We start from the raw sequence: 144,179 nt of genomic DNA, 5'->3' as shown, positions 1-144,179 counted from the left end.
ATGATGTCTTAGATACCTTAGAGCTCAAACTCTAACAGAGTTTTTTTATCCAGCCAAATGGGATCAAAAGTAAACAGAAAGGGATCTCTGTGAGACACATAGAAAACCACAAATTAACATTATCTAAGTTATATATTTTTAAATTTTATTTTGTTAAACATTCCCCAAATACATAATTTTTTTCTCTTGTCAATCCTACATCCATAATATTTCTTGCATTGTTCTCTTTTCTCTATTCACAAGGTTTCTACCATAGTTTAATCTTATGCTGATTCAGGCTGGGGTTATAAGCTTTAAGTCTACTACCTTTTTCTTTTCTGGACAGGGAAACCGAAGGCCAGAGATGATGAAATGTCAGACATCCATAAGCTGATGAACATTCTAATGTCGAGTAGAATAGCGAAAGCCCTTGAGATAATGCAACATGAAAACCACATGAAGGAAGTGAGTATGTTAAGCTTGGAGAAGGAAAGACCTAGGGGAGAAATGCTAGCTTTTCAAGTATCTGACTGTCATGTGGAAAAGGCCTGACCTTGAAGGGCAGAACTGAAAACAAGGGGAAGGTAGAGAGGACCAGATTAAAAACTTGATATAAAGAAAATTATGCTTCCTTACCATCAGAGTTATCTAAAAGAGAACCAAGAAATAACAGATGCTTTGTAAACTTCAAGGAAGGAGTGGCTGGCCACTTATTGGGTTTGTTGTAAAAGGGATTCCTGGTTAGATTATGAGGTCTCTTTAAATGCTGGGAATCTATGATTCTATGACTTGTCCAAGGTCACACAGTGAACGACCAAGCAAAGGCAAGCATAGGCTTTTTGTAAATCCAATGCTTTCTCCACTAATACAGCATCTCACTGAAATGACCTATCCTCTATCTCCCTTTTCATGAACACCAGTTTTCTCCCAGTAGCTTGGCTGGCAGTCCCTAAGTTATTCCATCTGTTGCCTGAGGCTAATAAGAGGAGAGAGAAAGACTGGAAAGGGGAGGAAGGAAGGATCTTTGGTGTCGGAATTCAAGGCTTCAAAGTGCCCTGCCCCAACTGGATCCCATCGCCTCGCTGGGAAAGCAGCAGAGGCCAAAATATCTCTCTCTTCTGAGGCCATGGATCATTAAATGTGTGCTCCCACCCCAGATGGCTTACTGCTCAGCCTCAAGCAAAACCCTGGCTAGCATTGCATCCAGCACCTGCTGCCCTGCTGATGGGCGGGAGCTAGATGAACAAGCTACTTTCCAGAGCTGCCTGGCCTAGGGGCTCTAGCCTAATGCTACTAGGGGCACAGTCTTCTTGGGAGCATGGAGTAATTCAGCGTGGTTCTTGGCCTGCAGAGCAACCAAAATAATTTCTGGAGGTATGGGAGTATCACTAAGCCATGTGAGCTAGATCTGAAAGGAAGGGCTGCCCCCTCCCCGCACAGACACCCACAACCCACAGACAGTCAAGAGAAGGAATGCCAGCCAGGTGTGGCTGTGGCATCCTGGAGAGAGGCCCACTGGTAATTTAAGTATATATAACTCTGTTGACTGCAGCTCTAGTCTATAATTTCCCAAAGGCTCCTCCTTATACCCATTCCTCTTTCTTTCTTCAAAGAAAAGGGTCCTCCACTCCATCCCCAGAGAGCTCAAACATGGGAGATGTATCTCTCAGAGACTGTTAAGGGGCAGCTAGGTAGTTCAATGGCCAGGACTAGCATCAGGAAGACTTGAGTTCATATCCAGCCTCAACCATACATTAGCCATGTGACCCTAGGCAAGTCACAACTTCTACCTTCCTCAGTTTCCTCATCTGTAAAATGGGGATAAAAATAGCACTTGCCTCCCAGGGTTATTGTTAGCATCAAATGAGATAATTATAAAAAGCTAAGCACAATGCCTGTCTATATAAGTAAATGCTATATAAATGTTACTGACTGATTGACTAACATTTCTTCAAGAATCATCTCATACGCTTTATTCTTCAAATCCATATTGTCTCCTCCTCTGATGTTTGCAGTCACAGTCTGAGCAAAGGCACAGAAATCAAAGATGAAAGAAACACAAAGAAATGCTTCTCCGTTCCCTTCTCACAGCTCACACCCTAATTCTTGGCCTACATCTTGCTTGGCCTACAATCGCCTCCTAACTGACCTTCCTGCCACCAGTTTCTCTCCTTTTTCAAGCTGTCCTTCAGAATACCACCTGCCCAATTTTCCTAATGCATGCATAAGTCTGATCAAAGGCTACCTTGCACAAGCTCTGGCAAACTGGAAAAGCTGCCAACATAATCCTAGTAACAGATTCTGCTGTTCTAGTATCATCAGACTGATTGATGGAGACAGACTTACTTCCAGTCAGTCAATCAATCAACCAATATTTATTAAGTACCTACAGTACACTTAATAGGTACCGTGCTAAGTTGAAGGAATACAAAAAGGTAATAAAACATAGCCCCTCTGCCCTCAAGGAGCTTAAAATCCAGTAGTGAAGACAACAAACAAATATATACAAAGTAAGCTACAGACAGGATGAATAAGAATTAAGAGATGCAAGGCACTAGAATTAAGAAGGGTTAGAAAAGGATCCTGCAGAGGGTAAGATTTTAGTTAGGACTTAAGGGAAAGCTGGGGAAGCCAACAGGCCAAGATGAGGAAGGAGAATGACGAGAGTCACGGGGAGAAGGGAGGGCAGTCAGAGAAAACGTCCAGAGCCAAGAATCGGAGTGACTTGTTTATGTAATAGCCAAGAGGCCAGTACTCATCAGGGTTGTTATTGTTCGCTCATTTAGGTTGTATACAACTCTTCATGACCTCATTTGGAGTTTTCTTGGCAATGATACTGGAATGGCTTACCATTCCCTTCTTCAGCTTATCTTACAGATAAGGAAACTGAGGCAAACAGAATAAAGTGACTTGCCCACGGTGTCACTGCTAGGAAGCGTCTGAGGCCAGATGTGAACTCAGGAAAATGATTCTCTCTGATTCCAGGCCCAACATTGTACCATCTAGCTACCCACTTATCAGTGAGGTGTAAAAAGATTGGAAAGATAGAAGGAGGCTAGACTGGGAAGAATATCACAAAGTTGACCTTTCAATGATGAAATTTTTTTTTGGCCACTGTGATTCACAAAAACATGTCACACCCCATGATTAACATCTCTCTGTGGTTCAGTATGACTTTTTTTTTTTTTAATTAGGTATGTCATTTCACCAAAAAAAAAAAAAAAAAAAAAAAAAGCAGCTCCAAGCAAGGAACTCTCTTGACTAATGCAGACAGATACCTTCTTTGGAATTCACAATCCTAGAAAATTGTCTGTCTTGCTAAGAAATTCCCCTGGGTCACAGGACAGTATGTGACAAAGGGATGCCTGGAATCTGGTCCCTCCTCCCTCTGAGAGACAGCTCTCTTCCTATTATACTACGAAACTGCTGAATAAAATAAAAAGCCTCTTAATCTGGCATTCAAAGCCCTTCGAGCTCCGTCTCCAACTCCACTTTATAGTCTTCATTTCACATCCTCCCAGGCTTTGTGCTCTAGTCAGTCAGTTCTCTTCTCATCCTCCTTCTCCCACTCTTACTGTCTGTGTGAGCCGAGGCAATTAAGTAACCCCTTTGGACTTCCTCATCTATAAAAATAAGGGGTTTGGGATGAATAGCCCTTATGGTCTCTGACTGAGCTGAGGCAATTAAGTAACCTCTTTGAACTTTCTCATTTGCAAAAATAAGGGGTTTGGGATGAATAAGCCCCTATAGCCTCTGATTCCCAGTTCAAAATCTAGGATTCCTACTCTCCCTTTTGTCTCTCCAATCCCTGCCTGATCAAACTAGGTTACAGAGGGCTTGCTTACAACAGGGAATGGGAAAGGATGACCTTTGAAGGGTCATTTTCCATGCAATCCCATGAAAACATAGGCAGACCCAGACATCTTGTTCTGAATGTCCTTCTCCAGTGGATAGAGCTATCCTTTTGCTCTGAACAATCATTTTGGGGAAAGTGTTCTCCAAACATCATGAAAATCAGATGCACTCTAAGAGTTCACATCTACCTATTCTTTATCAAAAACTGAGTGGATATTGGACAGCATGACTGTCCAACTGATGGAGCTGGCCGTTTCCATCCTAATGCACCTTCTCTGCTCCCAACAAAAAAGCTTTATCCCACAGTGCGACAAACTTGGGTACGGATGGGGAGTGGGGTGGAAAAAAGGGGAGGAATAGAGGCAGGTGGCAGCCAGCTCCCAAATACCTCCCCAGTCCCCAAATCTGACAGCTCGCTCTCCTGAAGTCCAAGACACCCAGATCGACTGTCTCCCAGAGCGTCAGTGCTAAGAATAGAGTGTGTGGGGGAGCACGGGCAGGCTGAGGTGCACACTGACAGCACAGTTGGAGGTAGTCCGGGCCGCGGTGCTTCCTGGGAGCCGGAGAGCCCAGAAATAGCCGCGTGCCACACGGTGCTTCCCGTCACTGTGAGTCACTGAGATGCCGGAGAGTGGAAGAGCGAACGAAGGGGCACTGGCAGGCTTGGGGGGCAGCAGAACAGCCTCCCCTGTAGACCTGCATCTCTCACCTGTATTCCAGAGGTATTTCCTTCCCACTATAGCCCTGGCATCCATGCCTTTCTCCTCCTAGCCTGACAACCAAAATGACCTCCCAGATGGGGAATCTTATCAAAAATGAGAAAAAACCTTGGAGGTCATACCATCCAATCTCCCCATAGAGTGGAAAAATCCCAACTAGCCTACCACCATGCAGATCCTCCAATCTCTGGGGATGTAACAGGGAGTATCATGAATAGGACTCATGAGCCTTGGGTTCTGGTCTGGTAAATGAGATGGAACAAGAAAATGGCTACTAAGGAATACTAAAAGCTCCTTAAAAACTGATTAAATTGGAAGCTCCTAGAAGGCAAGGGTTTTTGTCCAGCATATAATAAATGTTCACTGGACTGAACAGAAAAGCCACATCCCAAGTTAAACAGGAAGTCTGGCAAGGCCTGAGCCCTCCTAACTCCATCGCCAGCGTTCTATCCACTCAGCCACTGGCTGCTTCTGAGCATAAAAAGCATCCCCCAAGGGGTGGCGTGAAAGGTGGGCTTGTCGGGGAGGAAGGACGGGAGGTAATAGCAGGACAGACTGAGCCCTGGTATCCGGAACTATTACAAGTCCCAAAGGAAGGACTCCAAGAAGCTGGCTAGCTCCTCTATGAAAGATTTATGGAAAGCCGGAGAGAATGCTGACACAGGATGAGACAGCAGGCAGTGTTTGGGAGAGACACAGATGGAAAGGATATCCAGAAATATAACGTACACACGTATTCCAGCTTGCTATAAGTTTTACTCCCCTAGGGGAAGAAGGGGGCTCAGGTCTTATCTAAACTTTGCATCTGCTCCCACTAAACACATTAAGCATTTAATAAATGTTGAATTGCTCAGCTGAAAAGAACCAAACTGTCTTTACCTGTCCTCTGAAGGTAGAAAACAAGACCAAGAGGTCGAACCTTCAGAAAGAGATTTCAGAAACTCCTAAAATTCAAGTCATTGAATCAACTTAACAACTCAAAACGTTTATTAAGCTCTTACTATATATAAATCATTGTGCCAAATCAAATATTTATTAAATTCTTACCATATGTGAACTGGCCATTATCATATAGTTAGGAAATGTCTAAGTCAAGAACTGAACCCAGTTTTCAAACTTCAAGTACATAGTGACTTTGTACCTTAAAATTTTCTTTTTTCCATACTGTCTTTAGACTTTTCCCTTCTCCCAAATGCCCTGTTTCTGCCATCTTCTCAATAACCCGGGCTCATAATCTGAACTCTTCTCTCATCACCCCATAATTTCTAGTTAATATGCCAACTCAAACATTTATTAAGCTTTATTATTATTTATTAATTTATTATTATTCCACATACAAATTGGTGGACTAGGTCCTGGAGATACAAAGACAAAAACAAAACTATCTCTGACTTTAAGAAACTTTGATTCTATCAGAGGACACAATGTATACATAGCTATATAAATAATAATAGTAGTGGTAATAATATCACTAGTACTGATACAGCACTTTACAGCTTGCAAAATGCTTCATATTTTATTTTCTCATTTGAGAAATACTTCAAAGTATCAGACTGAGGAGGGAATACTTCATAAATGCATGGAGGTGGGGAGGAGATGAATGTTGGTTTAAGAGAATAGTGAACAGACTGAGTTAGCTAAATGTGGAGGACATGAAAGGGGAATAAAATGAAATAAGGCCAGACCAAAATTACGTAGGGCCTTAAATGCCAGGCTGAGGAGTTAATATTTTATCTGATATGCAATTTGGAGTTCACTAAAGATTTCTAAGGAGGGAAGTAACTGTCAAATATAGGTCTTGGGAAATTAGAGAGATGACTGTGTGGAGGATGAATTTGAGAGAGAAGAAAAACAGAGGTATCAAACATACAGCCCACGCAAACATGCATCTCAAATGGGCCTGAACCAAATTAAAATGTGATTGAGAAATATTTAACAAAATAAAAATATAATAAAGCAAAGATAATATTACATGGTTTAACCAGTCAACCCATGGCCCATAGGAATCTTTATGTATGGTTTATTGGCCTCTGTTTCTAACTGGGTTTGACACTACTGCTTTAGAAATGAGACCTATTATCAAGAGTTGATGAGGGTCTAATAGCAGCTCCATGAATAGAAGGAAGGAAATGAATAAGAGAGTGAGGTAGTAGAACTGACCAGACATGGTAAATGACTAGAGATGATGGAGAAGGGAATGAGAGAAGAGTTCAGGTTATGAGCCTGAGTTACCGAGAAGATGGCAGAAACAGGGCATTTGGGAGAAGGGAAAAGTCTAAAGAATAGTATGGGAAAAAATTTTTTTAAAGTCACAAAGTTTAAAGTGAAACAGCACTATGTACTTGAAGTTTAAAAACTGGATTCAGTTCTTGACTTAAATATTTCCTACCTGTGTGATAATGGCCAACTAACTAGTACTTTAGTTTCCTCATCTTTAAAATAAGCATAGTAATATTTGTTCCATATCTTAAAGGATTGTTTTTTTTAAGACGACACTTTTTCCTTCTAAAAGTATTATATGAACATAATGTTATTGGTTATTTAGAAGTAAAGAAAACACTGTTTTGGACACTGAATTTTAATAATACTATGCTTTATAAACTAAATTAACAGGGATTATATGAATAGCTGTTGGCTATTGTTATTTAGAAGTAAAGAAAACATTGTTTTGGACACTGAGTTTTAATAATACTATACTTTGTAAACTAAGTTAACAAGGAGGAGATGTCTAAAAAGGCAAGTGACAATTTAAAACTTAAATCCAGTAAAGAAATTTGATATATAGATTTGGGAATCATCTCTGTAGTGATGATAATTGAACCCATGGGAAACAATGAAGTCAACAAGAGCCCCAGAACACAGCCATTATTAGGAAGCTGGACAGGCAGGATGACTCAGCAGAGCAGACCAAGAAGTCGTGGTCAGACAGGTAGGAGAAGAACCAGGGACAGCGTCAAGTCAAGAAAGCTGAGAGATCTAAAAGGAGAAGGTGGTCCGTGGTGTTTAAATCTGCTAAGACATTGGAGGAATAAAGAAATCACTTGCAACCTTGGAGAGAAGAATCTCAACAGGACAGAGGAAGGGGCAGAAGCCAGATTCCAGGAATAAACAAAAGAGGGAATTGTGGGCAATTCCTCCTCAGAATAATAAAGGGGAAAGATACACAGCAAGAGCTTAAGAAAAGGTCAGGGTAAACTTAATAGTTTTTTTTTTTCCCCCTCAGTCCTTAGCCCCCTTCACTTCTCTGTACTTTTTTAATAATATGAGGTTGAGTTTTTCAGAAGCAGAATAGATTACACAAGGATTCAATCATCAAGCATTTATTAAACCCCTATAAAGTACCAAGTATTATTCCAGACACAAGCACATATTGCTATAACATTGACAATCTCTGCCTTGGAGGAGATTCCATTCTACTAGAGGACATATGACATATTCACTGATAAGTCAATGCAGAAGGTATACATTTATATTTTCATATAAAGAGATGGGGAGAGCACTAAATAATTAAGAGAATTAGAAAAAACCTTTTGAAGTAAATGGCTTTTGAGTCTAGGAAAGATTTAGGGGATGAGAGAGAACATTCCAGTTATGGATTGTTGCTTAAGGGGAAAAAGCAAATGGATTTGGTTTGGCTGGAACACTGAGTGTCTGAAGAATGAGGATGCTCACCCAATAAAGGCGCTCTATCCACATAGCTACCACCTTAGCCCAAGCCATCACCTCTTACCTGGACTATTGCAATAACCTCCCAATTTGTCTCTCTACCTTAAGTCTCTCCCAATCCATCTTTAAGATGACTGCCAAAATGATTATCCTCAATTTCCTACTCAATAAATCCCTAAGTTTCCTATTGTCCCTATGATAAGATCCCAATTCCCATGTTTGACTTCTAAAGTTTTTTGCAATGTGGGCCCAAGAAATCTATTTAGTTTTGTGATAGCATTACTCCCTTTCTCATACTCTGCAGTTCAGCTAAGATAGACTTTTCCCTCACACATGGAGTGCCATGTGATATTCATGTCTTTGGCTTGTCTCATCTCATGTCCAAGATGCAACTCCATCTTCCATTTCCTCAAGGAATCTTTCCTTCCATTTAAGATTCAACCTAAGCTTCTTCTCTTCCCTAATGACCTTTCCTGTGTTTTTATTCTGTATATCTTGTGTGTATACATTTATATATATATATATATATATATGTATACATATATACATATATGTGCATACAATGCATGCATATATATGTATTGCACACATGCATAAGTGTACTGCAAACATACACATATATACATAAATACATATATGTACATATATACCTATACCCATACATATAGTGCCTTTCCTACAGAATAGAATGAGTGAAAGTTGAAATTGCTCCATTTAAAAAATTTATATCCAGAGTCTTTAACACTATCCAATAGAGCAAGTACATAATAAATCTTAGTTGATTCACTGAAACACGGGATTATAGTCAGATTATGAGAGACTGTAAATGACAAACAAGAGTTTGTATTTTTTTTCCCAGAAGTATTAGGGATCCCATGAAGCTTCTTGAGTGGGGAAATGATAGTTATTTGTGTGCTTCAGGAACCATCAATCTGATTAGCGTTGTGGAGAATAAGTTGGAGGGGAGGAAGGTGGGACACAGGAAGACCAATTTATTGCAACTATTGATAGTCTCTCTGGTCATGGGGGCTGGTCATGGAAGAATAAAGAGCTAAGAGATACTGGAGTGGGGGAACAGAACAAGCCTTAGTAACTAATTAGAGAGAAGGGAAATAGTGAGTTTACCACTTTTTGAAGTCTTCATGTCTTCATCTATAAAATGAGGCAAGATTCAAGGAATCTTGAATTATTTTGGCATATATATGGATGGTAACTTTTGAAGAAGATCCTTTAAGTTAATATCTTGCTCTATTGAATTAAATATGTTTTGGGTGAAGACCTAGTCCTTTAGAGCAGAGCTTCTTAAACTTTCCCCTTGTGCTTTCCTTCCAGAAAGCAATGGAAGGAAAAAGGGACCTCCCTCTCCCTTATCTTGGGCTTTGTTTATGGTTCCCTTGGGGGCAGAAGCACACCTGAGTTATATTTGCTCACACATGACTTCCTGAACACAGGTTAGGGACTAGACCCATAAGATTGGACATCCCCAGACCAAGAGTGAATGGCAGCAACAACTAGGACAGTGGGGGAGCATCAAAAAGTCTTAAAGAAGGATATGGAAGAAGCAGACATATGCTAGTTTTGTTCATTCAAAATATGATTCATTAAATATCCACTATGTGCCAGGCAGCATGCTAGAGACTAGGGCTTCCAATTTTTTAAAAGAAGCCTGCCCTGAACTCAGAAAGTTCATGGACAATGCTACTGAATCTCAATTTCCTATGTAGGCTGAGGTGAAGATAGAAATCTTAATTTCCTAGGCAGAGTGATTTTGGAATCTAAATTGTAATAGAAAAGGAAGATTTTTTTTTTGGAAGGGGACAGTCTGGGGGAGTGCCTCAAGAAAAACCCCAAGTTCAAGAGTTAGCATATTTGACTTTTTAGAAAGAAGAGAACTGCTGAGTTCTTATATTCATAACAGAGGGGGAAATTTTTAAAAATTAAAAAAATTCCTTGTACTTTGCTGCTGCCATTATCAAAAGTTACAAAGAAAAGGCAGGTCCAAAGGAAAAGAACTGGCTATCTAGCAGCCCAAAAACCTATGTGTTTTCTGGGGAGGAGTCCAAACCACATTAGAGCAATGTGAGTCTCCCGAAAGGCCCTGTGGGGGAGCAATATTTCACTGGAAAGTCAGGGTGTGGTCCACTGACCAGTCCAAGTTCCGTTTTTTCCCAAGGAGAGTTTATGTTTAATGTGTTCTGTATCTGATTGTGATCTCCAATGATCTTTTGTGGCCTGTATTTTTTCAACGAGTTAAAAATGTAGTCTGTCTTACTGAAAAATAATAAACACAACATAACATATATAACCAGGTCCCTCCAGTTCCAAAATTTTACTTTTCTCTTTTATTATGGTTTCTAATGACAGGAAATATTCCCTTTCATTTTAAGGTAGTATTATGAGAACATTCTAAAAATATGTTATCTCATAACTTCTGTCCTCTGAAGCTAAAGGTACATTTAAACTGTCTTTCACACAATAGCCTTTCAAGCATTTGAAGAGTTACTGAACAAGTCACTTAATCCTATTTGCCTCAGTTTCTTCATCTGTAAAATGAGCTGGGAAAGGAAATGTTAAACTATTCCAGTATTTTTGCCTCCCATGGGGTCACAAAGACACAACTAAAAATTAACGCTAAAAAAAAAAAAAGACTCCTTGATATTCAGGCTTAACATTGCCAGTTTCTTTGATTCTTCTTTACTTAAGAAATTTCTAGGCCTTTCATCAGACTGGCTACTCTTCTGTGGACACTCGAGCTAATCAATACCCTTTTCAGAACATAACACCCAGAACAGAACAGAACATTCCAAGAATGTGCTGACTAATGCAGAGTACAATAGTACTACCATCTCCCTTGAATCCTTCTGCCTTCACCTTCGCAGTGTCCACCTTCCATGAAGTCCACCCTCCCCTTCTTCACCCGTATCATCACACACAGAGCCAGCTGTCCCAGAACCTCCCTTCATTAACTTACTGTGACATGTCCTTCAGGCTCCTCAGTTCTCAAAGAAAATTCTGGCAGGATTCTTTCTGTTGTGTAGATGGAGAAATTGTGGCTCCACAAGGGAAAGAGAATTGGTTTAATTCATGGCAGAGCCTGAATTGAAACCTGAATCCTGTGGTCTCAGATAAACCATTCTAAGTATCTGATCTTTCCCAATCAGTGCTGACAGTGAGCTGGACCACCGCCAATATTGATCTCTCCTTATGGTACTTATTATCCATAGCATGCAGCTGGGCACTTGATTATATATTGCCTTGCATTGTTCTTTAGTAGTTTACGTGTTAGGAGATTCATCTTTCCAAGTAGTCTGTGGGTTACTGTGGATAAAGGCCTTACTTCATTCTATTCCTATAGTCTCTTCCAGGGACCTGGAAATTTTTAAAATAAATACCCAGAATCATAGATCTGAGAGATCAGCTAGTATAATCCACCTAATTTTACAGATCAAGAAACTGATCCCAAGGAAAGAAACTGGTCCGAGGTTACAGACTATCTGAGTCAGGACTAGGGCCCAAATATCCTAACTTCCCAATCCATCATCTGGGGAAGACCAAAGGCCAACAGAATGAGGATGGGGACAGAGTGACATAACTCACAACAACCCACTCCTAATCCAAATACACATCAAGTTTGACTCTTTCACTGGGGCCCAGGTAAATCTGTGAATGGAAAATAACCACCTCCACAGACAGTTTTCCTTAATGCCACATTCGCCTACAGTGCCATTCCTAAAATCTGTATCAATAAATAAGCATTTATTAAGTACCTGTTATATGCAAGGCATTGTATACAGTAAGTGCTAAATAAATATGCCTAACAATGATTCAAAGGACAGTTGATGGACGCGATGGATAGAGCGCTCTGAGTTTAAATCCAGCCTCAGATTCTTACTAGCCATCTCACCCTCATCTGCCTCAGTTCCTCATCTGTAAAATAAGCTAGAGAAGGAAATGGCAAAACACAGTAAGATCTCTTCCAAGAACACTCCAAATGGGGTCCCAAAGAGTCAGACATGATTGAAATGACTGACCAGCAACACCACTTTCCCTCCCCAGGTACCTCTGGATTCCCACCTGATCCTGTTCCAACTCAAGAGCCGAAGCAGAACAAAGAGTTTATACGCTACATAAAAACACATACTAGTTGTCCAAGGTTCCTTTCTGCCCACTAGACATCTGGATCTGATCTAAGAAACTCTAAGGGGATAAGATGCTGCTTTACACTCACAGGAAGCCTCGGGGAGATGGTGCAGGGACAGCGTCGCCTCCCACTTTCATCAGGACCACGGGCTGCCCTTCAGTTCTTGTGGCTACCTCCAAATGTCAATGAAAAAACAAGAATGAGCAACGCCCAAGTGGAGCTGCTTGCCTAACTCTCTGGAGTTTTTAATCCATGGATTCCGTCCATCCAGTGCTCCTGGGAGCACTGAGAAACAGGAAATTGCAACTGTGCACGGGAAGGATGGGTCATTGCTTGGCGGCCTGGACTGAAGTTCTCAGAGGTCTGATCCAGGAGCTGGCTCTGATGCGGTGAGCTAACAAAGCCTTATTGAGAGGCCATTTCCCAGGGTCAGCGCTGTACCTGACCTATAGTAGGTGCTCTAGAAATGCTTGAGGGGAAGTTCTAGAGTCAGGGTGGGGACAAGGTAAGAGCAAGAAAGCCAGAGATTCAGAACAGGGAAGGAAAGAAGTAACCAGGGCAGATTTAGGTAGGATTCAGAATTTTAGAGAGAAAAAGGAACACAGGGATGGCCTAATTCAAACACCTTGACTTACTGATGAGAAAATCGAGACCCACTAAGGCTAACTGGCTTGCTTAAATCCTTATTATATATCAGAGCTGGGATTCGAACTCAGGTACTCTGAACTCAAAAGTACCCACTAGAACACTGTGCTTGGCTATTGGGGAAAAAAAGACTTTTTTAGAAATTGCATGTATTGAACCTATATTGAATTGTTTCCTGTTTTGGGGAGGAAAGAAAGGGAGAAAATTTTAGAACAGAAAGTTTTGCAAAGGTAAATGTTGAAAACTACTTTTGCATGAATTTGGAAAATACTATTAATTTTTTTAAAAAAACTAAATAAAAAAAGAAATTGTGCTTTTGACTATCTAAGAGAAAAGCAATTAGCTACGGGGGCATCAGACACATTCAACTGACTGAAATGATGCGGAAAGAATTGCAGAGCAAAACTGCAAAGATTTCAACTTGTACCAGACAGATGAGGATATTTATTTCCTGGGCCTTTTTGGTTTTTGTTGGGGTTTTTTTTTTCCCTGCCCATAAAATACCCAAATGAGGTAGATGGATGACATCTGGCCTCCCAGTTATAAGCCAGGGATGTTAGTTAATTAATTTGATTAAAAATTAATAAATAAGCTCATGCCAGTATTTTTCTCTAGAAGTGGGGAGACTTTCTTTTTAAAGAAAAACATATCTTTATATGTTTTATATCTGAGTTTTTGTAATACCAATGGGGTTCTTCTGGCAAAGATACTAGAGTGGTCTGTTATTTTCTTCCCCAGTTTATTTTACAGATCAGGAAACTAAGGCAAACAGCTAGTAGTTGAACTTGTAGTATTTCTGGCCTGGCACTATATCCACTGAGCCACCCAATTGCCTTTAAAGAAATATGGACTAAATGAATGAATAACAATAACTCATGTTTCTATAGTGTTTTTAAGTATCCAAAACACTTCTCTCACAAAAACCAAGTAAGATAAGGGGGCACTGGTATGGTTGCCCCCACTTCACAGAAAAAGAAACTGGGAGTCTCCAGGATCCTACAGCTAACAAGCACCATAGTCGAGATTTAAACCCAATTCCTCTGACTCTAAATCCTGCACAGAAATCCCTTCTGCTGATTCATAGCCGGGACTGGATCTTGGCCAGCTGGCTCCTAGGATGGAGCCATTTCCCTGGAGACTGGTAGGTGCCTTGTACAGCGCCTGCTCAGCAGAAGGGCTCCTGGCAGAGGGATGGCAGGGTCCTGTCGTCCCCCCAAGCAGCTTTGGCTGACGAGGGGTGATGCAGAACGTGGAAGGGGGGTGAAGGGACAAAAGGGGGAAGATCCCTAGTTGTTGGATGCTCTCTCCTGGCAGATAGCTAGAATCACCCCCCCATGGAAGTCAAGCTGCTAGCAGAATTTCCGTTCCAGATCGGGCCCCCAGCCTCCCATCTCTTACCCCATTCTGCCCCAACAGGCTGTGCCGATTTCTCCCTCTATGTTTTTACAAAATCATTCTCTGCCGCCATCTCTCCCTCCCTCCCTCCTCGCCAACCTGCCAAACAAGGATGCCCTTACCCTCCTGTCTGGCAAACCATCTCCCTTTCAAAACTCTGCCTCTGAAAGGCTGTCCCTAATTAACCCTATCCAGCTCTGATTCCTCTGCCTTCCTAAGCACATAAGGATGCATGCACTCTGTGCTAAATATATACGTGAGTATACGTGTGTGTGTGTGTATTTTCACACTTCTTCACTACAAAATGCCTCGTATGTGTTAGCCCTTTCTCCTCAATAGTCAGTCAGTACTATGTGCCTGGCACTGTGCTCAGCACTGGGGATCCAAAAGGAAGCAAAAGATGGGAGGCTCCCGGAGCAGGGACAGTTCTTTCCCTGGCTCTCTGTCTACTGGCTACAAGGACTACAGAACTTGGTATACAAAAGGGGCTTAATAAATGCCAGCCCCATCCCATCCCATAGATGAAAAGCCCCTTTAAGATTCAATACACAGATCATGGAAATATGTGTAGGAGAACTGCCCATGTTTAACATATATTGGATTTCTTGCTGTCTAAGAGAGGGCAAAGAGAGGAAAAAAATTTTGGAGCACAAAAATTTTGCAAGGGTGAATGTTGGAAATTATCTATGCATATGTTTTGAAAATAAAAAACTTTAATAATTAAAAAAAAAGATTCATAGCACAGAACATCAGAGCCAGGAGGCTGGAACTGAAGCTTGTAAGAGCACACATTTAGAGAAGAAAAGGACCTTTAGAGGTCACAGAATCCAGCCCCATTTTACAGAGCAAGAAAGTGAGGTCCAGTTAAGTTACTTTGCTAGGGTCACTTAAATAACAAAATGCTATACTAAATAGAATCAGGAAGACCTACATTCCATGCTGCCTATGACCCTGGGCAAGCCATTTAATTTATTTTAGTCTGTTTCCTCATTTGTAAAATGAGTATAACAATAGCACTTATTTCACAGGGTTGTTATATAATCAAATGAGGTAACTTATGTAAAGCCCTTTGCAAACCTTAAAGTACTATATAAATGCTTGTTATGATAATAATAGCAGTTATCGTTAATTATAATGAGCATATGTAATACAAACTATTTTATAACATATATAATATATGCAATTATATATAATGTATGATATAATTAATTTTATAATCAGCAAAATTATATTATCATCAATTGAAATTCATTGCTATAAATTATAAATATATATAGTTAATTATGAATAAAATAATAATAATATATAGTTATAAATTACCATTTTTTATACCCTGGATTTCATAGCTAATAAATTTCTCAAGCAAGATTTGAACTTAAATCCTCCTGACGTCAAGTCCAATAGGTCAAACATCAGTGGCTACCCCAGTTTGCAACACACTCTCACTGATCCCAAAGTGTATCATCTTGGGGGCTAGGCTGGGAACCAGAGAGACTGTGGAGGAGGGACTCTTTCCGTACCCAGGCTGCCCACCCTGGGGAGGACACCATTCCAACAGCCACCGCGGGCTGGAGGCCTGTGTCGGCCTGAGCATCCGTGTCCGTACGGGGCCGGTACTGGCATCCACTCCCTTTCTGCTTCACGCTTCCCTCCCCCAGCCTCGAGCCCCTGCTCTCTTGCCTTGGGAACGTACTTGTCCTTGGCTAGGAGAACAAACAATAGCACATGGCCTATTTCCAGCAGCTTTTACTGCTTCTCAGTTTAAAAGGGGGTGGGGGGGCAGGGGGAGGCGGGTACAGAAAGAAAGAAAACCAGGATGGAAAGAAAATAAGTGCCGTGGACGCTGTGATTCGCAGCCCAGGGCTGCGGTTACCTGGCAACCCAGGAAGGTGTGTCGGAGTGAAGGGGACGCAAAGAGACAAGTACCAGCGTTGGGAACAGCTGGGGTTGGACCAGGGGAAGGTCACAACTGGCACATCTGGTTCCCTGAGGGGCTGAAGGGGGGGGGCTGCAGCTGGGCTGCCACTGACCCCAAGCGCCCGGCTCCCAGATCTGTGACCTGCCAGCCTCCTCACGCTATCCCTTTTGAAAGCCATGGCTAGATTCTCCTCCCCCAAAATGTGTCCACCTCATCACCATCCTGATCAAAAACCATCATGGCCCCCAACGTCTGCAGGATAAATGGATGAATGAAAGGTATTTATTCAGCAAACAACCACTGTGTAATAAGTGCCAGGCACTATGTTAGGTGCTGAGGATAAATGAAAGAGACTGACTTCCAGAAGCTCATGACCAGATGGAGGAAGGAAGACCACACAAAGAGGGAAAGCGGTGACCAGGAAAAGGCGGTTTTTGTCTGCGCTGAGGGCAAGGCCAGAGGACAGTTGATTGTTACACTCTTTCCAGAAGCAATAGTAATATTGATCTAACTACTGTTCCCAGAACAAGAACAACGAGAAGGGGTGTTAGGGCTGCAGAAGGGCCCGATGCTGGTGGGGTGTGAAGCGGGGCTTGGTACTGGCCAAATATCACAAGTTAGGGGAGCTGGCGTTAACGCACCCATCATGGTGGCTCAGCCCCAGGCCAGAGCTCCCAACCTGAGCACATGAGGGGAACTCCCTTAGAGGAGGCCAGATTCACACTCTTTTGAGATCCTCTTCCTTCTGGCCCCAAATTACATGTCCAGCCCAAGCACTGCTTCTGATACAGCCATCTAGTCTTCGCACTGTGATCTGCCTATCTCCAATCCTCCACTCATGGCTTCCCCCTCTTTCAAATTTCCTTTTTACTATGACCACCTACCCTAATTCTAAGATAATGCTCATTCATTCATTCAATTAACATTATAACAGGACCACAGCACTTAGGGTTGGGGAGGAACCCTTGTTCTACCTCCTACCATTTTACAGAAAAGGAAACTAAGGCAAACAGAAGTTAAGGAATTCACCCAATGTAAGTAATTTGAATCCAGGTCTTCTGATTTCAAGTGCTCTTTCTATGACATCATGTTATCTCTTTATTGGGCACTTATCATTCACAAGGCAACAAGAGGTAGCATACACATAATAAGCCATAATCCCTGGCCTCAAAAAGGTTTTAATTTAACAAGGAAAATAACAATCTAAGTTTATAAGCATTTATTAAGCACCTACTGCAACCAAAACACTTTGCTAGGTGGTATATGGCAGGAAATTCGAAGATTAGGTTAGAGAAGAGTTCCTGTTCTCTCTCAGTCCAGTAAGCTGCTGTGCAATGGATCGAAGGTCGAGTCAGGAAAATCTGAGTTCAAATATGACCTCAAATACTTACTAGCTAAATCACAGCTTCTGTTTGCCTCAGCTTCTTCTTCTGTAAAATGGCACATGTAACAGCATTTACCTCCCAAGGGTATTGTGAGGATAAAATGAGGTAAGATTTGCAAAGTGCGTTGCAAATTGTAAAGAGCTATGTAACAAAGTGCATTGCAAATCTTAAAGAGCTACATAAAAGCTAGCAGATGAGGAATGATAAGAAGCAACAAAAGCACTATGGGGAGGGCCCTAAGTAGTTCAGAGATGGGGTCCATCCCGATGAAAGGCTTCTCTTTCCTACCAATGGCTATTTTGTTTCTCCTCATCTGCCATACTCATTGGAAGAAAGGAGAGCAGTGTAACTGGAGTCTGGGGATGCATGTGAATGGCAAGGGAAAACTCATTCCTCCTTTCTACTTGAAAAGAAATTCTTGGGGTAGGATCAAGTAAAATGTCACCAAAGTATTTCTCCCACATTCTGGGAAGGTGAGAGCAGAAAGAGAAATAGAATAACACTCCTGAGTTAGGAAAGCCAGAAGGAAGCTGGGACAACTGAAATCCAAAAAGAGATCCAAACGCCAATAGCTATCTGTCCCCTAGGCCTAGAAGGCTGCCCCTGTCACCTCGGCCTCTCTGAATGCGACTTCCCCGGCTCAAGGACAACCTCCTGACCAGGCCCTTTCTTGATTGACTCCAGTTAGTAACACAGCCCTCCCCACATCCCTCCCAAGGACTATTATTTCCACTTTAAAGCAGAGGACAAAGGGAATAAAGGGCAGAGCTGGATTCAAAGCCAGGTCTCTCCCGGCTACCAACAAATCCAATGCTCTCTTTCCTAAGCTAGGCTACTACTAGGTAGGTATTTGCTAAGTGGAACTGGATGGAAAAGAGATGCGCGTGACTTGAGGCGTCATCCGAGTCCCACTGATGCTTGTGCTGGACAATCAGTTCCTGGAAAATTGAGAACTAACTGTCCTAGGGCTGCCTGGGTTATAAGCACCGTTCTCTCCCTGGAGCTGCAGGGAGGGTCAGTGCAGAGGACTCGTGGGCGGCTGCCACTCCTGCTTCCAGCGCCATCTCTTCTCCTCGGCAGTCTCCCACTTGAACGCTAAGAGAACAAAAACCTGGAACAGCATCAGCCGTGACATTTGTGCACATTTACTCTCTCACTGCCATTCCCTTTTTCTCTTCTCTCTCTCATAGAGAGAGAGAAAAACAGAGAAATGGAAAAATGGAAATATAAATAGATGGAAAGAAAAAAGATGGATATGGATACATATATACCTAGACACACACACATATATGGATAGATGATAAACACATTCATACATGGACAAACGTATATGTACATTGATGGATAAATACATGGAAAAACAGATACATGCATACAGGGATAGAAAGATGGATGGGAAAAAAGAAAGGTACATATACAGACAGAAAGATGGCTACATACATACATACATGGATAGATGGGTAGATACATACACAATACATGGATAGACAGAAAGATGGAATACCTACATGGATAAGGAGATAAACATATAAGAGACATACATGTACATACATGAGCAGACAAATGGGTGCATGTATACGCAGAAAGAAAGACACATATATATGTATACATAGCAGAGGGCTAGATACATGGAAGAGAAAAAGAGAGAAAGAAGTGGATGAATACATACATATATGGACAGATAGATATACATAGACATACATGTATGGATGGATAGATACATGAAATACAGATACATACATGCATACATAGAGGGATAGATGAGAGATAGATTTTTTAAAATGTATTGGGAAGTTTGCAGCTTATAGAAACCCTAATCTCTAGGAAGCACTGGAAGAAGAATTTAAAAAAAAATTTTTTTTTTTGGCTAACTCTATTCCAGTTTGCCTAGCTGCTGTTTATCTCCAGGAAAGTGCCCAAGCACAATCCCAAGCGGAATGTAAATGAAGGATCCATGTAGACGGAACACGAACTCTGCGCAAGGGGAGCCAATCCAATCAAAACCCACCCCCGCCCCTGCAGGAGCCTGGGCAGACAGAACAAGGCAGGAGATCAGAAATGGAGCCTGAACGGAGACAGCTCCAGAGCGAGCATTAATCAGCAGGATGGACAGGAGCCACAGCCTGCCAAAGGGCAGGCACAATGGCACAGCCCCAGGAAACTGAACAAGGAGGGCCTGCCTACCTTCCCTCCTCTGTTCAGTCCTGTTGGGAGGTGGAATCCAGGCCCCATCACAACCCCAAACTGCTGCTTCCCAAACTGGTTCTCCCCGACCAGAAGTCACAGGAGAGCCTGGCATCCCTGGTACACAGTAAGCACTTAACTTTGTAGCACAGAGGTGGAAACATTGGTGCTAATGGGAGGAGAGAGGTTTCTGATGTCTCTAGTCTCTCCCCTGTCTTTCCCATTTTCTACCAAGATACCAAAACAATATCCCCCAAGCCCACTATCCTTCATGAAGATTCCCTGGCTCCCTACTACTTCTAGGTGAAAGCCAAATTCCTTTTGCATTTTTTATTCAGTCATTTCTGACTCCTTGTGACCCCATTTGGGGTTTTCTTGGCAAAGATAGTAGAGTGGCTTGCCATTTTCTTCCCCAGCTCATTTTATGGATGAGAAAACTGAGGCAGAGTTAAATGACTTGCCCAGAATCACACAGCTAGTAATGTCTGAGGCTGGATTTGAACTCAGATCTTTGTACCACCGAGATGTATCTTTTCCATTTAATGTCCTTCACAAAGCTGGCAGAGGTCTACTCTTTCAGAGCTATTTCACGTTCATTTAAGTATATTATGTTCTAACCGCAGCAACCTACTGTCTGTCTGCCATATACAAAAATCTACATCATCCTTCCAAATCTCTACTGTCCCCCAATCTCTGTCTCTTAGAACTAAATTCCTTCAAGATCCAGATCAGATACCTGGATCCCTGAGCCACAAACACTGGAAACTGCTAGAATCGTTTGTACTCATCTCCTAATGGATAACATTTATATAACATATGGGCCAGGCACTGTGCTGAGCACTTTATAATTATTATCTCATTTGATTCTCACAACAAACTTTGGAAAGTGGATGCTATAATTATCTCCATTTTACAGATGAGAAAACTGAGTCAGGTAGCAGTTACATGTCAAACTAGTGACCTGAGGCAATATTTGAACTGAAATGCTCTTCTGGCTGGAACTCTAGGGCTCAATCTACTATATTATCTAGTTGCCTCATGTAAATAAATACATATATACGTAAAGGACAGAAAGACAAATATGTGTATATATGTACACACAAATAGATATAGATAATATATGGCAGATATAATACAGACGTACGCACACACATGCAAACAGAACAGATACAAAATAAATACCAAGTGATTTAGATTCTCATGACACTTCCTTTTCTGGTTCTCCTATTTTTCTGATACTCCTTTCCTAGTTCATCATCATGGGCCCTCAGACTCCCAAACTGTGAGTGTTCCCCAAGGCTCTTCCCTTTTGGTCCTCTCCTTTCCTGCCTCTATATTCACTCCCTCATGGACTGCATCAATCCCTGTACGTCTAAGTAACATCTCTAAGAAGGAGACTTCCAAATACACACACAGTCCTCGGCTGAGCTCCAAATGCTTATTGGATATTTCAAACTGAATTGCCACAGGCATCTCAAACTCAACGTGTTGAAAACTCTACTTAGTATCTTTCCCCCAACCCCAACCCCCTTGGGCAAACTTCCTCATTCCCATCACCATCCTTCCAGTCAACCTCAAACCTTTTGAGAATTACCATTAAATCCAAACCCTTCACTTTAAAAATGGGGAAACTGAGGCCCAGAGAGAGGAACTGACTTCTCAATTTTGCACATATGGCGGAGCCTTCCCGAAGGCGTCTGGAAAAGATGCAGTCATCCTCCCATATTCACAGGGGTTAGATTCCTAGTTCACAACACGAATTCAGATATTTAAAACTTATAAAGAAAATGAGCTTAAAAAAATACAAGGAAAACGAACATTTTGTTCAGTCTCATTGCTAAGTACAGTCCAACAGCCAACGCCAATAGGATGTGGTAATTTTGTTATCTCTGTTCTTGGGAACTAAATGGCATAATTGCATTTATAATCTCTATCCTGCCACACTTGAGAAACTAGAAAGCAGCTGAAGCTTTCTTTATCAAACCAGCATCTATGCCATAAACAATAAAGGGCTTATTTCCCAAATACCACATTCCTGTCTGAAGTTTTCTATCTCTCTGTATTGGGAAGACTTTCCAATTTGAGAACTGCTTTCTGGAGGGTGAACCAGAGCAAGTATCTGAAAGCTAAAGGAGATGGCTAAGGTGGGAAATAACACTTGGAAGGACTGGAAAGCCAATACAATTGGGTTGGTCAGATCCTGGAAGTGAGCCTGAGTCTGAGGCAAGGACCATCTCTCCTACAGGCTCTTTTCATCCTTCCTGCCGGGATGAAAACTAATGCCTGGGTGTGGATGTGCAGGTTCCCACAAGGACTGGCGGCTGACCGGGCCTGCGGGCAAGCTCTGGGCCTGGCTGGGACAGGAGGAGGGCAGCTAGGATTATAGGGAGGCTCTTACACTATGTGTGACTTTCCGAAGGAGATGATTCTATTTACACAGATGGATTCATTTAAATATTTACCATACCTCAGAAAAAGCTCTGGAACTCTTGCTACCCTGGGAACAGCTTGGAACCTAGGTCCCTGAGCCACAAACACTGGAAATTGCTAGAATCGTTTTTACGCAAATGGAACCGTGGCATCTTAGAGCTGGAAGAGATCTCGGGAAATAAGAGAAACTGTGAACGCAAACCCTAAAAATACACTGAGACTTTACTGTACAATCAACTCTCAATTATCAATACCATTCAAAAGCAACAAAAAGCACCAAACGTCTGCCGATTGCTGGGGGAACTATAAATTATACAAAATAATACCAACTCCTATTTTTGACAGTGCTTTAAGGTTTACAAAACACTTACCTCAAAACAAGTCTGCAAAAAAGGGAATACACAGTACTCTTATTCCCATCTTATAGAAAAAGAAATTGAGAAGTACCTCCATCAGAGCTGGTAAGTGCCTGAGGCAGGTGGGTCTCCCAGTGCCAGTTCCAGCTCCTTCTCCACAAAACTACAGCATGGTCCCTGACATCCTGAAGGCCGCAGTCTATCGTAAGAGGGGAATGAGATGCAAACGCCACTACCGATCATGGTGGTGGGGTTCGGTCGTTTTTCAGGCAACGCCAACTCTTCATGATCCACCTGGGGTTTTCTTGGCAGAGAAACTGGAATGGTCATCTGACAGATGAGGAACCGAAGTAACCAAGGTTCAGCGGCTTGCCCAAGGTCACCCAGCCAGGAAGGGAAGGAGGCTGGATTCGAACTCACTGAGATGGGCATCCCTGATTCTAAACCTGGCACTCTATCCAGTACTATAACTACCACCACCATCAGTCCTACCACTAGTACTACTACTACTACCATGATCATCACTATTACCACTGCTTCTATTAGTATTACCACTACTGTTACTGTCACTACTACTACCACTACTAAACTACTATCACTATTACCACTAGTACTACTACCATTACTATTATTACTACCACTACTAAACCACCATCACTGCTAGCACTAGTACTATTATTACTACTACCACTACTATTATTACCATCACTACAACCACTACTAAACCACTACCACTATTACCACCATGATCATCCCTACAACCACTACTTCTATCAGTTACTGTTACTACCAGCACTAAACCACTATCATTGTTACCACTAGTGTTACTACTATTACTATTATCACCACCACTACTAAACCACTATCACTATTACCACTAGTACTGCTATTACAATTATCACTACTATTATTATCACCACTACTACTGCTACTAAGCCACTATCACTACTACCACTATTGCTACTATCACTGCTAGTGATAGTACTACTAGTACTACTACCATTACTATTATTACCACCACTACAACTATTATTAAACCACTATCACTGATAGCACTAGTGCTACTATCACTACTAGTAATAGTACTACTAGTACTACTATCATTACCATTATTACCACTACTAAACCACTACCATTATTACTGTCACGATCATCACTACTACCACTACTTCAATCAGTATTACCACTACTGTTACTACCAGCACTAAACCACTATCATTGTTACCACTAGTATTACTACCATTACTATTATCATCACCACTACTAAGCCACTATCACTACTACCACTAGTGCTACTATCACTATTCCCACTATTACTACTATCACTACTACTACTAAACCACCATCACTACTCCCACTAGTACTACTATCACTACTATTACTACTCCCACTACTACTATTATTATAATCACTATCACTACTTCCACTGCTACTATCTACTATATTACTACTACTACTAAACTACTAGTACTACTATCACTACTATTACTACCACCTACCACCACAACTAAACCACTACCACTGCTACCACTAGTACTACTACCATTGCTATTACTACCATCACTAGTACTTACTACTAAACCACCACTACTAGTACCACTAGTACTACTACCACCACCACCACTACTATTACCACTACCTCTATCAGTATTACCACTACTGTTACTACCACTACTAAATCACTATCACTACCACCACTAGTGCTACTATCACCATTACCACTAGTACTACTATCACCACCACTACTACTACTAAACTACCATCACTACTCTCACTAGTACTGCTAATATTTCTTCCTTCCTCCTTCTTCTACATGGTCTATATTCTGTGTTACTTTCTGGTGTAAATCCATGCATTTTTTTCAGACAAGGAGGAGGCACGAGTGCTAGACCAGCAGTCAAGGAGACCCGAGTTCAAACCCTGCCTCAGACACAATTATTTACCTGCTCTCAGCCTCAATTCCCTCTATGAAATGGAGATAAAACAGCACCTACCTCCCAGGGATGCCATGAGGATCAAATGAGGTAACGATTAATATAAAACATTTAGTATAATGTCTGGCACATAGTAGGTGTTTAGTAAATTCTTCCTTCCCTTCCTTCCTTCTCCCTTTCCTTCTTTCCAACCATTTCAGAGGTAAGATATATATTCAGAGTTAGCCTATAGTCAAATCAACATGGTATAGAAATGCATTTTTTTTTTGCAGTTCATTTATTTCCCTAATTAGGTTTGGTTCCAGCTCATAAATCTTTAGGTTTAACTCTCCTTAAAATTTATTTGCACCCCATGGAGCTGAGCCTGGGAGAAAGGCATGCAAAGGTAGTGCCGGGGTGGGGGGGAGGTGTGTGAGGAGGAACCAGTCTGGTACTAGGAACAGGAGGAACAGTGTTACAACAGAACTGGAGGATCTTGGGTTCGAATTTCACCATCACTCCTACTACCATTACTATCACTACTCCTACTATCACCACCACCACTACTGCTACTACTACTACTACCACCAATATTACTACTACCAATTGGGCAGGTCACATCCCCTCTCTGGGACTCAGTTTCCTCATCTGCAGAATGAGTTGAAGAAGGAAAAGTAACCCTCCAGTAGCTTTGCCAAGAAAACCCCAAATGGGGTCAGAGAGTCAGACATGAAGGAAGTGACCGAACATCACCACCACCATTGCCTCCAAACCTCTCCAGATCTCCCAGGATGCTAGTGCCTTCCTCCCCAAGTAAGTATTTTAAACACGTTTATGCCTATTTAGGAGTCTGTTACCTAGCCAACTAGACTGTAAACTCCTGAAGGGCAGGGCCTTTGTCTTTGGCTCTTGGGTGCTTACAATCACTAAATACTTGTTAAAATACACATTTCCCAGCCTGTCATATAAAACCCTTCACAATCAGTTCTAACTTGCCATGGAAGACTTGTAAATAATCTCCCTTTATTTGCTTGACCTTTCAGCCAAACTCATCTCCCACCCCCACACCTTTGCACAGGGCTGTGCCCTGTGCCAAGAACACAGCTCCTTAGCCGAAATTCACAATTTCCATCCAGGTTCATCTCAGGAGCCAAGCTTTCCCAATTCCCTTCAATCTTAGAGCTCTGTCCCTCCCCACATCATCTTTATCTCCTCTGTTGTATTTTACTCCATGCATCCCTCTTCTCCTTGAGGAAATGGTTGTTTTTCCCTTTTTAATGCTTCATTCCTCATCAGCCAGCACAATGACTTGCATATAGCAGGTGCTTAAATAGCTGCTGGTTGAATTGCATCCTACAAATTAACAATCCTCCCATGTCTAGGAAAATTTCAAGTACCTTCCTTGGGAGAAATGTAATTTTTCTTCTCTGACCTGATCTAAGAGCAGTCTCCCCAGGAAGAAGTCAGCAGTGGGTGTGGGACAAAAGTCCCCAGGCACAAGGGGCTAGGGAGTTCTTTCAGAACTACGTTATCTGATTTTCTCTGGGTCCAACATCACGTTCCTGGACCTGGATTTAGTTCAGTTGCATAAACATGGATTAGGTACCTAATGGCATGACGGAGTAAGGTAGGGAGTGGAGATTCACAAAGACTCCTTCAAAAAGTTTACAATCTAACAGTGGGGAAAGACACAGAAATGAATAATTTCAAGGGAAAAATTAGATAAGCATGAAGAAGGCTAAACAAAAAAAAATGTAAAAAATCTGAGAAAATATTTCTACCCCATGTCCTGGATCCTGATCCTTCCCATCAGGGCAGAAGGGCTGATCCCTCCAAGGAGATGGCCCAATCTTTCTGGCCACCCCACAATCCTTCTGCACATTGCACCTCAAATCACAAATTTGGTCAATAATCTAAGCAATGTGGTGTACCTCTCTCTGGCAAGTCGTAAGTCCCTTAGGAGTAGCAATGGGCAGAATTAAAGGCCTAAAAACATGCATTTGAATCCCATTTCCAAACCTACAAACCTGGGAGAATCACTGAACCCTTGATTTCCAATTGCCTCACATATAAAATAATAGAGTTGGACTCAACTTGTCTTCCTTCTGAGGTTACCTCCAATTCTCCTTGAATATATCTCTTTTGTTTATAATCATTTACATGTTGTCTCCATCATTAGAATAAGAGCTCCCACATTTTTGCCTTTCTTTGCAACCCAGTGCTTTGCACAATTCCTGGCATATAATTATATTAAGCAATTCATAAATGCACACTGATGATTGTATGTATATATAATCTGTATCAAATTGCTTGCCTTCTCAAGGACAAGGAAGGGAAAGGGAAAGAATGTGGAATTGAAAATTTTTGTAAATATATTAAAAACTGTTATTTACAAAAATATAAAATTAAATATTAAAAAAATGCAGGTTGATTCTCCAACTGGCCTTGAAGGTCTCGTCCAACTAAACATGTGACCCTGTCTCTACTCATCAGTCCCACTTTTCTCCCTCTCCCAGTCATTCTCACTTTCCTAAAACTTTCTCTCCCCTGCGAGGGGTTACATAAAGGGAATCACACACATGGCACCAAGTCCTCTGATTCAACATAGATTTGGAAAACACAGAAAGGGTGTAGGTCACTTTTAAGACACAGAAGTGATGCAGGAATCCCAGATACTCCTCGGCCTCCTCTAAGCAGAAGCAGCCCACCAAAAGGTCCTGAGCCGCCGCATGCTTGTCCGGGCAGTGCTGACCGAGTCTCTAGCTATAAATCTCGTCCACCAGGGGCTGGGTTTGGCTCCCGAGGCTAGGCCCCCACCGGCAACATATTTGCTAAATTTAGGGCTGCTCCCAGCCACCCAAACAGTTGAGCTTTTCGTGTCCATTTCAAGTTCACCTGAGGACAGGCCTTTGGGCAGAGTGGACCAGGACAACCCCATGTCACATTCCCCCTCTCCCACCAAGGCCAGGGAACAAAGGCAAGAAGGAGCAAGGGGAGGGACAAGGAGAACGGAGGCAGCCAAGATAGGGTGTCTCGCAGGGCCCAGAATGGCCCAGGAGTGCCATTGAAGCTCAGGGCCCTGAGTGGTCAAGGTGGAGGAGATGAGGGACCCAAGGAGACTTTCCCCATCCTGGGCTGTAAAAGCACAAGGCCCTAGACAGCTAGGTTTCAATGGAATCATGTAATTCAAGATATATAGATGGCCTCTATACCAGGAATTTTTTTTTGAGGTATTCAGGGTTGAATGACTTGCTAAGGGTCACACAGCTAGTAAGAGTCTCAGTCTCTCCTTTATCCACTGCACCGCTTAGCTGCTCCTATTCTAGGGATTCTTAACCTTTTTGGATTACCTATGGACCATCAATTATAAACCAAGTTGATAGATTCCTCTGCTGAATGATTTTTTTTCCCCCTGAGGCAATTGGGGTTAAGTGACTCACCCAGCCCATCACACAACTAAGAAGTGTTAAGTCTCTGAGGCTGCATTTGAACTCAGGTCCTAGTGACTTCAGGATTGGTGCTCTATCACCTAGCTGGCCCCTGAATAATTTTTTAAATTATTTAAATGATATTTTTAAATGCATAAAATAAAATACAAAGGATCACAAAGGAAGCTGATTATATTAAAATGCTTATATAAAAATTAAAATTCATTAAATTTTAAAAAATAAGTCCACAGTTACCACATTAAGAATCTCTGATCCAGGGGTCCCATAAACCTGGGAAGGCTGGAAGTACAGGCTTAGCAACAGACTATGCAGCCTAGCAAGATGTGGAAAGGGTCAGCATCCACAATGCTGGCTCCTGGCTAATGAAATTCTTAACCCAGAAACTTGTGAAACTATTTGCTGAGGCACAAAGGGCTTATGGTCGCTAACAGTGAAAAACATTAAGAATAAGGAAGTATCCGTGTTATTTTTTTCAAGGACCTTCACAGCCTCTGGATAGATGGTTTCCTGATTGGCAGTGGGAGGAGAGATGGGTTTTCTAATCCACCTTATGCCCAGGTAACCAGAAGATGACCATCGCAAGTTCTGAGCCCCAGCAGTCCCTTTCATTCTGGCCTGCGAGGCAGAGTTTGCATTCAGACACTGCAGGGGGTCCTGGTGCCTTAGGACTGCAGACAGTACAGATTTATTTGGAAGGTTCACAGTCCCCACTATTGTTCATGATTTCCTCTGAGATTCCCTCCCATTTACTTTATATGTAAATTTTTTTGCACATAGTTGTTTACATGTTTTTCCCTCATTAGACTGCAAGGTCCTTGAGGACAGGGACCACATTTTTGCCTTTCTTTGTACCCCTTATACTTAACACATCACTAGATAAATGTTTGCTGCCTTGACTTGGTTTGTTGACTTAAAGCTTGACGGCCATCCAGTTGGTCAGTGGAAATATAAATATTTTGTTAGAACGCTGATCCTCTGATATTCTCTGTGTAACTTGTGAATTTACCCTCTTAATGTAAATTAAGTTTGGTAAAAAGAAAGTGACTGGAGCTAGACGCATCTAGAAGGGTAACAACGGCTTAAGGTTTCAGGACTCGGGACAGGGTTAGCCTAGTTAGGACTGAATGATGCATCTGGCTGGGGAGGCAGCAGGATGGTGATCCAGGGCCTTGTCTTGACTTCAGACTGGACAGCTGACTCAGTGAACCTCCACTGGCTCCACCTGGGCATAAAAGGCAAGGAGAGAGCCCTTCTAAGTCTCAAACACGTCTGTTTTGAAATCATTTATTTTTGCTACTTAATCTTATACAGGATATGATATATAGTTGATGAGAAAGACAGGTGCCATAGAGCACTGGGGCCTAGAGTCAAGATGATCCTTAATTTATGGACAAATTCCTTAATTTCTCTCTGCCACAGTTTCCTCAAATGAAAAATGGGGATAATAATAGCACTTAGCTACCAAAGTTGTTGTAAAGATCAAATGAGAACATAATTATAAAGCATTTAGCACAGTGCTTGGAACATAATAGGTGCTAAATTATTATTATTATTATTATTATTATTATTGTTATAACAGTCCTGCTTTACTATATGCCCTGAACAAGGGATTTAATTCTCAGACTCAATTTCCTAACCTGCAAAATGGGACAGTATCAGCTGCATGGTTGTTATGTCATAGGACTAGTTGTGAGGATTCAATAAGAAAAGACTATGAAGCACCTACTATGTGTTAATCACTGTGTGGATCCCTGGAAGTACAAATAGGAAAAAAAAGTAAGACATTCCCCCAAACTCATCTATCTGATACTTTTAAGCAGGAGAGAAAACACATAAATGTGTAAAACATTGTTTGCACTAATCTCCTCAGTGTCTGGCACATAGTAGGTACTTAATAAATATTTGGTGATAGAATGAAATGGAAATGTTGGCTATTTATTATTACTAAAAACATTTGCTGAATTAGTGAACAATGATATAGGAGATTATTGTCTCTGCCTTCTGGATTTCAAACTCTTCCAAAGAGACTGGGGGTGTCCCAAAGCTTTAATGGCTTAAAATTACACTGACTTTAGGGACACCCTCTATTCCCCTTTCTCCCCTCTGGAGTACTTAGAACTTGACAGGTTGCAACCAGAATAGGAACTTGATGAAAGGCTGCTGAAAGTTGATAAATTTAGATAAAATGAAAGACTTCTCTACTTTTAGACCCCACCCACCCCAACTTCTCTGTTTCCTTTAACATGTTGTAATTCTTGCCTATATTTATATTCCTAGTACTTAGCGCAGTGTCCTGTACATAGTAAGTACTTAATAAATATTTTATCTATAAATCTAATAAATGTTTGTAGATTGTTTGGAGGGAAAATTCCTGAACAATTCAGGTCAAAAAGATCCTGAACTTAACTTAGCCTGAAAAATGGAAAGAGCGTGAGATCTGGAGCCAGAGGTTTGTTGTAGCACTATAACCTCAATGAACTTGGGTTTCTTTACCTGCAAAACACAGGCTTTGGACCGAGGGACCTCCCAGGTCCCTTCCAACTCTCATGTCCACACTTCCAGGCTCAGGGCACTCACTGTTTAACCCCCTGCTGGCAGCTAACTTCCTCCTCTACTCTCCCCTTCCAAGTTCAGCTCACTGGCCGCCTCCTGGAGGAAACCTTCCCTGACCTCTCCATGGGGTAACAGCAGGAATAATATACCCACCAATGACATAACGCTTCAAGGTTTGCAAAGCACATGACAAATAAGACCTCATTTTATCCTGATGGCAACTCTGGGAAGAGAAACTTGTTATTCCCATTTTACAGATGATTTTTACAAAAGAATTTTTCAGCACTTCCTGAGGCTAAGGGTACAAGTGATTTGCCCAGGATAACCCAGCTATTAAGTGTCTGAGACAGAATACAAACGCGGGTCTTGACTGTGTAGTCCTAAGCCAGTCATTGAACTCCAGTGGGCTCATGGCAGCCCGTATATATAGAGAGAGTATAATAATGCTGCAGGGTCTGCCTTGTAGAGCTGTTGTTAATATAAAACAAGGAGTGTTGTTTTCTGTAAAATTCAAGGCATTATGTGAGTGCCAGTGAGAAGGCTGCGCTCCCCAGGAGAACGTAAGCTGCTTCAGGGCAGGATGGTTCTATGTTTGCCTCTGCATTCTGGCCCCCAAGTGGAAGGTTTGGCACCTGGTAGGTGAATGTACCGACTTAGCTGGGGGGTGCCCACTTCCAGAACGCCCCTCAGCCCTGCGCCCAAGCGTCCCCCTTCCCCGACATCCCAGGCTGCGGCGTCCCCCGTGGGGAGCCCGCCGCCCAGCCGGAAGCAGCCAGAGCAAGGCCCAGAGCAGGCCCGGGCCGGGATGGCGCCCACGTGGCAGCCCAGGAGCGGCTGGCCACACAACGGGCCGTAAGCCTCTTACAGATTAAAGTTCCTAATTTAAACCTCTATTTGAGGTAAGACAAGTGGGTCAGGGCTCCATGGGGCCACCTGGGCTGTTCAACAGGCTGAGAGATAACTGGGATCCAAGAAAGTCTTGTCCTTTTTTTTTCTGCTGGAAAGGAGGGGGGAGAGGTGGGTTGTGGGGGGGAGAGGTGAGCTGTGGGGGGGAGTGGGCTGTGCCAGGACAAGATGAGGTGGACTATAAAAGCAGATAAAATGAGTAAAAGGCGAAGGGATTCCACATGGAATTACTGACTAGGCCATCAGGAGATTTGAAACCCACCAAGAAATTTCAAGCTCCAATGTAATTTCAACCTCCCTTCTAAAAAACCTGAAGACCAGATCTGAACTGCAGAGTGGATGGCTACTGGCGCTCCACTGCCTCATCAGAACCCCAGTCTGCTCCGCTGCACGTGGAGCATGAGGAGGAGAGAGAGGAGGAACACAGCAAAGAACAAATAAGGAAACACTCAAAAAACAGGAAGCAAGAGGGACGAAGGGGTGAAGCAGAGGCCGGGAGAAGGGGGAAAGACCGGGACTCTCTGCCTCTCTCTCTTATATTTTTCTGTCTCTTCCGTCTCCCTCTTGTCTCTGTCCCTCTATCTCATCTCTCTCTCACTTTCTTTTTTTCTGTCTCTGTCTCTTCTGTCTCTGCCTCTTTTCTCTCTCTTCTCTGTCTGTCTATGTCTTCCTTCTGTCCCTCTCTGTGTCTTTGTCTCTTTCTCTGTCTCTCTTTGTCTCTTCTATCTCCCTCTTGTTTCTTTCTGTCTGTCTTTTCTTTCTCTGTCTCTCTCTCTCTCTGTCGCAGTCTCTGTCTCTCTCTGTCTCTGTCTCCTCTGTCTCTCTCTATCCCTCTGTGTGTCCTCTTTTCTGTCCCTTTTCTCTCTCTCTCCTTCTCCCTCTTCTCCTCTCCTTCTCTGATTCTCTTTCTCTCTCTCCCTCCCTTTTCCCTTTCTCTCTGTTTCTGTCTCTCTGTCTCTGTTCTTTCTTTGTCTCCTTCCCTTTTCCCTTTCTCTCTATCTCTCTGTGTCTCTTCTCTCCGTCTGTCTCTCTATCTCTGTCCCTTTCTCTCTCTGTGTCCCCCTCCTTTTTCTCTTACTCTCCTCCCTCCCTGCCCTTCTCCCCCTTCTCTTCTTTGATTCTCTCTTTTCTCTAGCTCTCCTCTCCCTCTCCTCCCCAAGCTCAGGTTTTCCTGGCATAGCTCCCCAGTTCCTCTGCAGCAGGAAACACCGGGCAGAGGAGGAGGAGGAGGGAGACCGCAGACCTTGTCTCTAGTCCAACAGCGAGGGCCCGCCTTTGGCTTTCCTTTGAAAACAACAACAACAAAACTTACCACATCTGTCTCAGTGGAGATGATCTTACCCAGACAGGAGGGAGGAGTCCATGGTTGGAGAGGCGAGAAAACCCGATTATGGGTCAGCTGGCCTGGGAGAGGATTAGTGGTTCCTCTCCTTGGAAGGGCATTAACTTTGTTTTGTTCGTTTCACTTTTTCCCCTAAACTTTAAACACTAAACAAAATGGGCTCCTCTATATCCAAAGCAGAAGGAAAAAAGAGGCCTGAGCGTGCTGCTGAGCATCTGATCCACACGAGTTGTTCCTCCTCCTGGGAGACAACAAATTCTGCCCGGCGTTTTCAGAACTGTCCTGCTAGTCTGTGTTTCCTACCAAGCCTCCTTCTGTTCTCTTCTATGCATTTAAAAATCTCTCAATGATCCTCTCATCTCACTTTTTCTTTTCTTACTCTGTTAACTCTATAGCTATGCCCTTCAATGCTCCCCCAAAATCGGAAATTAGAAAAAAACCTACCCCTTGTGTCAGACATGTAAATGTAAAGCATACCAATTGTAAACAAAATTGTAAAGTAACTACTACACTGGTCATGTCCAAAAAAGGGCATGTCTGCTCCTCCCTCTTCAGTTTCTTACCTGACCAAGAAAAGATGGAAGCCTCTTTCATCCTCAATCTTCTGGACTAGACCTTCCAGAACTATGGTTTCCATAATTAAATCTTTCCAAAATGGTTTTTCTTTACAGCGGTGCTCTCAGGGGTTCTGCTCATTTCACTCTGGATCAGTTCTAAGTCTTCCCAGGTTTCTCTGAAACCATCTCCTTTATCATTTCTAAGAGTGTAATAATACTCTATTATATTTATTGCCATAATTTGTTCAGTCAGTCTCTGCCAACACAGAAAAGCTGCCGTAAATATTTTTGTATATATGGGTCCTTTCCCTCTCTTTTGAGTGTATAAGCTAGCAGTGATATCATTGGGTCAAAACATATGTGCAATATGTTCATTCAAGGGCTAAATCCAAATTGCTTCCCAGAATGTCTTGGTCCAATTCACAGTTCTACTAGCAGGACATTAAGTCTTTGGGCTTTAAGTTTCCTGGGGTACATGATCTTATTTAGAGTACCAATGGGGCATCTCAAAAATGCTGGGAAAATGCTCACATCCCAGGCACTGAACCTCATCTCGATGGATACTGGCATCACTGAGTGTTGGAGCTGGATGGGATCTCAGCATTCTTCTGGTCCGACAAGCTCATTTTACTTTAGGAACAATGAAATTCTAGAGAACTGAAGTCACTTACCTAAGCCACATGGCTAATTAGTGACAAGAACTGGTACTGGAAACCAAGCCTCCTAATTCTCAACTCTCTCCACTAGATTATTATGTATTCCCTTGATAAATCTAAAATGTTATTCTAAAAGAAAAGGCAGATTCCCCAAAAGATAAGTAGTCAAAGAATATGAACAAACAGTTCTTAAAATAATTGTGGTATATTCACAACCACTTTAAAGAATGTTCTGTATCATTACTTTAAATCAAAACAACCCTGAGATTTTACCTCACACTCTGCAAAATAGAAAAGATGACAAAAAATGGTACTCTTCAGTACTGGAGAGTTTGTGGAATGATAGGCCCATTAATACATTATGGTAGAGCTTTGGACTGGTAGGGTGGTTTTGGAAAGAAATTTCTAATTATGCAAATAAAGAAACTAAAATGTCCATATGCTTTGAACCAGAGACTCTCTTCTTGGGTTTGTACCCCCAAGGAAGCCATCACTAAGAGTAAAGTTTGTAAAAACATACCCCAAAATATTTATAGTAGCACATTCTGTGATAGCAAAGAACTAGAAACAAGGTGGATGTCCATCAATAAGGAAATGGTAAATAACTTGTGCTATGTGAATATAATAGGATATCACTATGCTGTAAGAAATGATGTGTGTGATAAATACAGAGAAGCACAGAAACTGCTTATGAACTGCTGCTGAGCCAAGAAAACAATATATACAATAACAACAATAATACAACTTATTCCTCCCTATATCCCTCAAGATAAAAAATGAATATAACCAAAATTATAAAGACCAACTGTGACTCATTCAACTAAAGAGATATGAGAGGATACCCCCCAACCTGCCCTTTTGTGGAGGTCAGAGGAAGGTTCAGAGGTATTGCAATTGTACATGTTTTAGGGCTTTTTTCAGTCTATTGATCAATAACGCTGATTCCTCCCCCTTAAAAATATTATTAGTTCTATAGAATGGTTCTTTGAGAGGGGGAGAAGGAATACTTAGGATAACTGTAGTGATATAAGAAACAGAATGCATATCAATGACATTTTTTTATAGGTAAAAGCAGGTAACATTTTTTGATGGAAAAAACTGTCTTGACAGTTCTTGTTTTTATGTCATGGCCATTATCCTTTTATACTCTCCTTCCATAAACCAAACAAACCCTCCTTTACTAGGAAAAATTATGCAAAAACAAAAGCAGAAATTTTATATGACAATATATAACATTCAGTGCGGGTAGCCCATGACTCCTCTCCTGAGAGAGGAAGTTTATTTCATTATTTTCCTTCTGGTATCAAGACTAGTCACTACCCTTAAGACAAATGGTAATTTTATTCATTATAATAAATGGTTTTCCCCAAAAAATTCTGGACCTTTGATTTCCCTAAAATAGGGAACTCTCACTATGAAAACTTCCTCCTCTGATACAAATTAGCACATCCTTTGCAATTTAGAATCTAAGGAAATTACCTCAAGGTATTCAGAGGTTCAGTTACTTGCCCAAAATCTTATAATTAGAACCTCTCAGAGGCCGTATTAGAATTTCCCTCTTCCAGATCCTTTAAACCAACCTTCTATCTCAAAAAAATAAATCAATGGCCTAAGAACTAGTAGGAGAGCTGTGTTCGAGTCTTTCCTCTTATACACAGTGACTAACTGCAAGCAGATATCAAATTCTTGGACAACTCAGTAAGATTATAAACTGCAGAATATTTCTGATTTGCTTAAGTAGAGAGGGCCTCCTCATTGAGAGCTTCCTCACTGAAGTGAAATCATAGACCCAGAATAAAAAAAAAAATAATAATATAATTCGGGTCTTTTGATTTTGAACAAAGAATCTGCTGTCTCCCTTTGCTAATAATGCTAATGAATATTCACCCAGAAGGCAGATGGTCATCACCTGGAATTCTCAGTGTCTATTCTGTTGTACTTCAAGATTCCTCTTACAGATTCCCTGAGGATTTAGAGAGTGTATTATTTCATTCCTTCCATTCCCAACTGAACGCTGACTACTTGCTACTGCCCAGCCCTTAGTCAGCATCACTGTCTAACCTTGGCTGAATTTACCCCCATAAAATGTGCACCTTCTATCATAATGAGAGAGCTACATAATTCAATGAACAGAGGGCTGGGCTTGCAGCCTGGAAAGCCTGAGTTCAAATCTCACTGACTATGTTACCCAGAGCACATCACTTAACTTCTGCCTACTTCAGTTTGCTCATGTGTAAAATGGGGATAATAATAATACTTCTCTTTCAAGGTTGTTGTCAATACAGCAATAGCTAAAAGATTTACATGGTGCTTTACAGATGTAATCTCATTAGATTCTCAGTGTATCACGAAGTGCAGAATGAGTTTATATTTGTAAAATGCTTTGCAAACTTTAAAAAGCTATATAAACACTAGCTACTATTACTATTATCATTATCAAGCTCCTCAAAGAAAGAAAATCAAACATTCTCTTGTAGAGTCCCCAACTCAAAACTCAGGACCAAACTCATTGATTAAAGTTAGTTAATTTAATTGTTATTTTTTATTTGTTATTTATTTATTACAGTATTAAAATATTTTAATGATAATATACATATATTTAAATTATAATTTAATTTAGATATTTTATTAATAAAATAAATATATTAATATTTGATTTTAATATCATTAATATTGATCATATAAATATAATTATTAATGTTAACATTGACTTAATATTGTATCAATATTTTATATTAATGTAATATTAATTTTATTATTGATATCATAACAATAATAGCAACTATCTGAATCCTAATTTGTACTAAGATGGTATCCTTATAAAAATAGTCCTTAGTAACAATAAATGATATTTATATAACACTTTCACAATTTGTAAATTTATGCCTCATATGTACCATATCTCAGTGAAGCTTCGTAACTATCCTATGAGGTATATGCTAGAGTGATTATTCCCATTTTATAGATGGGGAAGTGTTTCATAGCTAGCAATTATCAAAAAGGGGATATGAGCTCAAGATTTTCTTGACTACAAATGAAATCCTCTTCTTCACTATACCCATTCTCCTGAGCCTGGCAAGCTCCATACTCCTGCACAGTTTTTGAAATCTCACCTCCTCCTCTCCTTTCTCATTCCCATCAATCTTTTCCTGGTAAGAAGCCACAAATTTCCTTCACTCTACTCTGATCTAAGGCAGAGTTCTATAAAAGCACATTATTTACCATGCTTTCACCAAGGCTGCATCCTAGCACTGAAGTGAGCATAGGTTCTTGAAAGGGATGCCCACTGAATGCAAGCAATCAGTCTGCTCTACCAGTCTAGAAAGGTTCTGAACATCAACCTGCCAATGAACTTTCAACTGAGGACTGTGTGGTCTGAGAAGCTCATCCTCATGAGAAGGAAGGACTCTGAGGAGCCTCCAGCCATTCACAAAGATCCTTGAGGATGGCAGCAAGAAAGTAGAGATCCTTGAAAAACTCAAATATCTCAGGCTCCTTCAAACCTAAAACCATGATTTACATTCTATAAAACAAGAGTGAATGTGGACCTCTTAGATGACTTTTTTTCCCCTTGTCAAACCCATGGTGTTGTGAAAGGGGATGTGAAGGATGAAATGTTCTCCAATTATTTTTTTTAATTTTTTGTTTGCTTGATGAATTTCTTGCCACCTGCTAAAGGAAGCCAAACATTTGACTTCTCCAAACATGCTAATACACATATAGGCTTCATGTTTCAAAGAGTACCCAGACAGTTTCTGGGCCACCATTAATGTCTACTATCCTTCAAACCCAGGCTCATATGGGAGCTCACCATCCAAGCCCTCTCAGGTACAGACGTATGGATGCCAGTCCTTGCACCCAGTTGGCATTCATTAAACACTCTCTGATTAATCAGATACCAGGTTAAGCAGCAAAGACCTCCTCTTCCTGTGGTTGGCAGGAGTGCCTCCTTATTCAACAATGCCACGTTGACACAAGGCTGAAAGGCAAGCAGATGTCTGCTGTTGCAAAAGGCAGACTTTATTCTTTCCACCACAGACAACAGCTCCTCTCCCATTTTGTCTCACAAACTAGACACTGATTCCAAAAACTGGACATCATCACAGGAAAAAAACAATAGCTCCAAGTATGTGTCAGCCTAAGGACATACTACTGAGAACTTCAAAAGGAGGAAACACAAGGTTTTCCTCAATGCATAGAGCTCTAGCTATAGAAATGCTACAAGATTTTGAAGATGTCAGTCTCATGGTTATGTCTAAACAGATAGTTACTCATATATTTTAAGATATATAACATATATTGGACTGCTTGTCATCGGGAAGGAAGGGAAAATCTGAAACACAAGGCTATGCAAGGGTCAATGTTGAAAAATTACCTGTGCATATGTTTTGAAAATAAAAAACTTTATTAAATTTATATATATAGATGTGTGTGTGTGTGTGTGTGTGTGTGTGTGTGTGTGTATACTATTTTCATCAATGGAAACAAGATAGTTACTGAATCGTCAGTCAAAAATCAGTGAGCATTTACTAAGCCTCTATTTTGTGCCAGGAACTGTGCTAAATACTAGAAATATAAGGGGAAGCAACCCCTGCACTCAATAGCTGACCTTTAGAAGGTAAGTGAAAATACTAGCATCACAAGTGGGACAGAATCGGCCTAGGAAGGGACCTCAGAGTCACCCAGCTCAACACCCATACAATACAGGAGTCCCCTAACAGTCACTCGGCCCTATGCCCGAACACGTCCAGTGAGGAAGCCCTCAGTCCCTCGCGAAGCACTGCCTAGCTGCTCAGTGGATAGCTACAACCATTATCTGGTTCACACTCCCAGGCAGCTCAGGAATGGCATCCACAACATCCTTAGCATCTCTCCTCGAATACTTCTCCAGTGACAGAATTCACTACTCACAAGCAAACAGCTTGTGGTGAACAATTATGGTTACTAAAACTTTTTTCCTTATACTAGAGAAAAGTCAGCTACTGTAACTTCTTTTCTTTAACAGAATGATCAGAATAGATATACAAGTGGTACATGTACAAATATTTATTATATATACATATATGTGTGTGTATATATTATATAGATTGGCATGTATGTATGTGTATACATGTGTGTATGTGTGTGTGTGTGTTATATTATACATGTTTACCAAAATGGCTGAATGGATAAAACACTGGGCCTGGAGTCATAAAGAACTGAGTTAAAATCTGGCCTCAAACTGACCAGCAGTGGGATTTTGGGGAAGTCACTTTACTTCTCTTTATTTTAATCCCCTAGAGAAGCAAATAACAAACCACTCCAATATTTTTGCCAAGAAAATCCCATGAACAGTACTGGTGTGTCAAGGCCCACAGGGTCACAAAGGGTCATATATGATCAAACAACAATGTGTATGTTCCCATACACAGATTCACATAAACAGATATACACATATATACTACAAATACATATTTATGTGTATATTCCTCTCAAATTGTGGGTTTCTGTTGTGCCATATGTGTATATTATATGTGTGTATATTTACATGTACATATATACACATATCATATATATGGGTATGTGTTCCCCTCAAATTCTGGACTCCCGACAATCTACAAACATACATACATATGTGTGTATGTATATATTTATACATACACACACATATATAATGTATATACATACATATACACCCATGTGTATGTTTTGTACTATATATGTGTATATAAAAACAAATATATAGTGTGTACATAATACCCCCAAATTTGGGGCCTTTGGTGGTACACAGATACACACATGTATAAATATACACACATATTATGTAACCATGCACATATCTATGTCTACTCGGGCATACACACTAACACACATATGCATATACACATATTTAGAGCTGGAGGAGACTCAGTGGTCATCTCATCTAAACTGCATTCATTGTATAGATGATGAAACTGAATGACTGGCCCAATGTCTCACAAGCAATAAAAGAGCTAGGCTTGGTCCTGGCTGCCTGACCCCCAGATCTCATGCCCTTTCCTGTACTGTTCTATTACTGGCTCCCTTGCTGGTGCTAATTCTATATAGTACTAAGAAGAGGGTTAAGTTGGATCCCCGACCAACACAAAACCCTCCTGATATTCTAAGTTTTCCAGCACTTCTCTAAACCTTCTCACCTATTACCCCTGTTCTCTCCACTGAGCATCACAAAAGCCATCCTGCTCCAGAATTCCACTGTGACCCATGGTCCTTCTAGTCCATGGGCTACAGAGTACATCTAAGACCATATAAAGGATATCACTGCTTTCTCTAGTCCCCCAAAAGTCCTCCGCTCCATGTCTGTACCATTCTCTAGCAGACATTGGTCAGATTTACCATCCATCCCATTGTTAAGGCTCTGGTGCAAGGCTAGCAGAAAACAGAGGTCCCAAGTCCCACTCTGAAGCTCCTCACCAAAGAACCCACAAGTATATATAGAACTGATGAATTTCGATGAACAATCTCAGTCCTAGAAAAGTGATCATAAAACACAATCTTCTTCCATTGAACAGAGAAACAGGGGCTACATGTCTGAAACATTGTATCCAACAGTATCATTTGCTGCAACAAAACAAGTGTGATCCTTTTTGCTTAAATGTTTTGTCTATTACTAGGAAAAGTTTACTAAGAGTTGGAGCAGAACTGAAAAGTGCAGTTATAAAGAAACTAAGAGGGGATCTTGAGTCCAACCAGCTCATTTACAGATCGGGAAACTGAGGTTGCAAAGTAACTGACAGGATTTGAACCTCAAATTCAGGTTCAATCCTTTTTCCCTTGAAGGAGCCTCCAGGGACAAGATTAAGAACTCAATAACAATAACAAAAACCAACCCAATCTCCATAAGAGGACATGAAAGAGAGTTGGAGGTGGATGGGACCTTAGAGACCATCTCGTTCCATCAAGTTGTACAGAAGAAGGCATGGCTAGATCAGGCCAGGATGAATCAGCCTTAGGTAGGGAATAGAGGCCTGTGCTAATCGCTGAAGGCTGGCTAAGAAGTAGCCAACACAATCTCCTTCTCTTGAGGAACCCAAGGAATAAGATCAATAGAAACTAAAGGAAAATTAAAAATCACAACAGACAATTAAATGCTTAACTGTGGGGCTCCAGCATCTATGAGAATTCAGGCAAAGGAAAAATCCACCAAATAAGACCAGCTATCAGAAAAGTAAGGCTCAGTCTATTCTGTGCATATACTCCTTAATGCATTAATGGAAACTCACATTTCTGATCTTTAAGGCAAATAGGAGGCTACAAGCATTCATTAAGTACCTACTAAATGTCAGAGTGAATGGCAACTCACATTTCTGATCTTTAAAGCAAATAGGAAGCCACAAGCATTTATTAAGCACCTACTAAATGCCAGCATGAATGGCAACTCACATTTCTAACTTTAAGGCAAATAGGAAGCCACAAACATTTATTAAGTACCTACTAAATGCCAGAGTGAATGGCAACTCACATTTCTTATCTTTAAGGCAAATAGGAGACCACAAGCATTTATTAAGCACCTACTAAATGCCATCATGAATGGCAACTCACATTTCTAACTTTAAGGCAAATAGGAGGCCACAAACATGTATTAAGTACCTACTAAATGCCAGAGTGAATGGCAACTCACATTTCTGATCTTTAAGGCAAACAGGAGGCCACAAGCATTTATTAAGCACCTCAGGATGAGAAGGGCCAAGCTATTGAAGGAATTCCCAGGTGACAAGGTAGCTCACGTAAGCCTGGACCATGGAAATGGAGTTGGGAAAGGGATGGTGGATGACTGATAAGGGTCCTAAATGGAGACCTTTCACCAAGAGGAACTTACCAATGAGATATAAATTCTTTCCTCGCTGTTAGGAGAGAAGGGTTCTAAGTAGTATGAGAGTTGTACCCCTATTTCACAGATGAGCCAACTGAGGCTCAGAAAGACTGCCTTGCCTCTTGATTTGCTCATAAGTGCCGAAGACACAACTCAGACAGATTTTTTTAAACTAACAGACCTGCGCTCTTACCATTACATCATACTGCCAAGAGATCTAGAAAATGGCAAAGGAATACAATTACAGACATCTAGGAAACTCTTCCAGTTAACCAATGATGATTGCCAAAGGTCTTGAGGCTAGGATCCAGGAATTTCAAAAGGGAAGACAACCACTTTCAAAGGCTTAAGTGAGAAGATACAGAACCAATCCTGGTCCATTTGGGAAAGTCCCGCTGGCACTTCGCCTATAGATTCAGGCCAGGCCCTGCCTTGGGGGAGCCCTCCACACAGTGACAGGTTTCCACTGATGATGAAACACGAGTTCTGCCCATAATGCTGGTGGCTGGGATGAAATGACTGACGAAGAAGCAACACGTTTCACCTATGGAATTAGGGGCTGGGGTCTCTCCAAGGAACTGACATTGGGGCTGGCGACAGAATAAGAATGGGTCATGTAAATAATATATTGTGGTTTATGAAGTACATTTAATATTTAGAATGTCCCCAGTGGGCCAGCTAAGTGGTGCAGTGGATAGAGAACCAGCCCTGAAGTCAAGAGGACATGAGTTCAAATCTGATCTCAGACATTTAACACTTCCTGGCTGTGTGACCCTGGGTAAGTCACTTAACCCCAATTGCCTCAGGGGAAAAATTTTAATTTTTTTTTTTAAATAATAATTTCCCCAGATATCTATGGTTTGAGCCTCATAAGACCCCTGGGAGACAAGTGCCACAGGGACGACATCCCCATTTAGAGGTTAAGGACACAAAAGTTGAGAAACTCACTTGTTGTTTGCCCTTTGCTCTAGAAGAGGACATGACTTCAGGGAGGTGATGACACGACTTCTAAGTGACCTAGATTTTAGTGGGGGGGGAGCTGGGCAAGGTCACCTCTCTCACTTTCTCCTCCAGAGTCCCCTGGGTCCAGTGGTCAGATCTGGAGAGGGCCCTGGATGGGATGAGAGACCTGGACCTTTGTAAGCTCATGTCTTCAACACGTCTCAGTCTGACTGACAATATACATTCAGGGAGAGCTAGAAGGTCCCTCAAAGCTCTTAATTTTACAGATAAAGAAACTGAGGTCAAGAGAGATTAAACGTCCAGTTACCCTGGCAGTAATCAGCAGTGGCCCGGTACTCCAACTTAAGCTCCCAGACCTTCCCCGCATTATTCTCACACACCTAGTCAGTGACACAGAACAGTGCTTGGCACACAGTAGGTGTTTAATAAATGCTGACTGATTCAGCTCCATGGTGCTCTTTCTGGACACAGAGGGCTCTCTCTATCACAATTGTATTGGAATTGGCCTGAATCACCTAACTACTGAAAAGACTGGCAAAAACGACTATCCTCCATAGGTAAATTATATGAATATTTATTTTTAAAGCTAATAATCTATTTTTCCAGTTAATTAGATAAATATCAGCTTGTTGTTCAAAATAAAATAGATAGACAGACAGGCAGACAGATAGATAGATAGATAGATAACTGCTTATTTACTGATGGAAAGGGTGGATCTAGGCCAGGCTTGCCTAACTCAAAATATGATAACCTAGCCACTCCGTCATAAACTTCCTGAAGAAGGCCCTGCTCCCCCAAAGGAAGGCTCCCCCCACCAGCCTCATTTATGGGCACTAGAAGACACAATGAGAAGCAAGAAGAACCGGAGCCTCGGTTTGTTCATCTATAAAATGGATGACAAATGAGTTCCCTCCCAATTCTAGAATTAGGAAGTGGCTGTTATAGTTTGCCCTTCCTCATGACATCTAGGAGGTGATGACATGACGGGGAAGTGAACTGGATTTAAGTGAGAGAGGGTTATGCAAAGTCACCAGATTCAATTTTTCCTCCAGAGGGCCCAGTGAGCAGCTATACACCAAGAAACATATCTTGGATTGCTTGAGTGGGGGGGAAGGGAGGAAGGAAAAAAGGTTTGGAACACAGAATTTTGCAGGAGTGAATGCTGAAAACTATCTATGCATGTGTTTTGAGAATAAAGAGTTTTATATGTAATATATATTATATATGTTATAATATATATTATATATAATATATAAAAATAATACATAGAGAAGAAAATATATGTATATAAAATGTATATCTATAAGATATGTATAAAATAACATATAAGAAAATATATGCATATAAATATATAATATATAAAAGATAATATATGTGTATATATTATTTTTTACACATATATTATCTTTTATATATTATATATAAAAAATATATAGAAGAAAACATATGTATATAAAACATGTTTATATAGAGAGACAGAGAAAAGGGGGCTGCTCTACCCTGGTTGGATTACATTTTAAATACCATGTTTAGTTCTGGGTACTCACAATGATAAACCAGAAAGAAAGAAGGAAGGAAGCAAGCATTTATTAAACATCTACTATATTCCAAGCCCCTTCTCTCTCTCGCTCTCTCTCTCTCTCTCTCTCTCTCTCTCTCTCTGTGTCTCTCTCTCTCTCTTTCTCTCTCTCTCTCTCTCTCTCGTTATAGATATAGATACACACACATACATATATAATATATATAAAATAAGTATATGTGTCTGTATCTATATCTATATCTATCCATCTATATAAATAAAAACAAAAATAAATAAAAAGACCAGGAAACTGGAGATGGTCATAAATAAAATGGGAGACCTTGGCCTTTTTAAGCTACCCAGGTCTCAGTTTTATCAGAGCTTCATAAAATCACAGAATCTCAGTAATGAAAGAGCCGGGGGCGGGGGGGGGGGAGAAGGGGAAGGGACAGCCCCCACTTTCCACTAAATCAGCAGCAATTGGTCATTCAACCTAGGTCAGAAGGCCTGCAGTTAAGAATCCCCAAGGCAGCGCCTTCAAATGGTACACAGCTTTCTGGAAGACATTATACCTTAAACTAATCCAGAAAACGCCTCTCAGCTAAATCTACTCACCAGCTTGGGGCAAAACAAAACAATTCTAATCCCTTTCTCATAAAACAGTACTTCACATCATTATATACTTCAACAACAATACTATATGATGATCAATTCTGATGGACCTGGCCATCTTCAGCAATGAGATGAACCAAATCAGTTCCAATAGAGCAGTAATGAACTGAACTAGCTAAATCCAGGGAAAGAACTCTGAGAGATGACTATGAACCATTACATAGAATTCCCAATCCCTCTATTTTTGTCCACCTGCATTTTTTATTTCCTTCACAGGCTAATTGTACACTATTTCAAAGTCCGACGCTTTTTGTATAGCAAAATAACTGTTAGGACATGTATACATATATTGTATTTAATATACACTTTAACATATTTAACATGTATTGGTCAACCTGCCATCTCGGGGAGGGGGTGGAGGGAAGGAGGAGAAAAGTTGGAACAAAAGGATCTGCAACTGACAATGCTGAAAAATTACCCATGCATCTATTTTGTAAATAAAAAGCTATAATTAAAAAAAAAAAAAAAAAGACAGTGCTTCACATATTGGAAGGCTATTGAAGTATTCTTCAGGTTATAAACCCTCAAGGCCCTCAATCCATCCATTATCTTCTGGAATTGGGCTTCCTGTACTTTCATCATGCTGTAACATCCTGTATTCCAACTAGGTAATTCAGTGGAATCAGGATGGTAATGAGTTCAAATCCACCTTCAGCTTACCTCAGGTTTCCCAATCTGTAAAATGGTAATATCAATAATAACAGCTACCTACCTCCTAGGGTTATTGTGATCAGTAAATGAGATAAGAATTATAAATGTTTAGCATAGTGCCTAAGCATATTAGCTATTATTATTAATAAATTATTATAAAATATTATTTAAATTAACGTTATTATTATTATTACTGGTGTTAGGAAGAACTGAGTTCAAATTTGACTCCAGATATTTAGTTGTATAACTGTGGGCAACTCCCTTAATCTCTGCCTGCCTCAGTGAAATGGGGATAATACTACTACCTAACTTCCAGAGTAGCTGTGAGGATCAAATGAGAAGTTTATCAAGTGCTTAGCAGAGGGCCTGGAATGTAGTAGATATTTAACAAATGTTTGCTTCCTTCCTTCTTTCCTTCTGGTTTATCAGCATGGGTGTCCAGAACTAAACATGGCTTTTTAAATGTGATCCAATCAGAATAGAGCCTAGCAGAGCTACTATCTACTTTATTCAGGGGAATATGAAGAAGAAAAAAGAAAAAAAAGAGGAAAGAAGGAAGAGAAGGCAGAGGAGGAGGAGGGGAAAAAAGGCAGAGAGAGAGGAGGAAGAGTGTTTATATAAAGCTTTAAGGTTTACAAAGTACTTTACGTGTTATCTTACTGAATTCTCTATATACTCTATTAATGAATAATAAGATCATTCCAGATTTTGGAGGGAGGGGGAAGGAAAATATCCTACTATTGATTTATATTAACTTTGCAATCCATAAAAACTCTTTCATAGAAACCATTCCATCGCCTCCCTTCCATCCTATCCTTGCCCAGATGTCATTTTTTTAAAAACCCAGGAATCTTTCTATTTATCCCTACTGAACTGCATCTCAGTAGATTTTGCCCATCATTCTGGCCTTATATTAAGATCTCTGTGAATTCTGATGTTGTTATCCATGTGGCAGCTCTCCGCTCCAGCTTCATGTCATCCACAAATTTGACAAAGCATGACATCTCTGCCTTCATTGAAACCATTGAGAAAAATGTTGAACAGAACAGGGCAAAGGACAGCTCTTTGGGCACTGCAACAGAGACCTCCCTCCAGGTTGACACCGATTCATTATTGGCCTGTATCTGGGTCTAGTCATTCAACCAGTTCCAAATCTACTAAAGAATGAGACAGCGTGTTAGAGTAGAAAGAAAGCCTGATGGTCTTTGGGCCATAGCTTCTTCAACTGTTAAAAATGGCAGGACTGGACTACATAGATCTAGGGTTCTAATTCTAGTATTACTTACCACAGTGGTTCCCAGACTAGGCAAATAGGAAAAAAAAATTCTTTTTATAATATGTAAAAATATTTTATAGATCTTCCCAAATTATAATGTCAAATAAGTTAGCATGTGTAAAGCGTATTTTATCAAATGAGAGATAGTATGAGATAATAAATAAATTAAAAAATAAATAAAATGAGATAATTATTCTAAAGCACTTAGCGTGGCTAGCACATGATAATGCTATATAAATTTTGTTGCTGTTATTATTATTATTATTGTGTATTTAGCATACTGCCTGGCTCATAATAAGCATCAGAGAAATATTAGTTATTATTATCATATTATTATTATAATGCACTTAGTACAGTGGCTGCCACATAGTTAAGTATTATGTAAATGTCCTTGCTGTTTTTATTATTATTATGCACTTAGCATAGTTCCTGGCCCATAATCAGCACTACAGAAATATTGGCTATTATTATTATCATTGTTATTATTATTATTATGGACTTGAGCACAGTGCTTGCCATATAGCAAGCAAATGCTATGTAAATGTTGTTGCTGTTGATGATGATGATGATGATGAATTTAGCATAGTGCCTGGCCCATAAGAAGCACAACAGAAATATTGGCTATAATTATTATTATTATTATGTACCTCAAGCTCAGTATTTGCCCCATAGCAAGCAAACGCTATATAAATGTTGTTGCTATTGATGATGATGAAGCATTTAACACAGTGCTTGGCACATAATAAATACTATAAAATACTAGCTATTAGTAATAGAATTATCATCATTATTATTATTATTTTAAAGCCACTTAGTGCAATACCTGACACAGAGTAAGTGATAAATAAATGTATTATTGCACACATGCGAGCCAATATTAGTATTAGCACTAGAGTAATTGTACTATTAGGAAGCATTAACTGGAAAAACAAGGATTAAGAGGAGACCTGTGACTTCATTACTATAGGAACTCCCAGGTTAAAAAATTCCCTCTATCAATGCAAGATAGCCAGAGAGTTGCTGAAAGTACTAAGAAGTTAAGGGCATGACACTATCGATCTGAATCAGAAGACCTGAGCCTCAAACCCAGAACTTCCTGACTGACTTCCAAACTAGCTCTACATCCATTACAGGGGACAAAAGCTACTCTGATTTATTCTAAATTCTAAATAACATTTGTGACAAGGAGATGTTGATCTCTACAGCTTTATCCACCATCTCTTTAATCTTCCAAATCCAAAAAATTCCCTCTCCAATACTCCCCAAATATGAGTTGTCTTATTAGTAGAACAGAAGCTCCTTGAAGAGGCAGACTGCCTTCAATTTTGTATTTGTATCCCCAGCATTGAGCACAGTGTTTGGCACGTAGTCTATACTTAATACATGACTTTTCATTCATTCATTCCTCCCAAGAGCACCCAGATATACTAGAAAAACAGCAATACATATATGTGTGAGACGTTATTTATTCACTCTGCAGAAAGCATGTTTGCTTATTTATTCTCCTGAGTCATGCTGCTTATTTTGCTAGAGCTAAATAAAGATCAAAATGACAATGCTTGGTACGCATATGGATTCTCTGGCTCCTTGTAATAAACTTCTCAGCCCTCAGGTTGGAAAACAGTGATCTAGTCCCACTCTCTCCATCTTAACCACAAGACTATTAAGAGACTGTCAAATGCTCTACTGAAATCAAGAAATCCTGTGTCTACAGCATTTCTCCTCCATCCTGCACCCTGTAAATGCCATTCCATTAACTTGATCACAAGCGACTGAGGGACTCTCTGAAAGTCAAGAAAATCCAGCAACTGGTAAACAAACCATTGCAATACACAGCACTTGGAAGGGAGATGGAGAAATCAGAACATGGGGATGGCAAAGAAGGGGACAAAGAGACAGGCAGGCAAATGCCCACCCAGTTCTCACCACGACCGAAAGCTAATTTCTTGGTCTTTCCTGCCCACCCACAGCCCCCACTAAATAAACAGAAATTACAAGTCATCATTTTTTAATACAAAACAAGAACCAAGAGAAGCTCATGTAGTTCTAATGCCTCTCCCTCCTTATTTTCTTCATCTATAAAATTAGGATCGTGACTCTAAATTTTTTATCTGAAATTCACTTTCTTCAAATTTTCTCTCTGTTTTTCCTTAGTGGGCAACAATTGAATATAGAACACAGAAGGCATCAGACAGAAATGGGGGGAGATCTCCTGATTCTTCCTTAGCTGACTTCCTCCAAATCTTTCCTTCTGCTTTATCCCTATGGGTTCTGTTCCCTCACTTGCTTAGCCCACCCCTTCTGTCCTCCTTTCTCATTACTATGGCCTTGATGTCTTGGGTACCCAATTCATGCTTTCTCCTTCTCCCTCCTATTCAAATTTCTCACTGTATACTTGAGAGTTCTTGATCTTTTTTTGGTAACCTGGTTATAGCTATGGAACTCAAAATAAATGTATTTAAAGGAATAAGTAAAATCCACATAATATATATATAAGTAATATACAGAATAATTGTACTGAAATATTTTTTAAAAACAAGTTCAAGGATGCCAGTTTAAGAACTCATGATCTAATGCAACCCCTTTGTTATTTCTTTTAATCATTACTGACAGGACCTAATACAACCCCATTCAAGTAAGGGCTTAGATTCAATCAACCAAGCAAGCATTCCTAAGTGCTTAAGTGATGGAGATACAAAGTGTTCCTGCCTTTCAGGAGTTTTTATTCTAATGGGGAAGGCACCATATTCAAACTTAGATGCAAGAGACATGCAAATCACCAATTGGGTAACTTCAGAAAGGGAAGCTGACTGACCAGGGAAACCTTGAGGAATAAGGTAGTACTGAGCTGAGTTCTGAAGGAAATCAGGGAGGGATGTCAGGAGGTAGAAGTACTTTTGTTGGAGTCTCAGCTCCTGAAAAGAAGCAAGTTCAGCTGATGGAGAATGGAGAGAATTAAGGAAATGTGCTGGGGTAGGGCAACTAGGAGTAACTATAATTGGTCCATTTTGTCTCATTCTTTCCCAATACTCCCTCCCTTCTCCTGACCTCCCATCTCCCTTCAAAATGAAGGCACGGGAGGGCACACACACAGAGTACAAATAACCTTCAATAACCCTCTGTTCCCCCCACAGGCAGAACTAGAGCCATGTGGTTTCCCCTCCAGCCACTGAAATGTCTCATTTCCTATCTCAGCTCTGGACGGAACTGATCTGTGGGCCACGGTGAGGGCAGCTGCTTCTGCTGCTGCTGCATGGATCTAAAATAAGCTTCATCCAAGTCTTACCAGCACATCAGAGTGAGAAACCTTTTGGGAAGCAAGTCTGGAGTAAAGGGATTTTCAAAAAATCAGTTGTTCGGCCAATACGCATTTATTAAGTGCCTACTGTATGCCAAACACTGTGGTAAGTGCTAGGTCTACAGACCTGCTTTCCAGAATCTGAGAGTCTTATGTAGTCAGGAAGACAACTAGCCAACAACTGCATACAAACAGGAAATGTAGGAGATAATCAAGGCACCCACACTAAAGGGGCGTGGGAAAGGCTTCTTGTAGGAGGAGAAATTTAGGTATTGGCAATTAATAGATGGAGCTAAAAGGACTATATGCATAAACATAATTTATGTATATACACACACATATGTTATGTGTATATAAATATATATGTATGTGTATATATGTAGATACATCTATTTACATATATTCTGTGTATGTATAAATCTATATAGACATTTATATATATATTCTGTATATATAAATGTAAATATATATGTATGTATATGCACACATATATTGGTGTTATATGTATATATATATATGTAGACACACATATATACATATATTCTGTGTATGTATAAATGTAAATGTGCATATTATACTATATGTATAAATAAAAATTATATATATAAATATATGTAGACATTTATATATAATATGTATATGTATGTATATGCACACACATACCTGTGTTATATGTATATATATATATATATATATATATATATATACATATATATTCTGTGTATATATAAATGTAAATATGTGTGTGTTTGTATATACACACATATTTGTGTGTAGGTATAAATATATTTAGGTGCACATATATACATGCATTGTGTATATTCATATAGGTATGCATATAAATATTAGTTACCATAAGATGGGATATGAAGGAAGTTCATTTAAGCTAAAATCCCAGCTCTTTAAAGAAGCCTTCCCCCATAGTGCCTATGAGAACACAGGAGAGTTAAAAGAGCAAAGACTAAGAATTGTAAGAGATCTGAGAGGTCCCTTTGTTCTAATGGTCTCATTTTTTAAAGAGGAAACAGGGAAATGAAGGGATTTACCCGCGCTAACACAGTCCCAAGTCCTCTGATTCCAAATCCAGCCCTCTTTCTAAAATATTATACCATCTCGGGAATGTTACAAATAATAAGACAAGGCCCAAGCTCAGCAACAACCAAAGACATTTACATAGTGGGTCAATAAGCACTTATTAAGTACTTGCTGTGTACGAGGCAGGATGCTAAAGGCTGGGGATACAAAGAAATGTAAAGGATAATCTCTGCAAAGGATTCAAAGTCTGCTGAGAGCTTTACTGACAGTAGAGCAACAGGAGTCTCACAACCACCCAGCGAAGCCTACTAGGTGTTGCAGGCAGCAGCATCTCCATCCCTGACAGTCAAGGACTAGTAGCTAAAGGTGTCTGTTCTTCCTGAATGGGTTAAGTCTAGCAATTTGCCCACTGGCTCCCCCACCATGAGCCATTACAGCACCAACGTCAACGACAAAGCAACTCCTGCACCCTCTCAGCAGCAGTGAGGGAGACCTGGCCACCAAGCCCAGCCGGGGCTCTGCCCTCCCCGAGGCACTTGGCTAGACCTCTGATTGTAGAGAGCCCAGTGATGCTGGAGACAGGGGAAGGGCATCCGGACACATGGCAGGCGCCGTGGCCCTGGGAGAAACAGGAAGGCAGGACCTTTCAGGACACGGAGATAGGAAGACACATGGTCTCTGGAAGCACGCACTATCTATCATGACTCAGCAAGAGAAGGGAGGAGAGAAAGAAAGAGAGAGAGAGAGAGAAAGAGAGAGAGAGAGAGAGAGAGAGAGGGAGAGAGGGAAGGAGGGAGGGAGGGAGAGAGAAAATGAGAGGGAGAAAAAAATGAGAGAGAGAGAGACAGAAAGAGAGAGACAGAGACAGAGAGGAGAAAATGAGACAGAAAATGAGAGAGAGAGAAAATAAGAGAGAGAGAGAGAGAAAGGAGGGAGAAAATGAGAGAGATGGAGAGAGAAAGAAAATGAGAGAGAAAAAATGAGAGAGAGAGCGAGAGGAAGGAGGGAGAAAATGAGAGAAATGGAGAGAGAAAGAAAATTTGAGAGAGAAAAAATGAGAGAGAGGGGGGGGAAGGAGGGAGAAAATGAGAGAGATGGAGAGAGAAAGAAAATGAGAGAGAGAAAATGAGAAAGAGAAAAAAATGAGAGAGAGAGAGCGCGAGGAAGAAGGGAGAAAATGAGAGAGATGGAGAGAGAAAGAAAATTTGAGAGAGAAAAATGAGAGAAAAAAATGAGAGGGGGGGGAAGGAGGGAGAAAATGAGAGAGATGGAGAGAGAAAGAAAATGAGAGAGAGGAAATGAGAAAGAGAAAAAAATGAGAGACAGAGAGAGAAAGAGAGAAGAAGAAGGAGGAGGAGGGAGAAAATGAGAGAGATGGAGAGAGAGAAAATGAGAGAGAGAGGAAATGAGAGAAAAAATGAGAGAGAGAAGAGAGAGAGAGAGAGAGAGAGAGAGAGAGAGAGAGAGAGAGAGAGAGAGAGAGAATGAGAATGAGCTTTTTCTCTCCTTCCTCATCTTGGCATCCAGGCCCTTGGTAAGAGAAGAGACTGGACTGAACCAATCTCTGCCTCTGACAAGGGGAGCCTGGGGGACCGAGGGAGAACAGCGATGGAGGAGCTAGTCCCTGCAAAGGGGAGAACATAATATAGGTTCCTAATGTCCTGCCCCCTCCTATACTTGGCATCTGACTCCCCAGTCCACTCTCCTGACTGGTAAGCTGTGGTAGCTGTGAGAAGAAGGGGTTTGCCCCCTCCTCCGAACACCCACTTCTTTCCCTGTGGCTGAAAATGAGTCATTCACTCTGTTCTCTTCAAAAAGAGAGACCTGTTTGTATGTAACAGTGTGAGTGATTAAGCCCTGCCTGCGTCACCAACTGCCTGCTGAACATCTCCAACTGGGAGTACCACGAGCATCTCAAATTTAGCATGTACAAAATGAAACTCCTCTTCCTCCCTAGTCATCCTCCACCCCAGATTTCCCTGCTGCTGCTGAGATACCGTGGCCTGTCTAGGTATCCAGGCAGGTACTCCAGAGCCACCCCCCAGAGTGCCTCCTCCCTCCTTCCTCCCCCCACATCCAATCAGTTACAGTCTGGTCAATAACACCTTATCCCATCTCTCTCACCTGTTCCCTCCGCCCTAGTTTGTTCAAGTCCCCATCTCCATCCTCCACATTAACTTCCAAACAAGAGAATAGATCTAATTATGGCAAATCTTTGTCAAGAACCTTACGTGGCTCCCAATTGTCTTTAAGATTAAAAAAAAAACTTTTATGTGATATTTAAAGGCCTTCACAATATAGTATCTAGACTAATCTTCCAAACTTACTGAGTATTTCTCTCCTTTACTCATTCTAGGTACACAGTACACAGAGCACTTGGCCTGGAGTCAGGAAGACCTGAGTTCAAATTCAGCCTCAAACACTTAAAATATGTGTGACCTTTAGCAAATCACTTAATCTCATATGGAAAGTGGTGATAACATTAGCCCCTATTTCCCAAGGTTATTGTGAAGATTAAATGAGATCATATTTATAAAGCGCTTAGCACACAGTAAGTACTACATAAATGCTTATTCCCTCCAAGTTCCAGCCAAACCAGCCTATTTGCTGCTCCTGGAATTCTATCTCCCACTCCTATGCTTTTGCACAGGCTGATCCCTCCTGCCTGAATGCACTTCTTTACTTCTTAGATTCCTTGGCTTCCTTCAAAGCTCAGCTCATAGACCATCTTCTCTGGGACCCCCTTGCTCATCAGAGATAATGTATATAATTATCTGTTTATGCATTCTATTCCCCAGTAAGAATATAAATTCCTTAAAATCAGAAAGTATTGTTATTTTGTCTCTGTTTTGCCTAGGATAGTGCCATGCATGTAACAAGCATTTAGAAAATGTCAGATAGTTGGGTACAGAAATACCTTTCATTCAACAGGGAAATGGGAGAAGGGGAAATCAGAAGGAGGGAAGATTAAGGAGAGGATTAGTTCTAAGCAAAACAAACTCTAACTAAGGATGTACCAAAACTAAGAATGTACTCTAAGGATGTACAAAAATATTTATAGCAGCTCTTTTTGAGTTGGCAAAGAATAGGAACCTGAGGGGCTACCCACCAACTAGGTAACAGCTAAGCAAGATATATGTATGTGTGTGTGTAGAAATGTGTGTACATATGTGTATGTGTGTAGACATGTGTGTACATACATACACACATATAGAGATAGAATGCTATTGTACCATAAAAAAATTATAAAAGACCTGATTTTGGAAAATCTGGGAAGACTTATATGAATTGATTCAAAGAGAAGTTAAGATAAGCCTAAAGAATAATTTAGACATTGATCAAATTAGAAACTCTGGTCAGCATAATAAGTAACTGATTTCAAAGGACATGATGAAACATGCTCTCCACATCCCAATAAAGAAGCAGCAAATGACTTAAAAATGCAGAAATGAAGTGTGTGAGTGTGTGGATTTCCTTTAGAACTTGATCAACGCAGACATTTGCTTTGCGTGAATATACATGTTCATAATGGGAGTTTTGTTGTTCTTTTGTTCTTAATTAGGAGTGGAGAAAGGAGGAAAAGACAGATTTTTGCTGATTTAAAAATATATTATTTAATTTTAAAAAACAAAATGCTTGTTGGACTGCATCTAAAACAAAAGGATTGGATTAATTCATCTCTAAGATTAATTCTAAAACTCATGGACCATGGATGCCAAATGTCACACAGCTAGGATGTGATTAAGTCATAGATCACCACCACCCAATTCAGATCTTTTATTTCCAAATCTAAGAAGCAGGCTTCTAGTCCATCATAATAGAGGTAATACCAAATAAAATGTTGAGCTGGAAGAGAACCAAGGGACTGCTCAATTCTAAATGAAGAAACTCTCAGATCTACAGATTCAAGGTTACAAAATTATCAGGAGAAATGAGATGAAAAGCAGCGTCTCCTAATATATAATCTATCACTATTAATGATTCAATGTGATGCATGCAATCTTATAGAGATTGTACAATATCCAATAGTATGTGCTAAGATAAAGAAACAAATATTTACACATATGCATCTCTTAATCACAATCCTGAATCACACAGCTAATGTCACAAGAATTTTTCAATGTAAGAAGGGAAAAGAAGAGAAGGAGAGGGGAAGGGAGGAGAGAAAGAAAAGAATAGAAGAAGAGAAAAAGGGAAAGGAAAGAGAGGGTGAGTGGAAGGAGGTGAAAGAGGAATGATGAGGAAAAGAGAAAAGAGAAGGGAGGAGGAGATAGTGAGAGTAACATAATGAGGCAGAGAGGTAAAGAAGGAAGGGAAGCAAAGGGAGAAATGATAAGGGACAGGGATAGGAAAGGAGGTACTCACCAGGAAGAGGTGAAACACAAAATAAAAACTTGACCCTGAACTTCAAATTTTAGTGAAGGCAGTAGTATAGCAATGAAAAAAATGGACCCATAAATAGAAATGGAACCTGGGATAAGTCAGCTAGATTAGAACAATGTCAGCTCCATGTCTTTAGCCCTGTGTTCTTCTCTCTATTCCATGCCTCTAGAAAGTATTAATTTCCTATCCTCTAGAAAGTATTAATTTCCTATAGATACTTTACTAAGGGTATATTGCCATCACCTCAAATTCAATACACTTAAAACCAAACTGACATTTCTCCCCACCTCCAAAAGCAAGTCTGTCTCCTGATTTCCTGCGTCATTATACTAAAAACCTATACTCTGGATCATTTAGAACCCTTCTCCCTCCTCCTTTATTTCCTAGATCCAATGCACTGCCAAGTCTCTCCTTATTCCTTCCCAATGTCTTTCAGATTCACTTTTTTCTCTCAACTCCCATTTTAATCAGGCCTTCACTGTATTTCACCTAGAATATACAACAGTCTCTTTAGTTGAGCTTCCAGCTTCTAGTTTTCTCCCTCAATTAAAAAAAAATTAATATACCTAAACTGCTTCTCTCAGTTAAATATCTATAGATAGTAAAGATCCTATCATAAGCAAACTAGAGGAGCAAGGAAGACATTTCTTTTTAAATCTATAGATCAAAGATAAGTTTATCAATAGAAAGAATCAGGGAAAATAAAAAGGACAGTTTTGATTACATAAAAATGATAAGTTTTTGTACAAACAAAACCAGTGTTAGAAGGGAAACAGTTGAACTGGGGGGGGGGGGAGGAGAAATCTTTGCAGCAAGTTTTTTGGATAAAGATCTCATTTCCAAGATAAATATGAAATTGATTCAAATTTATAAAAACAAGAACCTTTCCCCAAATGATAAATGGTCAAGGGATATTAATAAGCAGTTTTCAAGGGATAAAATTCAAACTATCAACAGTCATATGAAAATAAGTGCCAAATCACTAATAATTCAAAAACTGTTGATAAACTTGAGTTCATATCTCACATTCAACAGATTGGTAAACATGACAAAAAAGAAAAGTTGTTGGAGGAGCTATGGGAAAACAGATGCATTAAAGCATTTTTAGTGAAACTATAAATTGGTTCAACCATTCTGCAGAACAATTTGGAACTATGATTCCCCTCCTTCCCCCGCCCCAAATCACTAAACCATGCATATTCTAGCAATACTTCTGCTAGACTTGTACCCCAAAGATCAAGAATTATTATTAGTAGTTATTATTTTGGGAAAGGATCCAACCATACAAAATATTATGATAGCCCTTTTCAAAAAGATAATGAACTGGAAGCTAAGGGGGTGCCCACAGTTTGGGAAAAGGCTGAACAAATTATGGCATCTGAATGTAATGAAATCCTGTTGTGCTATATGAAATAATGGAAGAGGCAGTTTCAGAGAAACCTAAAAAGATTTGTATAAACTGATATAGAGTGAAGTAAGCAGAAACAAGAAAACAATTTATGTAATAATAACAATATTATAAAGAAAAATAACTGAAAGATTTAAGAACTGTGATCAATGAAGCAATCAACCACAATTCCAAAGGATTCATGATGAAACATTCTACTGGCCTCCTGACAGGAAGGTAGGGACTCAAGACACATAATGAAATAAACATTTTTGGACATAGTCAATGCAGGAATTTCTTTTGGTTGACAATTCATATTTGTTACAGGATAGTTTTTTGTTTGCTTTCAATTGGGTAAGGTGGGAGGGAGAGAAAATATATACCCTATTAATTAAAAAAGTTTAAAAAGAAGATTATATAAATATTGTTTCTGTTTGCATATGAGGAAACAAATCTAGACATGATTTTATTTGCCCAAGACCATACATCTAATAAGCCCCATTACAAGATGCAGTTCTCTTGACTCTCAAACCAAAGCTCTTACCACTCCACCAAGATCCCTTTAATCCATCTTGCACATTAATTCCAGAGGATCATTTTATTACAGTCATCAAAAATCTTATTAAGTCAATTCAACATTTCTGCACTCTTAAATGGCTTCTATGAGTCAGGAACTTTGTTAGGAGCCGGATAGGATAAAAAGACAAAAGGACAGCTTCTGTCTTCAAGAAATTTACATTCTATAGGGGAAATAAAATATGCACACGGAGAGTAGTGAATAAAAAGTATTCACAAATTATCACTCCCCAGTACTAAGTGCATACTGCATACTCAATCTTTACTTCATACAAGCAGAATTTCAGAACTAGAAATGATGGTAAAAATCATCTCCAAGCCCTACTTGAATGAATAAAATAGCTTCATCATGAAACTCTCCAATTCTAGATCTTACAAAGTTTCCCTGCTCCATCTTGCTCTGTCTTCTGCCTGGATTTCAAGGAAGGCATCCCACTTCCTGCCCTGCCTTAAGGTCTATCCAACTTTATCTCCCATGGATCCTTAATATACCCTCTTCTCCACTTAAGGGGATGGTCTCCCACTGTCCCTCGCGTATCCCAAACTCAGGACTGTTCATGCTGCATTCTGGAATTTCTCCCCAGCTTCCCTCCATCTATTGCATGGTGTTCTTAGCCTTCAATGTTTGAAGGGGTTTGGAGTGGGGGGGATGTGCCACATCTCTATATAGGAAGTTCTGCGGGAGAGGGATATCTCCCAGTTGGGAAAAGGGAAAAAGAAATGTCAAATCCGGGATGGGTGGGTATGAAAGAGAAAGGGGAGAAGGGGACTGGGCATTTAGTTAGATTTCATAAAATAAAAAGAATTAAGAGGGAGGAGGAGGGGGGAGAGGAAAAGCAGAAGGAAAGAGGAGAGAAGGAAGAAGAGGAGGCAGAAGAGAAGAGGAAGAAGAGGAGGAGAAGGAAGAAGAGGAGGAGGAAGTTTTTCCATCCTCTGATGGATAGGAACGATTTTCATCACTGCTTTGGTTGCCCCGGTAACCAGGGACAGCCCAGTGGAGAGTACAGTACAAGAACATCATGTTTTCTTTCACTATCTTATCTACCTCCTCACACCCCCTCTCTGCCCATCCTCTCCTGCCCAGGACATATCCTCCTTTCTCATGGGTCACCTCCCTCTCTGAGGAGGGTTTATCTCAGGAGCTGGAGGACAGAGCAGCAGCAGGCTCTCCCCGCTCAGGGGTGAGGGTGGGGGGGTGACCCCTTCCCCTCCCCACTATTCTCAGCTCTGGCCCCCTGGCACCTCGGACCAAAGTCACCAGACACCCTCCTGAGTCTGTATCCTCCCAGCATTATTCACATGCCCAGGGAAAGGGCGGAATGCTCCCTCCCAAGTCCCCACAGCTCCTGCCTCCCCCGCAGATACCCTTTCTACATGTCCCAAGAGCAGACACACTGTTCTTGCCGTGTGAGGTTATATAAGCATTATATAACATGGTGGCACCAATAACCACATGGTTACGCAGGCACCGGAGACAAGCCCGGATCTGGATCCAGCCCAAGTAAGTAGACAGGGCCCCTGGCTGACCCAAGGGCAGATGGAAGTCACAGCAACCTCAGAGAACAGGGACCCCAGCTCTGGATGCACCCACCCTTCCCGGCCCAGAGTCACAGGGGGAGCAACTTGCCTGGCTGAGGTCTTCCAGGCCTCCTCCAGACCCCGGCAGGGAGTGAAGGTGGCTGCCTTGCTCTCTTGTGCCTGGTCCAATGCTCGCCCACAGGGTCTTCGGCCTTCCAGTAGGGCCCAGAGCAGAGCTTCACACTGTCTGGGTCCCAGTGCCCATCCAGGGGAGTTTAGGGGAGGGGGTGAAACAGTCAAGCAGACCCAGGCACACGGAGACACCAGAACATGTTTGTTTCAGGAACAAGTGCTGCAGAGGACTTGGCTGGGCCAGATGTCCCCCACTCTCATGTGCCAAGCAGCTTAAAAAAAAAAAAGTAGGGATGAAAAGGGAAAAAAAAGGGCTCACGTTTTTTTTTTTTTTTTTTTAAATTCCCAAATAACCTGTGGTTATAAAGGAAGCTGAGGAGTATGGGGGCTCTTTCCCCCAACTCCCACCCACCCAGCTTCCGCCTCCTGCTCTCCAACTACCTCCTGCAGAACTTGGCTGAACTTCAGCACGGAGGAAGCAAATGCAGCGCGCAGCCCCTCCCCACAAACACACACCCAGAGACCCCAGCTTACTGCAGTGACCACGCCTCCCCCTCTGGAGAGGGAGGGAGAGAACGAGAAAAGCCCCCTGCCCTAGACCTCTTCTGCAGGGCAACCCTGGCTGGGGGGCTCCAGGAGACGGGGAGGGGAGGAGGGGAGGAGCTGCTGCACCTGCCCAGGGTGGGTCCCGGGGCCACGCCCTGCTTGGCAGGCAGAGAGGGAGGTTGGCCGGGCGATGCAGATGCAGCCCCCCACACATGTGGCCGCAGCTGCCTCCCTCCAGGCTCTTCTCTAGCTATCGCATCTGCCTACCCCTGCAAGGGGGTGAGAAGCGGGAACCCCACCATCCTAGCCCTTCGCATCCAAGCGCACTCTCCCTCTCGACCACCTGTCCGCCTCTCCCGAGCCCCTTCACACTCTGCAGCCCCCTCCCCACTTCCTTTTCCCTTCTTCCCCCCAGGGTCCTCCTTAGGCCTTCCACCATTGGTTCTCCTCTCCCCAGGGCGCCGTTCTGCAGCAAAGGGGGCACCACGCCCACTGCAGGGGAGGCCAGGAGAGGGTGGGGGGTCCCGCGTGGGGGATGCTGAGCTCCTGGCGCAGGGGGCTGATTCTGCGCCTGCACCTGCCCCGAGATCCCCCGCGCGCCAGCAGCCGTGCCCACTGACCACGCCGCGGGGGGGCGGGGGGGCGCGGGGAGCCCTCTCCCGGCCACGCGGGGGGGCCGGGGCAGAACTCGGGGGAGGGGCACCGCGGGGGGCACTCACCCCAGGGCAATGGACACCCGGCTGCAGGCCCCCGGCTACGCGTGCATGCTCCCAGGCCAGGCCAGGGCCTTTCTCTTACCTTTCCTTCTGGGTCGGCTTCCGGAGCGGGGCGGCGCTTGGGGAGGGGGCCCCCGGGGGGTCCCCAGGAGGCTGGAGCCGGGGCAGCCGCCGCGGCCGGCCGCCGGCTCTTCTGCAGCGGCCGCCGAGCCAGCGTGTGAGCTCAGCCCCCGAGCCCGGGCGCTTCCCACGCTCTGCTCGCGGGGCCTCGCCACCTAGCGGCCGCGTGTGGGCAGTGCAGCCCGGGCCGGGGACAAGCGCTGCAGCCCAGGCTGGGCCGGCTCGGGCAGAGCTCCCCAGACCCGGAGCCCGCTATGCGGGCAGGCCGGGGGGCCGCGCAGCACAAGCCAGCGCCGGGCCGGGATCCCAGGGCCCGGCCTGGAGAAGCGTTGGAGGAAGCTCGGCAGACGCCGTTCCCTCGTAATCGTTAAGCCCCAACTGTGTGCCCAGCGCGGTGCTAAATGCCGGGGGAGGGGCATAAAAAGAGCCCCTGCCTTCAAGGAGATTACAATCTAAGAGCGAAGACTACGCGCAAACCACTAAGTAGAACAAGCCCCCAGTAATCAGCCGGAAGGAAATAAGGGGCGACTCCGGGTGGGTCACGGAACCCTTCTCAACCTATGTCCTCCTCCGCAAGGTGGAGAGGGTAATACCCTGCTCCCAGAGTGATGAAGAGCCAGTGGGAGAATATTAACGTGATATTTTTTAATCTTTTTTTTTATTCTGAATTTAAGAAATAAAGCAGCCATGACCATAACAAAATGAAACGGGAGAAAAAAAGAGAATTGCATCTGAAACTGCAGCTCTCTTACGAGTACCTTGCTTTTAAAATAAACAGTTATTATGTAATTAAAAAAAATAAACAACCAAGTTATTATGTAATTTTCTTTTGTAATTTTCTCCCCCCCCTCCTCCTTTTCCCCCATGCTACAGATGGCTACCATTAGGTCAGTGTTAGTTTTCATTAGAAGCGATCAGAATTTGAACTTCGGTCTTGGGACTCCAAATTAAGTTCCATTCTCCTTACAAATGAGGAAGCAAGACCTAGAGAGCTGAGGGACTTCCTGAGGTCACTTGGCTAGTCATTCGGGGCTGAGGAGGCAGTTTGGTGAAATGGAAAGATCTGGAGTTAAGCGGAAACAGGCCCAGCCTTTCTGGGCCCTGCCTGGAAAAGCCAATCCTCTTGCTGACGGGAGTCATTAAAGCCATTCCTCTGCATCCAGCCAGGACTTCCCTTAACATTTTTTTTTAAAGAATCAGACCTGTTCCACTGGTTTAGAGTACTGCCAAAGAGAAAAGTCAGCCCTGGTTCTGGACACAGAAAACCTGGATTCAAATCCCACTTCAGGACAAATTACCTGTGTGACCTTGAGTCATTTAACTACACAAGTTTTTTCATCAGCAAAATCAGGTGGCTCTACTAGATGTCCACCGAAGTCCCTCCCTGCTCTGAAAGTTAAGTTCTTAATATCCTTAATCTCTATTTGTTCTTCCAGAATTCCCTGAGAAATTAAGGGACTTGCTTAGGGTCACACAGCCTTAATGTATCAGGAATTAAAATGCTGACTCAGAATCCACTCTCGGAGATCTGGCTGGGGAGAACCCTGAATGGAGGGAGGAACTGAAGATGGCTCAGAGAGGGGAAAGGAGGGGAAATTCAGGGAGCCAGGTTCTAGTGTGAGGAGAGGCAAGATAAGAAATGTGAATTGCTTTTATGTTAATGGGTTAATGGGATGTTAATCACTGTTTATATCTGTTTTCATTCCTACCACCACCATCTTTAAAGGCTTTCTGGACCAGCCAGGCTTGAGCAGCCATAGCCTCTACTCATCTGAAGAACCTTCTCCCTTTCTCTGAACCTCCCTGCATTGCCTAGTGTATCCAGAACAGCTCCTTTCCAGAATTCCTCTGATCTGGGGCATCCAAGTGATAATATATGGAAAGCTCTTAAAGCACCGTATAAATGTTAGCTATTATTATCCAGGTGAACTCCTCCAGATTACCATATGACACATCAGAAACTGCCTAGTAATCAATCAATCAACAAGCATTTATTTAAATGCTCACTATCTACATTAGGTAGCATGGTACAGAGCCTGGAATCAGGCAGACTCATTTTCCTGAGTTCAAACCTGGTCTCAGAAACTGTATGATCTGGGCAGATCACTTAATCCTGTTTACCTTCGTTTTCTCATCTGCAAAATGAGTTGGAAAAGGAAATGACAAACCACTGCGGTATCTCTGCTAAGAAAACTCCAATGGGGTCCCAGAGAGTCAGACATAAATGAAAAAAGTAAAACAACCACCTATAATCGGAGAAATACTCCCTAAAGGGTAGATAGTTGACTATTACCATCATTCCCAAAGAATTATAGATTTAGCACCAAAAGAGGCTTTAAAAGTCATCCAAACAAACCTGCTTTTTTAATAGGTGCAGTGACTGAAGTTTTCATTGCTTTGCCCAAAGTCACCCAAGCAATTGATGGCAAAGTCAGGTTACAAATCCACGTGATCTGATTTCATATCCGTGGTTCTTATGAGGCACAATAGTAATAAACAAATAAGTCAGGCGAGCGATGGGGAGGGACACTGCTGAATGATTTTTCTATAATCAGCTATTAAAGACTTGTACTACTAATTAGTCTATTAATTAGACATTTTCTCATGCTTCCACATGTTATCAGCCTGCCAAGGCAGAGAAAACCCAACCCCTGGGATAGAAGATAAGAAAAATCAGAAAGACAAAGGTAGCAAATTCTAATAACAGAGATAGTGTGTGTGTGTGTGTGTGTGTGTGTGTGTGTGTTAAAAGCACATTTCTCAGTGCTTTGGGCAAAACCATCTTCAAAAAAGGGTGCAATTTTTTTTTGTGCTATTTTTGCAAATACTCTAAAGTGGGGAAGAAGCGTGTGCGAGAGTTTGATATGACCTTTGTTGATCCAGAAGGAGGGAAATTAAAATCCATCCTGTCAATTGATGAGCTTTTATTAAGCACTTCCTATATGTCAGGCACTGTGCTAAGTAATAGGGATACAAAAAGAAGCAAAAGACAATTCCCATCTGTCAAGAGCTTACAACCTACTGGGGCATCAAATAAACCAGTAGATTCATATTTTTTGTTGGTGTTTGTCTTTTGTAGGACCATGACATCAAGGAAGCGATGCCCTGACATACAAGTGACTTGGATTTAAGGGAGGAAGGACTGTGCAAGGTCACCTACCTCACTTTCTCCTTCAGAGACATTTGGGTCCAGTGGCCAGATATAAATCAGGACAACCGAAAATGACCCAGGACACAGTGGGAAACCTTGGGCTTTTAAAGCTAAGGTCTTTAATAGGTCTCAGTGACTGAGGCAGCACTCATTCAGTGATTAAGGTTAGGTAGCAATTAATTGAAGCAAAGAATCTTCTTTTATCCTAATCCCACCCCCACCCCCAATTTTTTCTAAATAAATTAATTAATTTTTCTGGGAGGGGAAACTCTCACAGTTTCTTTTCAAAGCAGAATATAAATATATTATAAAGAATATAAAGAAAGTCATTAACAGAGAAAAGACTAGAATTAAGAGGAATTGGAGAAGTCATCTTGTAGACAAAAGGATTTGAGTTGGAATTTGAAGGAAGCCAGGGAGGTGAACAGGTAGAGATGGGATTGGGACAGGGATGGGGACAGCTAGAAAAAAATTTCAGAGCAAGAGATAAGCGTTTCTTGTTTGTGGAATGACAGAGGCCAGAATATGGTGGGGAGTAAAGTATAAGACTAGAAAGGTGGGAGGGAAAAAAAGGGAGCTATGAAGGACTTTGAATGTCAAGCAGAAGATTTTGCATTTGTTCCTCAAGGTAATAGGGAGTCATTGGAGTTTATTGAGCAGAAATAACATGGTTGGACCATCTTTTTGGTGAAAGCGTTGGACTTTCCTTTCCACCTTGAGCAATCAACTGATGTTTCCTGAAGAATGTTGTTATTGTTCAATCATTTCAATTGTATTTGATATTTATGTCTCCATCTGGGGTTTTATTTATACCGGAGATATTAGATGTGGTTTGCCATTTCCTTCTCCACTCATTTTGCAGATAAGGAAACTGAGGCAAACAGGGTGAAATCCCTTGTTAGGACCACGCAGCTAATAAGTGTGTGAAGCTGAATTTGAACTCAGGTCTTTCTGATGCTATCTACTTTCAGGCACTCTTTCCACTGCGCCACCTAACTGCCACTGCCAGAGGAGTACAAGATGTTTATTCCCATGCTTCCAAAATTGCAAGTGCTCACATTTCTTCCTGCTTTCAATCAATCAATAAACATGAATAAAGCTTTTACTTGTGCCAGGAATTGTGCTAAGTGTTTTCTAGTCATTTCCTCACAACAACCCTATTATGGATTAAGTAAGGTCATAATGTCTTTTTAAGACTGAAAAATAATAGTAATTATCAATTAGGTAGCATTTTACAATTATAATCTCATTTTATCTTTACAACAACTCTGAGAGGTAGCTGCAACAATTATCACCATTTTGCAGATGGGGGAACTGAGGCAGATAGAGAGTCAAGCCAATATTCTTATTCCCATTTGACATATGAGTAAACTGAGACTCTGAAAAATTAAATTACTTATTTCAGGTCAGATCTGCTGCTAACTCTTAAGTTTAGTGTGACATCATTTGGCCCCTCTGGGTGCCCTCCCTACAAGAAAAGCAACGGAAAGAAAAGTAAGCCCATAATTGATCTCCCAGTGGCTGACAACAAACAGCTACCAAGACTGCTGATCTCCTTCTCAAAAAGGCACATGCAATGGAATCTACCAGATGTGAACCATCTTTTTTTCCCTCTCCACATGCCTTCCCTATATTAAGCTACTGTTTGGGCTTTAGTCCCGGGGCAATAATCTCCCCTGAGGCACTTGATTTTCAGAAGGTGGGAGAAGGGGAGGAAAAAACATAGGCATATCAATCAGTAAACATTTATTAAGTGCATTCTATGTGCCCAGCACATAAATGAGGGAGATATAAAAAGAAGCAAAAGACGGCCCCTGCCCTCAAAAAGCTTATAATCTAATGAAGATGACTAGCAGGGTAAAGGTATTAAAATAGAACTAGAGATAGAGCCTTGTACAAAGTTATAAGGAATAATCATAATTAGCATTTATGTAGTACTTTAAGATTCATAAAACACTTTGCAAATATTCCCTCTTATTGTAGAAGATAACACCATCTCCCAAGCCTAGGAGCCTAGATTCCTCACGAACTCTCATCCCCCATATCCAAACTGTTGCCAAGACCTGATGATTTCACCTTTGCAACATTTCTTTATTATGCCCCTTTCTTTCGTCTGACACCTTTTAGTGCAGGCCCCCATCACCCCATGCTGTGATTATTACAAGAGCTTGCTGGTGGGTCTTAACTGCCTCAAATATGTCCCCAATGCAATCTGTATTCCATAGCTGTTTTGATTTTCCTGAAGCACAGAATAGATTCTCTCCCTCCCTGCCTTCCCTCTTTTCCTCCTCCTCCTCCTTTTCTTCTTCTTCTTCTTCTTCTTCTTCTTCTTCTTCTTCTTCTTCTTCTTCTTCTTCTTCTTCTTCTTCTTCTTCTTCTTCTTCTTCTTCTTCTTCTCCTTTTCCCTCTCTCTCATTTTCTATTTCTCTCTCTCTCTCTCTCTCTCTCTCTCTCTCTCTCTCTCTCTCTCTCTCTCTGTCTCTCTCTCTCTCCATCTCTCTCTCTCCATCTTTCTCTTTCTCTCTGTCACACACACATTCGTGCACACACACACACATACTCAATAAACTCTGGTGACTCCCTATTGCTCCAGAATCAAATATAAAATTTCTGTTTGATATTTAAAACCCTTTGTGAGCTAACTCCATCCCACCTTCAGAGTCTTCTTATACCTTATTTCCCACCATATATGCTTCCATCTAGTGACACTGACCTCCTTTTTTATCTTTATGCATTTTTTTCTGGCTGTTCCTTATGCGTGGAAAGCTCTTTCTCCTGACCTCCTGGCTTCCTTTAAGTTCCAACTAAAATCCTAGCTTTTACTAGAAGTCTTTCCCAACCCCTCTGAATTTTAGTGCTTTTCCTCTGTTAATTATTTCCTAGCTATCCTATAAAAAGCTTGCTTTGTCTGTGTTTTTAGGCCATGCTCTCTCTCTTATGAGATTATCTATTCCCAGAGGATAGGCCTCTTTTTGTCTCCCCAGTGCTTAGCACAGTTCTGGGCAGATAGCAGGTGCTTAATAAATGTTTATTATTTGATTGGCATAGAGAACTCCCAGTAAGAAAAGTCTCTACCAAGGCAGATTAAAAACTATTTTGTAACCTACAGTTAATAGAAGACTATTTGATGGCACAAAAAGAATAAGTGTCTTACTCAGGATCATACAGCACTGAACTTGGATCCTTCTGACTTTTAGGCCAACTTTCTAGCCACATTACATCACCTTACATGCACATAAACATTCATATATGCCCAGAAGTCCTGATAGGGGCAGGGCTCATGTGGGTTATTATATCAAGGCTGATTCAAGCCATGAACCTAATTATTTGCCAATCTACCTGTCTCTCTCCAAAGGCTCTCCCCAGATGCATTACTTTCCAGTTCTAAAACCATGATCAAATCAATCCTACCTTGTTACTAGGAAGGGTATATGTCAGCTCCACTTCTCATCCTGGTAACTCCCCAAATCAGAAAACCCCCTTCCCTGGCTCCTACTCCTTTATTTGTGTTGTTGTCCCCCAATCAAATACCAACTCCTTATGTTGTATCCCCAGCACCTAACAAAATGTTTGGCACATTATTATGTCTGACTCTTCATGACCTCATATACCATATTGTCTATGGAGGTTTTTTGGCAAAGATATTGAAGTGGTTTGCCATTTCCTTCTCCAATTCATTTTACAGTTGAAGAAACTGAGCAAATAGAGATTAAGTGACTTGCTTAGGTTACATAGCTAATAAATGTCTGAAGCTGGATTTGAACTCAGACCTTGCTCACTTCAAGCCCAGTGTTCTATCCACTGAGTCACCTAACTACTCTATTTAATAACTATTTCATGAATACTATAAGATAATATGTGTAAAGCATTTTTCAAACTTTAAAACATAAATTTGTGTTGTTTGTTGTGTTTGTTGTTCTTTATTCATGCATATACATATATGCAAATATATATATTATATATACACAATATATACAATACAAATATTTAAATGGAGCTGTCATCTTACTGGTGTAGTATACATCAGAACCCTCTATGCCTTCTTTATGGTATGTAGCACAGCAGATACAGCACTAGGGCTGGAGTCAGGAGTGTAAATCGAGACTCAGAAACATACTAGAAAGACTTTGGGTACTATTTGTCTTAATTTCCTCAACTGTAAAATAAAGTAGCACTAGCTTCACAAAGTCAGTGTTAGGATCAAATGTTATATTTGTAAAGTGCTCAGTAGAGTGCCTGGCACATGGCAGGCAGCTAATAAATGCTTGTTTCCTTCCTCCCTTTGCATCCAACCAATTATTATTCATGTTTTCCCAAAAAACTTCCCATTAAGCATGCACCTAATATACTAGGGGGAAACTAGGTGGCATAGTGATAGAGCACTGGTTAAGAATTAGGAAGATCCATCTTGCTGAATTAGAATCTAGATATTTATTAGCTATGTGACCTGAGCAAGTCACTTATCCTATTTGCCTCAGTTTCCTCATCTGTAAAATGAATTGGAAAAAGAAATGGCAAACCACTCCAGTACCTCTGCCAAGAAACACCCAAAATGGTTCACAGAGAGCCAGACACGACTGAATAATAACAATATACTAGAGATCTTATTCTGGCTTTTCTTAATCTCCCTGGGGCCCCCATGCAACACTAAAGCTGCCCACCTGTTGCCACTCATTCTCAATTCATGGCCAGTCCACCTCCGCTGTCAGCCCTCTATGTCCCCCATGATGCCTTTCTTGCTCTCCTACGCACATAAGGCGTCACTGGTAACGCACATCAGCTCACTGATGCCCACCATGCGTCTTTTTAGTGCCCTCTGAGCTACTTACAATTTCAATTCCTCTGAGATCAGACGTTCATGATTCATAACACCCCCCACGCACACGAACACACAATCTGACCCATGAGTAGGTGTTACGATTAATCATCGCTGGCTGATTACCCTGATTGCCTCGTTTGTTAGCCCGCTGCGGCTGTCATATTTTCAGTAACTACATTTTGTTTGTCCTCATTCTAGTACAACCTTCATCTGGAATATCAGACAGAATTTTTGGAACACATGAGCTGTCCATATGTGGAAGGCTTCCTTTCACATCATTATTTTCTGGCACGCTAAAAGGGCTAACCTACCCAGCTCGTAGCACTGTGCTTTGCATATAGCAGATAATCAATAAATCATACGTGAAGGATTCTTCACTCTGATTTATATATTCACAGCTCAAGGGTGTAGATTATAGCAGAAGGGTTAGACAATAGGATGAATTTACTGACAAGCAGTGGGGATTAAAGAGAACTGAAGATCTGTCAATCCAAAGGGCTCCTCTTTTTCCTCCTTGATCTCTTATATAAGATTTCTCATATCAGCATTTAAGGCAATTTAGTGGATAGAGCATTGGACTTGAGTCAGGGTTTGGATCCCATTTACTCAACCATGTGACTCTGGGCATATTACAAGCTCAGTTTTTTCATCTAGGAAATGGGGATAACAATAGCACCCACCTCACAGAATTGTTGTTAAGAGTCAAATGAGATAATTAATGCAAAGTAGGTACTTTGAAAAACCTCAGCAAGTCATCTAACCATGTTGGCCTCAGTTTCCTTATTTGTAAAATGAGTCAGAGAAGGAAATGGCAAACCACTCAAATATCGTTGCCAAGAAATTCCCCACATGGTATCACAAAGAGTCAGATACTACCGAACAACAACAAATCTGTTATGGGCAGCCAGATGGAGCAATGAGCTTGAAATGAGAAAGACTCATCTTCATGAGTTCAAATCTAGTTTCAGATACTTACTAGCTGTATGACCCCAGGCAAATAATTCATCCCTGTTTTCCTCATTTTCCTCAAGTGTAAAATGAACTGGAAAAGGAAATGGCAAACCATTCCAGTATCTTTGTCAAGAAAATCTCAAATGAGATCACCAAGATTGGACCCTACTGCAACAATTGAACAACAGCAAATATTGGCTATTATTATTTTTCTTATGGTGAATCACCCTCTTCTTCCAGGAATTTTTTTTCCTTTCTTGGCTTTTAAGATCTTGCACAATTATAATTATCTGCTGACCACTCTTTTTTTGCTCTACTTTATTTTTCCTCCCTTTGCTCATTAAGGATGGACTTTCTTCTAGTGCTGTACCCCCAACAATAACTTTTCTGCAGTTGGTTTTCCCCTTATTCCTCATACGGTTTAGCTATTAATGCTTCTCTACAGACAATGCTTGTGTCTCCATCTTTGTCCTGGATGGCTCTTCCAAGGTCTTTCTCCAGATCTCTGACTAGCTTTTGGATATCTGCAGGGCTCACCAGTACCTCATACTCAATACAGAGAATGAATTTTTTTCTAAGACAACATATCTATAATTTATTACCTTCACTCTCACAAATCCTCCTAGGCATGGAATCTGGTGGTCATCACTGACTCTTGTTCTCCATGCCAATATTCAGCTGATAATAATAACAGTAATATTTATGTGAAAATTGTAAGGTTTGCAAAGAGATTTACATGTATTTGATCTCCACAACAATTCTCTGAGCTAGGTGCTATTTTTATTCCCATTTTCAGATGAGAAAACTGAGGCTGAAGGAAGTTGTCAAGTAACCGAGGTACAATTTTAGCTCAGATCTTCTAAACTTCAAATCTAAAACTCTACCCAATTTGCTGGCTAGCCACATAAATGTCACTGGAAAATCCAGTTCAGTTTGGAGGCAAGATGTGCAATCAATCAATCAATTAGCATTTATTAAATGCCTAATGTGTGCTAAGTAAGGGAGTGCAGGTGATTAGGATAAGGCTCTGGGCTTTGGACAAGAAGCATGCTCATGCGGGAAAGGGGCAAGAGCTGATTTTTATTGGAATGGAAGCAAATTGGAACCAAAGACCAGACTTTCTTCAAAGCCCTAAAATCCAAGTGATTGCAAAAGAAGCAGGAAACCCATTGCAAGAACAGCAGAAAGTAGGTGATGCTGTGGACTCAATACCAGGTTGAAATCAAGAAGAATTGAATTCAAATTTGAGCTCTTGACACCTACTAGTTGTGTCACTTGACCAGTGTTTGCCTCAGTTTCCCCATCTGTAAAATGGAGATAATAATAGCATCTACTTCCCAAGTTATTGTGAGAATAAAATGAGATGTTTATCAAAGGCCAGCAGTGTCTGGTATAGAATAGACATTGTATAAATGTTAGCTATTATTAAGATCAGGGACTCAGGCTAAGAAATAAGTATTGAGGTACAAACTGAACAGTTTGTTTCCCCAAAGCCTAGACCTCTGATTGTGATTGTGGGCATTGGTACAGTCTTGACATGAGTTTAATATAGTCCTGTTTGACTCAGTCATACCAGCAAAGCAGGGGGCTCAGATCACCATCTCTTGTCTATTCTATATTCTCAAGGTTTTTAATACTTGTCCCCTTCATACCATTACCACTACTATCTCCATGTCCTTTGCTCACTTGCCACCTGGATTCCTATCTGATCTCCCTTCTGAAATCTCTTCTATGTCCAATATCCTCCAATGACTTTTCCTTACTGAATGACTTAATGGGTAAATTAGTCTCTTGGTGCATCACTTTTATCCTATCACTCCTTAGTTCAAAAATCTTGAATGGTTCCTAAACAGTAACTTCTAATTGCATCATTCAAGGACCTCAGATCCGGTTCCAATCTATCTTTCCAACTTGATCTTCTACCATTCTCTAACACATTTTCCATGTGCCAACTAAATGTGTCTTTATCATCCTTGGCTCCCTTTACCCATGCTTTTTTCTTGGATGCCCTCATCCTATTTCTGCCTGTCAAAATCCTCCTTATTTAAGGCTTAACTCCAATGCCACATTCTCCATGAAGTCTTCCCTAATTGCTCCTACATCTGGCTCTCATCCAGGAGTGACTTTTTCCTCTCTCTGAAATTTGTAACACCTTTTATACCAAGCCATGAAATACTGCTTTGTATTGTAGCTATGATTGTGTATATCTAATTCTTTTTGGCTAGATGGCATATCCCCTTGAGAAAAGAAATCATGTCTTATTCATCTTTAGTGGTTGATACCCCATACCCAAGCCTGGCAAAGTGGCTTGCATACGGTAGGTACACAATAAATTACCTTTTCTCCATTCTCCTCTTCATGTAGCATAAGATCAAATTAGGCTTTTTATTTCACTTTGTTGTTGCACACTGGGCCCCTTTCCCCTCTCCCCAAGCCCAGGGCTCCTAATCATTGCAATGACTAATGGACAAGCCCTCACAAAGAGATATTTCACAACACTACAGCAAGAACACCAGGTTTGTAATCAGACAACTTGGGTTTGAATTCTGACTCTATTCTTCCCTACCTAGTTGACTTTGGGCAAGCCTGCAAAATGAGGGGGGGAGAGGGTTGTCCGACATCCTCTCCAAGGCTCTTTCCAGCTCGAACATTCTTCGATCCTAGGAAGGCTGGGTCATAAATCACCAAGAACAAGGCTTTTGACCAGAATGTCCTAGAGGCAAAACTGCAGAGGTAATTCAATACTTCTCCTCCCCACCTTTCCATTTCCCCCATAACCAGCCCTGCAAAGAATGTCCAAAGTTGGCTAGGGGCCACGAGTTTTTGCTAAAGGGGAAATGGAACAAAAGGGAGCGGAGCCCAGAACATAGATACATTTGAAAGGATTTCTCCAAGCTAACCTCCAAGGCCCCTTCCAGCCGAACTGCTATGAAATCCTCCGCTATTCCCCTGTTCCCATGGCTTTATGGAAAGCTTTGGACAGGGCCAAACAGCATGAACTCTCAAAGACCAGTAGGTGGGGCAAGTGTCACATTGCTATTTGACTAGTTCCTCCAGGGTGGGACCTCCCTGGGGTCAGAGAAAAGGGCCTGACTTCCCAGCTACCACAGTGAATTGACCTCCTCTCCTCACCTCCCCCTCCCCAAACATTGTCTCCAAACTGTGTGTCAAGCACTGTATGCTGCTTCTGGAGATCCAGAGATAAAAATCAAATTATCTGTCCTCAGGAAATATAGTTTATTGATAACTGCACCCCTATTCCCCCTCCCCATATTTTTAGAGAAGTTACCATAATACATTCCCAACCTTCACAGAACTAGTTAGTTACAAAAACCCATCTTCCCTTTCCAAGCATCCTAGGCTCTCTCCCTGTTGTGCCTCAACACAGGATACTTTTCTTTGGATTTTTCCAACAGAGATTCTCTTTCCTCCAATAGTCTCAGGGAACACAGATGCTGAATATGAGGTCAGGAAAAACTCAAGGATAAAAGGATTGGGAGGGGTGAGTTCTAGGAAGCTATTGAAGAGGGAAGGCCTGGTCCAGGCCAGATAAGGATGCTAGCATCTGACCTTCCTTTGGCCCTGGTAGCTCTTGTCACTATTTACACACCCTGTAAGTTTCCTGGAGTTACTGAGTTGTGCAGCTGGGACTAACATTATGCCCTCTTGACTTTCTAAGACCAGAGAAAGCTAAATAAAGTCTGGGAGTGGGAAAGAGGGCGTATGGGGTATCATTTACATTTATTCTCCTAAGGTGGTGGGTGAAAGAGAATGTCTTAACAGGTGGTAGGATATCTGGAAAGTGAATTTCTCAAATATCTCTAGGTTCTCTGGTCTCTGAGACCAGAGGGTCCTGAAAGGACAGCCAGGGATGATGATAATTCACATTTCTTTAGTGCCTCTGGTTTATAAAGTATGTTCTCTATTACTATCCTGAGATAAATAGAAATTATTTTAAATATTTCCATTTTATAGATGATAGAAAAGGGACAAGGCCTTGTTTATTATTCCCTCCTTTTATATTCTTATTTAGATATTAAAAAGTCTGCCTATCTAGGGAGTTGTACAGAAAATAGACCCAGAACTCATAGAATAGATCTCTGTAATGGGCTAAGTCTCATGAAATTCCCACACCCCTCCAAAATTCCTATTGTATTGGTCATCCTTATACTCATTATTTTGCCAAGATCAATAATATGTACCTTTAATGTTGTAGCTTTCCATTTTTCTTTTGGAAGGAAACTTAAAACATCTCCTCCTCCTTTTTCCCCTTTAGAATTTTTCAGGATCTTGTAGGAGCAGCACTTCCCTCCAGGTTGGCACTATACCTACTGTCCTGAAGAAATGGCCCTCCTAAGAACCCCCCTGGAGTTAGATTTTTTCCTCAGTGTTGACAAATGGAGGGAGCAAAGGCCCATTGGCCTTTGGGATGGTTTACTCTATAAACAACCCTCCTCAAACAGAGGTTCCCCCTTCCAGCAACCAGGAAGGCAGTCATTATCTCAGGTATGATTTTTGCTTGTCTTCCCCCATTAGAATGTAAACTCCTTGAAGGCAGGGATCGTGTTTTTACCTTTTTTATTTTCAAGTGTTTAGTTTCTCAAACCTAGTAAAATAAGTGCTGACTAAATGCTTACTGAATAACAAATCTAGACAGCATCAATAGAAACATACCCGTTTTACTATCGCTTTAATTACAGTATTTACAAACATTTTTTTCAAAGTGGAAAAAAACCCCAAAACTACAACCCTTTTCTCAACCTCTGGAAAGTGATGCTTCTAAAGGCTGTTGAACACAGGGACTCCCATTTCCTCCCTCCCCAAAACTATTCTATCCTTTTCTCCCAAGAGGATGACTCCTGGTAGTGAACAAAGAGGGCTAAAAGAGCTAGAGATATAAGGACCTTGGCAGGGATGGAGGGGCTAGGGGTTAGAGGTGAGAGGTCAAGACTGAAACAGCCAGCAATGCTGTCTTTTTTTTTTTTTTTTTTGCCTTCCCAAGCCTCATTTGGACATTTTCTTAGGGAAGCCAGAGGCCACAGAAGCTGGCAAAAGCTTCCCTTGTTCCCCGGGAAGAAAAGGCTTATGGTCTCCACTCCCCCCCACCCCACTGTCCCCAGAGGAGGCCAAGATTGAGTACAATTTGCTATCACTGGTATGCCCCTAGATATACCAGTATACATACTTATAAATGTATGGGCAGATACACACACACACACACACACACACACACACACAAATATAGGAATCTGGTTAGTTGTAGTCCCCAATTCACAGCTGCCCATGGACATATTTGCTTGCAGGGGAGCTGGCTGTTGTGCTGGACTTAAGAGGGAAGGAAGGGTCAGCCAATTCTGCTTTGTAGAAGGATAGAGGGAAGCATTTGGGGAAAATAAGGTGTTTTAGTCTTGTTATATAGGGAGGAAGGATAAAAAGTGGTTAATGTGGCTTTCTTACAGGAAAAGGAAAAATAGAAGGAATGGCCCTGAATAATAGGCATCCTCCACAGAAGCATTGACAGCCCCAACTTTTCCTCTCTTCCTAGGAATTAGCAATAGAAAAGTGGGGTCTGGGATAGAGGTAGAGGCGAGGAGAAAGACGAATGTGGCAGAGATAACTAACTCTCTGGTCTAGTAGGGAGAGATTCATCTGGAGGTTGGCTCATGCCCCAGGAGCCCAGCCCCTATTTAAAGAGTCCTATATATGGGCTCTGGAGCCTTGGCTCTTTCTTGTCACACCCTGATCCCAAACAGACCTAGGTAAGAGAGTTGGGGTCCCCAGGTAGGCACTCTGTACAGTCAAAACAGGCATCACTGAACTAGGCATCCGGTAATGAGAGCTTCCTCCCCCCCAATCCAACTTAGGGCACAAGAAAAGTATGTGTGGTGAGAGAGGAACAACGGTAAAGGGTAAGAATGATCTGGGAAGTGGGGTGCTACATGGTCAGCAGGGAAGTAAGGGTGGGGAGAGACCATCGAGAGCTCTGGAGAGAAGGATCTTTTCTCTGGCCCCACCAGCTCCATCCTTCCTTGGTGCATCACAGTTCAGTATCAGCCACCACGTGCTGCCTTGAGGAGTGGCCATTGCTGGATGTAGCCTGGCTGGTCCCATTCTCTTGGGCCCCTCGGTTCTGAGTGGCCTTTTCCTGTGAATCAAGGCTGGCCCCAGAGCCTGCACCATAACCCTGGCCTCCACCGTTCTCTGTGTAATAGGGGTCTTCTCCCTAGACAGTATATAAATAAATGGAGCATTACTGAAAGAGGAAAATATGGGATCAATTGATGTGGGTCCCAAAGAGAGAGATAACAAGAGGAAGGGAGGAGGACAGGGGTGACATCTGTATTTGAAGACTCCTTTCTTCCTGAAGAACAGGTCAGGGTTCCAGCTCCTGGGGACAAAGGAGAAAGGCACCAAACCATGTCACTGTATGAAAAGAGGATGGCCTGGTGGGGAGACTTGACTTGGGTGGTCCCCCTTGGCCAGAGCACATTCCTGGGGTGGCTAAACTTATCAGGATGTCAGGCCAGTAAATAGAGCTTCCCAGGGGGAAGCCCACAGCTTTCCCTCTCTTCTCTCCTCTTTCAGCCCCATACTCTTTCTGACCAAAGAAGTTCAGGTGGGCTAATGACTGCTACATTCACTACCCACCTATGGGGCAAAAGAAGAGACCTGATGGTATCTTCCAGAATAGAATTGCTTTATAAATAAATTTGGATGCTTTTAAAGACTCTTATTCTTCCTCTACCACCATCACACATACCTCAACTCTATAGTTTTTCCACCCCAGGCAGCAATGAATGCAAGTCCTTAGCATTAATTTCTAGCCACTAAAGACAGAAGTTTTCCTTCACAAGCTGAACTCCAGTGAGTAAAGGACCCTCTCTCTCCCATAAGTCACCACCTGCTTCTATGTTAAAGTTGGATATATATGGAAGAGGAGAGCCAGGGAAAGTCTGTTATTTCTAGTGGGGAAGCTCTCCTATTTCCCCCACTTCCCTAGGTCTCAGTTTCCCTGATCTTTACAATGATAGGGTTAGGCTATGTGAACTTCAAAGGTCACTCTGACATTATAGCTATGTTATTATGAACATTCTATGACTGACTGCAAAATCTCTGATACTCTCTTAAAAAACCCTGGTGTCCCCACCAGCTCCCAGAACTGACCAGCCTCTCTCCTGCAGGGCTCCAGCTCCGACGGTTCATGAGGAAGTAGCCAGCCGTGCCCAGAGCTGCCAACAGAAGACCTGAGGTGACCAAGGCAATCAGTGTTTTTCGGGAATAGCTTTGGTGACTCCGGATGTCCTGCTCCTGGAAGTCCTGGATCCCTAACTAGGAGCAATGAGAATATAGACAAAGACCTGTCACTCTAGGAAGCCAGTGATGGAAAGGGAGGATGGGAGAAGAAGACTCTGGAAGAGAAACCAAATTCTTTTCTTCCTACATTTTGGGAGCCAAGTCAAGGCTGTGAATCATGGGTACAGGGGAGGCTGACTCTGAGACTGTAGGTCAAATATAAGGGTTTTTTTTTTTACATTATAACATTCAAAATAAAAACCAACTTGAAATGTTCCTCTGAGCATGTGTTTGTATGTGAGTGAGTGTGAATATGGGTCAGTAGGTATGAGTGAGATGGTAGGTATGAGTGAGTGTGTGCTCTCTTGGAAATAAAAAGAGCAGATCTAGGGGCAAAGCTGTATATGTGCCAAAGACAAAGGGATAAATGCATCAAGGATGAGAGTACTCTTGCTACTTTGGGAAGATCTGGACTCTAGTAACTTGGATTCAAATTCCACCTCTGTCATTTACCTATGTTATCATTGTGTAACTTGGGGGTTAGTCTCTCTCTGGTCTCAATTTCTTCATCTACAAAATGGGGATAACTTTGTACTGAGGGGCACTGTGATCTAGTGGATAGATCAAAAGAGCTTGTCTAACAAAGAACCTGAACAAATCCTGGATCTTTCCAACTCTTTCAGACCACAACTTGTAGAGTACCCTCTGATATTATCTTTGATTTACATGGTACAAATCTTGTATATCCTGGGACTGTTACCATTTTGTCTCCCACATTCAAATGTGAGCCCTTTAAGGGAAGGGGTCATAGCTTTATCTCTTTTGTGTTCTCAGCCCCTAGTACAATGTCTGGCACATAGCAGCTGCTTCTAAATGCCTGCTGAATAACTCACTGACCTATCTACATTGATAGAATAAGTTTCCTCAACAGTAAAATGACAGGTGCCGGGCCAAAAAAGAATGCTATCTATTACACCTTCTAGCTCATCATATAGGAAAGAACCTTGGATTTAGACTATAATTTCACTTCACTCACAGAGCTAAAGTTGGGAAGGACCATAGAGTCTGCACTCCTCATTTGACAGATGAGGAAACTGAGGCAAACAGGGTTAAGTGACTTGCCCAGGGTCACAGAGCTAGTTAAATATCTGAGGCCAGATTTGAACTCAGGAAGAGGAGTCTTCCTGATTCCAGGCCTGGCACTCTATCCATCATGTTACCCCCCTGTCCCTTATGGGTCTTTTAGGTAAGCTGATTCATTTCTCTAGGACTCACTTAGTAAATTAAATTTATTCTGGTGTTGGCCTACAGAAGTTCTGAGATCCTTTTTCCACCTTATCACCTTCACAACCTACATATTCCACCAAAGAATGGATGTTGAAACATTTTATAACCACATGAAAATATAAGTCATCGTTTTTATTAGACTTGCTTATGGCTTCTTCCCTTCTCTCCTGTTCCTGCTTCCTCTGGAGTTTTCCTAAGCCCCTTAGGTCTGGCCTTCTGGGTTTTTTTTTTTCTTCAGATCCTCCCATAGATCCAACTCTCTGTGGCAGCCTCTAGTTCCACTCTTAACAGAGTAGCTGCAATTTGGCTCAGATTCAGAAGGGGATTGGGATCCTTGATGAAAATTATTCAAGAGAAGAGCAAACTTTCCCTGACCAGGGAAAAGGTAGGGGAAAGTGGGAGAAGGGTCTAGAAAAGCCATTCCTTTCTGCCAACAAAAGTCTTGAGCCCCAGGATTCAAAGATCACCTCAAAGACCTTACCTTTTCCAGATTAGATTTGTGCTTATTCATGACTTGGAGCATGTGAGAAATATCTGGAATTAGGAACAGAAGTTAGTACATTTGGAAACCTGTCCTGGTTTACCCTCTTCCACGCCTCCTCTGCCCTACTATTCCATTTTAGGAGAGTTTCATGTCCCAGTCTCTCTAGCCTCACGAGAGTCAGGCAAAGAGAGCCCCTCTTTTAAGCACTGGGGAGCTGTCTAGTCCAATGCTTACCCACCCTCATAGCCATCCCTTGCCTCCCATACCTCCCAGCTGCCTGAGTGCCAAACAGGCTCATCACTCACCACCTTTTGAATCCAGAACCAAGATCAGGCAGCTTGGATTTACTTCAGATTGAGCCAGGATTAGGGAACAGTCCTGGGTTCCAGCCTCTGGATCAGATACCTTAGGCTCACATACCACTTTGGTTAAATTGTCACCCTGGGCCTTCTTAAAATCTTCCTGGATAACAAAATATCATGAGGACAATAAAATAACTAAGGAAGGAAGTTGAACAAAAAGTAATTACAAGACTAAACTCTTGGTCACTAAAAAGAAATAGTAAAACATGTCTTTATCTCTTAGGTAGCAGGTGTGTGTGTGTGTGTGTGTGTGTGTGTGTGTGTGTGTGTGTGTGTTGGGAACAGGATCCAAGCATTCAGTGCACATGACATAATTACACCCCTCTTCTCAAGCAACTACTCTAGTTAAAACCACAATCTTATCCTTTCTACAAAGTGAACCGAATCTCCAGCTTGTGAGAAAGATTGTAGCTCACAGATGAGAAAACACATCCAATGACTTTGTGTTTTAAACCTCATAAATGACTGGGATGAGGTGTTGTATTACCTTGCTTACCAGAAGGTCAGCAAGGATAGTAATGGACAACAATGAAATCCTGTCCTCTGGAGATCACCCACATCCACAGTTAAGGATTTTAATGCTGTTGTAATGTCTTGGAACTGTCATATTCATCTTATACCTTAATATCTATAGAGCACTTTCCAAAAAAATAATTTATTATAATGTTACAGTAATTTCAAGGCTGGGGACAAAAGATATAAGGCATCGGGGGGGGGGGGAAGAAGACCAAATGATTCAACAGTATTTATTGAATAGCTACTGAATGTCTGACCCAGCACTGAAGAAACAAAGGCAGAAATTGTAACAGTTCCTGCCCTCAAAGAGATTATAATGCACAGAGAAAAAAAATAGCCACAGACAGAATCAGAGATGCAGAACAAGAAGAAATCATAGATCTAGAACTGAAAGTGATCTCAATCAAATCCTATTTTGCAGAAAATGGAAATTGAAATCCAAATAAGTTAGGTGACATGCCCAGGATCACACAGGTAACAGAAGGATGATTTGAAGACAGACCTTCCTCAACTTCAAATCTAGTGCCCTATCCACTGGAATATACCACCTCAGGGTTGCTCTTTTCATAAGGTTCCCTCTCTGGAGGGGAATTGGGTCTGGGTGAAGAATTGGTCATCAATTTTCCAAGAACCACCATTTAAACCCTACTCAGCTCATGAATCCTCCCCACTGCTTTTCCATTTTGCCTCCATGAGCCAATGGCTTTGCCCCTTGTTATGTGTCCTTCTTTTGTGGTTTTTCTCCATTAGAATGTAAGCTCCTTGAAGACAAGTACTTTTTTTTGCTTGTATGTGTATATGTATAGAGATTTATATATAAAACATGTGTGTACATATATATATATATATATATATATATAACATATAGCACAGTGCCATAGTATGAACTTAATAAATGCTCTATCATCTACCCATCCATGCATATATCTATCCATCCATGTATCTTTCTGTATATCTACCCATACATATATATGTATCTAACCATCCAATCATTTATCTATCCATCCATATAGCTATCCAAGCATCCATGTATATACTCATCCCTATATCTATCTATTCATATATATGTATCCATGTATCTATTTGCCAGTTTGTCCATGTATGTATGTATCCATCCATGTAACTATTTATCTATCTATCCACATATGTATCCTCTATCCATGTATGTATCCACCTATGTATCTACTTATCTATCTATTCTACATGTATGTATGTATCCATCTACGCATTTAACTCTCGATCCGCATATCTATCTTTCCATCTATCCATCTTTAACACAGATGTAATTACAAGTCAGAGTGGCTTTGGCGGTGGCAGCACTGCAGACAGCCACATCCCCTTTCCCTCCACCTTCTGGAGTTGATTTAAGCCAAGTCTGTGTCCAGAATGGGCTCCTTGCTTCCTCTGCACAGGAAAGGAACCGAAACCGGGGCTCTCTCCTCTGTCCGGTCGGGGGAGGAGGAAATGCCAAAGCAGCTCTGGCTACTTTCCTGCTGGGACGGAGCTGGGGTGGAGAAGAAAGCTTCCCGGCTGTGTCTGCTGCTGCTGTTCCTCCTCCTCCTCCTCCTCTTCTTCCTCCTCCTCCTCCTGCTCCTGCTCCTCCTCCTTTTCCACAGAGTGAGAGGGAGTGGGGGCTGGGTACTAAGGGCTCCTCCCTTTTGGGAATTGGAGCCTGGGTATTTTCCTACTGCTTTTGCATAACACCAGAGGCCTTGGCTACCGCACACAGCAAGGTCAAGGTCAGCCACAGCCTCCATTCTCTCCTTTCGATTGGGTGTCAGGGGAGGCTGAGGGAAAACAACCTAGTGGCAGATTATGCCAGAAGAGGAAGGCTTGCCAACTTCTAGAAAGCATCCTGGGAAGAACCCGCAGGAGGGTTTGTCATTGGGCAGAAAGGACTTAGAAACTGAGAGGCAGAAGGAAACCTTTAGCTGGGACTCAGTCCAACCCCCACCCCCACCTCAACTTCAGATAAACAAACTAATGCCTCCAGATGACACTGATCATAATGTGCAGAAGTGGGATTTGAATCCATGTCCTCTAACTGTAACTTCTACACTCTTCACTCCACATCACTTGTTTAACAAACAGATCCTGGGTGGGCAGGTGCAAGAAACAGATCTCTTCCCTCCTCCCCACCCCTACTCCTTAGCATCTCTAGGAAGGTTTCCTCTAAGAAACCAGTTCTTCCATGACCTAAAATAAAAGCATAATAAAACAAAATCCAGAGAGGTAACTTGAGCAAAGTCACACATGAAGATACTTGACTTCTAATTCAGAGCTAGAAATTAATAACAACAACAATAATAATAAAAAGCTAGCATTTATGTAGCACTTATGTGCTAGACACTGCTAAGCACTGACAAATATCCTCACAACCATTCTGGAAGGTAAGTGCTACTATTATCCCTATTTTACAGATGAAAGAACTGAGGCAAATAGGAATTAGGTGACTTGCCCAGGATCACACAGCTCATAAGTATCTCAGGAAAGATAGATTTGAACTCAGGGCTTCTTGACTCCAAGTTTGGCACTATCCATTGTGCTCCCTGACCAAATTCCTTTACATCCCAGAGGTTTAAGGCAGGTACTTGATTTAAGCCAGTGCTGGGGTATCCTCTCCTGAAAAATGTACAAGAGTGTGGGTTCCCCACACATGTCACCTGGCATATGTCCAGTGATCTCTAGGAAAGACCCACCCTGAAAGAAGTGCTGGTAAGGAGACAGTCAGCCAATAAATATTTAATAAGCACCTACTATGTGTCAGACACCCTGGCTCAGTTTCTCATCAGTTTTCACTGGCACTTTTGCAATAGCTGATTTCTCTGCTCTCTAATTCATCTCTCAAACCACTGTTCAAATCATCTTCCTAGAACAATTTATACAGTAACAAGAAGACTGTCCAGACAAACAACTTTGAAACATTTAGGAATTCTTATCAACTCCATGATCAATCCCAATTCCAGAAGGCTCATGCTGCTCTGCTGCTGATGGGGAGGTGATGGGCTCAGAGCGCATATTGAGGCATATTGCGGGGGAGGGGGCTGGAGGTGGGGAGGATGAGAGAACCTGTTTTTTTTTTTTTTTTTTTTTTTTTTTGACTATAGGTTTTTGCAGTAGTTTTCTTTTTCTTGCTTTCTCAGTGGAGGGGATAAAAGGAGGTGGGAAAGAGAGAGGCATATTCATTTGAAAATAAAATAAAATTTAATCATGGCAATTTTCCTAATGCTTAATTCTGATCAGGCTACTACCTTGTTCTAGATCACCAATATCTCTTCATTATTCTGAGTTTCTCAAACTGGCATTTAAAGCCCTTTAAAATATAATATCAACCTACTCTTAAATTCAACTTAACATATGTGTGTGTATATGTATATATATATATATATACATATATATATACATATATACATATACATATATATGTATATGTATATACATATACATATATATATACATATACATATATGTATGTATGTATATGTATATATATGGATGGATGGATGGATGGACCTGAGAGAGAGAAAGAGAGAAAGAGAAAGAGAGACAAGAATCCAGAACCAAATCAGGCAGCTTGGATTTACTTCTGATTGAGCCAGGATTAGGGAGCAGTCCTGGGTTCCAGCCTCTAGATCAGATATCTTAGCCTCACATACCACCTTGGTTAGATTGTCACCCTGGGACTTTTTAAAACCTGCCTTCAAGGAACTTTCATTTTATTAAGAAATACAATGTTTACACAAATAAGTAAATGTAATACAGGATGTCCCAAAAGTCTTAGTGCAGTTAGGAATTTATTAAAACTCAGTTTAAATAAATTTTTAAAGAAATCGCTACCTGCCCAGCCCTCCCACTTTTAAGCCTCTATGATATAAAGAATTTCAGTCAAAAGAATACAGTGGATGGAGCAGCAGACTTGAAGTGAGGGAGACTTCAGATCAAATATAGTCTTTAGCTGTGTAATTGTGGGCAAGTCACTTAACCCTGTTTACCTCAGTTTTCTTATCTGTCAAATGGGGATAAAATAAGTTTGAAATAAAATTTCAAGCTTTAATGAGGTTAAAACGGCCCTAAGACTTTTGGGATACCCTACATTATTTGAGGAGAAAGACAGAACTAGCAGGTAAAGAGTTCAGGAACAACTTTTTACAAAAGAGAAGAGAGCCTAGGAAAGAGTCTTAGGGGACACTCACAGGGAGGAAACAGACTATGATTCTGAAGAAGAGGTAGTTTGATAGGTAACAAGAGAACTAGGAGACACAATCAAAAGACTATTCAAAGTATCATGGATGCTAAGGAAGAAAATAGCAGGAGGAGGAAGGATATTAATAGCTTCAGAAGCTGAGGAGAGGTCAAGAAGGAAAAGGAATGAGAAAAGACCATTCATTATATTTATCAATTGAGAGATCACTGGTAATCTTAGAGAGAGGAGCTTCCACAGAGTAGGGTCTCTTTTCTCCATTCCCACTGAAATCACTTCAGGGTAGGCCCTCAGCCCTCCCCATGTAGATTATTGTAATAACATCCTGACTCCTTTTTCTTAATTCATTTTATTCCTTCTCTAATCTATCTTTTGTGCAGAGCCTTATTGATTCAAATTCTATATGATCTAGGGCTAATCGGCACACTAACCCAGCCTAAGACTTTCCCCTTCAGATATATTTCAGCCAAAGTGCACTCTATACATCTTCAATTCATCCTCTCCACCTCTGAGACTATACTTGTGAGATATGTGTTTCTTCTTCTGTCTTCCATTTACTGTTGATAGTTCTCATTTTCTTCAAATTCAAGTCAGATGCCATCTTCTCTAGGAAGCATTCCTTGACCTCTTTCTCTCTGTCTCTGTCTCTCTTCCTCTCTCTCCATATTTCTCTCCCTCTCTCTGTAGTCTTGTTATGTGTTCTCTCTCTCTCTCTCTCTCTCTCTCTCTCTTCTCTCTCTCTCTCTCTCTCTCTCTCTTACTTTCTTTTATTTCCTTATATTTACCTCATTCTCCCTTTTTTACAACCCATAAAAACACAAAACTGTGGATTAATGTAGCAAAGGGATCTCAAAGATCATCCAATACAACCAACTGCTTTTAAACTTCAGGCTTCCTGTGAGAGAGGTAGTCAGTTCAGAGTTCAGAGTGATGATTTCAGATAATGAGTTCAGAGACTGCAACATCCATCTAGCATCTACATAATGCTTTATGATTTGCAACATGCTTTACAAATATTATCCCATTTTTTCCTTATAACAACTCATACCTTTATCTCCTCCTATGATATGGCCATGTGTCAAGGCCTTTTCCTGCTTCTTTTTTATTTTTATTTGCAGTTCTATATTTTTCCTTCCTTTACTCACCCTCATCTATTGAAAAGGCAAGAAATGTGACATACATACATATATGTATATATATATATAGACATATATATATACACACACACACACACAACAGGGCACCTAGGTGGGATAATTAATAAACCACCAGGCCTGGAATCAGGAAGAACTGAGTTCAAATCCAACATCAGACACTTACTAGCTGGGTGACCTGAGGCAGGTCACTTAACTATCTTTGCCTCAATTTTCTCATCTGTTAAATGAGCTGGAGAAGGAAATAGCAAACTACTCCAGTATTTTTGCCAAGAAAAATCTCAAATGGGGTCACGAAGTCTCAGACATGACTGAAAACAACTTAAAAACAACAGAGATGTATAGTTTATGCATAGTCATGGACAATATATTTCTATATCAGCTGTATTCTGGGAAAAAATTTTTCCTTTTAAAACATAAGCTCCTTGCAGGCATCCACTATCTTTATGCTTGTATGTCCAACACTTACCACAGTGTCTAGGACATAACAAAAACTTAATTAATGCTTGTTAACTAACTTAAAACAACATTAGGAGAAGAGTAGTATTTTTACCCTCACTTTACAGTTGGGAAAACTAAGGCAGAAAGAGAATAAGTGCCTTGTCCAAGATCACACAGCTCATAAGCATCTGAAGCTGAATTTGCATTTATTTATGGTATTTGGTACCATCTTATGAACAGCTCTCATCCTTCTTCAAAAGATCAATCTTTTTATTGGTGCAGTGCCATAGCTTAGAAAAACCTTTGCTATTTTAGGCCTATTCTTCTATCCAATAAGTTTCCAATGGCCTTCACCACTATCTCTCCTATCTGTGTACCCTTTTTTTTTTTTTGTCCTAACTTTTCCCTAGAGACCCTAACTGATTGGTGCTGGTGATTGAGGAGGTGAAAAACTATTTGGAGTCACCTGAGTGGGATACTTTCTTCCCTTCCCCAGAAAGTCACTCTGCTCCAAAAAGCTGCACTGACCCCAGGAGCTATCTAAAGAACCCTGGGTTCTAGGAATCTCAGAAAGACTCCCTGATGTAACCCTAGGTCATAGCTAAGGTCCTAGGGCCTGAGTCTCTCAGTAAAATTGTTGTAGACTTTTTCCTTCTGTAGTTGCCCAGAAACCATTGTGCCTAAGGCTCCCTGGTGACATTATTTATTACATACCTACTCTGTTTAGAAATAGAGTGAACAGCAGGTCTCCAGCAAGGCTTGGATATAAATCTTTCCTCTTACACTCACTACCTGTGTTATATATGGCAAAACATTTCATTTCTCAGCCTCATTTTCCTTCTAAAAAATGGAGGGTTTGGACTAGATAGCTTTGAAGATCACTTGAAGTTCTGAAACTGTGATCTTTCTCAGTCTTGCTTTGGGGGATCCTCAGTCCTAGCCCGTATGAGAAGGCGGTTTGAATGCTCCAGTACTCTTCCATTATTGTCACCTTGCAGCCCCTCCCCAGCTGCCCTTTTGGGTGTCCCCAATTTAGCCTTTCCTTAAACATACAAAATAAAAGAGCTTATTGTTTTCAGTAGAGATCCAACTTGGCATAGAGGAGAGAAAGTTGTTTTCAGCTCTCAATGAAGGGGTGTGCTGGAACCAGCTCCAACCAACTCCCAATTGTTCAATTTTCAGTGTGAACATTTACATCTCAGAAATTTACAACCACTATAAATCAATGCTTGATTTATTGTTTTGTTGATTATATTTTTTTAAAAATACTGGAGAAAATATTAATAATGCATATCTAAAATGTGATATGGAGATAATTTCTTTAAAAATCTCCATATCACATTTTAGATATGCATTATTAATATTTTCCCCAGTATTTTTGTTAATACTGTTATTAAACATTTACTAACACATCCCTGTCTATAAGGCTCTGAATTCATGACTCTGACATATTCCAGAAGTATGGGCAAATCATTAGAATTCTAAATACCACCCTTCCTCATCCCTAGGTCACTCTTAAAGTCTAAAAACTTCAGGATGGTGTTGATTTACATTGGTACAGAGAACTTGCTACAGTGATTGTCCAAGAAGCGGGAAAAATATTTTCAGCATTGACTGGCTCATCTGATTCTCTTGGAAAGTACTTTTAATTCCAGAAATGGACTCTGACATTCCAAGCTACTAATAGAGAACACAGAGCCCCTTCCAAATTGAAGGGGCTGGGTTAGGTAGCTTCTAGCTCTAAATCCATCATGTTATGCATTGCTGTGGTCAGAAATCACAAGAAGGAGGCTACCTTTGGAGCTGACCCTCTCTATACTTAGCTAGGATGGTTCTTGGAAAAAGTCCTGTAACCCAGGCTCTCCAACTCCGATCTTGGAACCCTCCTGGCTTGGCTGGTTCCAGTAGGTTTGACTCAATGTCCAATGTCACCTCCCCAACCACAATGAAGTATCAGTAGAAGAAGACAAGAGGCGAAGTTTCTCATTTTTAACTTCTAATCATTAAAACTCATGCATTCCAGTTAACTGTGTAAATGTCTTATCTTATCTCTCCCTCTGCTGGATAGTGAGTTCTCAGAAGGCAGAGACACTCTACAACTGACTGTTCTGTTTTCTCTTCAGGATAAATAAGCATTTTGTATGGGGTATTTTTATTTGTTTTCTGTGTCCTTCCTAGACCTTAACGCAACAAGAGAACACCCAAAATGGCTGAACACTCTGCTGGCCACACAAAGTTGTTCTATAGCTGTCCTTTAAAGTCCCATCCAAGGAAGCAGTAGCAATTCAGCTTTTCAACCTGAGAAGCCAGGAACAGTTTAGACTTAAGTCTCTCAGAGCAGGTAGATCTTAAACAAAAGCACAATGATTCTCTGGATGCCTGGAATAAACATCCTCTCCTGGGGCTTGGACACATATTGTGGGGAAACAGGCGGGAGGAAACCACCAAAGCTGCATGATTCCAGAGACACATCTACCCAAATGTACACGTGGCTTTTCATTTTGCCTTTCCATTTTTATATAAATTACTTGAGATCAGAGACTTTTATTTTAGGCAGGGAACCTGGCACATAATATACATTTAATTTGTGTTTGCTGATTGAATGACTGACTGATAATTGCTATTAAGGAAAGCAAGTGTGAGAGAGGCACATGAGATATCTAGAAGGCTGCTGTCTCTAGAGTTGAAAAATTGAAGATCTATTGTCAGCTTTGAGAATTAATTAGGCAAACCACTTAAACCTCTTTTTTCTTAATTTTCTCAGCTAAATAAAGATAGCAATAGATATACTACCTACCACTTCTAAGTGGTTAGTGTAAGGGGAAAAGTACTTTGTAAATCTTTAAGCACAACAGAAATTTGATGTTATCACAGGGCACTGGGAAAACTAATAATAGCTAACCTTGTTATGTAATATGTTGATCTTTTCCAATGAGTTGGTCATGTCTAGGAACTTGTTTTAACCAGTTTACTGACTAATGGGACCAGCCTGAAAATCAGTGGCTTAACTTCCTAGAAGTTGGATGTGGCTGGGACTAGAAACCAGATCCCTTGATTCCCAACCTATATATTCTTTTTTCCCCATATATTCTTTCTGTTAAGACTTGTTGCCTCCCTAAACTCTGGCCATTAACTGATTTTTCTGCATGGAAAATTATCTTTGGGGTGTTAAGGAAGTGAATTGGTCAAATATAGAAGGAATTATAACAAATGAACCAAAGTGGAAAGTGTGTTTGGTGTCGTCTTCCCACCAGATGGCAACCCTACACAACCTAAGCTCTTGGCCTCTGAAACCACTGTGGAATCAGAGACAAGCAATCTGACCTGGCCACTAGTGCCTAAACTCCTGCTGTAACCTTTTTCTGCCTTGAGAATGTTATTGGCGGCAAAGGGTCCAGTCTTTGCATTTTAGTTGGAACAGTGGAGGATTGAAGGGAGATTGGGAAAGGGTCTGACTTACACAACTGTAGGTTTCGTTCAACTCCAAGCAGATGCCCTTCGATGCTTGTACTTGTTTGATTTTTAAGCACTTGATGTGTTTCTAAGGAGCAAACCCCCACAAAAAATAAGTCAGTATGCCCCCAATATCTTCCCTCCTCCCCATCCATCCCTCTTCAACAATGCCTCCCCCTTTGCTCAATTTGGCTTCTGATAGTTTCTTCCTCTTCAGAAATTTGATAGAAGTAAATCTTTCAATTAAATTTTATTTTTGAATTATCCATAATATTTGATTATCTATTGTACCCCATTCCATTGGCACTACCTCCTACTCCTATCAGATAATCAAGGGTATCTCTACTGGTCTAAATTTGAAAGCAAAGACATATATAGGAAACAAGTGGTATCCTTGCATAATAGCAACTCTGCTAACTTAGAAAACATCCCCTCCCACAAACAAGAAGAATGGCAAGCTATCACTGCTCCCTTCAAGGATTTCTCAGATCCCTCTTCTAGTTCTCAATCAATCAACCAATCAACGAGCATTTATTAAATTTTTCTCCAACCATGCAAGGCTTCTTAATCCTTCAAATGATATTCCCTTCTTATTGACAGACATAGACTCTGAAGCCAGAGATCAAACTGAACTTATCCCACCCAAATTATCCTTGTTCCTATCATCACCTCTATTTTTACCATAACCTGGCCTACATCAGAAAGAAAATCAGTGATTCTAAACAGTTTGTGGACCTGGAAATTAACTTGTGGAAACCTCATTTGGGGTTTCCATTAGCTTCCCAAAGCAGAAATAGCAGAATCTTATAGCTAGAAGAAGCTTAGAGCTCATGTCAAAGGGGGTTGGGAGAGTGGGTGGGTTTTATACCTTATTCTGCTGTATGATGAGGCAAGTCACTTAACCCTGAGCCTCAAGTCTGCCCATGTACATCAGCAAAGAGGTACATCCCAGCCTGACAGGGGCATGAGGGTAAAAACTCCCATGATGGCTTTGAGATCTATGAAAGTGAAAAGCACGTGATCAGGTTCACTGGGGCTAATTTCCACTGAGCCCCTTGGCTCTGGTCCTCTGGACAACCAAAATGAGTAGCTATGATATTGCACAGCACGGCACACAGGTTTAAAGATGGACTTGTAATCAAAAGATCTTGGTAAAAATTCCAGTTCTGCCACTAAATACTAGGGTCACCATGAGAAAAAAAAATCTCTCGATCTCTTTTAGTCCTCCTTTGTTAAATCTGAACAGTGGTTGAACTTCATAATGTCTAAGATCCTTTATAATGCTATAATCCTAGACTAAGCTGAATGGTGCTGTAAAAAAGGGCGTTTCTGTCTCTTCTCCAAAAAAGACAGTTCTGGGTTCCCATTGTCCAGAAATAGTGGTGATCCTCAAGGCTCTAACATAATACTCCTCATATCTGGGGATGCTGACCTCTATATGGACTGGGTCAGATGGACTCTTGGGACAAAAAGTGCTTGACCCATATCCCTCTATTAGCTTTCCTAGCAACTCTTTCTTTCTAATATTTCCTAATACCTTTCCTAACCCTTGCCCTGGGTACTCAATAGAACAAAGGTGGAGATGGTCTCATTTTTGTCTTCATATCCCTAGGACTTGTTGATTCTTCACTCTCCCTGACCCACCTTCTCTATATTCAATCATGTGCCAAGTCTTCTTAATTCTACTTCTACCTTTTCTTTTCTACTCACAAAATAACTAAACCTAGCTCTAACTCCTCCAATATGTTTTTGGAATTATTACAATAGCCTCTCTGCATATAATCTCTTCCTTTTAAAAACCCAAGTAACAAACTGATATTTCTAAAGTATAGGTCTGACCATGCTTGTTACTATTACTTTTAGGATCAAATACAAAAGGGGATCCTCTGATTTTGCCCTTCACTAACTGGCTCCAGCCTACATTTCTTTGAGGTAGAGACTGGATGGTTTTTGTCTTTGTATTCCCAGCACCTAGCACAATACTCAGTATATAGAAAGTGCTCATGATTATTGACTGCATACCTAGAATCCATTTCCTCCTCTCCTCCACTTGTTGGAATTCTAATTTCTTTCAGTTTTCAGCTCTAATACCACCTTCCTCTTGAAGCCCTTCCTGATTTTACCCCATCTCCATCCCCATTTAGGAGCTAGTGAACTCCCCCATAAGCTACTATGTATTTATTTTGTAAATATAAGATGTCCCAAAAATCTCAGGGCAGCTTTCAGGAGCTAGTGAACTTCCCTATAAGCTATTATGTATTTATTTTGTAAATATAAGATGTCCCAAAAATCTCAGGGCAACTTTAAGCTTTAATAACTTTTAAATCAATTAATTAGTTTTAATGAATAGATCTAGCCAGGCACTAAGACTTTTGTGATATCCTTTATTATGTGCCTGTATTTCCCATTAAAATGTAAGCTTTTTGAGAGTGCTTACTATTTTACTTTTGTCTTTGTATCCCCAGGGCTAAGTTCAGTGCCTAGCAGATAGTACGCACTTAATAAATGCTTGTTGATTGATTGACAGATTGATTTTTGATTGATTGATTTCACCTACTTCAATTATAACGGGGGCCACAGTAGTCGGTAATGGCTCTGAAAAAACAGTTGTAAGGTTGGTACTGTTGGAAACCGGACTTGATGTGATCTCAGACATGGTGGTCGTTCCTGCTTCCTCTGGAGAAGAGGAATTGGTTGTTGTCAGATTGGTGGGTGCCATGGTGACTGAAGGAATCTCATTTAAGGCAGAGGAGTTCACAGTTCCAGAAGTTAGGTTGACTCCAGAGGTAGATGAGGGATTCTGAGTTTCAGGTTCTGAGGTTTCTTACATGGATTAAGAGACAAACTCTGATTATAATCCTGAAATAAAATGCTGACCAAAAGGGCAGGGAACATAAGGAGTGATATTTGCTATCAATTATTTTCTCCTGTCCTCAGCTCTTAAGGGGCAATATTAACCCCAAACCCATTCCAATGCTTTTAGGTACAAAGTATTTCTTGGAGTACCCTGGGAATTTTCAATCTAAATCAGACTGCCAACCACCAGAGTCATTTTAAGGTACCAAGATACCAAGCTCAAGGCCTTGTGCATCCAAATTGGTCCAAGTAAGATTCCCCACTATGAAATTAAACTGAACACAATTTGGGGGTAAGAAGTCATCTGTACTTGAGTTTCCCTCCTGATCTCTAAATGTATTTGTCTGACAAGAGAGTGTTCAGGGATAGACTAGATTAATGATTCACTATGGGGCATCCTAAATCCCTACTATCTGCATTATCTAAGGCAATGATGCCAAATTAAACTAGGAACAGGGACTATTAAACTATACATAAGGATCCCCGAAGGACCCATACTGTCTTAGAAAACCATATATTAATATCATCTATGTTTCATTGAGGCAGTTACAACATGCAGCAGATAGGAGCTAGTGAACTCCCCTATAAGCTACTATGTATTTATTTTGTAAATATAAGATGTTCCAAAAATCTCAGGGCAGCTTTCAGGAGCTAGTGAACTTCCTCATAAGCTATTATGTATTTATTTTGTAAATATAAGATGTCCCAAAAATCTCAGGGCAACTTTAAGCTTTAATAGCTTTTAAATCAATTAATTAGTTTTAATGAATAGATCCAGACAGTCACTAAGACTTTTGTGATATACTTTATTATGTGCCTGTCATATTTGGGTCAGAAAAGCCTGAATGCAAATTCAGCTTCAGATACTAGCTGTATGATCTTGCATGAGTCACTTTACCTGTTTGTGGCAATCTGCTCAAATGAAAAATGGATAACTACTCATTATTTACTCTGTAAAATAATAGCATCTACTTATAGAGTTGAAATAAGGATTATAACACAAATGAAATTATTTATAATGTGCTTAGATGTGCTACATAAATATTTATTCTCTTCCTTCACTCATCTTGTTGTATTTTTATTTATTTTGTTAAATATTTCTTGATTACATCTCCTTGATTTTAAGCTCCTTGAGGTCAATGGCTATCTTTTGTCTCTTTGTGTTTCCCCAGTGACTTAGCACATTGCCTGGAACACAGTAGATAATAAATGTGTATTTGTTAATTGATCTGCTTTGGGATACACTTGGAAATATTGTGAGTACATGTAGCCAGAGCCAGTGTTTGATATCCCTAATATAAAGAACCATAATTACCAAAACAGTATAGATTCCAGATCTCGCTAACTGATCTATATCAGGATTTCTTAAACTTTTTTCTCTTGTGACTTCTTGTTATCCAATAAATTTTTACACAACTCCAGGTATATAAGTATATAAAATGAGTATACAAATCAAATATTTACTGGTAATAAATCAAATTTCACAATTCCCACATTCAGTTATTCAACCCTATATGGGGTCATGATCCACAGTTTAAGAAAATGGGGGATGACACAGTTAGTCTGAAATAGTAGAGACGATTGAAGTCTTGTAAGGGATTTGCACAAGCATTAGAGGGGTTCCCAATAGCCACATGTCCTTACCTGGGTTAGATCTGATTGACTGTGTACTCCCTGGAGCTGGACTGCTCTTCTGGTAAGTGTCACTAGGGCTGGTCATGTAGCTGTGGCTGGGGATGGGACTGAGACTGGGGCTTGGACTGGGGTTGGCATTCTCAGGGATTACTATAGTTGTTATTCCTTTCAGAGGAGAAGTGGTAGAAAGGAAGTCATTTTTTGGCATCACTGTAGTTTCCTGGAGATTATGATTTTCATTTGTTGTTTCTTCTGGGGCTATGGGGAGAATCAGAAGTCAGAATCTGTATACTTCAAGAAAACTCATCAAGAAAGCCTTCTGTATGCAACAGAATCCTTCCACCTAATACCCCGACCTTCTTGCAATAATCAAGACATAATAATTTCCATTTAACTTCTCCTAGAACTGTTTCTAATGCTTCTCACTCTCTCATATCCCTCCAAAGAATCAAAGAAAATTGTAATAGGTTATTAGCTCATCAGATCAGAATTCTAAATCCAGAACCAACTACACAGAACATCTAGTCCAATTCCCTTCATTTTACATTTGCTGAAGAAACTGAGGCCCAGGGAGGATGACATATCCAAGGCCATGGAGTTGAGAAGTCAGAGGCATGGTTTAAACTTAAATTCTCTGAATCCAGAGCTGTGCTCTTGAGGAGACCTGAGAGGACATCTCATCAAGTTTGTCTACTAAGAGAAACACCCAAATTGATCAATCTCTACTCCTTAGGATCTGTACTTGTTTCTTTAAATGTTTTGTTGATATCTTTTGTTTTCATATTACCAAAATTTCCCCCTTCTCCCCTTCCTTTCTTTCTCCTGGAAAATATAATATAAAAGGACTAATTTTAATTTTACTTATTTATTTTTATTAAAGCTTTTTATTTTTCAAAACATATGTATGGACAATTCTTCAATATTAGCCCTTGCAAAACCCTGTGTTCCAATTTCCCCCCTTCCACCACACCCTTCCCTAGATGACAAGTAGTCCAATATATGTTAAACATGGTAGAAATATATGTTAAATCCAACATATACATACATATTTATACAATTATCATGCCACACAAGAAAAAAAAGAAGTAAAATAAAATGCAAGCAAACAACAACAGAAAGAATAAAAATGCTATGTTGTGAACCACAATCAGCTCCCAAAGTCCACTCTTTGGGTATAGATGGCTCTTTTCATCACTGAGCAAATGGAACTGGTTTGAATCATCTCATTGTTGAAAAGAGCCATGTCCATCAGAATTGATCATCATATAATCTTGTTGTTGCCGTGTACAATGACCTTCTGGTCCTGCTCATTTCATTTAGCATCAGTTCATGTAAGTCTCTTCAGGCCTCTTTGAAATCATCCTGCTGGTTGTTTCTTACAGAACAATAATGTTCCATAACATTCATATATCATAATTTACCCAGCCATTCTCCAATTGATGGGCATCCACTCAGTTTCCAGTTTCTAGCCATTACAAAGAAGGCTACCACAAACATTTTTGTACATGTGGGTTCTTTTCCCACCTTTATGATCTCTTTGGGATGTAATCCCAGTAGAAACACCACTGGATTGAAGGGTTTGCACAGTTTGATAACTTTTTGAGCATAGTTTCAGACTGATCTCCAGAATGGTTGGATAGATTCAGTTCCACCAACAATATATTAGTGTCCCAGTTTTTCCACATCCCTTCCAACATTCAGCATTATCTTTTCCTGTCATCTTAACCAATTTGACAGGTGTGTAGTGCTATCCCAGAGTTGTCTTAATTTGCATTTCTCTGATCAATAATGATTTGAAGCACCTTTTCATATGATTACAAAGTTTCAATTTCTTCATCTGAAAATTGTCTGTTAATATTCTTTGACCACTTATCAGTTGGAGAATGGCTTAGAATTCTTATACATTTGAGGCAATCCACTATATATTTTAGAAATGAGGCTTTATCGGAACCTTTGAATATAAAAATATTTTCCCAATTTATTGCTTCCCTTCTAATAAAAGGACTAATTTTTAAAAGAAAAAGATTAAACAGAAGGAAAAAAATCAGCAAAATTGATCAATATATTGAATAAAAATCTGAAAAGCCATAATGTTACATACCATAGCCTCCCACCTCTGCAAAGAAGTTGGTGAAGGGAGGGAAATTACTCTTCTCACATCTCTTATTTGGGGTTAATCTGAATCTTTCCCCACTCCAAGTCTCAGCTATTATTACCAACTCCTTTCCCTGATCTTTCTCCATTCAGTGTTTTCTTTCTTCTTAAATTAACTTGTATTTTCTTATCTCTTTTTTTATTCTACAAGTAGAATACAGATTCCTTAAGATCAAAAATTTTCTTGTTTGTATCTCCAGTGCCTAGTAAAGTGCTTTGCACATGGTAGATGCTTAATTAAAAGCTTGCTTAATTGAAATGAATTCATATAATCTCTGGGCTATATATAGTTGCCATAATCCTTAGCCCTTTACCTACCTCTCCCCTCTTCAGCCCTCATTTGTTGATCTTTCCTTTTTTAGATTCTAAATCCATTCTCTTTCCCTTTCAGGTACACAGCCCAACAGATATCCACCTCCTGCCACTGTGATCCAGGAGGTTTGTGGGGAACCCTGGGAATATCCATGGCAAACACTCACTTTACCCAGTCTTTAATTTAGTAACTTTTCTGGGCCTCAATTAATTTCTAAGGATATTCTGTCTCCCTATCCCAGATAGTGAGAAGGAGAAAGGTGGGATGGTAAGAAGCTTTCAGGATCTTGGAGTTCAATGTTAGAGAAAAGGATTCAAGGCAAATGGGGACCTCCCCAAATTCCAAATTACCCCCTTTGGGCCTGAGACTTGATGAAGACAGAGCCTAAGTGGAGATCTGAGTCCATCTCAACATGGTTCTTATAGTAATTCAAAAGCTAGAATTAAGCTTTATAACACCTGCTTAGGAAGAAAGGAGGACATTTGTTTACAGATGATGAAACCAGAGCTTGAGGGAGTCTCTCTTCCTCTCAGCCCCACCCCAACTGCCCAGCCACAGCTGAAAAAACTCATTCTCTTCTGCATAAATCAGAGAATCATAACACATCAGAGCTGGATAAAATGTTGGAGATCTGTTCAACCCCCTAATTTTACAGATGAAGAAAACAGTGCAGATTTCTCTACCCCTGAAATTTTTGACTCACTTTGGCCAGTCCTTATTTTCTCTACACTGTGTTTTCTACAACCTTTTATAACTGCTCTCCCTACCTTCCCCCAAATGGACTTTCTGATATTACCGGCCAGAACTCCATAGCCCTATCTTATTCCTAGACAATACTGGATTTGAATACACAACCTAGAGAACAGATTTCCTATGACCAGTCTATTAGAGTTCCTATCTTGGACAAATTTCTTACAATGTCATCAGAGTCTGGGCAAATCTGATATTAACTGTCACAAATATCACAATCTATTGATTAAATAATAATTATTATGATGGAAACAACATTTACTAATATTATAGCAAATCCTCCTCTGAAGTCTCTTTGCGTTGCCTCCTTTGGGCATGCAGGATATCATGGGTGCTTAGAAGTTATGCTGCCACAGTATGAGTTCAAATGGGTCTTTTCAGGTATGAGCTAGGCAATGGACAATGTTACCTGGAAAAACATCTTAGTTATGTTCAGAGGGACTCACCACCTGATGGTGGTCACCAATTTGTGTGTGTGCATGTAGTGTATGTTTAAATAAAAGCAACTCAGGAATACCATTTGTTTAAAGTCCAAAAGGGTTGTGTCCTATTTGGGGTCATAGGATTCAAAGCTGTAAATGTCCTCTCCCCATTTTATATATGAGGAAATTGAGACCAACATAAATGAAGTAACTAGATCCAGGATCCTCTAATTCCAAGTCCATATTCTTTCTGTGTTGAGGGAAGGACCAAACTACTGGAAACACAATTCTTTTGAAGTATTAAAAGAAATCCAAAAAGGGTCATTTTGGGTTAGCCATAATCCCCGCTATGAGAAGAGGCTGAAGCTAGTGGATTACTTGAGTTCAGGAGTTCTGAGCTACAGTGGGCTAGAGCTACTCTGGTATCCACATTAAACATGGTACCAACATAGTTCAATCCAGTGTCTACACTAAATATAGAACTAATGAGCTCCATGGAGCAGGAGGCCAGAGGGCAAGCAGACTGCCTGAGGAGGGATCAATGAACTCACTTCAGAAACAGAGCAAGTCATTGGGATCAGGCTGATGCACTTCATTTAGTCTGATCAAGATAGGGAGACCCATTTTCAAATGAAAAAAAGTACAATTAAAATCAGCTAGTTTCATATAATTGGTGTGCTTTTTTTGAGGTTTTTTTTTTAACTTAAAAAAGTTTTAATCCCTTTAAAATTTACCCTCATAACAAGCCTTGAATAAATTTAAGGAAGGAATATCCTAATTTTGTTGGTGAAAAAACGGAGGCATACAGAATGAGGGACTTAGCTCAATGAAAAGCTGCGGGTTTTGCCTATTGAATGATATTTCTGATGCTCCATTTCTTTGGAATAAGTGGTAATGGGACTGATGCTATACACTTTGCTCCCTGGAGAGCTGGTGGTAAGGAGTCTGAATTGAAACTGAAACCCATGCCTCTGACTGCTTTTCTGTCATCCTTTGTCGGGCTGGAATCAAGGTCAGAAAGTATATAAAGAAGAAAACCACTGCTTCCAGATTGGGGGGAAGGTGGTAAATAGTTAAAGCTCCTCCCCACCCTCCCCACAATACACCCTATCCCAGTCCCTTTCTTCTCTATATAAATCTGACCAATCTGGTCTAAAAGATATGAATTTGAAAGGCAGGCCTTCTCTAACCCGGAGCCACCACAGTCCCTTCCTGGTTCCTGGGAATCTCTTTTGGCTTGGTCAACCCCTTTTCTCTTTCTATAAAGGAAGCTGGGCCACACTGTAGTGATGTCATACTTTGAACCCCTTCCCCCCGGGGCCTCCTTCACTCAGACAAACACTTCTGAACTTTTCCAGATGTTGGGGGGGAAGGAAGGGAAGGAGTGAGGGAGGGAAGAAGAGAGGATGGAAGGAGGGAGGGGAAGAGAGAGAGGAGGGAAGAGAGAAAGAAAGGAAAGGAGAGAGGGAGGAGAGAGGGAAGGAGGGAGAGAAGTAGGTGGAGATGGAGAGACAGAGAAAGAGAGAAAGAAAAACAGATTGACAGACATTCAGACAGAGAGATAGAAAAAGAGAGACAGACAGACAGACAGACACACACACACAGAGTGAGAGGAAGAGAGACAGAGAGACTGAGACAGAGAGAGAGACAGAGAGAGAGAGAGAGAGAGAGAGAGAGAGAGAGAGAGAGAGAGAGAGAGAGAGAGAGAGAGAGAGAATGTGTTTGAGTTCAGCTGAGAAGCATCCTTTGGACTCCACCCAGATCATCCCACCCCTATCAATTGGAATAGTCTATTCCAGACTAATAGCAGCTGCTTCCTTAGACCTCCTCAGTTTAATCCTAAAACAGGTAGTAGGAAGAGGTCTTGATTCAGGATCTATCCCCAAACTAAGGGCTCCCACTTTAAGCCCTGGAGATGTGAGATAAGACAACTGGGCTACCTTCTGGTCAGAAGAGAAGGAGAAATAGGGATGGTTTACAAAGGTAAGGCAGTTTAGGCAAACTTGGGAAAAGGAAACAGAACCCAGGACATAAAATCTAATCCCATCACGAATTCCTATACCTCCATATCCTTCAACTAGTCCCCGTCTCTAAGCCTCTGCAAGGGTCCTCAAACTACAGCCCGGGGGCCAGATGCAGGAGCTGAAGACGATTATCCCCCTCACCCGGGGCTGTGAAGTTTCTTTATTTAAAGGCCCACAAAACAAAGTTTTTGTTTTTACTATAGTCCGGTCCTCCAATAGTCTGAGGGACAGTGAACTGGCCCCCTATTTAAAAAATTTGAGGAATCCTGCTAATGTCTTGCTGGACTATGGAGAGATGTGGCTTCTATCCTGGGAGAACTGCATTCTTAAAAGTCATGGCTAACACAAATCCTAAAATTACTCTTTTGATTGTTTTCCTTTCATGACCTCCAAGGAAAGCCTGTGATATAGTGGAAAAAGTATTAGAGTTGGAGTTAGGAGATTTCAATTCAGATCAGATCTTCTCTGAGTTACGGTAGTACAATATATAGAGCACCAGCTCTGGAGTCAAAGGAATTGATTTCAAATTCATTTTCAAGAACTTACTAACAGTGAGACCCTATGCAAGTCACAGCCATGACTGCCTTCCCCTCCCCCAAAAAACAGATAATGGTATGAAATGAACAGAGAGCTAGAATGGAAGCATGGGCTCTAGTCCTATTTTTAATACCAACCACATGGAATCTTGGTCTAGTCACTCACTTTTCAGAGAAGGTGATAACCTATACTGAGAGAGGAAGTTCCCTCATCTGGGAATTCTCTATATCAATGAAATCATTGTTTTAGTGCCTTCATCTTTCTGAGCTTTCATTTTCCTTTCTGTAAAACTAGGAACAATAATGCATCACTACTTATCTTATGGAGTATAGTGTGAAAAAAATGATTTGTAAATCTTAAAATACCATAGAAATAAAAGTTTTTATGCAGAAGTTACATAGGGCAGTTAATAGAGCATTGAGCTTGGAGTTGGAAAGAGGCAAATTTAAATCCTTTCTTTGATGCTGGGTGGCCATGGTAAGCAAGTTTCTCCCTTCTCTGAACCTCATGTTTTCCATCTTAAAATGGGGGTAATAATTTCCATATATTCTTGAGAGAGATTGAAGTTCCCAATAAAATATGACATATGAAGAACTTTGCAAACTTTTAAAGGGCTATAAATAATCAATTATTATTATTACATTTTCTTTTTTCTAGACTGAAATGTCCTTTTCCCTGTGGTCCCCTGGAAAACTTACTGGAAGAAGTTAAATGGTGGAATCTCTTTTCCTCAGGATCTTTGTGCATAGGCAGATTTCTCCTACTAGTGTTTGCAATTTGAGTTCATACTAAGTCATTTAATTCTTTACTTAAAATATTCTTCTATTGGTGTTTGTTTCACATGTCTTCCCCAAATAGAATGTAAACTCCTGAAGGGCAGAGAGTGTATCTTGTATAATAACTTCACTTATGAAGAACTTAATAATTTAGCAACTTCACTCTTGCAACATAATTCAGACTCAAAGAAGGGCAGATAAGCAGCGAAAGGTTGTATCATTAAGTCTATGCACTTTGCTTACAGTTCTTAGTTTATGTACTTGGCTCTTTTCTTTTCAAGGTGATTTAGGCCAATTCTAACAGATTTGTGATGGAGAGAGTCATGGGGACTGAATGTGGATTATAACGTATGTTCACCTTTTTTGTTATTGTTTGCTTGCTTGTGTTTTCCTTTCTCATTTTTTCTTTGTGTGATATGATCAAAGTGGAAATAGGTTTAGAAGACTTGAATATGTTTAATCTATATTGGATTACTTGCTGTTTAGAGGATGGTGAATGTGGAGAGAGAGAAAGAAAAAATTGGAACATAAGGTTTTGTAAGGATGAATGTTGAAAACTATCTTTACATGTATTTTGAAAAATAAAAAGCTATTTTTATTTAAAACAACAATAAAAACAAGTTCTTAGTTTAGATTCCTGCTGATTCTTACTTAAAAAACAATTCTAACAAATTTGGCAATCTAGTTTCTAAGCCTGTATCAGATCAGAAGCAACAAAGTCCTAGAAACACAACAGGTAGTTGAATATCTAATGAATTATCCAGACATTTGGAGCAATGGATGTCTTATTTTAAAGAGGGCCTAAAAGTAACCATTTTGTCTTCTCTTGCTCAGGGTGGGAGTCCTCAGGTTGGAAGCAGATTCCGAGTCAAAATGTGTTTCTGCTCTTGTTCAATCATTTCAGTCATATCCTACTCTTTGTGATCCCATTTGGTCTTTTCTTGGCAAAGATACTGGAATGGTTTGCCATTTCGTGCTCCAGCTCATATTATAGATGAGAAACTGAGGCAAACAGGATAAGTGACTTGCCCAGAGTCACACAGCTACTGACTCTCTGAGGTCAGATTTGAATTCAGCTTTTCTTGACTCCAGAGCTAGACTGTACCGCCTAGCTCTCCTAAACGTTCTCTTATTCTGAACTATTTTAGGATCAGGCTGAAGAGGTGAAAGGTAACAGCTGCTATAATTGAAGATTATATCAGAAATTAGGTATCATTTTTGTGTTGAAAGGCAGAATTAGGAGAATGAATTACAATGAGGCAGATTTAGCTTGAAATATGAAAGAACTTTTCTAACAATTGGAACTGTCCAGCAATGGAACATGCTGCCTTATGAAACAGTGAGATTTCTCTCACTGGAGATAATGCAGCAGATGTTAGGAGATCCTCAATCAGGAATATTGTAATGAAAAGTTGTTTCCATTTGCAAGATTGTATTCTATTCATATGAATAATAAGACCAAGGATTTATAGCTGAAAAGGACTTTAGAGGTCACGTAGGTAGTATAATGAATGCACAGTATTTGATTTTGAGTTAATAGGAATGGAGTTTAAATCCTGTTTCAGAAACATGTTAGATGTGTCCCCCAGGGCAAATCATTTGATTTCTCCCAGACTCAATTTCCTCATCTGTAAAATGGGGATAATAATAGTGCCTATAATATATGGTTATTGCTAGGAAAAAAATACACACAGTGTTTGCAAACCTTATGGTATTTTATAAATGCTGCCAGTTATTATTATTGCCAAGCCTAACTATCCTCATTTTCAAATCGGGAAATTGAAGATCAAACAAGTTAGGTTTGTTCAAGATAAATAGGGATAATAAATAACAGAGTTTAGATTTGAACTCAGATTCCTTGGCTTCAAAATCAAAGCTTTTTGTACTGTACAACAAAGGCTCTCCATTCTATGAATGGTAGGAGTTTAGCTGTGCTCTAGGAGAAAAGTAGAATTACAGTAGCTCGAAGAAATGTGAGATACACAAATTTAGAGACATTTCCACTTCAGTCCATGTTCATGTGGACTATTTGTGTCTAGCCTGTGATGAGTTGTCCGAAATCATATCGGTCTTATTAGCCAGTCAGATACACTCTACCTTGACCCCAACACGTGACACCATTTTGGTCCTCTCTGAGAACAAAGGTCTACAACCAAGCAATTGTATATGGCCATCTTATATAAAAGTAAGAAAATGGATAGGTTCACCTCCAGTTGATCAAATGAAGATGTCTACCGCTACAGAATGATTTTTTAAAGTGCCTAGATAAGGCAAGTTCTATATTTTCCTATAAACTCAAAGACCAGTTTTCCTTGCATCTATGGCAATTAGATAAAGCTAAGAGGAAGAAATTTGGAAGGCTGATGCCCCAGTCCCAAGATGAGGTAGGAAACTCCTATAGTGAACAATTCCTTTTTCACAAGAGCCTACAGTGCAAATGGCTTGGTGGAAAAGGGAGTACACTGACTGTATCACTCCCGCTTGTCTCCACTGTATTCCTATCCACTTAAGAGTTTCATATGTCAACTCTTTACTTCTTGGTCACCTAGGTATCCCCAGGCAAAAATGTCCCTACGTCCATACAATTTTTCCCTGCTTTCCTATAGCTACACAGAGCCAAAACTAAAAATTCTCTTGCTCTCTGTGCAAGCAAGAAGAAAACACTAGAATTTTTCACCTCTGGTTAACAATGCTCATTATGGAAAGTTCCAGATAGGGAGGAGCCCATTTGGGGTATATTGAGAAAGGAAGTACAGCTATTTGGGAACTTTCTATCTTAATTAAGGTTCTTGTTAATATGGTGCTAAGCTTTTAGGCAGTCAGATGACACAGGGGTTAGAAGGCTTGATCTTGGAATCAGGAGGGCCTGAGTTCAAATTTAGCCTCAGATACTATCTGGCTATCCTGGACATCACTTGACTTGTCACCTCAGTTTCCTCCTCTTTAAAAAGAAGATAATGGTAGCATTTATCTCCTAGGGTTATTGTGAGAATCAAATTAAATAAAATTTACAAGGAACTGTGAAAATTTAAAGCACTATGGAAATCCTAGATGTTATTATCATTATCATTATCTGCTGAAGACATTGTGCCATCAGGGACATCTATATTATTACCTCTCTATCTTCAAGAGGGATGGAAGTCCCCAGGGATGGTAGAAAGCCCACTGGTCCCAGCTCTCCAACTTCCCATTTCCAAGTTTTCTAGCTGGTAAGGGCAAAGGTAACAAACAGTAACAACAATAGCTAACATTTTCTATGGCATTTACTGTGTACCCAGCACTGTGCTAAATGTTTCACACTCATCATCTCATTTGATCCTCACAACAACCAGAGATATAAAAGCATTGGGGGGAAGGGGAAACGGGGATTGGAGAAAAGGGTAGAAAAAGTTAGGGAATCTCCACCCCACTTCCCCCCACACCCTGCCCCTGGGGACCTTTTTCTGTTTTGGAAATTGTTCAGGAAAAACAACAACAACATGAGTTTTGGGTTTTTTTTTTTCCACTGGCCTTCACCTCTCTGGTCCCCAAACAGAGAGCCAGAGCATCAGAAGGGTGGGGCTAGATTAAAAACCTAACTGAAAACAAGCACTGGTCCATAAGATCAGGGTCCAAAAATCACTGTCTTTCATTTTTCATTGGTTGTCATAGGACTCTGCCTAAGAGTGTCTAGACAGGCTCAAATTTGTGGATTTGATTTAGGAAGCATGGGTGGCCTTAATAAATTTATTGATCAAACAGGAACTTTTCAGAACAGCATCTGTGAATTTTATGCAGCCTGATTAATTAACTGGTGTGCTCTGAGCATTTGGACAAAGGAATGGATAAGGAGGGCGAATAGGGACATCGAGGTGGCACTGTGGAGAGCACTGGGCTTGAAACCAGTGTAATTTATCTTCCTGAGTTCAAATCCAGCCTCTGATACTTAATGCTTGTTTAATTATGGTAAAAACCACTTCATTCTACCTCAGTTTCCTGATCTGTAAAATGAGCTGGAGAAGGAAATGACAAACCACTCCAGTACTTTATCAAGGTCAGTAACAATCATGACTGATCAACATCAACAAAAGAAGGGGAAAAAAGAACAATGGAGATAGCATGTTAATTAAACAAAACATTGTTAATTCAACAGGTTCCGATTCAAATTGCTGGAGGTAAACTCAGGTCTCTCCAGCTCTAGCTCAGCACTCTATATGCTATTCCACTGACACCTTTGTGCCTGGCTCATAGTAGGCACTTAACAAATATTTGTTGAGTGATACAGAAGGGAACTTAGTAATCACTGTTGTTTAGTCTTTTCAGTCATGTTAGACCCCTTCATGATCCCATTTGGGGTTTTCTTAGCAGAGATATTAGGCTGGTTTGTCATTTTCTTCTCTAAATCATTTTACAGATGAGGAAACTGAGGCAAACAGGGTTAAATGCCTTGTCCAGGGACATACAGATAGTAAGTATCTGAGGCTAGATTTGAGCTCAGATCCTCTGAATATAACCCTTCTGCTCTATTCACTTCACCACTGGGCAGTTAAGTGGTTTAACAAGTAAAACAATTAACTTGAAATTATAAAGACCTGAATTCAAATTTAGACTCAAAAACTTAATAAACATGTGACCTTAGGCAAACCATTTAACTTTTCATGGCCTTAGTTTCCTTATCTGTAATAGCATCTACCTCACAAGTTTGTGAGGACCAAATAAATATGTAAAACACTCTGTACTTAAAGTGCTATATAAATGTCAGCTATTATTGTTGTTATTATATTATTGTTTAGTTCATCCCTTCAATTGACACCTAGAAAGGTTAAGGGTCTTTCCTGAGGTCAAGGACCTCAGAGTTCAGAGCCAGGGATCTTTCCACTACTCCCCACTGAATCCTAAATCCCAAATCCATTGATCCTTTCAGTCATAGTAGGCACTAGTTAACATTCATTAAGTAGAATTAAGGAAAAGAAGCAGAGGCATCAGAGCACATCTTACTCAATAAGTAGGAACTGTGTAGAAAAGCATCTGCAAATTCTTTCCAGGCAGATCTGGCCCTGTCACTTGGTCTGCAGGCAGTGGTCCCTAATACAGCTCCTCTGCAACAGCCATGTGGCTGGGTTTCAAAGGGTGGGGCCCTCTCCCCTCTGGAAATATCTGATACAATTCTTTTCCCTTTTCTTTTTTCCCCTCTTACACATAGCCCCAGACAGGATATGGGTGTGGGGTTGATAGGCACGAAGGACCCAAAGGAAGAGGAGGAATGTGAGGGGAGGTGTTAGAGGAAGCTGATAACCTGAGCATGACATCAATTGGATGGATGAGAAATGGAATTCCCTACCTCGACCCTTCCCCCTCCTCCCATTTCTTTGCTCAGCTGGAACTGAGAATATAGCCAGGGCCAAGATTTCTGCCTCAGCCAGTCCAAAGCTTCTCAGCTTGTCCCTATCCACAAAAAAAGGAACAGACCACTCAATTTGGAGGGTGGGTTGTCACTGCCTTTTCTGCCCTCACCCATTCATACACAGCAGCAAGGAGATGGCTTTCCCAAGATAAAGTCTGAAAAGCAAGGGATGGGGGAAGCTCAAGGAGATCTTTGATTACCTTCACTCCTAAAGAACTCTATTTTCCCCTGGTTTCATGGTAACTCCCCTGGCATAACTTCCCTTCTTGGGGCTCCTTGTACAGGATTTCTATAATAACTCTCTTTTAAGACCTCAAAGGACCCAGCTCAAGCAATTCATTTGTTTTCTTCTTGAAAACTTTTTTAAATGATAAAGGTTTTAATAAAGTTGTTTGTTTTTATATTTCATTCCCAGATAAACCCCTCCCTTTAATAGCTAACACTTTTACAGTACTTTTTTCCCAGGCTCACACAACTAGTGAAGGTCTGAGGCTAAATTAGAACTCAGATCTTCTAGAATCCAGTAGATGTGACTCATAGATGCTCCAAAATGCTCCTTTAACCCTATAACAAAGAAGTAATTAAGCCAAACCACGGGAAACACAAACTTCCTCACAGCATCTTTTATATTCCACACCCATAGTCCTTCATTTCTACAGGGAAAGGAGGGAAGTACACTGCCTCCTCTCTGCTCTGGTACCATTGTCATCTATTCTTAAGAGTTCCTTCTAGAAGAATGATGCTGTCCCTTAGTGTCTGGGGAAACCTTTCTGGTGAGCAAAGAAGGGAGGTGAGAGATTCACGTGGCGTTGGGGCAAGGGAAGGGAAGTGCATCCGCCTGTATCTCGTCTCTGTCTCTGTCTCTCTGTGTCTCTGTTTCTCTCTGTGTGTGTGTGTGTCTCTGTCTGTCTGTCTGTCTGTCTCTCTCTCTGTGTGTCTCTGTCTCTGTCTCTCTCTCTGTCTGTGTCTCTCTCTCTGTCTGTGTCTCTCTCTCTCTCTGTGTCTCTGTCTCTCTGTCTGTGTCTCTGTCTCTCTCTCTCTCTCTCTCTCTCTCTCTCTCTCTCTCTCTCTTTTCTTTTTCCCTTTCCTCTCTCTCTCTCTTTTCTTTCTCCCTCCCCTTTCTCTCTCTGCAACAGGTGGTATGGTGAGACTCACGTACCACATTGCTGCTCCCCTGTTAGAATACGAATAAGCTAAGTAAAAACAAGGCTAGCGCGGGACGAAGCCCAGTCCCAGATCATTCAAAGCAGCTGAACCAAAGCACAACGGAGCATCCGATTGGAATCCGAGCTCCCAGCCAACTTCATCCCTCTCCGTGACTGTGGGGCTTAACACCTAGGGGAGTTGCTCTGTTCCAAGGCTTCAGACACACCCCCACTCGTGTCACCACCACCGGGGGAAATAAATCAATGGCTGGGGGTCTGGTACGACCACACCCTGGAGCTCTCACCCCCACCCCCACCCCCTCCCCCGCCACCCCGGCCCAGAGCTGCTTTCTCTCCAACTGGGTGGGACCCTGTGAGCAGAGCCAATAAGACTGCGTTCAGAAGGCCTGGGAGCTGCGGGTTTCAAAGCAATCGATGTGGATTTTGTAGCCCGATCCGGAGGAAAGGCAGACAGAAAGGAATATCGAAGCACTGGGTGAGGAGGAAAGGGGTTGGACTGGGAGAAAAGAGATGCAGTGAATTTAGGGGACCTTAAATGATGTCATCGGCAGAGATGGAAGGAACTTCATACAGCGTTAACCCTTTGAGTCTTCAAGATAAGAGAGGGGTGCAGGAGAATGAGTCTGCCATCCAGGCAGAAACAAATACGTAACACCTACTAGGAGCAAGCCCCAGCTGTGAGACAGGGTGAGCTTTGTGGGTGGTTCTTGACTGGTCACTTAATCCTGCCACCCACTCCGAAAGCCGGCGGGCATCTCCCACGCACCACAGTTACAGGCACTCCCCAGCCGCCAGTCTCCAATTTTGATTTGGAGAGTTTTTGGAAAATGAGGGTCAATAACCTCCCTCCCAGACTATAAGGAATCGCTGGCGCTCAAGACCTTCTTGCTAGGCGCACAGCTCCGAGGCCCCCCTGCCCCTTTGGCACTGAACAGATTTGGCCAACATTTAAAGCACCGTACTAGGGCACTCCTCACTGTTCGATGCCTCCGCCAAGCTTAATATAAACAAACACATATGGAGAGAGACGCACAGATTCCCCACGCACCCGCTAAGATCTGGTCATCCTCCATCCCCACATGCAGCTAAGTCCGAGAAGGAGTTTTGTTCCTTTCTGCGGCCCCACTGCGTTCCGCTCCAATAAATTCCCGTTAGAATTTACTCCCTGAGAGCTATTGCCCGAGTCTAGAAGAGCCACCGGCTTTCTCAGGAGAGAGAGGTGAGCTGCTGAGGTGGGTCAGTATCTCCCGGTAACCCCGCCTGCAGCCCCCGTCCTAGGCAGACCTCTAGGTGAGCTCCCTCCCCCTTCGCAGCAAGTAGATGCGCCCCGAGTCCTGCGCCCAGGTTCCCCGTACTCACACGCCAAACTCAGCAAACAGAGTAGGATTGCCCAAAACTGCAGCCGCAGCCCCGCGCGCCAGCTTCTCGGGAGCAGCATCCTTGCAGCTCGGCTCTCCCAGCTGCTGCACGAAGTCCAACAAGCTGCCCCGCGGCCGCAACTCTCCGCTTCCCGCCCCCTCCGCCGGGGGTGGGAGATACTGGCTTTTCCCCCCTTCCCCCTCCTTTTTGACTCTGGGTTGGGCCTGCCCGGGCTCCTTCGCGGTTTCCGTGGGCTTCCCAGGTCAGCCGTAGAGTGGGAGGGGGTGTGGGTGAGAGTGGGAGTGGTCGCAGCTCTATGCACAGGGGTAGAGTGGCTGTTTTGAACCTGAAAAGTAGAGTTTGTTTGGCCGGTGACGCTTCTTCCAGCTTTATATAGACTCAATGACCCCTATTGCTTGAGTTCTGAAGGATTAGTTTTCACGTCCCTTTTAACTCCTTTGTGCCTCCTCAGGTCCCACACCCACGCTTTCAGCTTGACCCCAAAAACTCTCTTCCTAGGCAGGTAGCCCCAAGGCCTGAGCAATGTCCTGATTTTTTTTTTTTTAAGTTCACACAGCAAGAGCAACCAATCCAATTCACCACAGAAAGTTTATTAGAGGCTGCAAGGGTTAAATATAGTGAGGGGAAATAAGCCTGAAGAAAAGAGTAACTTCCTGCCTTCAAGGCGTTTACAATCTTGTAGGGGACTCAGTTATGTAGCAATCACTTTGTTACAAAAGAGAATCTTTCTATTAGGTGACATCAGGTCTTTAGGAAAAGCTTTTCTCAATCCCCCTTCATATTAGTGCCTTCCCTAGGAGACTCTTTCCCATTTATCCTGTATGTGTGTGTGTATACTGTTTACATATAATTGTTTTCAGGTTTTCTGCCTCATTATGCTGTGAACTCAACGAGAAAAGGGCTTCCCCCCCCCTTTCTTTGTATCTGTTTCATAAATATTCATTACCTACAAAACCTAACATTTCTGTGGAACTTTCTGGTTTGCAAACACTTTACAGTTATTTCATTTCTCATAACAACATTGTGAAATAGATGCTATTGTTATCCCCATTTTACCGATGAGGAAACTGAGGCTGAAAGTGGTCTAGCGATTTGGTACAGTCAGTAACTATACACATTATACACAGTAATACAACACATTATTTCCTTACTGTGTCAGATATATAATACTCATAGTTTGGGCAATATGAATAAATAAATAAGAGCTACACAATACTTTTCTTGAATTCCATAAGCATTGGGTTTACTTTGTGCAAGGCATTGAGAATGCAAAGAAATGAGATGTGAGACCAGAGTTTGTTTTAGTCTTTGTAACCATACTGCCTAACACAGAACCTGGCATATAGTAGGAGTTTAATAAATACTTGATGATCGATTGATGCTTATTGGTTACACTGTGCTAGGCAAGATCAAGGTTTAGAAAAGACCATCTATTAGAATTCCAAGAGACCTTAGAGGTGATCTTACTCCAAACCCTTCATTTTACAAATGAAAAAATTGAGGACCAGAAGGCCTTATTTTCCCAGGGTCACAAAAGGAGTAACTAGCAGAACCTATATTTGAACTCTGGTCCCTAGCATATTTTATATTACCTTATGGGCTTTACAATCTAGGAGAGAAATAAGACACAAACTACATTATATATTCAGAAAGCTATATTGCAACTTTAGAATTATGTTTGGGGAAAAAGGAACAAAGTGCTATATGAGCAAGTAGGTCATTATCCACTTGAAATCAGTTAGTGACATTTGAGTTTTAATTTTAAAAGATGAGCAGGAATTCAAAAGGTGAAAGAAGAGATCATTCCATGCATGGGAAACATATGGGAAAAATACATGGATTTGGGAAAGAGAATAACATATCAAGAGAAGGAAGCATTTGACATGAAATGTGAAGATGACAATAATATGAAATAAGAACGAAAAGATAATGCGGCACATGTTTGTGGTTGGTCTTGGATTCCAGGCAAAAGAATCTAAATTTTGATAAGGCAGTGGGGAGCTATGGAGGTTTAAAAAAAAATCAAAGTGGTGACATGATTATATCTATGCATTAAAAAAATACTTTTGCAGTGTGAAAAAAGATCAAAAAGGTAGATGCAGGTAAGGCAAGCTTCAACCCCAGGAGAATGGTAATAAAATTGGCACTGTTTATTAATATATGCATGTACAGGTATATATCAAAACACACACACATATATATATATACACATATACATATATTCTGCATATTCACATATATGCAGAAATTTTTGTAGCAGAAGTTCACTAGAAAGAACTCATTTACCATTGGATGAGGTTGTTTATTGTTCATTTTTGAAGAAGACCAGTGATATCAAGATATGCTGGGAGGATGTCTTGGTGTGCATGTAAACTAGATTTAAATGAAGCTGAGTTACACAAAGTAATTAGCCTTTCTCTGTCTTCCAGAGTCATTCAAGTTCAGTGGCAAGACAAAAATCAAGATGACTGACAATGACCAGGGGTACAATAGATGACCTTGGGTCTTTGATTAGACATAGATAATAAAGAGAAGGGGACATACAAAGAAAGATAGCCCCGGGGTTTCAAACATGGAAGGTTGGATTAATGATGATGCTATAAATGGTAATACAGTAATAAATTCAAAATAAGGTACAATTTTACAGAGAAAGATAGTAAATTTGGTTTGGGACACATTGACTATGGTTGCTTGTAGGAGATCAAGATGGCATTGTCCTGTAAATACCTGGGGATGTGAGTCTGGAGCTCAGAAGAGATAAAGCTGTATCTGTCATAGTTTCTTATACTATTCTTGTAGAAAAGAGAAGAAATATATGCTAGATTATAGTACAATTAGATAGATTTGGAATTAGATGATTAGATCCAAAGATTGCTATTTTTGTGACTCAATCCCAACTTGGATAGAGGTCTTCAATGCAGTGTCTCGTGTCTTTGCTGGGCTCTGTACTGTTTAATATTTATATCAAAGAGTTAGATAAAGATGTCATGCTTATCAGTACAGATGACATAAGCTGGGAGGCAGTGCAAACTCATAGGATAACAGGATTCAAAAAGAGCTTGATAAACTAGAACATTGGACTTCATCTAAGATAAAACTTAATGAGGATAAAGATGAAAATCATTATAAGTACAAGATGGAGGAAGTGCTTATACAATAATTTGTCTAAAAATGGAGGGGTTTTTGTCAGTTTTAAGGTTAGTATGAGCTAACAAGATAACATGACAGTTACAAAACCCCAAACAATATTAGTCTTCATTAAGAGAGGGATAATATCCAGGACTAGGAAGATGTTAGGAAGATAAATCTTGTAATCTGCTTTGTCAGACAGTAGCTGAAATAGTTTTTTTTAATCCTAGGCACCTCGTTTTAAGGAGCTGACAAGCTGTAGAATTTTCATGGAAGGGCAGGCAACACTGATGGTGAAGGGTCTCAAGATCATGCAAGTAAACATGAGTTGAAAGAAACTAGAGATGTTTTAGATTACCAATTTAGATTACTAAAAAGAAAACTTGGGGAGAAATTACAACTATGTTCAAGTATTTGGAGAACTATCATGTGGCAGAACATTTAGAATTTGTTTTGTACTCTTCCAGAAAGCAGAGGTAGGAACAATGGGTAGAAATTGCAAAGAGGTTAATTTAGGCACAATATCAGGAAGAAGGAAAAAATCAACTATGTGTTATCTGAAAGTAGAATATTACTCTCCTTCTATCACCATTACCCAATAAACTTTCCTTCTTTGATGTTTATTCAATTCATATATGTCACCTAATAAAAACTCTGGTAGCTGTTGTCCACTTATCTCCACAGTTCTCTACTTTTCTTTCTTCAATGAGTTCAGTAACTGGATCACAATTTTTTTCTCCTTCTCAACTTCTGCCCCTACATTAGGGGACAAATTATCTTTTTTTCAAATCTCTTTTATTCTTGCTTTTTAGCTGTTTACAGGAACACAAGCCTTTTCCAAAGAATCAGAATTACCATGGATCCTGAGAGTAACACAGAGTTGTATAGTGGGTATAACCAGATGCAGTGTTAGCAACTGTGTTTGTGTACAAGAATTACTTGTACTGGACTGACTGAATGAAAAAAAATTATTAAGGATTTACTGTGGATCAAGCTCTACAATAAGCACTGAGGATACAAATAAGAAAACCGAGACAGAGCACTGACATTTATGTTGTGGGAGACAACACATAAAATCAAGTTTGGCTATGAGTGGCAGAAAGGCCTGAATGTCCTATGGCTAAGGTGGTTGTTCAGATGACAGTGCCTAGGTAGATGCCCTTAAAGAGCTGGTAAAATAACAATTCCTCAGGATGCAGAGAGCAGAGTGATAGGGAAGGTTCCAAGATAGAGAGAACTTTAACATATAGTAGGATGACTTATGGGCAGCTAAGTAGCACAGTAGATAAGAGTATTAGGCAGGAATCAAGAAAACTCCTCTTCCCAACTTCAAATTCAACTTCAGACAGTTCCTGGTTGTGTGAACCTTCACAGATTACTTTATTTACCTCAGTTTTCTCATCTGTAAAATGAGCTGGAGAAGAAAATGGCAAACCACTCCAGTATCTTTGCCACAAAAAATGGATGAGAGGTTTGTTCATTTGTTTGATGCAATGGGGGTTAAGTGATTTGTCAGAATCACATAGCTACTTAAGTGTCTGAAGTTGGATTTGAATTAAGGTCTTTCTAATTCTAGAACCAGTGCTCTCTCCACTGTACCTATTGCATCCAAAAAAAGTCAGAGCAATATGAAAGACTGAAACAACAAGAACAGTGGGTAGAGCGAGGGACTTGGAAGTCAGGTTCAAATCTTACTTCCTATTTTTACTAGCTGCATAATCCTGGGCAGATCCCTTATCCTCAATGTAAACTCTTTCTTCATCTGCAAAATTAAAAATTAGGATTCTATGATTTCCACCATCCCTGTCAATCTAAATCTATTTTCCTAGGTGCTAGGAAGGCCACAGTTCATTCCATTAACTATTTTGAAATAGTGCAAGTCATCTTGTTAAAGAAACCATCATGAAATAGGTTCTACATGGCTCCTTGGATATGGGGCAGCAAAGAGGAGAAATAAGATGGGGAGAAGTAGAGAAAGCAGACCTTCTAGGCACTCAAGAAAACGATTAAGTTGGATTTGTATTCAGGGTCAATCTTAGTTTGAATGAATTTCCAGGTCCATGAAGGCCCCTTACGGTTGTCCCAAAGCCTCCCTCACCTGTTTTCTCTTTAATGAAACTCTATTACATAGTAAAAAAAAAAAGTTTTTCATTCCATAATTAGATACAAGTTTTATGAAATAAAATCAACACATTATTGTGAATGAATTTTAAAAGGTAGTATCAGATCCCTTTTTGAAAGAGAGTAGGTGTTTAGAAAGTGTATCAAATAGTTGCAGGTTCTGTTCCCCCAGTATCTTTTAGATCTGACCTATTCTCTCTATCCACGGGAAGCCTCCCTCTAGATTGGTGAGCCAATCATATTTTAGTCCTGTCTCACCTCATCCCTGGACCTTGGCACTAGGCCACTCACTGGCCTCTCTGCCTCAGATTTCACTGTTCCATTCCATTTTGCCCGTCACTGCTAAAGTGATCTTCCTCAAATGCGGAAAATCCTATTGATTCTAGCATAAAATATAAATTTGTTTGGCTTTTAAATCTCCGCATAATCAGTTCCAATCTATCTCTCCAGTGTCATTGTATTTTACCTTTTCACACTGTACAATCTGGCCAAATGGCCTTATCTCTGCCCCTCACACCCCACAGATGACCCTCCATTTCCTGCTTATGTGCCCCCTGATGCATGGAATCCACTCCCTCCTTTCCTCTTCCTCATGGAAACCCTCATTTCCTTCAAGTACCACTTTCCAGAGGAGGTTGCTCTACCTCCCTCCCAATCCCTGCTCCCTTGCTGACCACCTCAGATTTAACTACCTGTGTTTATTTTGAATATGCTTGGGTGGGCTCATGTTATTTTTCTCCAATAGAAATAGTTTATATTCCTTCAAAATAGGGATTGTTTCTTTTCTTTTCTTTTTTTTTTTGTCATCCCCCCCAGTATTTAGCATATGGCCTGGCTTTTATTTGGAGTTTAACACATTGCTTTCTTATTGATTGATTGATTGAAAGCACAGGAAACTTGGAAGGGGCAGAGAGGAAATATAATTTTAGGGTAAGAGAGCACAAAGGCTGTGAACACCAGAGTTTCATACTTTATAAATTCCCTCAAACTTCAACATCTTTTTACCTTTGTTTACACAAAGAAAGGTTCCTTGTAAAAATACTTCATGTTCTGTGTATATATTTGAAGGAAAATTATGGGGGTGGATACGTTTGGGACAACGGATGCAAAATATCTTTCTTGCCTTGGCCCTCCCAAATTGATTGGAGCATGAGACTTTTTAATGAGAAGGGAGAAAGTAGCAAACTGGACTTCCCAGGTGATCAATCGGAGATCAGTGTGGTGAAACTTCCAGTGGGGCACTTTGATTCCATTCAGTTCCCTAACACAATAAGGAAAAACTATTAATTTTCTAGTAGTGAGATTGCTTAGCCAAGTCTGGAGATGTAGATAGAGGCTCAACAGAGACGATCTTGTGGAGGAGAGTAGATTAGAATTACTGAGTCAGATAATTAAACAAAAAACATTTAGTTCGTGTTAGCACTATGTTCTAAGCACTGTGTTAAGTGTTGGGGATACAAAGAATGGCAAAAGGCAGCCCCAACTTTCAAGAAGCTCAAATCTATTTGGGGAGACATTATGCAAGTATGTTCAAACAAACACTATTCAAATTAAATTAGAGCTAATCAGCAGAGAGAAGGGCTCGCATTAAGGGGGTTCAGAAAAAGCTTTTTTACAGAAAGTGAAATTTTAGATGGGGAGATTTGACCAGGTGGCAAATATAAGGAGGACCAGAATCACAGGCATGGGGAAGAGCCAATAAAAATGCCCAGAGTTGAGACATGAAGTGAATTGTGCAAGAAATAGTGAGGAGACCAGTGTTACTGTGTCACAGAATGTGTGAGGGTGAGTAAGGTTACAAGATGGAAAGGTGGGTAAGGGATGGAAGAAGGAAGCAGACTATGAAAGGCTTTGAATTCCAAATAGGGGGTTGTATATTTGATCCTGAAGGTTACGGAAAGCCACTGGAGCTTATTGAATTGTGTGTGTGTGTGTGTGTGTGTGTGCATGTGTGTGTGAAAGAGAGAGAGAGAGAGAGAGAGAGAGAGAGAGAGAGAGACTGAGACAGAGAGAGACTGAGACAGAGAGAAAGAAAGAGAGGGAGGAATGGAGGGAGGAAGGGACAGGGACAGAGACAGAGAGAGATACAGAGAGAGACAGAGAGACAGAGAAAAAGAGAGAGAGAAACAGAGACAGAGAGAGAGAGAAAGAAAGAAAGAGACAGAGAGAGAGAAGAGAGACAGACCGACAGAGACAGAGAGAGAGAGAGAGACAGACAGTGACAGAGAAAGAGACAGAGACAGAGAGACAGACAGACGGACATAAGTCAGATCAACAAAAAGCTATTGGAATAGTCTGGTAAGGAGGTGGGGCAACACCCCAGTGGATAGAGCACTGGGCATGGAGTCAGGAAGTTCATGGAGTTCTAATCTGGTCTCAAACACTTACTAGCTATGTGACCTTGGCAGGTCAGTTAACTTTGTCTGCCTCAGTTCTTAATTTGTAAAATGAACTGGAGAAGAAAATGGCAAACTACTCCAGTATGACCCCAAATGGGGTTACAAAAAGTTGGACACCCCCTGAAATGATGAACAACTACAATGAAATGATGCAAAGATCTATAGTAGTGTCAGAAGAGAGAAGAGGGGATAAATGAAAGATGATATAAAGGCAGATTTGAAAAGACTGGGCAACGGATTGGAATTGGGGAGTGAGAGATAGTAAAAAAAAAAAATTAAGAAATGACACCCACATTGCAAATCTGTGTGACTGGGATTATGGTGCTGCCCTTGAAAATAATAGCAAAATTAGGAAAAGAGTAGTGTATAAAGGGAAAAGAGTTCAACATTTGAAAATGTTGAGTTAATTGGAGATATTTGATAGATGGGGAATATGGGATACTGGAAGTCGGGAGGGAAGTTAGGACTGGATAAGTGGATCTGAGAATTATCAGAATAGACATGATAATTGAATCCATGGAAGCTGATGAGAAAACTATATGAAATAGTATGGGGGTAAGAAGCTAAGAGTGCCCAGGACAGAACTCTACAGAACACCCACAGCATAATCTTGATGAAGATCCAGCAAAGAAGACTGAGAAGGAGCAGTCTCATAGGTAGGAAGACTATGAGGAGAGATTGATTTCCCAAAAACCTAAACAGAAGAGGGTATCCCCCCTAAAAGAGCTCATTGACAGTATCAGGGGCTGCAGAGAGGTCAGAAAGAATGAGGATTGAAAAAAGATTTTTAATTTAAAAAGATTTTTAGAAATTTTGGAAAGAATTGTGTGGTTGAATGATGAGATTGGAAGTTAAATGCTAGAGAATTATGAAGAGATGACAGGAAAGAAAGAAGAGACACTTCTTATAGATATCTTTTTAAGGATTTCCACCACAAAAAGAAGGAGAAATGTTGGATGATAATTAGCATGGATGAAATGAAGTTTTTTTTTTAAAAGATAGATGAAACATGAGTATGTTGGTCAGAAGTCGGGAAGCAATCATAAGACAAGCAAAGATCAGACAAATGAGAGAATGGGTATCACAGAGAGGGCAATCTACCGTTCAAAAAAAGATAGAATGGAATCATTTGTTCATGTAAAGGAATTATTCTTTGTAAGAAGGAGAAGTTCCCAGAAGACATCTGAGGGGTGTAAGAAGAGAAGGGGAGAAGAAGGAGCTCTCAAACAATGACTTATATTTATTTTCTAGTGACATAATCACTATGTGAACAAGGTTTATAGCTGAGAAGATGTGGGACAGGAAATTATGGAAAATTGAAGAAGGAATGAAAAGATTTGGAAAAACAGTTGTGGTTAGGATATACTGAATCTCTTAGTGAGGTGTAAAAGTGTTGCCTTGCTGCAGTGAGGACTCAATTGAAATTAGGTTTATAAGATATTTTTGCAGTGGATCCAATCAGCATAATTTTGTAATTTTTCTCCACATTTGTTCAACAGCACACAAGGGAGCAAAGGCACTAGATGGAGGGCATAATCCAAGACTGCAGTTTGGCAACGCAAAATTGTTAATAAAATAAGGAGCAAGGGACTTAGAAGAGGACAGAGTTGATATAGTTCATCAAAGAGTCAAAATGGGTAAAGAAGGAAAATGTAGCCAGTGTAGCCTGGGAAAGAAATGAGGATCTGACAGACTGGAGGTCATAGTGAAGATGGAAAACAAGATTTGGAGTGCAAGGCAAAGGGAGAGAGAGAGTGACAACATATTGTAATGCGATAAGAGAATTTCAGAGTTCATAAACATAGAAGTGGAACATTTGTGGGTTATGGCAAGATCAAATTATGACCATTTTTGTGTATAACTGAGTTAGAGTAGAGGAATAGGTCATGGGAAATAAGTAAATTGAAACTGAGAGATTGGGGTATTTGAAGGAATATTAATAGAATTAGGGCAAGAGTTGAGGAGGAGAGAAAGCTGTAAGCAAGGCGAAGAACTCATTGAGGAAGGAAACCAAATGTCCCAAAAGTCATGCATTAGAGTTTGGAGAAGATGGGTGTTGACTTCTTTCCCCCTAAACCCAATCCTAGCTTCTGCCTCAATATTAATACTTTGTCTTAAGTTTCTATTTTGAAGCTGAAATCATTGCCTTCATTTTAGGTTAGAGGAAAGATGAAAAGTTTTGAAAAACCTATTTTAGGGTACCTCTTAAGTGTGGAAGTTTAGGAAACCGAAAGCCCTGGGCTCTATAGTTGTGTTCTGTTTTCCCTCCCATCCCCTTCCTTTTGAAGAGTGGGAACTCAGAGGGGCATAATTTTTTTCTCATAATATTTTATTTTTCCAAATATATGTAAAATAATTTTCAACATTCATTTTTGTTAGACTTTGTGTTCCAAAATTTTCTCCTTCTTTTCTTTAACTCTCCCCTTCCTAAGACAGCAAGCAACTTGATGCAGGTTAAATATGTGCAATTCTTTTAAACATATTTCCATATTTGTCCCATGCAAGAAAAATCAGACTCAAAGGGAAAAACCCATGAAAAACAAACAAACAAAACATGAAAATACTATGCTTTAATCTATATTCAGTCTTCATAATTCTCTCTCTGGATTCAGATGGCATTTTCTATCTGAGGCATACATTTCACATATATATTTTAGATCCCTACTTTCTGTCTAATACATCAATGGAGGGTTCTTCCTTTTTCCCCTATCTAGTGGGGGGTTACTTCACCCACAAAGGGCACCAGATTTTGCAATAATGATTGTTCTTGGGGTCTCAATAGATGTAAATACAGTAAAAGCAACTTTATTCTTTAAAAAAATACCTACAGCATGCAAATGAGTTTCACATAGACCCTTTTTTTGTGGCCAAAACATGGCCAACAAACACAAGAGGAAGCATGATGATAGTGACTAAGGGAGGACTGTTCTTTTCTTAAAGGCAGAATTTTTCTCATCTGATTTGCTATGGATGAAACCCAATGTCTACTAGAGATGCTTCTTGACATTGGCAAGTCATTAGATTTTAGAGGAATTCAGGCCAGTGATGCACTAAACCTCCAGAAAAGGTGAACATAGACTACTGGGTCCATGATCATCTTCATATTTTTTTAGGGGACAGATGAAATTGAGATGTCAAAGCCTTTCAGTCAAGACCTTTATTATTTCAAATCATCTTCTCCCCTCTTCCATCTTTCATTAAAAATGACTAAAAAAAAAGATCAGACCCCAGAGAAGAGAATGTGGGAGTTGTTCTTCAAGAGACTGGGAACAGTCTTTTTACTTTAAAGTGTTTCTACTTTATTTAAGTTGTATGGTATAGTGGTTAGGGCAATAGTCAATGTCAGGAAGACCTGTTTTCAAATTTTACCTCAGGTGGTTAATGTTATGTGTCTCTGAATGAATCATTTTCATTTCTCTCTGTTTTAGTTAACACCTATTTAAAATGAGGATGTTGGTTTCAATGGCTTCTAAGGTCTTGTCCAGTTTTAAATCTATGACCCTATGACCTGAGGGGGGGTGGCCATCACTAGATCCAAGGTCCCTTGACACTTCATCTCAAGCATTCAAATCCCAAGCTGTGAGCTCAAGTATCATACATTAGCTAAGTGCTGAGGCAAAGAGGGTGGCTATTTTTAATTTGGGGCAGGAAAGTGTCATTAGAGAGGAAACATCTGTTCCAGGCCTATTGACTCCTGAGCTTTATATAGAGGCCCTTTTCATGGTGAGACTGTTTAAATACACACACGAATAACAAAAGATCACTTTCCCAACAACTAGTGACTTGGCCCAGGAAAAAACAAGACAAAGTAGTTCCCATCCAGTACTTCTTCCACTTCCCATCTTTGGAGTTTGTTTGAAGGGAAGGAGAAAAAAGAAGTTTTACCCCTTTGGAACTCAGATTTTCAAAGCCTTTTAGACCTTACCAGTCAATATACTTAGCTGGGACGGCAATGCCATTTAAATATGATTGGGCATTTCCAATTCAGTATTTTTGGAAAAAACCAATAACCTTCTCTCTGAAAAACTATTTTCAGGTACCATTTTCCCCATCATTCAAGTTCCTAACCTGGGAGTCATCTCTGACTTTTCCATTCATATGCATTCTGTCCCTTGCTACCCCTCCATATCCATCCAGCTTCCTTCCATCTCCACAATAGCTGATATTTATTTAACTTAATGTTTCCAATGTATTTTATATACATCATTTCATTCAAACCTCATAACAACCTGTGCAGGAGACACTAAAATCAGTAGCATCCCCATTAAAGAAATCAAGGTTTATAGTGACTCAGGATTTTTTGAATCCCATAGTCCTATCTGCTTCCATTCTAACAGCAACTCTGAGTAGGACCACAGAGGATCACAGATGGTAGAACTGAAAAGGACCTCAGAGTCAAAGTACACAGTTAATATGTCAGAGGTGGTAAGATTTAAACTCAGGACTTCCTAGCTACAAAGTCAGCTTTCTATTCTTCTCACTATTCTAAGATGTCTCTGCATCTCTCATTTCTGCTGCCTTCTCAATAACATTAGCCTTGATAACATCAGGCTCTCAAAACCTCTCTCTCCTGGACCACTAACATTACTTGCTAAATGGTCTCCTAGATGCCAAATTTTCTCCTCTTCGATCCATCCTCCAAACTGCCAAACTGCCATAACTGCCAAAATTCCTAAGGCACAAATCTATCCTTGTCAATTTCCTGCTCAAAAACTTTTAGTGGCTCCCTATTTTTCTAGAATAAAATTTTAAATTACCTCAGCCTAGGATTTAAGGACCTCCACAATCTGTCATCTATCAAGCTTTCCAACATTATCTAATATTATTTCCCTTGGTTTTGGAACCAAAAGTTAAATTTAATTACATTAAGGAAAAAACAACAAAATGTACATAGTGAGACAAAACAAATCGTACATAACAGATTCATAGTTTTATATTCAATCCTTTTTTGTTTTTTTTTTCTTTATATTGAAATGTCTAAATTTGATGATGTGTATTAAAAGTTTATAACATTCTGAAATATAAACTTAAAAAAATCGGTCCTCACTGAATCCTACAGCCTAATCAAACTGCATTCTTAGTTGCTTATTGAATTGAACAATCCATCTCTGGTCTCTGAGACCTTGTACAAGCCAGCCTCTCTACCTTCCATTTCTCCCTACCTATTGAAATCCTTATCTTCTCTCAAGACTTAGCTCAGGTTGCTAAAGCTTCTTCTAATATTCCCAGTTATTAATGGTCTCTCTTTCTTCAGATTCCTTTATATTTATGTATCTATGTATATACTCTCTCTTCCAAAAGAAGGTAAGCTCCCAGGGGAAAAATGGCTTCACTTTTCTAACACAATTTCCTGGTCTTGCATGCTTTGTTTTTGATCTGGACCTGAGATTCCATTAGTGTGGGATGCTTCTATAGAAACTATTTCCACTGACATATGGATAACTCATCTGTAACTCAGTATTAAAGAGCTGTCTGGAATCCCTAAGAGGTGAAGAGGTTCTTTGTATCCTCAGTGCTTAGCCTAATTCTTGGCATATAATAATTGCTTAATGAATACTTATTGACTGGCTTGACTATGGTCACAGCTAGTGACATAGTTTGTTACAAATAGAACTCAAACCCAAGATTTAACTCCAAGACTCAGTATACCATGCTGTCTCCCACATTGTATATAGTAAGCAGTTAATAAATGTTTGTCGGGGGCAGCTAGGTGGTACAATGGATAGAGCACCAGTCCTGAAGTCAGGAAGACTTGAGTTCAAATCTGGCCTCAGCCCTTAGCACGTCCTAGCTGTGCAGGTCATTTGCCCCCAATTGCCTCAGGAAAAAAAAAAAAAAGGTGTTGGTTGAATTTAATTAATTAATAATATTGTTGATTGAATTTATTGAGCCCCAAAGTCCTATTCACCTCTCTGAATAGGATCACATAAGATCACAGATATAGAGCCAAAAAGGACCTCCATGGAATCTAGATGCTTTATTTGACAGATGAAGAAATTGAGCTCAAAATCAGAGAGCAAGTGCGTGCCAGGGAAAGGATTTGAACTCAGGTCTTCTGACTGCAAAGTCATTCTACTCTGAGTAGGAAAGAGCTCTCCTTTCTGAGGGTGGGAAGATTGTCCCACCCACCAGCACCGTCAGTCTCCCAGGAACTCTTGGAACTGCTTCCAGACCTCTAGAAGCAAGGGTTACTCCACTGGTGGAAAGGCTCCCTAGCTTGGAAAGAGACTGGAGCTTTAAGTGCCTCATTGTTTCTCCCCTTCGTTCTGTTCCTCTTTCCCCCTCCCCATCCCTTTTCTTCTTCTCCCTTCCTGTTTCTAGTGGAGGATGGGGAGGTACATTTTGTTTTCCAGGCTCAGGCTGAGAGCTGCCAGAGAAAGGAGGAATGAAGGACAAGAACATGGAAAGGGCCAAATCCACGGGCCCTCTTATTCTCTGCGCTTCTCTCTGTGGAGCAGAGCTCAGGGTTGGAGGGTGTGAAACTGGGTTGCCAAATTGCATAAGACTCTAAAAAGATCCATATGTCTGGGCTGAGTGGAGCCGTTGAGCTCAGGGAGGTGGGAGGGAGGGAAGGGAGGATAACATCACTTACTGGACGGGGACTCTGCTTTCTCCTTTGGAAGGGAGGGGAGATTGGATAACGGCTTTGAACACATGCCATTGGACTTGTGCTGACCTAGGCTGGAGCATCGAGGGTGCCAGGTAAGGAAGAAAGGGGAAGAAGTCTGTAAACCCAAGCCTCTGGAGAGCTCACAGTCTCAGGCTTTGCTTTTTGCCTTCCATACTTCCAGCCAGGACAGTCTCCGAGATGCCATGAGTGCACATGAACATGAAACCATTTCCTCTGCCTTGGCTAGGGAGGTGATTATCCAAGATTAGCTCTCCACCACCAAGAGAATACTCTGCCTCCCACCCCCATCTTTGAACCTTCACTATGTAGCCTTCTCTGGAGTCGAGTACAAACAGCTGGTACACAGCTGTGAAACACATCTGGCTGGCAGGGACTGGAGGAAGACATCATGGACAATGGAAACCCTGTTGGCCATTCTAGAGGGTCATGAGACACCTCTCCAAAGACATGGGGTGGCTCCCCTTACTCTCTGCCCAGCTCCCAACTTGGGTAAATTCATTTTATCTTCTCTTTGAATCTCCATGGTCCACTTCTCCAGTTTCAATTAAAGAAGCCAGAACTGACTTTGTGTAGAGACACCAGGCCAAATATACATCTGTTTACCAGATGTACATTTTCCCTTGAGGTGGAAATAGTCCAGCTTCAGGGGAAGGGGGATGGGGGTGAGGATGGGAAAGAATGTCTTGGTCATGGAGAGGGAGGGAGGGGTGGATTTCCTTGATGTTGGGTCAACCCAGGGGATGATATCCAAATGACATTTAAAAATGATAGAGTGACCCTAAGTGAGATGGAAGGAGGAGTACCAAGGAGCAGGGAGGACTTAGAAAGCCCTCATCTTTCCTCCTTGCCAATAGACATCCATCCATCCATCCTTAAAATGTAAATTCCTTGAAAGTAGAGATTGTTCCATATACCAAGATAAAGTCAAAATGGATTCATGATTTAACCATAAAGGGTTATATATTATAAGCAAATTAGGAGAGCAAAGAATAGTTTACCTGTCAGATCTTTGGAGAAGGAAGGAATTTATGACCAAACAAGAAATAGAGAACATTATAAAATGCAAAATGGATAATTTTGGTTGCATTAAATTAGAAAGGTTTTGTACAAACAAAACCAATGCAGCCATGATTAAAAAAGGAGTAGAAAGATAGGAAATAATTAAATTAATAAATTCATCGCTTTATTTTTTAAACTTATTTTATTAAAAAAATAGAATAAGAAAAGAGAAAAACAGAAATGTCAAAGCAAAATAGAACAAAAAAGAACACTGTCATTTGCCCAGCAGAATGTCAGGGAGGATTCAAAATATATAACAACAAATTACCAGTTTAAGAAAATATATGTATCAGTAGAAGTAATTATATTCATGAATGTCTATCTTTACTTCCTTCTAAATTTTTCTTTTCTTTGCAACTCTTTTACTTTATTCCCTTTCCCCCTTTCATCCCAGTTACCACTTCCAAGCAAGCTATAGAAAAGATATATTTATTATACTTATGTAGATATATACATACACATACATACAACTTCCCCTGCTCTCACCCCCCCATCTTTTCTGACTCTATATTTTCATTCTGCTCCTTAACTTGCCTTCCTATTATTTAGCCTTCCCGAATCCATGGATCCCTCCCTTGTCTTCTTTCCTCATCCTTTGTTTCCCCCATCTTATTTTTTAATATATTTGTAAATATATGTATATGCATATGTATACATATACTTGTCTATTTTTTTAAAATTTTTATTTAATAATTACTTTATATTGACAGAATCCATGCCAGGGTAATTTTTTTTACAACATTATCCCTTGCACTCGTTTCTGTTCCGATTTTTTTCCCCTCCCTCCCTCCACCCCCTCCCCTAGATGGCAAGCATTCCTTTATATGTTGCATATACTTGTTGGATATGTTGCATATACTTGTCTATTTAACCCATTCCCAAAGTGAATAGGTTTTCAGAACTACAAAGCCTCCTTTCCTCTCTAATGCTTCTTCATCTGTTCTTTCTCTACACTTCATTTGTATAACATAATTACTGTTTTTACCTTAACTCTTCCCTAATCGTTCTGTAAAGCTATCCTTGTTGATGTCACTCTTATACATATGCCATAGATTTCCTATGTAAAAAAATCATAAATAATTTGTCCATGTTGAATTTCTTGAAATTGATCTTTGATATTGGTCTTATATGTTAAATTTTCTATTGAGTTTGGGTTTGGTTGATAGAAAGTCTTAAAAATCTGCAAGTTAGTTAAATAATTTTTTTTTATCATTTGTAGATAATTTTGTTGGATATGGTATTTTTGGTCACAGGCTTAGTTCTTTTGATTGTCAATGGACATGATTCTCGGATCTGTGGTCTTTTACTGTGACTGCTGATAAGTCCTGTACAATTCTAATTGTAGTTCCAGTGTATATGAATTGTTTTTTGCTTGTTTCTTGCAAACTTTTTTCTTGGATCTGGACATTTAAAATTTGGCAATAACATTCCTATGTGTTTTCCACAAAGGATCTCTTTGAGGTGGTCATTGGTATGTTTTTTTTTTCTATTTGTATTTTCCCTTCATGTTCTATCACTCTAGGACAGTTTTCTTGGATTATTTCTTGCATTATTGTTTCAAGATTCTTTTTCTGATCACAACTTTCAGGCAGTTCAATTATTCTTATAGATCTTGAGATCTGTCATTTTTCCTACAAGAAGTTTCACATTCTGTTCTATTTTTTCATTTTTTATAATGTTTTGATGTTTCTCAGAATCTCATAGCTTCACTGGCTTCCCCTTGCCTGTTTCTAATTTTCAAAGAATTATTTTCATCTTTAAGACTCTATATCTCCTTTTCCAGTTAGTTAACTTTTTTTTTTCATAACCTTGAGATGAACCGTGGTCTTCTCTTTTCCCATATTAAGTTTCTAAGGTGGGATTCTTTCTTTGGTGGTTCATTTTTTTTTTTTTAAATAAGAGGTATTGGTGTAAGCATTTTTAATCTCAGAGGTGGGGGAATGTTGCCTCTAGCTTCACTTCAGCTTTCCAATTTGACCAGGAACCAATTGCCCACAGTGCCCTTGCCCCATTGCCTCTGCATTCATCTGTGTGCTAGTTCCCTCCCACGCAGGGCCTTGTTCTCTGCAGCACAGCTGGCCTGGCATTTCCAATCAGCAGAGGTTCCCTTAGTCCTCTGGGGCTCAGACCCTAATCCAGGGGTCCTCAAACTTTTAAAATTGGGGCCAGTTCACTGTCCCTCAGACTGTTGGAGGCCTGGACTATAGTTAAAACAAAAACTTTGTTTTGTGGGCCTTTAAATAAAGAAACTTCATAGCCCTGAGTGAGGGGGATAATAGTCCTCAGCTGCTGCATCTGACCCTCAGGCAGTAGTTTGAGGACTCTTGCACTAGTCCCTCAAACTGTCCAGGATGTGAAAGTTTCTGTGGTTTCTGCTCAGGCATCAGCCACACCTAGCTTGCCCCAGGGTTCCCCATTTGGTATTTCTTCCTAGTTAGCCTGGAGGTGTTTGCAGTTCACACTGGTTAATGGGGAGGGAGGAGGACTCAGGGACTTTCTTCAGATTTTTTTGGGCTGTACCAGGAGCACTTCTGTTCTTCCTCAAATCTTCTGGACTTTTAATCAGTCTATTCCCTGAGGCTCAAATTGTTGAATTTGTAAGGGAAATCTGAAGAACTTGAAATTTACCAACCTACTCCACCATCTTCCCAGAATCTCCCCCTAAAGACCTCAATTTATATAGAGAATTGAGTTACATCTATAAGAATGCAAATAATTCCCCAATTGATAAATAGACTGACTATGAAAAGTCAGTTTTCAGATGAAGAATTAAAACTCTCTGTAGTTATATGAAAAAATGCTCTAAATCACTATTGATTAGAGAAATGTAAATTAAACAACTCCTGAGGTATCAGTTTATACCTGTCAAATTGGTAAAATGACAGGAAAAGATAATGATAAATGTTGAAGGGGATTTAGGAAAATTGGAACACTAATGCATTGCTGTTGGAGTTGTGAATTGACCTATAAAAGGGCTATAAAACTGTGTATACCCTTTGATGCAGAAGTGTCTCTACTGGGCCTATATCCCAAAAAGATCATTAAAGAGGGGAAAGGACTCACATGTGCAAAATGTTTATAGCAGTTCTTTTTGTAGTAATAAAGAATTAGAAATGGAGGAGATGCTCATCAATTGAAGAATGGCTGAACAAGTTGTGATATATAAATATAATGGAATACTATTGCTCTATAAAAAATGATGAGGAGACCCATTTCAGAAAAGCCTGGAAAGACTTATATGAATAGATGCTGAAAGAAGTGAACAGAACCAATTGTGCACATTAACAACATTGTGTGATGATCAACAATGGTAGACTTAGCTCTTCTTAGCAACACAGTGATCCAAGATATTTCTAAAAGACTTGTGATGGAAAATGTTATCCACATCCAAAGAAAGAACGAGGGATCCTAAATAAAGATCACAGAATACTATTTTCACTTTTTAAAAATTTGGGGTTTTCTTTTTTATCTGATTGTTCTTTTACAACATGATTAATGTGGAAATATGTCTAACATGATTGCAGATGTCTAACCTATTTCAGATTGCTTGCTGTTTTGGGGAGGGGAAGGGCAGGGAGGAGGAAGAAAAATTTGGAACTCAAAATTTTACAAAAAAGAGATTGTTTAATTTTTTTCCTGTGTATTCCTATCAGCTGACATATAATAGGCAGTTAGTAAATGCTTTTTGATTGATACCCCTGTATCTCTCCCCACCCCCCAGAAGTCTTCCCTGGATCTATCTTTTCCAAATTACTTTTCCTACATTTTTGATTCTCTAAAACAAAGTGTTAAATACTTCACCAGCAATAGTGAAACTTGCAACACTCCCTACTCTAGCCTGAATTAGGTTGAAATATACTTGAGGGAGCAACTACATGTCTCTGTATATGGAGCACCAGCCCTGGAGTCAGGAGGGCCAGAGTTCAAATACACTCTCAGGTACCTGACACTTAACCAGCCTTGTAGTCCTAAACAAATCACTTAACCCCAATGGCCTCAGCAAAAAAAATAAAAAGTAATTCAGAAATAATTAGCAAAATAAATAGAAATACAATGAAATACAGACAGTGTTAATATAAGGTTTTCCAAGTCAAAATATGATCTTCAGGGGGATTCTTATGAAAGGTTCCCTGTTTCTATTTGAGTTTGACGCCACTTCTATAAAGCTAGATCCCAACCAAGCTAAAGAGGGAAAGAGAATTCTTGTGTTACATGTTGCCTGCAGAATGCAATTTCAGATTGGTGGAAAGGATAATGATACAACTTCTCATGACTACATAAGAGGCTAAACTGGTGTGAGAGATTTGGAGAGGAGAGACATTCTTGATTCCTTCTTTAAGAGGAGACATGCATGGTTCCACACTTCTTTGGAGTTTGATTCCAAGCGCCTGGGAAAGGAGAGAAACAGACTTTGGAAAGTAAGCATATAGGCCAACCTCAACATGTTTCTGTTTATTTCTTTGCATAATTTGATGTGTGTGACTTTAATTTCTGTACTATTTGTTTGAACACATAGATTTATTCACTATTTACTATTTGTGATGGTCTTTTGTCTAACAGCATTTGGTGAAAAAAGACCAAGACAGTGGATTTTAGTTTAGCATACTCTTCCTCTTTAAGGGACAGTTATTGAATAAAGTTAAAAAAAAAAAACTTTTTACTTTTGAATTTAAAAGTCATATCTCTAGACCAGCAATATTTATAGTTGGGGGGAACATAATTCAAAGCAACCCTCTTTAAAGAAAATATATAGCTGCTCTTATGGCCCATTTCTTAGCATATGGTAGCAGGAATCACAACCTCCCTTGAAAAAGAAATGATTAAAATTTCAAAGATATCTACTAATGCCTTCCCTAGAACTAACTGAGGTAATCCATGTGGACATACATAATCTGAATCACCAGCACACACATGCACACAAACACTTTACATTTTTAATGTTTATATACTAGCTGTTTTTGTTAGGATTGTATCTGTGTTTTCATTGGAGTGAGAAATTACTAATGCAGACTAACCTACCCCCCCCCCACCTTTCCTGTCCTCTTTTCACCTTTCTCTCCAACATGTACTCTTTGATCCAGTGACACAGCCCTCTTAGAAATTCCACCAACAAGACATTCCATCTTCAAATTTTCTCTGGCTGGCCCCATGCCTGAAATTCTGTCCTTCCTCTGTTCTAACTATTGACCTCCCTGGTTACCTTAAAGTTCCAATTAAAATTCCCTCCCTCCTATAGGGAGCCTTTCTTTAACCCCTCAATTCCATTGCTTTCCCTCTGCTAATTATTTTTTATTTATCCTGTATATAGTTTGCTTTGTATATATTTATTGTCTCATCCAATGGATTCCAAGCTTCTTGAGTGCAGGTATTATCCTTTGCCTCTTTGTGTATATCCCTGCACTTAGCACAGTGCCTGGTATACCCTAGGTGCTTCATAAATGTTTCCTGATTGATCACTGATTTTGTCTAGTCTTAAGGTATTACTGTCTTAGAGGCTTAAGAGTCAACTGACTGGGGCCCCAAATGGTTAAATTATTTGCCCAGGATCACATAGAAAGCAGATGTCATGATTGGAGTCTGAACCCCAGACTCTATCCTCTATGGTCCCATCTACCTCTTATCTTATGTTTCTAATACATTACTTTGTAGTTTTGCCTTGTAAGACTTCTTGAACCCCTGTGTATTTTGTCTCCCTAACCATGTTTCTGAGAACAGGTAATGAATGGATGCTTATCCTCCCTTGCTCTCCCTAACCTGGTTGCAGAGGACTCAGGCTGGTTGAGTTCCAATAGCCAGAGTCAAGCATGTGTGTGTGGGGGTAGGCTGGGAGAGAGCCCGGACGACTGGCCATGGGGGTGAGCTTGGGGGAGGGGTCAGACTCTCCCAGCCCCGTGTGAAAGCAGTCCAAGGCCGACAGGGGAAGCAGCCGGAGTGGGTGGTCAGTTCCTGTCTTTGACCCTTAGGGCAGCGCCCACAGCTCCTGCTGGTCTCCCACACCTTGGCTAAGAATAGCTCCCTTCTTTCCTTCCAGCCTCCACGGGCCCTCCCCTGGGAAGCCTGAGGGGGGAGAGCTGAAGTGTCCAGGCTGTCCCCTTCCTGCCATTCTCTCCTCCAACCTTAGAGATCAAAGCTGCATCTCCATTGTAGCCTGCTGCCTAACCCTCCCCCAGAAGCATTAGGGCTGGAGCTCTGTGAAGTATCAGGCTGCCCAGGGATGGGGAGGGAAGGGTCCCTCCAAGGTACCCTAGAGAGGAGTACTTCCAAGGAGAGTCTCTGATGGGAAGCCACAGGGGGTGCTCATATAATGCTCAGGGATGGAGATTAAGCTGTGTGTGTGTGGAGGTCTCTTCAATTCAGTCACCTACTGTTCAATTTATTAGGCACCCAGGATATGAAAGTCCCTGTGCTGGATCCTGGGGAGAAAAAGCCCAATCTGGCTTCGTGGAGTTCATATTCTGCTGGGCTGAATTTTTCTAGCCCTACATCTTGTTCAAATACCCTGAGGAAGGCCTTTATCCTGGTGGTGCTATTCTCTGCAGGGAGAGTTTTGCAGTGACATAAACTCTCCCCTCTCACAGTCAGGGATTATTTCAGCTGGAATGGGCCACTATCTCTAGGTACAGGAAACATGGGTTGAGTCTCTGCAACAGAAACCTTATCCCACGGCGGGCTGAAGGGAGGAACTTTTCTGCCCCGACATCTCCATGTCTCCCTTTCCCCTTTCTCCTTTCCTCCTTGTTTTGACAACCTCCTCCCTCCCTTCTCCTTCTATCCCTTTAACGGCTAGCAAATTGGAGAGTCAATTCTCCTGGTCCTTAGTCATTTCCCCTACCACCACCTTCACTCAGGACTTTTTAACCTGGGGTCCATGGACTCATTTTTTGCTTGCTTTTTTCATATTTTGATCATTTTCATTCACAGTAATTTGTGCATCTAGAAACATTACTCTGCAAAGCTTGGGACAGTGGGTGCTTAATAAATGCTTATTGAATTATTAGTAAGGGGTCTTTTACTTTCATCAGACTGAGAGAAGGATTCACTAACAATCTCTAATCTAATGGGATATTTAGTAGATAGGGAGGTAGATCAGCAGGCTGTGGGTCCTGCTACTGCTACTGGCCTCGCTACCTGATTTTAGTCAAGTCGCTAAACTTGACTGAGCATTAGTTTCCCCATCTGCGTTATGGGCAAAATTGTATCTCAGTTGAGGACAAAAGGAAAAAATAATAGACGAAAAAGGGTTTTGGAAATAGAGTTACTACAGAAATCTCAGGATTATTTTATCAAGCTTCCCTGGGCTTACTCAGTTCCTGAACCCTTCTTCAAAATAAATAAACGGGGGGAGGGGGGACTGGGGTGGGGACCAGGGCTAATTATAGACACAGAAAAGCTGGGCATTGTGCTCCAGAACCAGGAAGAAAGAAGGCTCTGTCTCCGGAAGCCCCCATTATTTGGGGGAGGGGCTGGGAAGGAGTGGGGGACTGCCTGGAAAGCAGAGATAAGCCTCTTTGACCCAGCTGTTTGTCATCTGCAGTTGAAATTCTGTTGCTTCCCACTTCCCCCTTCCTACCCCCAACCAAAAAAAAAACACATCAGAAAAGGACCCCTTACCTTTTGTTAACTGAAAAATAAATTGAGTTTGAGATTAATCCACCACAATCTGAGTCACTGATCTCCAGCATGTGGCTATCTCCAGGAAATGATTTAGAGGGACTCTGAGAACCTTAGGAACTTTCTCCTTGAATTTGCCAATATGGGGACTCCTGGCCATTTAGGATCATAGGACTTAGAGCTGGACAGAACTTTGAAAATTGTCCAGTCTAACTTTAAGGAGACTCTGCACTTGAACCCCAGTTCTTTGTTTGGGGTTACTGTTTAACCTTGTACAAGCTACCTCATCCCTCTAAATCTCAGTTTAAATTGGCCCCTGGGGTTCCTACAAACCTCCAACCTATATTTGTTTTATTTTAACAATCAGAGGGAAAATATTTTGCCTCAGGTCAAGAAAGTTGTGTGTCTGAGCTCAAATTTGAACCCTGGGCTTCCAGATTCCAAATTCAGCATTTTTTGCCCTATGATTTGGATAATAGCAGAGTTTTAATAAAGTACTTTATATTCATAATCTCAAATAATTATCTCAGCAGCATGTGGTAGGTAGGTACTATAGTTATTATGATGGTGATTCTTATCTAGATATAATATGGACCAAGAAATGTCCTTTCCATTGTTCATTGTCATCATCATCTCTACCTACCCCCCCCCCTTTTTTTAAGTAACCAAGGAAATGGAAGATCAGAGAAGTTTACTTTTTTGTCCATAGTCACACAGCTATATTGACTCCTTTCTTTCCACTACATTATGATGCCCTTCAGTTTCATGGAGTTCAAACTCTGAAGGAACTTTTGAGTAAATGATGGGCTTATCATTAATTGATTAATTGGTTCCATAAACATTGTTTGAATGGCTAATTTATCTAGTACTGTATTTATAATTTTACTTAGATGATTAGATCTTGACAGCTAAATGGCACAGTGCTGGGCCTGGAGTGAACTGAACTGAAGACCTCAGTTCAAATTTGACTTTAGACATTTATCAATTATATGACTCTGGGTAAATCACTTAAATTCTGTCTGCCCCATTTTCTCATTTGTAAAATGGGGATAATAATAGCATTGCCTCCCAAGATTGTTGAGATAATCAAATGAGATAATTGTAAACTTTGAAGCTCCAAATGCTAGTGATTATTATTAGTTTTTTTTTGGATCTGAGAACTCACCCCATCACAACCTCTGCATTTTCTGATCTTTGCCATCTCTCTCTGGATCATTTAATATCTCATTGGGAAGAGGTAAACTATTCATCTATTGTCTTTCATTCTATGAGTAAGTGAGCCACTTACTTTTCTGCTCTTACATGTCTTTAATGAGGGAGCTAAGTGACGCAAGGGATGGAATGTTGGAGTTAGAAAGATCTAAGGTTAAGTCCGCCTTGAATACTTATGAGCTCTCTGGGCAAAGGGTCATTTGATCTCTCTGTCTTTGTCTCTCTCCTCTCTCTGTCTCTCTCTGTCTGTCTCTCTGTGTCTTTCTCTCTCTCTCTTTTTTCCTCTCTCCCTCTTTCTCTGTTTTTCTCTCTGTGTATGTCTCTCTGTGTCTCTCTCTTTCTTTCTCTCTGTCTCTCTCAGTTTCTTCATGGGCAAAACAAGAATGATAATAGCACCCACCTCCCAGGGATATTGTGAGAATCAAATGAAACATAACCATATTGAAACCACAGTGTGCTATATAAACACTAGGTGTTTTATCCCACTTAGAGCTTTAGAGTTATACAAGAAAAGTGAGAGGCAGGGGCTTCCCTGAACAAGCACAGGGTCTTCTGTTTGGAGCCCAAAAGTAAGGGCAAGGAAAAGGAATGATGTGTTGTTAAAATGATATAACCTAGAGATAGATTCAACTGGGTTGTTTGTTATTAACTGCAGCTAATGCAGAGTAACATAACTGGGGTCAAGATGATACAACTAACTCTATAAAAGAGTATTTGGTAGGGGCAAGAAGACAAAAGTTAGGAAAAGTATGTGAGGACCCATTGACAGAAGGCCTTTAAATATTAGAATGGGAGGATATCATAGAACCTAGAGTTGAAAAGAATAGGAACCTCCCCTTAAATATAGGAATGTGCTAGAGTCAGCTGATACCCCCTCAGGAGGGCTAATTGTTAAATTTTCAGCATGAGCTTTCATACCTCAAAAATCAGCAAACTCTACAAATCAGGCCTTGATCTTTTGTTTTGCAGTTTGTCCCAACTTTTTTTTTTTTTTTTTTTTTTTTTTTTTTTTTTTTTTTTTTTTTGCTGAGGCAATTGGGGTTAAGTGACTTGCCCAGCGTCACACAGATAGGATTTGAGATCAAATTTGAACTCAGGTCCTCCTGATTTCAGGTGCTCTATTCACTGTACCACCTAGCTACCCCCATTTGTCCCAGTTTTTAAAGGTGGTAGAGAAAATGTTAGTGCTACAAATTAACATAAAAGTGTATCCTGAATATATTTATATATTTTTTTTTCCTAGAGAGCTGGTTGTTAAAATTTACTAGCATACTGCTTCCTATAACACTCCTGAAACACTTGCCTTTGAGCCTACATGGAATGAATTATATCTCTTTCCCACATACAAACTATTCAAATATTCAAAGAGCATGATTATGTCCCTTACCTTATGACTTTTTTGGTTAAATACTCAAGAAATGGGGAATGTGGTAGGTATTTGCATGAGAGTGAAGTATAAAAGGCAGATCATTGTAATGGCTGTATTTAGGATCAGCTGCAGCAGGGATCAACCAGAGTATCCACTGGACCAAGTGACAGATATGTATAAGATCCTGTGGAAGATCAATAGGGCACAATCAACAGAAGGATCAAGGAGGGCATGAGACACCTTTGAAGTCAAGAATGTTACATTGACTCATGGTCGTTATTATGTCTTGTTCTTTGCATCTTTTTGGTCTTAAAGGAAAAGTGGAGAGAAGAAAGTTTCTGTGCATCTAATAATGATAATTGTAATTTTTAGGTCCATTTGCTTTCATTTCTGAGTCCATTACTTAAGAGAGCACCAGGATCTTAAGAGAGTACCGGGCTGCCCTTGAAGAATTCAACATGCACTTTTGGGTGATTTACATCCCAGGGTACTGAAAGAACTTCTTGATGTGACTGTGGAATCACTATTGGAGATTTCTAAAAGAAGAGTATGGAAGGGATAAGGGATCACAGAACTGGAGAAGGACCAATATTCCTATTTTCCAAAAAAGTATGACAATGTTAATTATCAACTGCTGAGCTTGATTTTTATTTCTGGCCAAAAAAAGATTTAAAAAGTTTTATTAATGTATTTTGTTCTTTTCCATTACAAGCATTTACAGAATACCTCTACTCCATAAGGAATTTCTTGTAACAAAATAAAACAATTAAATAAAGCTAATAATATGACCTCATTTGAAGGCACATGCAACATTCCACATCTGTAGCATCCCCACCCCTTTCTCTATTGTTTTAGAAAAATTAACAGCAATCTATTTTTTCACTTTCTCACTCTCCACCCATTGGAACAACAACAACAACAAATAAAGTTCTTGTAATAACTATACATAGGCAAGCAAAACAAATTCTTTGATTGTATACAAAAATAGATTTGCCTCATTCTGCACCCTAACTCCATCACCTCTCTGTCACAGATAGCATAGTTCATCTTTAATGCTCTGGAATCATGAATGGACATTTTATTAACCATAGCTTTTATAGCTTTTAAGATTATTTCTTTTTACAGTGTTGCTATTATTGTGTAAATTCTAATCCTGGTTTTCATTTCATTCTTCATTATTTTATAGAAGTCTTCAAAATTGTTTGTTTTTATATTATTGCTGCTATAGCATACATTTATCTTCTGGCTATGTTTACTATTCCAGTTCCTTTAAGTCCTTCCATATCTCTTTGAAACTATCCCTTTCATCATGTTTGCGCAGCACAATAGCATTCTATCACGTTCATAAACCACAACTTATTCATACATTCCTCAATTGATGGGAAATGCCATGCTTTCTCTTCTTTTTGCCTCTACAAAAAGAGATATTATAACTTTCTGGAACTTTTTTTTTCTACCTTTGACCTCTTCTGTACAAACCTAGCAGTAGAATAGCTGGGTCAAAAGGCACGCACTATCTAGTAATTTGTGAATAATTCCAAATTGCTTTCCAGAATGGCCATATCCATTTACATTTCCACCAATAATGTGTCAATGTGTCTGTTTTCCCATGGCCCCCCCAAAACTGCAAAAATATATATGACTCTCCAGCAAAGTTCAGGGTGGTATTTGGGTGATCACTTTTTTCAAATCAAAGTACTGAGACTCCACCAATATATCTCTAAACAGACCAAATTCAAAGCAAGAGACATTTAATGAATGGTAAGGAAATGAAAAAAATAAATAAATTAGATAATACACATTCTCTGCAACCAAAACAAATGACTGCTGTCTTCCATTGCAGAAGATGACCAATCAATTTTCCAATTAATCCATTTGTCTCTGTACCCCAGGAGGACAAAGTTAGACCACTCATATCATTGGTATTGAAAGTTAAGAGTCTGATATTTCTTTGGTTAATCACTTCTTTTCCAGTATTATTGCAGCAGTATACTGTTTTTGGCGTTGCTAGAGAGCATTGACTTCTCATAGTCAGTAGCCTATGATACCAATTTCTCAAAAACTGGATGAATAATGGGGCCTACTGTCAGAGATGCCATATCCAGATCCTTCACATTTGAATCTACTTCCACTCTCCCTGTTGATTCCAACTTTGCAGCCTCTTTCATGAGATTTTTGTAAAACTATAAGTTGGGGGTCAGGGTTTTATTACAGCTCTGAACTTCTACATGGCTCTGAAGAATAGCAGTATGTGAAAGATTGGCCTAATTTGGAATCAGAGTAGCTGGATTCTGCCACTTATTAGCTAGATGATTTTGGACAACAACCTCTTTCTGCATGAATTTCATCTTATGTAAAATAAAAGAGTTGGATAAAGGATCTCTAAGGCCATTTCTTTTTTTAAAATTTATTATAGCTTTTTATTTACAAGTTATATACATGAATAATTTTACAGCATTGACAATTGCCAAACCTTTTGTTCCAATTTTTCCCTTCCTTCCCCCCACCCCTCCCCCAGATGGCAGGTTGATCAATACATGTTAAATATGTTAAAGTATTATTATTTTATTAGTATACATGTCCTAACAGTTATTTTCTGTTCAAAAAGAAGCGGACTTTGAAATAGTGTACAATTAGCCTATGAAGGAAATAAAAAATGCAGGCAGACAAAAATAGAGGGATTGGGCATTCTATGTAGTGATTCATAGTCATCTCCCATAATTCTTTCGCTGGGTGTAGCTGGTTCAATTCATTACTGCTCTATTGGAGCTATTTGGCTCATCTCGTTGAGGAGAGCCGAGTCCATCAGAATTGATCATCATATAATATTGTTGTTGAAGTATATAATGATCTCCTGATCCTCCTCATTTCACTCAGCATCAGTTCATGTAAGTCTCTCCAGGCCTTTCTGTCTGAGGCCATTTTTTACACTATATCTATGATCTTATGATCCTATGCCTTAATCAGAAATCATCCTACGGGATAGACTCATATACAGCTTTCAGAGAAATAGTCCTTAGAATTCAGATATTGTGGGAAGTCTATCTATGAACATGTCCTTTTTATCTCTGATTTCAAACTCAAACAGAAATGATACCTCTAAATCCTTGAAGGCTACATATTGACTTGGAAAACCACACATTAGCATTATCTGTAATTTATTGTATTTATATTTATTTTCTTAAATATTTTCATATTATATTTTAATATGGTACAAATCAGACTCCGGTATTGTGACACTTCTGCTTTGTGCATATTTTATTATTATTTCTAACCATTTATTTTTGGCATTCATTTTTCAAAATCTTGAGTTTCAAATTCTCTTCCTCCCTACAACATCTCCCCCATCAATTGAGAAGGTAGACATTATAATATAATTTCCATATGTGAAATCATGCAAAACATATTTCTATATTAGCCATCTACCTGTATTACTAAAAGAATAGTTAGTGAACAATCTGGAAACAGAAGCAGTGATCAATAAGAGCCAGCAGGATTTCATTTAAAAAAACCAAAAGCATGGCAGACTAATTTCATTTCCTTTTTTGACAGTTACTAGACTGGAAGATCAGGGGCCTGCAGAAGACCTAGTCTGCCTTGATTTCAGCAAGTATTTAACAAAGTCTTTCAAGCTTTCCTTTTTTGAAAAGATGACAAGGTTTGGGTAAAGACAGTATTGCAGTAGTTAGATTCAATTAAACTGAAATTTATTAAGACACCACTATGTATTAGGAACATGAAGATAAATACCTTTCCTCAAGGAGCTCATGTTCTCTGAGAAGATACAGAGTAAACACAATAAATATTATAACCCTGAATTAAAATTCAACCAGGAGGTTTGAAGAGAGAAAGAGAACTAACTGAAAGGAAGAGGGAAAGTTTCTTTGAGGAGATTGTACCTGAGTGGACCTGGAAGGAAGATCAGAATTCTGATAGATGGAGATGAGAGAACACATTCCAGCCAAGTGGGGCATATTGTGCAAATGTGCACACATGAGAGATAGAGTGTCCAGTTTGGGCAGAAGCTAGTAGCCTGGTTTGGTAGAAACTACAGTTCACAATGGTACTAAGACTGAAATAAGACTGGAAAGGTAGAGCTATATTGTATAAAGCTAAAGAGTTTGCATTATATTCTACAGACAATGGGGAGCCATTGAAGAATTTTGAGCAAGGGGGTTGACATGGTCAGAGCTGTATCATAAAAAGAATATTTTCAGACACTCCATCAGGCATGTGCTAAAGCCAGCTAGAATTGGCTCTTGACAACTGGTCATTACACTTTCACTGTGAGCATTTATACTTCAGAAATCAAATGCCAAACATCAGAGAGTGATTTATTGTTTTGTTGATTGGCTAGACTTAAAAAAACAATAGGGAAAATATTAACAATATAGATTAAGCTCTAAAGTGTGTTGTGTACATTTTTTCCCCTTAGAGAGTTGGTTGTGAGACATTTACCACCACACCACTGAATTGTGTTTAAGGACAGATTGGAGAGAGAAGAAGCAGTAATGGGAAGAACAATTAAGTGACTATTGAAAAAATCCAGGGGAGAAGTGCTAAGAGCTTAAAAAGGAGTTATGGCCACAACAGATGTGAAATGTGAAGAAATGATAACTAATGAATATATCAATTGCCTAGTGAAGGAAAAGGAAGGTAGGTGATGAACCCAAGGTTATAAGGAAATCTACCATTGATAAGGTGGGGAACGATAATGAGTTGTGATTTTGAGATGACAGTGGGATATCCAGGGTAAGAGATGTCTGGCAGGAGGTAATTGATGTCATGATTCAAGTTCAGGAGATAGAGTAGGATAAAAAGAGAAGTTCTTTGGTGAATTGGTGAATATCAACTTGGAGTGGGGGAGGCTACTAGGGGACCTCAGCAGTTTATATTTATCCCTCTAACATTTTTTAATGACTTTTCATGACTAGTGAAAGACTAGAAGGCATGTTTATCAAATTAACAGATGACTCAAAGTCAACCCATTGGATGATGGAGTTAGTATGCAAAAAAAAACCCTGAAAGATGAAATTCAGTAGAGATATATTTAGCTTTCCCCTTCCATCTCTGCCCCTGCCCCCAATTAAATTGACAAGTCAATGTGGTAGAGATATGACCAGATAACAGTTCCAGAGAAGAAGATCGGAGGTTTTTAGTGAACTGCAAATATAACATGAGTCAATAGTAAAATGTAGCGGCCCCCCAAAAATCTGACATGGATTTAGACCCTATTAAGAGTCCTCATTTTCAATGAATGGATGCCCATCAATTGGAGAATGGCTGGGTAAATTGTGGTATATGAATGTTATGGAATATTATTGATCTGTAAGGAATGACCAGCAGGATGAATACAGAGAGGCTTGGAGAGACCTACATGGACTGATGCTAAGTGAGATGAGCAGAACCAGGAGATCATTATACACTTCGACAACGATACTGTATGAGGATGTATTCTGATGGAAGTTGATTTCTATGACAAAGAGACCTAACTGAGTTTCAATGGATAAATGATGGACAGAAGCAGCTACACCCAAAGAAGGAACACTGGGAAACGAATGTGAACTATTTGCATTTTTTATTTTCTTCCCGAGTTATTTTTACCTTCTGAATCCAATTCTCCCTGTGCAACAGGAGAACTGTTCAGTTCTGCAAATATGTATTGTATCTAGGATATACTGCAACATATTTAACATTTATAGGACTGCTTGCCATCTTGGGGGGGGTGGAGGGAGGGAGGGGAAAAAAATTGAAACATAAGAGAGTGCAAGGGATAATGTTGTAAAAAATTACCCTGGCATGGATTCTGTCAATACAAAGTTATTATTAAATAAAATAAAATTTAAATTAAAAAAAAGGAGTCCTCATTTTCAGAACTCAGGAGATGGCAATGCTACTGTATTCTGCTCTGGTCATACCATTTGTAAAATGTTGTATTCAGTTTTGGGTGCCATATGTTAGGAAGGAAGGGCTAGGAGCAACAGGTGAAAATGGGAGAGAAGATTTAGGATTGAGGTAAAGATTTATGTCCCAATAATTAGAACTGTTTTAAAGTGAAATAGGTGGCCTCAGGAGGTTGAGATGACCTCACAAGTTTTCAAAGGAGTTCCAGGTGAGCACTTCTTAGGGACTCTTGTTTAGATAACAGGTTTTTAGAGCTTGGTTTAGAGAGATGACCTCTAAGGCTCCTGCCACCTCTGAGAATCTGCATTTTTTTTTCTTTTGAGGAAGCAAACTCATCTTTATTACTAAAAATATGTATCCACTTTGGAGGAAAGATATTTCTAATCTGAGAAATAGCTTGACCTCTTCAGGCCATCACATATCTAGAAAACAAGAGCCAAGAGCTGTAGTTTTTTTCTTTAACTTCAATTCCCTTTTATAATAAAATTTTGCTTTTGATGTGATTTGATATCATCTTGATTTATCTCCCTGTTCCTCTATTTGGCAGAACACCTTTAAATTTTTAATACTGATGTCTCTGTATTAAAGTTTTTTCTTTTTATATTTAAAAATTATTTTTATTGATGCCTTCTTTATAACATCAAATTCATTTCCCAATATATTCCTTCTGCCTTACTATCCAGTGAAACTTCCCTTATTATAAAGATTTTTTTTAAAAAAGGGAAAAATAGTGTAACAAAAACAACTAATGCATGAACTTAGTCTGTCTAGTATATTGCAATATTCCATAACCATAGTTCCTCACCTCTCCAATGAAATTTTCTCAGTTCTTTTCTGGGGTCAAGTCTGGTCATTATATCCAATTTAATTTTAATTTTAACTATTTTCATTCTATTTACATGGTTGTAGTCATTGTGTAAGTTACTTTCCTGGTTCTGCTTATTTCCTTAGATATTAAACTCGAAATGTCTGTATTCAATCAATTCCATCCAGTTCTATTTTCATACATTCATTCAATTAGGTTAAGTATTTTAGGATACCTAGGCACCGAATAAGATAAAAACCTTTATATGACAAGTATGAGTTTGGTATCATAGAATGTTGGACTTGGAATCAGAAGAGACCTTTATTCAAATCCTTACTCAGATGCTGTGATTCATGTGTGCCCATCAACTTACCTGCTTTGAATTTTGTCTCTAAAATGAAGAGATTAATAACTAAACAGGATGGCTAAATAGGATGTGATGAACAGGGAAGGAAGTGTTCTACGATCTCATGTTCTGTCTTCAAATTTGAGGTAGTGCTAGAAGATTGGCCATTACATATTCTGTAAAGCATAAGTTGGATGAATATTCCTTTTGACAACCATTCTCTGGTCTTGTAGAAGTCATGGTAATCATAAAATCTGGCCACAGAGATGGTGGTTCTTCCAGCTATTTGTTGGACTCTGGCTCTAAACAGCTGTTTGGTGTTTTCCAGTCCATGGAGTTCATGGAATTTAGACTAATTTTTAGAACAATGGAAATCAATTGTTTTTCAATTGAATTCTTTTTAATAAAAGATGTTCAGGATTTTAAAAAAATGTTATTGTGAGGATTAATTGAGATAATTTCTCTCACATGGGGAGGCTCCATACCGTAGTGGGAGTAAGAGTGCCTTTTCTCAGGACTTACATTCAAATCCTAGCTGTGCTAGTTGTATAACACTTTGACTTCTTTTTGTTTGGTCATTTCAGTCATTTCTGACTCTTCATAATCCTATTTGGGATTTTCTTAGCCAAGGATTGTATGGATGGTAAACAGAAAACATTCAGATAGAGGAAGGGATGATGACAGGAAAAGTCATAATGAATGGTCAATATTAGACTCCTAAGCCTGAGTTAATATAATTGAATCCCATATGAAAGAAAAAAATTAATACCAATACACCAGTATCAAAAATTTTAAAGATGTTCTATTACATAAAGGAACATATGTGACATATGCCATGTGACATGTCTCTTGAGGATTATGTTTTTGATAGATTATACTTGGAAATGCTGATGATTTCCTTCTAGGAATTCAGGTAGGTTCTATCAGGTAAAGATGGTTCCTTGATTTATGACTGGATAGAGCAACTTGATAGGGTTTTTCTAGCCATGGAAAGCTAAATCTTGGAGCAGTTAGCACAAAATGCAATAAATTATGCTTTTGTTCCTAGAAAAAAAATGGAACTCATTAAAAATAGCACACATTATTAGTCTTTCTTTAATAATTCTTAAGGAAAGATTCATTTTAGAGTAAAATTTTTAAAGAAGACAAATGAGTACAAATTAAATGTTTTTCTAATGCTAAATTTCACTGTTATTAATTATCACAGCTTAATCTATCCATGGTTTTCTTTATTCTTTATCAACCTTTAATTTTCTTCCACTTAAGTGAAATCTGTAAAAACAAAAACAAAAAAATAAAACAGGTCTTTTAATATCTTCATTTTGTTTTTCTGCCGATTTTAATGGTTTTTAGGGGGTATGAGAAAGGCCTTTAGCTACATCCTCATATTTTTCTAAGTCTGTTAGTGGTGATTTGTTGTATAGGTAAGCAGGATGGTCAACTAATTTTTTAGGAGTCCTGACCATTTCTAGCAACATGATGCCTTCCCCCCACCTTTCATACAGGATTCAATCTTACTAACTCAGCATTAGGAGTCTAATACTGACTACTCATTTTAACCTTTCCCTCACAGTCCCTTCCTCTATCTGAATGTTTTCTGTTTTCCATCCGTATAATCCTTAAGATGAGAAAGGATAGTTTGTCAGTTAAAGACTGGCCCTGCCAATCTCGTGGTTAATTCAAATTTTCCAAAGATTAGTTGAGAAGTAGGCTGCTGGAGGAGTTCCACCTCAAAGCAATGGGCATCCACATCCAAGGTCCTGACCTGCTTTCAATACCAAGCCAGCACTACATAAAAAAGAGCCAATTTGCCTCCTTAGTTAATTAGGAGACAGCTATAGCCACAGTCTGGTCCTTGCAAAGGAAAAAAATGCAAACAAACCAAAATCTGATTTTCTATTTCTTATAGTGGTTTTATGCTTCCTGCAGTAGCCCAATTTTGTCTTGCAAGGAATGGAAATGTAGTTCTAACAATGTCTCTTCACAGTTCCCCAAACTCCCCTTTTTTTAGGAGAGGATTTTCTTGGCAAATAATCAGCTTCAACTCCTTTCCTCTTTGACTTTTGCGGCTTAGTATTTGGGTAAAAGTTATAGGCACAGAACCTCAGAGATTGCACCATAACCAGTCATAACAGAGTAAACTGTCTCTTTCTTTCTTTCTTTCTTTCTTTCTTTCTTTCTTTCTTTCTTTCTTTCTTTCTTTCTTTCTTTCTTTCTTTCTTTCTTTCTTTCTTTCTTTCTTTCTTTCTTTCTTTCTTTTTCTTTCTTTCTTTTCTTTCTTTTCTTTCTTTCTTTCTTTCTTCTTTCTTTCTTTCTTTCTTTCTTTTTCTTTCTTTCTTTCTTTCTTTCTTTTTCTTTCTTTCTTTCTTTCTTTCTTTCGCATTTGGGGTTAAGTGACTTGCCCAGGGTCACACAGCTAGGAAGTATTAAGTGTCTGAGGCAGGATTTGAACTCAGTTCTTTCTGACTTCAGGGCCAGCACTCTATCCATAAACCCTCTTTTTAAAAGAGCTCTGTTTTTGCTCTACTTCTGAGAATGATAAAAGTAACTTGAACAGAACAATTCTTAAGTAGCCATTTCATGGTTTCTCTATGTCTACATTACATGGGTGTGCAGGAAGTGGCTCATAACAGCTCTCAAAAGTCGATTGTTAAATTTTTAGTGTAAACATTGCTGATTTCCATGGTGTAAATGTTTATTGTTTCACTGATTGTCAAGACTTAAGAAACTTATGGAGAAAATATTAATAAAGTAGAGTAAATAAATATGTGTCATATGTATTTTTTTCGGGAGAGCTGGTTATTAAACATTTCCCAGCAAACCATTGCCTATGTATAATTAATCAGATCATTTTATTTTTCTAAGTTAGATAGAACTGTTAAATTTAAGAATATATACATATATATATAAAACCTTCCTACTTTCAAAAAGACTTGAGATTAAAAATACAGTAGGAGATAAAACATATCTGAATCCATCTGAAGGAAGCAGAGGGGGTAGATTATTTCAATCACCTGAGTGAGCAGATTACAAAGCTCAGGCAGTAAATCTGATTAAGTTCTGGCAGCAAAAGCAAAAAAGGAAATGCGTTAAATATGGCAGTTTTCATTTTCTGTTAACAGAAAACAAACAAATTCGTCTCTGGAGACAACCTTTTTCCTGAAACCAGACTCAAGCAGGAATGGATCTTGTGGGCCCTTATATAAAGGACAGTGAGTGATTTAGAGGATAATTTTTTTATTAAAGATTCAGAAATGCTGGTCAGCCTAATGATTTTTATATTGCCAATCTATAATAACAGGGAATTAAGCCATTTTAGTAGTTTCCATATCCATGATTTCTTTGATGCAAGTACCCCTTTCTTCAATTTTCATACAAGTGGCTAACCCTTCCTCTGATCCAGTATTTACAGC

At 40.3% G+C, this 144,179-nt stretch overlaps 1 protein-coding gene and 3 long non-coding RNA genes across 6 annotated transcripts; 2 read left to right on the top strand and 2 right to left on the bottom strand.

Moving 5' to 3' along the window:
* Nucleotides 1–28,188: 28,188 nt before the first annotated feature.
* Nucleotides 28,189–34,855, bottom strand: LOC127562611 (uncharacterized). Its single transcript, XR_007953729.1, has 2 exons — nucleotides 33,400–34,855; nucleotides 28,189–29,257 (listed from the first exon to the last, which is right to left on the bottom strand). It is a non-coding gene; the product is annotated as an uncharacterized LOC127562611 (long non-coding RNA).
* A 28,575-nt stretch (nucleotides 34,856–63,430) lies between these two features.
* On the top strand, nucleotides 63,431–64,941 carry LOC127562610 (uncharacterized). Its single transcript, XR_007953728.1, has 2 exons — nucleotides 63,431–63,823; nucleotides 64,795–64,941. It is a non-coding gene; the product is annotated as an uncharacterized LOC127562610 (long non-coding RNA).
* Nucleotides 64,942–71,034: 6,093 nt separating this feature from the next.
* Nucleotides 71,035–76,869, top strand: LOC127562609 (uncharacterized). The gene is made up of 3 exons (XR_007953727.1): nucleotides 71,035–71,910; nucleotides 73,870–74,099; nucleotides 76,775–76,869. It is a non-coding gene; the product is annotated as an uncharacterized LOC127562609 (long non-coding RNA).
* CD34 (CD34 molecule) lies at nucleotides 74,155–108,333 on the bottom strand. 3 transcript variants are annotated; one of them, XM_051998466.1, is made up of 8 exons: nucleotides 108,160–108,332; nucleotides 93,285–93,533; nucleotides 91,342–91,607; nucleotides 88,792–88,872; nucleotides 78,966–79,119; nucleotides 78,655–78,707; nucleotides 76,758–76,922; nucleotides 74,155–75,816 (listed from the first exon to the last, which is right to left on the bottom strand). In XM_051998466.1, the coding sequence occupies exons 1-8, from the start codon at nucleotides 108,236–108,238 to the stop codon at nucleotides 75,631–75,633; spliced, it is 1,233 nt and encodes a 410-aa protein (XP_051854426.1). In that variant the 5' UTR covers nucleotides 108,239–108,332; the 3' UTR covers nucleotides 74,155–75,630. The 3 variants fall into 3 exon arrangements, with proteins under 3 accessions (XP_051854426.1, XP_051854425.1, XP_051854427.1); XM_051998465.1 differs by having other exon boundaries at nucleotides 78,963–79,119; nucleotides 108,160–108,331; XM_051998467.1 differs by having other exon boundaries at nucleotides 75,731–75,981; nucleotides 78,963–79,119; nucleotides 108,160–108,333.
* Nucleotides 108,334–144,179: the final 35,846 nt, after the last annotated feature.

The sequence above is a fragment of the Antechinus flavipes genome, chromosome 4 (assembly GCF_016432865.1).
Source record: "Antechinus flavipes isolate AdamAnt ecotype Samford, QLD, Australia chromosome 4, AdamAnt_v2, whole genome shotgun sequence".
In the NCBI taxonomy this organism is placed as follows: Eukaryota; Metazoa; Chordata; class Mammalia; order Dasyuromorphia; family Dasyuridae; genus Antechinus; species Antechinus flavipes.
This window is presented reverse-complemented; position numbering and strand designations above follow the sequence as displayed.

Excerpts from the sequence above, each read along its gene's own strand:
- CD34 (XM_051998465.1), bottom strand. The coding sequence starts at position 108,238 with ATGCTGCTCCCGAGAAGCTGGCGCGCGGGGCTGCGGCTGCAGTTTTGG. Across the intron at positions 91,608-93,284 it reads GTCAATCAGATCTAACCCAG|AAACCTCAGAACCTGAAACT; the intron begins GTAAGGACATGT and ends AATCCATGTAAG. Across the intron at positions 76,923-78,654 it reads ACAAATCTAATCTGGAAAAG|TTAGGGATCCAGGACTTCCA; the intron begins GTAAGGTCTTTG and ends CATTGCTCCTAG.